At 43.3% G+C, this 112,361-nt stretch overlaps 3 protein-coding genes and 1 pseudogene across 7 annotated transcripts; 2 read left to right on the forward strand and 2 right to left on the reverse strand.

Moving 5' to 3' along the window:
- Nucleotides 1-7,542: 7,542 nt before the first annotated feature.
- On the forward strand, nt 7,543-11,073 carry LOC122707461 (annotated as a pseudogene).
- Nucleotides 11,074-28,706: 17,633 nt separating this feature from the next.
- LOC122707964 (PRAME family member 8-like) lies at nt 28,707-48,382 on the reverse strand. 3 transcript variants are annotated; one of them, XM_043923994.1, is made up of 5 exons: nt 48,318-48,382; nt 47,993-48,043; nt 31,592-31,902; nt 30,662-31,234; nt 28,707-29,632 (listed from the first exon to the last, which is right to left on the reverse strand). In XM_043923994.1, the coding sequence occupies exons 3-5, from the start codon at nt 31,876-31,878 to the stop codon at nt 29,080-29,082; spliced, it is 1,413 nt and encodes a 470-aa protein (XP_043779929.1). In that variant the 5' UTR covers nt 31,879-31,902; nt 47,993-48,043; nt 48,318-48,382; the 3' UTR covers nt 28,707-29,079. The 3 variants fall into 3 exon arrangements, with proteins under 3 accessions (XP_043779929.1, XP_043779931.1, XP_043779930.1); XM_043923996.1 differs by having other exon boundaries at nt 31,592-31,738; nt 48,318-48,333; XM_043923995.1 differs by lacking the exon at nt 48,318-48,382 and having other exon boundaries at nt 31,592-31,738; nt 47,993-48,238.
- A 21,972-nt stretch (nt 48,383-70,354) lies between these two features.
- On the reverse strand, nt 70,355-79,182 carry LOC122707888 (PRAME family member 12-like). 3 transcript variants are annotated; one of them, XR_006344950.1, is made up of 4 exons: nt 78,870-79,182; nt 78,419-78,583; nt 77,443-78,012; nt 72,076-76,441 (listed from the first exon to the last, which is right to left on the reverse strand). XR_006344950.1 is itself a non-coding variant. In XM_043923864.1 (3 exons), exons 2-3 carry the CDS (start codon nt 77,730-77,732, stop codon nt 70,421-70,423), a joined length of 417 nt encoding a protein of 138 aa, XP_043779799.1. In that variant the 5' UTR covers nt 77,733-78,012; nt 78,419-78,858; the 3' UTR covers nt 70,355-70,420. The 3 variants fall into 3 exon arrangements, 1 of the variants encoding a protein (XP_043779799.1); XR_006344949.1 differs by having other exon boundaries at nt 78,865-79,182; XM_043923864.1 differs by lacking the exons at nt 72,076-76,441; nt 78,870-79,182 and adding an exon at nt 70,355-70,547 and having other exon boundaries at nt 78,419-78,858.
- A 7,250-nt stretch (nt 79,183-86,432) lies between these two features.
- Nucleotides 86,433-87,360, forward strand: LOC122707463 (high mobility group protein B3-like). Its single transcript, XM_043922929.1, has 2 exons — nt 86,433-86,438; nt 86,659-87,360. The coding sequence occupies exons 1-2, from the start codon at nt 86,433-86,435 to the stop codon at nt 87,358-87,360; spliced, it is 708 nt and encodes a 235-aa protein (XP_043778864.1).
- The last annotated feature ends 25,001 nt before the right edge of the window (nt 87,361-112,361 follow it).

The following is a 112,361-nucleotide window of genomic DNA, read 5'->3' on the forward strand; positions in this document are numbered from 1 at the left end:
CACTAACATAAGAAGTAAAATACTCACTAAAGTCCAGGAATGACAGAGTCCCATACAGTAGGAAACCAAGGAAGAATATGTCAACATATATTAATCAAACTGAAAAAAAATTAAAGACAAAGAAAAGATATTAAAAACAACAAACAGCATACAAAGGAATCACTGTAATGTTATCAGCTGATTTTTCAGCAGAAACTCTGCAGGATAGAAGGGAGTGGCACATATTTCAAGTGATGAAAGGGAAAAACCTGCAACTAAGAATGCTCTAATCAAGACCTTCATACAAATTTTATGGAGAAACCAAAAGCGTTACACAGAAGCAAAAGCTGAAAGAATTCAGCACCACCAAACCAGCTGTTCAAAACAAATGCTAAAGGAACTCCTCTAGATGAGAAAGGGACCAGTAAATTACACTTGATCTTAGCCAAAAGGCTGAGAAGCAATGGACCAGTAACTTAAAACAAACTTGTGTATATAGACTGCTCAATCAGAATCTCATGAGAACTGCAAACTAAAAAACTACAAAAGATACACAAAAAAAGAAAAAGGAATCCCAACACAACACTAAAGATAGGCATCAAATCAAATCACAAGAGCAGAAAATAGAAGAGGACAAAACAAATTGATAACAATTAAACAAATTAAATTTGTTGTACAAAATTAGAATTGTTTTACAAATTGTAAAACAATTAAACAAAACAAACGAAACAAACAAACAACAACAAAAATTTGAAAACAATTAAAAAATTTTTAATAGGAACACACACCCAATAATTACTTTACATATAAATGGATTCAATTCTCCAATCAAAAGACATAGACTGGCTGAATGGATACAAAAACAGAGCCCATATATATGCTGTCTACAAGAGATCCACTTCAGACCTAGGGACAAATACAGACTAGAAAGTAAGGGGATAGAAATAGACAGACTATGCAACAGGCTTTTTTTTTAAGCCATAATAATGATACTCACATCAGAGAATAAAGACTGTTACAAGAACAAGGAAGGACAGTACATAATGATCAAGTGATCAACCTAAGAAGAAGATATAACAATTGCAAATATATATGCACCAAAAATAGAAGTACCTCAATATATAAGGCAAAGACTAAGAGCCATAAAAGAGGACACAAACAGCAATACAATAATAGTGGTGACTTTAACAACTGACAGATAACAATGGACAGATCATCCAGGGAGAAAATCAATAAGGAAACACATGCCTTAAATGGCACATTAGACAAGACGAACTTGAAATTTGTAGAACATTCCATCCAAAAGCAACAGAACTCAGTTTCTTCTCAAGTTCACATGGAACATTCTTCAGGATAGATAACATCTTGGGCCACAAATCAAGCCTTGGTTAACTAAAGAAAATTGAAATCATATTAAGCCTCTTTTAAGATCATGTTGCAATGATATTAGAAATAAAATACAGGGGGAAACTGTAAAAAAAAAAAGCACAAGCACATGGAGACTAAACAATACATTACTAAACAACCAATCAATCACCAAAAAAAAATCAGAGAGGAAATTAAAAAAAAAAAAAAAAACCTAGAGACAAATGACCATTAAATCACAGTGATCTAAAACAATGCAATGTAGCAAGAGCAGTTCTAAGAGACACATTTATAGCAACACAACCTAACCTGAGGAAACAAGACAAATCTCAAATGAACAACCTTACCTTAAACCTAAAGCAACTAGAGAGAGAAGAACAAGCAAACCCCAAAGTTAGTAAAAGTAAAAATCAGATAGAGAGCATATCAGATCACAAATAAATGAAATGGAGATGAAGAAAACAATAAAAGAGATCAATGAAACTAAAAGCTGATTTTTTGAAAAACTGATAAACCTTTATTTAGCCAGACTCATCAAGAAAAAAGCCAATAGGACTCAAATCTATGAAATTAGAAATGAAAAAGTAGAAGTTACAATGGACACCACAGAAACGCATAGAATTAAGAGACTCCTGAAAGCAACTGTATGCCAATAAAATGGACAACCTAGAAGAAATGGGCAAATTCTTAGAAAGGTACAACCATCCAAGACTACACAAAGAAAGAAATGGAAAATATAAACAGCTGAATCATAAGTACTATAATTGAAACTGTGGTTTTAAAACGTCCAAAAAACAGAAGTCCAGGACCAGATGGCTTTACAAGCAAAAGCTACCATGACTTAACTCTGCATATCACCACTTAACCAAGCACATCACCAGTTGCATTACTCTTGCTCCCTGAATAGGCTCATGAGCTGCTCTGTTTCTGATACCACACCTAAGTGACAACTTGATATAGATAAGTTTATGATGCTTCTTTTGGGAATGATTCAGTTCAGTTAAGTCACTCAGTCATGTCCAACTCTTTGCAGCCCCATGGACTGCAGCACGCCAGGCTTCCCTATCCATCATCAACTCCTGGAGCCTACTCAAACTCATGGCCATTGAGTCAGTGATGCCATCCAATCATCTCATCCTCTGTCGTCCCCTTCTCCTCCCACCTTCAATCTTTCCCAGCATCAGGGTCTTTTCCAATGAGTCATTTCTTTGAATCAGGTAGCTAAAGTTCTGGAGTTTCAGCTTCAGCATCAGTCCTTCCAATTAATATTCAGGACTGATTTCCTTTAAGATTGACTGATTGGATCTCCTTGCAGTACAAGAGACTCTCGAGAGTCTTCTCCATACCACAGTTCAAAAGCATCAATTCTTCCGGCACTCTACTTTCTTTGTAGTCCAATTCTCACATCCACACATGACTAGGAAAAACCATAGCTTCGACTAGACAGACCTTTGTTGGAAAGCAATGTCTCTGCTTTTTAATATGCTGTCTAGGCTGGTCGTGGCCTTTCTTCCAAAGAGCAAGCATCTTTTAATTTCATGGTGCAGTCACCATCTGCAGTGATTTTGAAGCCCCAAAAATAAAGTCTCTCAATGTTTCCATTATTTCCCCATCTATTTGCCATGAAGCGATGGGACTGGATGCCATGATCTTAGTTTTCTGAATGTTGAGTTTTAAGCTAGCTTTTTCACTCTCCTCTTTCACTTTCATCAAAGGCTTTTTATTTCTTTTTATTTTTTTTCCATTTATTTTTATTAGTTGGAGGTTAATTACTTTATAATATTATAGTGGTTTTTGCCATTCATTGACATGAATCAGCCATGGATTTACATGTATTCCCCACCTTGATCCCCCCTCCCACCTCCCTCTCTACCCGATTCCTCTGGGTCTTCCCAGTGCACCGGCCCCGAGCACTTGTCTCATGCATCCAACCTGGGCTGGTGATCTGTTTCACCCTTGATAATATACATGTTTTGATGTTTGTCTCTTGAAACATCCCACCCTTGCCTTCTCCCACAGAGTCCAAAGGTCTGTTCTGTACATCTGTGTCTCTTTTTCTGTTTTGCATATAGGGTTATCATTACCATCTTTCTAAATTCCATATATATGCGTTAGTATGCTGTATTGGTCTTTATCTTTCTGGCTTACTTCACTCTGTATAATGGACTCCAGTTTCATCCATCTCATTAGAACTGATTCAAATGAATTCTTTTTAATGGCTGAGTAATATTCCATGGTGTATATGTAACACAGTTTCCTTATCCATTCACCTGTTAATGGACATCTAGACACGTGCACCCTAATGTTCATCGCAGCACTGTTTATAATAGCCAGGACATGGAAGCATCAAAGGCTTTTTAGTGCTTCTTCGCTTTCTGCCATAGGAGTAGTGTCATCTGCATATCTGTAGTTATTGATATTGCTCCAGGAAATCTTGATTCCAGTGCTTCATCCAGCTCTACATTTCACATGATGTACTCTGCATGTGTTGGAAGAAGCACAAGCTAGAATCAAGATTGCTGGGAGAAATATCAATAACCTCAGATATGCAGATGACACCACCCTTATGGCAGAAAGTGAAGAGGAACTAAAAAGCCTCTTGATGAAAGTGAAAGAGGAGAGTGAAAAAGTTGGCTTAAAGCTCAACATTCAGAAAACTAAGATCATGGTATCTGGTCCTATCACCTCATGGGAAATAGATGGGGAGACAGTGGAAACAGTGTCAGACTTCATTTTGGGGGACTCCAAAATCACTGCAGATGGTGACTGCAGCCATGAAATTAAAAGACGCTTACTCCTTGGAAGGAAAGTTATGACCAACCTAGATAGCATATTAAAACGCAGAGACATTACTTTGCCAACAAAGGTCCGTCTGGTCAAGGCTATGGTTTTTCCAGTGATCATGTATGGATGTGAGAGTTGGACTGTGAAGAAAGCTGAGCACCAAAAAATTGATGCTTTTGAACTGTGGTGTTGGAGAAGACTCTTGAGAGTCCCTTGGACTGCAAGGAGATCCAACCAGTCCATCCTAAAGGAGATCAGTCCTGGGTGTTCATTGGAAGGACTGATGCTGAAGCTGAAACTCCAATACTTTTGCCACCTCATGCGAAGTGTTGACTCACTGGAAAAGACCCTGATGCTGGGAGGGATTGAGGGCAGTAGGAGAAGGGGACAACAGAGGATGAGATGGCTGGATGGTATCACCGACTCGATGGGCATGAGTTTGAGTAAACTCCAGGAGTTTGTGATGGACAGGGAGGCCTGGCATGCTATGAACTGATTAGATCTACAGATATGCAGATGACACTACTCCTATGGCAGAAAGCGAAGAAGCACTAAAAAGCCTTTGATGCTTCCATGTCCTGGCTATTATAAACAGTGCTGCGATGAACATTAGGGTGCACGTGTCTAGATGTCCATTAACAGGTGAATGGATAAGGAAACTGTGTTACATATACACCATGGAATATTACTCAGCCATTAAAAAGAATTCATTTGAATCAGTTCTAATTCATGAGGTCGCAAAGAGTCAGACACGACTGAGCGACTGAACTGAACTGAACTGAACTCTGCATGTAACTTAAATAAGCAGGGTGATAATATACAACCTTGACGTATTCCTTTCCCAATTTGGAACAAGTCTGTTGTTCCACGTCCAGTTCTAACTGTTGCTTCTTGACTGGAATGCAGATTTCTCAAGAGGCAGGACAGGTGGTCTGATACTCCCATCTCTTGAAGAATTTTCCACAGTTTGTTGTGATCCACACAGTCAAAGGCTTTGGCATAGTCAATAAAGCAAAAGTAGATGTATTTTGGAACTCTCTTGCTTTTTTGATAATCCAGTGGATGTTGGCAATTTGATCTCTGGTTCCTCTGCCTTTTCTAAATCCAGCTTGAACATCTGGAAGTTCACAGTTCACATACTGTTGAAGCCTGGCTTGGAGAATTTTGAGGATTACTTTGCTAGCGTGTGAGACAAGTGCAATTGTGCAGTAGTTTGAATATTCTTTGGCATTGCCTTTCTTAGGGATTGGAATGAAAACTGACCTTTTCCAGTCCTGTGGCCACTGCTGTGGTTTTCAAATTTGCTGACATATTGAATGCAGCACTTTCACAACATCATCTTTCAGGATTTGAAATAGTTCAACTGGAATTCCATCACCTCCTCTAGCTTTGTTCATAGTGATGCTTCCTAAGGCCCACTTGACTTCGCATTCCAGGATGTCTGGGTCTAGGTGAGTGATCACACCATCGTAGTTATCTGGGTCATGAAGATCCTTTTTGTATAGTTCTTCTCTGTATTCTTGCCACCTCTTCTTAATATCTATTTGAAGCTGTTTTAGTTCTGGGACATTTTTATTATTTTGACCAAAGATCCCCCCAAACTGATGCTTTCTAATTTCCCATCCAATATCTGGAAACAATAATTTCTTCCTTGTCTCACACCTTTGGCTATAACACACCTTAATATTAAAACTCAATCAATGTTCCTGGAGTGAATCAATGGTTGAGTCTGTGACTCTCCTGCCCCCATTTAAACCCTCCTGAATAATATTGGATTCAATCAATTCAACTGGTTAAGGCAAAAATCCAATCAGGATTAACTGATGGACAGTCTGGAATCTAATCAGGCACCACTTTCTGGTTGGCTGTTTGTAGTTGGGCAAGGGGGAAGATGTTATTAGAAAGGCCTATAAAAGTCTCAGACACCAAAGAGAAGATGCAGAAACTTTGCCTTCTGTAGTTACTATCTGGGATCTCATCCAGTCTTAGGGACTGAGCCCGCCCTGACAACCACATCAGAGTTGGTAAGTTACTGAGCTTAGTTAAGGACCCTCTTACATTATCTATGGCCAGCTGGTCTTGAGTTGTGTCATATAGCTCAGGATGGCAGGAAGAGGTATTTTTAGTTAATCTTTAACCATTTTTTGTGGTGGGGTGTGGGGGCGCTGTGCTATGTCTTCATTAGCTTCATTTGTGGATTTTCTCTAGTTGCACCTAGCAGGGGTTACTTTTGATTGCAGTGCACAAGATTTTCACTGCATTGGCTTCTCTTATTTCAGAGCATAGGCTGTAGATGCATGGGCTTCAGTAACTGCAGCACGTCAGCTCGGTAGTTACGGCACACTGACTCAGTTGCTCTGTAGCATGGATCGAACCCTTGTCCCCGGTATTGGCAGATGGATCCCCATCTTCTGCACCTTGTTAGTGGTAAAGAACCTGCCTGCCAATGCAGAAGACATATGAGATGAGGGTAGTCCCTGGGTTGGGAAGACTGTTCGGAGAAGGGAATGGCAACCCAGTCTAGTATTTTTGCCTGCAGAATCCCAAGAACAGAGGATCCTGGTGGGCTACTAACAGCCCATGGGGCTGCAAAGAGTCAGATATGACTGAAGCAACTTAACACACATGCATGGGCCACTTGGGAGGCCCCTGGTTAGTTCTTAGCCAATGAACAAATGTAACATTTTGGTTTTGCCTCTCAGTGTAGTTTTGCCTTTCTCAACATTTTGATTTGTCCTTCAGTTTATATCATTTCAATTACCTTAAATAAGCAGATTTTCCTATTTAATAAAAACAGCTGTTGGGAGTTTTATTTCTTGACATTTAAAATATGTAGTTTGTGCAAATGGCATTCATTTTAGGGGTCTGTCCTTCATCTTTTCCAGCTCAAGTAACTGTGGGAATTGAGGATAGAGGTTGAGTTGTGTCACATGATGCTCCTATTCAGTAGTTTTAGGGCCATAAGAAAGTGTCAAAGTTTTCACCAAAATAATTAGGGTCAGCCTTCAGGCGTGGGGTATCCACTTCCCAGTTCATCATAATAAAGCAAAGCAGTGAATGGAAATGGATGGGCAAGTAGTTGGGCTTCTTCCTCCTTAGTACTTATGAGATTCTTGCTCTGGTCCCTGTAGAGGCAGCATTACGGATTTGCACCCATGAAAACTAGAGTAAAATTCTGGTAAACTGGGAGTCTTCTGGGCTTCCTTGGTGGCTCAGATGGTAAAGAATCTGCTTGTAATGTTGGAGACCAGGGTTTGACCCCTGGGTTTTCCAGGCCCGTGGAATCAGTGGATATGGCTATGAGTTGGTTCCTCTGAAGAGTGGGGATACCAATGAAGGGGTGCTCATGCTTGCCTGAGAAATATTCCTTCTTCCCTGCAAGTTTCCACAGGATTCTTTTGGAGAAGAGTTAGAATGAGTACCTGGAATCCACCCAGACTCCTGGATCAAGCAGTGATGAGTCTGCTGATGAATGAGGCCTTGGCCATTTCTGCTCTGGAGTATCTGCCCATTGAGCTCTTCCCCCTGCTCTTCATGGAAGCCTTCTATGGGAGTTGCAGAGAGACACCGAAGGCCATGGTACAAGCCTGACCCTTTGTCCGCCTGCCTCTGGGGGAACTGATTGAGATGCCTCACCTGGGAACCTTACAAGCAGTGCTGGATGGACTTGATGTCCTCCTTTCTCAGAAGGATCAACCCAGGTGAGTCTGATTCAGACAGACTGGTAGAGTGAAGGGAGTCACTCTTCAAAGAGACAGCTGGGGTCAGAGTGTGAATGGCCAAGGGATAGACCAGAGGCTTCTGATGATGCCAATGAGGAAGTACAGAGACTTGGTCATTGCTGAACACACTATGGGAAATGTTTTCAGCCTAAGATGCAAGGGAACCTGAAAGTACACTCTCTGCCTCCTTCTAGTGATGCTTAATGAAAGTGTAGTAGTGGATAAAAGGAAAGATGGAAGGGGGAAAGGAGATGGAGGAAACTGAGTCAGAGAGGGAAGAAGAAGGAAATGTCAAGAATGTGAAGTAAAAGCTCAGGTGGGATGTCTGAGTATTTCCTAAATTCTGAGGCTGTGGTTTTATTTTAGTGGATCTTAAAATCATCTCTACCAATCTACTATTTCCCCCATAGGAGGTGCAAACTGCAGGTGCTGGATTTAAGAAATACTGGCCAGGACTTCTGGAGAATGTGGTCTGGATCCAGTGTCCAGGTGTCCTCAAGCTCATTAGAAAAACAAGTGGCTAAGAATAGGCCAAGAACACAGCGGACTTTGGCTCCCTTGGAGGTGTTCATAGAACTTCACACCAATGGAAGGACCATGGATGGATTCCTCGCTTACCTCATGAGATGGGTGGAGGAGAGGAAAGCTTCCATACACCTGTGCTGTAAGAAACTAAAGATAGAGTCAATGCCCAGAGACAGTATTATGAAGATCCTGAGTATGGTGCAGCTGGACTGTGTTGAGGAGGTGCAAGTAAATGGCACCTGGTGTCTGTCCAGCCTGGCTGTGTTTGCTCCTCTCCTGGGCCAGATGAGCAATGTGTAGACTCCTTCTCTCTCACATGGATGTGTCTGAACTTGAAGATCAGGAAGAACAGCATGTTGTCCAAATTACTTCTCAGTTCCTCAGGCTGCGCCACCTCCAGGATCTCTTTCTGGTATCTACCTCCTTCCTGGAAGGATGCCTGGACCAGATGCTCAAGTGAGTGTGCACCACTGGCCAGGTAACAGTGAACGCAACTCACCACCCTCCACCCCTCCAGGCACAGAACTCAATTTCACTGGTATCTGAGTTGGGGAAGCCTGCGCTCTTAGAGCCCAGGGGCCAGGGCAGAGAAAACAGAAGATAGGATATCAAAGGAGAATTCCTCTAGAATTTCCGTGCTGTTGTTCAGTCGTTCAGTCATGTACACCTCTTTGTGACCCCATGCAGCACACCACATTTCCCTGTCCTTTACTATCTCCTGGAGTTTGCTCAAACTCATGTCTGTTAGGTCGATGGTGCCATCCAACCATTTCATCCTTTGTCACCCCCTTCTCCTCAAAATTTTCATAGCCCTCCAGATTACAGGTGGACTAGAAGATATAGGCTTGCAGTATTTCTTTATCTACATCAGAAGAAAGGTCGGGGTGGGGGGACATGCAGAGGTTGAGGCACAGTAGCTGGCAAAGTTTAGAAGCAAGGAGCAAAAGCTCCTCCTACTTGATATTTTGTGCCTAGCCCCTAGGGAAAGAGTTCAGGCACCCAAGGAGAGGAATGACAAACCCCTGCCACAGAACCCACAGAAGCTGATTGGGAGAAGGTGCTAAAGGGTCAAGAATGCAGGCCATACACAGACTATTAAAAAACAAACGAAAAAAAAAAAAACTTTTTTTATTGGTCCAAAAAAAAAACCCCCTCTAGAATGTCAGGCATACTATCTCCTTTGCTGCTCTATTCTGAACTGCGGTATCATATAACAACCCAAATCAAGGTAGGGGTTCAAGCTGGATAGAGACTCTGGAAAGGGACACCTTCTAGGTAGCTATAGACTAAGGGTTAGGATCTAATGGTTGGGTACATGATTTCTTCCTTAAGAAGGGATATCTTAATTTAGATGACTTGAAAATAGGTAAGAGAAGAGGAAATTGAAGAGGGAAAACTCCATGTCTGAGCATTTCTAAACCAAAGCTCTATACTTAACACTTTTGTGACCACTATAAGCCTGTCTCAAATTCCCTGTCTGTTAAAAGGCTTTTTGCTCCAGATAAGATAATTGATATATGGGAAATGCATGATTCTGGAGGTGATAGTAGCATAGGAGCCAAAGGGATCATAAAAGTTGGTAGATGGTTTGCAGATAATGCAGGGATATAAGTGAGACCCTGCAAACTGCCATCTTCTGGGGATGTTGTGGGGCCTTGCCCAGACTGGTCTTCTATGCATGTCATTCAGAAGCCTCACCTGGCTTCTGGACATGAATGCCTGGGGCCCAAGCATGGGTGGAAGGAAGTCTGAGTGGGAAGCATTTTAAGTATGTCTCTTACTATTAACATTCAGTGATGCCCATTGTTGATTGAGACAAGATGTCAGGCTCTGCTGTGAGCTTATTCTAGTCCATTCTATGATCTTCATTCATACTCATAAGGAAGTGGAATGTGTTTTACTCTGCTACATAGATGAGGAAAGAGAGTTTTCCAGGGTCTGTGAACTTGATCCAGACTACTGTGAAGGTTAAATGACTCAGGCTTAAATGAGACTGGGAATTCTGGGTAATGATCATTATCAGATGGACAGACCAACCTTGGCCTTCAGCAAATCTCTTGTCTCTCACCTTGAAGTCACCTTCCACCCCCGTTTTTAAGACATTGTAATTCTGCTTCTCCCCAGGTGCCTGACAAACCCCTTGGAAACCCTTGGAATAACTCACTGCCTCCTTACGAATTCAGACTTGACCCATCTTTCCCAGTGTCCAAATACCAGTCAGCTAAAGGGCCTGAATCTGAGTGGTGTCACCCTGACCTACTCTAGTCCTGAGCTCCTTCCAGGTCTGCTGGAGAAAGTTGCAGCCACACTCCAGGAACTGTACTTAGATCGGTGTGGAATCATGGATTCACAACTCGAGGCCATCCTGCCTGCCCTGAGCCACTGCTTCCAGCTTAGTTTCTTCAGCGTATGCGGAAACTTCCTCTCCATGGCCATCATGGATAAGACACTTCGACACACCTCGGTGCTGCCCAATTTATGTCAAGAACTGTACCCTGTCCCTCGGGAGAGTTTCAGCTCTCTGGGAATCCTCCAACCGAGGAGATTTGTTCAGTGTCGAGCTGAACTGCTTGAGATTCTGAAGGACTTGGGATGTCCCAGGACCATCTGGATTAGTTCCAGCCCCTGTCCTCACTGTGGAAAAGACATATTCAATCACCCTGAGCCCATCACATATGGCAGCAACACCTCTGCCTAGGTGGGTGCATCAATCAAAAGCTTTCTTCTGAGCATTTAGAAACTGAAATCTATGATACTGGTACTTTGTGAAGGGAAAAGAGATCCATGGTTTCAGACATTTGCTCAGTGTGAATGTGAAAAGAAAAGGTGATCCTGTGGGGTGCAGGACTGCAGAGGGAATATCTGATGCTGAGCAGTAATGGAACTTTGTGTATATGTGTCCTACAGGGTAAGAATTATAAACATAAATTTCTGAAGGTGGATTCAAGCTTGTGACCCACATGTTGGAGCTATCCCCGGGTAGATGGTTGTAAAGAAATAATCAGAAATAAAGAGACGCTCAGTGTAAACCAACTGCTGCCCTCCATATATCATCTTTTTCCCCCGTCACTTTACATTGCAGGAATCTTCAGATGCAGATTTTAAAAAATTCAGTTTCTGAAACTACCATTTTCACCCATTCTTTATTCTGTCTGAGGCATATCTCCAGGGTTTGCTCAGATTCATGTCCATTGAGTCAGTGACGCTATCTAGCCATCTCATCCTCTTCCACCACCTTCTCCTTTTCCCTTCAGTCTTTCCCAGCATCAGAGTCTTTTTCCCAATAAGTCAGCTATTCACATCAGGTGGCCAAAGTATTGGAGCTTCAGCTTCAGCATCAGTCCTTCCAATGAATGTTCAGGGTTGATTTCCTTTACGATTGACTTGTTTGATCTTGAAATTCAAGGGACTCTCAAGAGTCTTCTTCAGCACCACAGTTTGAATGCATCAGTTCTTTGGTGCTCAACCTTCTTTATGGTCCAACTCTCACATCAATACATGACTACTGGAAAAACCATAGCTTTGACTATACAGACCCTTGTTGGCAAAGTGACATCTCCGCTTTATAATACACGGTCCTAGTTTGTCATAGCTTTCCTTCCAAGAAGCAAGTGTCTTTTAATTTCATGGCTGTAGTCACTGTCCACAGTGATTTTGGAGCCCAAGAAAATAAAATCTGTCAGTGCTTCCACTTTTTCCCCATCTATTTCCATGAAGTGATGGAACCTGATGCTATGATCTTAGTTTTTTTAATGTTGAGACTTAAGGGACATTTCTTACCTCCTTACATATTTCTATGTCTGTTCAATGGCTAATACATACAAGGGTGAACATACTCAGTGTCCAGTGAGCCATTAGAATGAAGATTTCTTTGCAGGGCCCTTATTGCTGACTCATACCATGACCTTAGACATGAGTAATCCCCATGTTTCTCCTCTTGGATCTATAAGTTTCACTTCTTGGCACTTCTGTGCGTTGGGAAATGGCATTTCCGCACAAGGCATTGCTCACAGTTCTGGAAGTGGCCATCTGCACTGCAGATAAGCTACCCAGTGGGTAATAGTCCTTGAATTATTCTAGTTGGACCTGTTAAGTTATACAAATTTCTCTGAACAAAAAACTAAAACTATATGGGCATGTAACATGATTTTTTGTTTCTCATTAAAAATTACATCCTTTGGGGGCTAGGCTATATTAATGAAAGAATGACTTTCATAACACCTTCTGTATCTCCCCATTAAGGAAGATGAGCATAGCATGTTTTGACACCAGATATCAGGATTTATACAAAACATCTTTCAGTTATGTGGCTTCCTTGCCTGTGGTAAGACACTCTAGTTGTTAGGGTTCTCCTGAGTAACCACTATGGTACAGCTGATTGTTGAACAATGTGTCAGTGAAGGGTGGTACTCCTACTCAGCTGAAAATCTCCATATAATCTATAGTCTGCCCTCCATATCCTCATTTCCACATCCTTATATTTCACCAACTAGATCCTGTAGAATGACATTTACTCTTGAAAAACGTTTGTGTGTAAGTCAACTAAGCATTTCAAACCAGTGTTTTCCAGGGTCACCTGTTATACAGAAACATATAGGAAGACTTCTATTATGGTAATGGGCTTTCCTGGTTACATAATCTGCTATCTGTAACCTAGAAAACCTGCAAAGCCAGTGCTATAACTCAGACTGAGAATTAAAGCTCAAAACTAGGTAAGCTGATGGTGTTAGTCCAAATCTGAGGCCAAAAACCTAAGAAGCAGGGAACTACCATTTAAATTTCATAGCATGGAGGCTTGAGAGCCAGAAGCTTCAATGTTTGTGGGTAAGAAGAGAGAGAGGAGAGAATTTGCCCTCCTTGCTTCATTTAGTACACAAGGACTACAAGATGCCCACTCACAATGGTGAAGGCAGATCTCTTCACTCAGTCCTTTCCAATACTTATTTCTTCCAGAAACACCTTCAAACATAACTCATGTTTTACCAGCATTTTTTTTTTACATAGGAACATTTACACAAGAAAATTAACCATCATAATGACCCTAAAGAGAAGGCATTCACAGAAAAACTGTCTGCTGTGGTTTTATGGACTGGCGTTGCTGATTAGAGGTGGGAGGGGATATAGGAATGGGGGACCTTAGGAAAGAGCTCAGTTTTTCTGGTGTGCGTGTGTGTGTGTGTGTGTGTGTGTGTGTGTGTGTGTAAAGGAAGACAATTATACAAACCTAGATTCTGGGATTTTCTAGGATTCAATGAGAAGAAGCACTTGGGAGCTTGGCACCCAACCTGGCATATAGTAAGACACTATTAGATGGGTCTTTTCCTACTTTTTCCCTCCTTCCCACATGTAAGTTACTTCCATGTATTTTTATGTTTCATGTTACATTGTCTGAATAAACCAGACATTATTTATTCATTCACCTACCAGTACTTTGGCCACCTCATGCGAAGAGTTGACCCACTGGAAAAGACCCTGATGCTGAGAGGGCTGGGGGCAGGAGGAGAAGGGGGTGACAGAGGATGAGATGGCTGGATGGCATCACCAACTCGATGGGCATGAGTTTGAGTAAACTCCGGGAGTTGGTGATGGACAGAGAGGCCTGGCATGCTGTGATACATGGGGTCGCAAAGAGTCGGATACGACTGAGCAACTGAACTGAACTGAACTGAAAGACATCTTAATTGCTTTTTTGGTTTGCCACTATAAGATTCTGTGTGCACGTTTGATGTGGGCATATTTTCAACTCATTAACTATCAAGGAGAAAAATAGCTGGATTATATGAAAAGGGTATATTTTACAATTATTTTTCTCCCTTGACAATCTTATCTGTTAGACATTATCCCATAAAGGGCAGGGACTGTGTCTCTATCACCCTGTGATCCCACAAATGAACAGCAAGCCTGAGGAGCAGTAAAAGCTTATAACTCCCTGAAAATCTTTAAAGTCAGTTTATAGTGAAATGTTATTTTGGACTGAAATGCAAATCTGGGAAATGTCAACTTTAGTTGGCTATCAATAACACAGATAAGTTTGATATGGAAGAAATAACACTTGTGGTCAATACATTGCACAACATAAACTGTATATGAAACTGTCACAAGACCGGACTTTATGGGGCATTCCCGGAGCTGACCCCCCACCAAGTTCTCCTCCTGCCTCTTGTTTGTAGAGAACCTTTAGGCTTCTAGGCCTTCCTCGAGTTCCAAAGAATAAATATAAACAGAAAATACGAGAAAATGGGGAAACAGGGGGAAACAATCAAGCAACAGACAATAATAATAGTTTAGCCATTAATCAAATTCAAGGACCTTGAAAACCTCTTCGAGGGCTACAGATAATATTCTGAGCCATATCCTTGAGCTGTTTGTAGACACTGAAACTCCCACCAGGTGGAAGAAGTGAACAGCATGCTGACCAGAAGCAAGTAGACCATAGACCAATTGGAAGAAGAAGGTTGATGAAGTCGGCTTCCAATTACATCATCACCAACTAATCAGAAGATTGCCCAGGAGCTGCTTCCCCACAGCACTCTCCCTCACTCTGTCTTCAAAAGTCTTTTCCTGAAAGTCATCTGGAAATTTTTCCCTTTTGAGTAACTGGTTGTCCCTGTTCTTTGTTTAATGACTGTAACAAATCCAGCACTCTTCTCTGCCATCTCCAGGTTAGTATATTAGTTTCACTGCATTGTGGTGAGCAAGCAGATTTGATTCAATAATTAAGGACAACTTTTTTTGTTTTCCATGCTTTTATTGGTTATGCCCAAGGAAGACAGGGCGATATTCACATTGTAAAAATCCCAATGATACAGACAGAACAACCATTTCCACTATACTTCCTCCTCATGCAAAGCCCTTCTCCAGTTTACACCTCCTGTGGGGAAACAGCATATAGGATGTAATGGTTTAAGATTCGCGTAGAATTAAATCACAGTCTCAGAATTTTAGCAACACTCAGACTTCCCATGTGTGCTTTTATTTCACATTCCTAACATCACCTGCTGCTTTGCCCTCTTCTTCTCTCTCTGCCTCACCTTCCTCCATCTCCTTTTCCCCTTCCATTTTCTCTGTCTTTCTACTTCTAGTGCCCTTAAGCATCCCTGGGAGGAGGCTGGGACATGTACTTTCAGGTTCCCTTGCATCTTAGGCACTCCTGCACTGCTGGAAAGCATTTCTCAAAGTGAACTGAGCAATAGCCAAGCCCTCTGAGCTTCTTCATTGGCATCTTCAGAAACCTCTGGTCCATCCCTTGGCCATCCACTCTTATGACACCAGCTGTCTCTTCAGGATGTCTAGGACCTTACCAGGATACTTGGATCAGACTCACCTGGGGTGATCCTTCTGAGCAAGCAGGAAGCCAAGCCCATCCAACACTGCTTGTAGGTTCCCTAGTGAAACATCTACATCACACCCCTCCTCCCCCAAAGGCAGGCAGACATAGGGCCAGGCTTGCACCATGGCCTTCAAGGTCTCACTGTGTCTCCCAAAGGAGGCTGAAATAAACAGTGGTGAAAAGAGCTCCGTGGGCAGATACTCCAAAGTGGAGATGGCTGAGGCCTCATCCCTCAGCAGGCTCATTGCTGCCAGGTCCAGGAGTCTGACAGCATTCCAGACACTCATGCTGACTCTGCTCTAAAAAGAATCCCATGAATATTTGCAGGAAATAAGTCATCCTTCTCAGGCTGAGTATGACCTTCATGTGTATGACTTTCTCCTCAACCTTTAGAGGAAGCAAATCAGGGCCATAGTTATTGCTCCGGCAGTGGTGGAAGAGCCTTCATTTATACAATTTACACTCTGGGCTCTGTTGGCACAATGACATAGGTCTACCCGTTCTGGCACCATAAGTAATGTCTCGCAAGTACCATGGAGATGGAAACATCAACCACTACCCTATTCATTTTTTTCCACATCTTTGTTTAATCATGCCTTACTTGGAAGTGGGTACTATGAGCCTAAAACAATCTCTTTTGGGGAAAAACTCTCAGACTATACTTAGACCCCTAATCTGTGGGAATAGGAGGGTCATGTGAACCAACAGGGCCTCCATCCTCAGTTTCCACAGTCAACCTGGCTGGGAAAGATTAAGGAGATACCACCAAAATGAATGCTATTTGTGCTCAAGCTAATTTTTTTTAATGTCAAGAGATAAAATTCCAAATAGATATTTTTCATTAAAAAGTAACTCTGGTAGGTTAAGGTCTTTAAAAATGATATACATCAAATTACAGATCAAGGTGTTTGCTGTTAAAAGCAAACCAAAACCTTAAATCTATTCACTGAAAAGGAAGAAAAAGGGAAATCTCCCTGCCATGCCTAACAGCATGCCATCATTCAAGACCAGGTTACCACAGGGGAAAGCTCGATGTCCTTAACTGCGACTGTTATCTTACCAGCTCTGCTGTAGCTGGCAGGGAATGCAGACCTCTGTTCTGTTGGAGAACCCAGGCAGTGACTACAGAGCAAAAAAAATTCTGCATCTCTTCCTTGGTAACTAAGACCTTTCTAGACCTTTCTAATCACATTTTCCATCTCTTCAACTACTACCTTCCAATCAGAAAGTCATACCTAATTGTATTCTAGACTGTCCATCAGGTTAATCGTGATTGTATCTTTGCCTTTACTCAGATGAATTGACAGAATCACATATTAATTCAAAAAAGAGAAAGAATGGGTGGAGGGCATGACAGTCAAGGACTCATTCCTGGATTTGCTCCACAAACACTGATTAATAGGAACACTGTTTCTAATAGGAACACTCCTTAGCCTTAGGTGTAAGACAGGAAGGGTTTAGTATCTTCCTTAAAGAAACTAATAGTAAAAATAAATAAATAAAACTAAAAGCATTATTATTGGGGATTTTTAACTGATCAAAATAATCAAAATGTCCCAGAATTAGAACAATTTCCTAGAGACAATGGTTTCTTTCTCCTTAAAATCAGAATATAAACAAGTCCTTGTATCAAGTTGCCACCTGTTATGTGAACCAATCATGATCATGAACCAATCAAGAAGCAAGAGAAAAGCAATTGGGGATATGGTTGGCTTAATGTCATGGCTTCTCTGAAGGAAGAAGATTATGGCTTCTCTCAGCTCATAATCACTATGACAAGTAAGGATGGCAGCTGAGGAGAATGCAGCTAAGTATATCTAAAAGTACCCAGTGAATGATCCAAACAGTGTGAAATGTTTTGTTGTGTTTTGTTTTGTTTTGTTTTTCTTATTAGGTAGGATCAAGATTAAAATTTTTTCTCTGAAGGGAGACTAGAAATTTAAAGTGAGTAGCTAAGAGGAGACAGTGTTAATCTTTAAGCTCTTTACTTCCCAGAAGGATGGGATCAGCTCAGCAAATTGGCTTAAAAACACTAAATCTGAGAGTGTGAGTGGAGAGTGAGGCACCCAGCCCTGGGAACTCAGACATTTCCAAGTCTGAGGGCCACTGAGGGTGGACACTGTGATCTCTTTGGAAACTTGGAGCCAGGGGAGAAGCTAACATGGGTCAGTTGCAAATAACCCTGTCCTCAACTTGGCAGCTGTTCAACTCATTCACAGATCACTTCTTGTCATGGCAAAGGAGCTTGCATAACTCATGAAGCTATGAGTCATGCCGTACAGGGCCACCCAAGATGGACAGGTCACAGTGAAGAGTTCTGACAAAATGTGACCCACTGGAGGAGGGAATGGCAAACCACCCCAGAATACTTGCCATGAGAACCTCATGAACTGTATAAAAAGACAAAAAGATATGACATCAAAAGATGAGTCCCCCAGGTCAGAAGGTGTCAAATTTGCTACTGGGGAAGAGGGGAGGACAACTACTAATACCCTAAGAAAGAATGAAGGGTCTGAGCCAAAGCAGAAATGACCTTCAATTGTGGATATGTCTGGTGATTAAAATAAAATCTTAATCTGCAAAGAACAGTATTGCATAGGAACCTGGAATGTTAGTTAGGTCCATGAATCAAGGTAAATTGGATATGGTCAAGCAGGAGATGATAAGAATAAATTAGACACCTTAGGACTCAGACAACTAAAATGGAAGGAATGAGTGAATTTAATACAGATGACCATTATATCTACTACTGTGGGCAAAAATCCCATAGAAGAAATGGAGTAGCCCTCATAACCAACAAAAGAGTCCAAAATGCAATATTTGGATAAACCTCAAAAATAACAGGATGATCTCAGTTCATTTCCAAGGCAAGCCATTCAATATCACAGTAATTCACGTCTATGCCTCTACCATTGATGCCAAAGAAGCTGAAGTTGATCAGTTCTATGGAGACCTAGAAAACCTAGAACTAACACCCAGAAAAAAAAAAAAAAAAGGATATTCTATTCTTCATTGGGGATTGGAATGCAAATGTAGGAAGTCAAGAAATACCTGTAGTAACAGGAAAGTTTGGCCATGGAGAACAAAATGAAGCAGGGCAAAGTTTAACTGAATTCTACCAAGAGAATGCACTAGTCATAGCAAACACCCTTTTTCAACAACACGAGATGACTTTACACATGGACATCACCAAATGGTCAATACCAAAATCAAATTGATTACATTCTATGTAGCCAAAGATAGAGAAGCTATACACAGTCAGCAAAGACAAAACCTGGAGCTGACTGCAGCTCAGATCTTCAACTTCTCGTAGCAAAATTCCAGCTTAAACTAAAGAGAGCAGGGAAAACCATTAGGTCAGCCAGGTATGAATTAAATCAAATCCCCTATGAATATGCAGTGGAGGTGATGAATAGATTCAAGGGATTATATCTAGTAAACAGTCTGCCTGAAGATCTATGGACGGAGGTCCATAATATTGTACAGGAGGCAGTGAACAAACCATCCCAAAGAAACAGAAAAGCAAGAAGGCAAAGTGGTTATCTGAGGGGGCTTTACAAATAGCTGAAGAAAGAAGAGAAGTGAAAGGCTAGGGAGAAAGGGAAAGATACATCCCACTGAATGCAGAATTCCAAAGAACAACAAAGAGAGACAAGAAGGCCTTCTTCAATGAACAGTGCATAAAAATAGAGGGAAACAACAGAAGGGGAAAGACTAGATATCTCTTTGGGAAAATTGGAAATATCAAGGGAACATTTCACCTAAAGATGGGCACAATAAAGGACAGAAGTGGTAAAGATCTAGTAGACGCTGAAGAGATCAAGGAGAGATGGAAAGAATACATGGAAGAACTGTACAAAAAAAACTTAATGACCTGCTCCCTTAAGGAAAGCTATAGAAAAACATAGTACATTAAAAAGCAGAGACACCACTTTTCTGACTAAGGTCCACATAATCAAAACTATGATTTTTCCAGTAGTCATGTACGGATGAGAGAGCTGGTCCATAAATAAAGCTGAGCTCCAAAGAACTGATGATTTCAGATTGTGGTGCTGGAGAAGACTCTTAAGAGTCTCTTGAGGGAATTCCCTGGTGGTCCAGTGGCTAAGACTCTGCGCTCCTGATACAGGGGGGCTGGGTTCGATCCCTGGTCAGGGAACTAGATCCCACATGCCACAACTAAGACTCTATGCAGCCAAATGAATAAAAATAAATGTTAAAAAAAAAAAAAAAAGAGTCTCTTGAACTGCAAGGAGATCAAACCAGTCATTCCAAAAGGAAATCAACCCTGAATATTCATTGGAACTATGTCGCTGAAGCTGAAGCTCCAAACTTTGGCCACCTGACGCAAAAGCCAACACACTGGAAAAGAGCATGATGCTGGGAAAGATTGAAAGTAAAAGGAGAAGGGGGTGGTAGAGGATGGGATGGGTGGATGGCATCATCATTGGCTCACATTCCAGGAGATAGTGGAGGAGAGAGGAGGTTCTCGTGCTGCAGTCCATGGGGGTCACAAAGAGTCAGACATGACTTAGTGACGGAACTACAACAACAAAAGGTATCCTGCCTCACCTTCAAGCTCCCTTTCATTGTTCAAGTAAATTGCCTACCCTGCAAGCATTCCCTAGCTTAGACAGTACATTACAAGACTTCTTCCTCCACCTCTCTAGATAACTCATCTGACATACAGGTCACTATAGCAATGATTCTTTAAGTTTTGTGTTTTTTTCAGATCATAGATTTAGGCTTCCCCAGTTCAAACCAGTCAAAACCATGGAACTTTCAAGTGTACAGTAGATGATTTTTTTTTTTTCAGAAGAAAGCCAAAAACTCCATCCACAGATCACACTAATGCTGCCATCTTCTGAACATGTATTCCATAAAAAAGCATGTAACTCAGATGAACCTGCACAAAGCAGTGATTTCCTCACCTTTTTTCCTGCCTTTAATCACCTTGCCCTGTCCCTTCCAGCTCCTTATACTCTGCACCCATAAATATCCCCACTCGCCTGCTTTGAAGTGATAGGGCTCAGACTTCTCATGTTTCCTCGTGATTGCCTTGTAAATAAACCCTCTCTCAGCTTCAAATTTCAGAATTTAGCATTTGTCTTTCTGGACTTCCCTGATAGCTCAGCTGGTAAAGAATCCACCTGCAATGCAGGAGACCCTGGTTTGATTCCTGTGTAATGAAAATCTGCTGGAGAAGGGATAGGCTACCCACTCCAGTATTCTTGGGCTTCCTTGGTGGCTCAGCTGGTAAAGAATCCACATACAATGCAGGAGACCTGGGTTCGATCGCTGGGTTGGGAAGATCCCCTGGAGAAGGGAAAGGCTACCCACTCCAGTATTCTGGCCTGGGGAATTCCATGGACTCTATAGTCCATGGGGTCGCAAAGAGTTAGACACAACTGAGTGACTATCACTTCACTTGCTGACCACCGTATTGAGTATGCTCCATTTTGTCTATTAACCTATGAACAGCAAAAGAAATAAGCAGAGAGGTAAGAGACCCTCCAGACAGAATAAAGAATGTGCAGGAATGGTAAGGTTTTGGATCATATACAACTCCATGCCTTTTTTAAAAGTCACTAACTGGAGATTGCGGAGGTATAAGCTGAAAAAGAGAGTAATAGATCATGGAAGGCAGCGGTCAGTTTTCAGTGAGGGTCTCTATTCCTGACAATTGCTTTACAAATATCTACCCAGGGAAAATTTTACCATATGGGTCTCAAACCCGTATCCTGCTCCAGAAATTGAGGTTCATATTTGATTGTATGAACACATTATTTCCAAAAGTTCCATCACATCCCAGAGCCTACATTTCCCCTTGCAATCCTGCACCTCCACTGTATCAGCTTTCCATTTCCCATTCACATTGAGCTGATGTCTGAAACCGTGGATTGGTTTTACTTTCATGATGCATCTGTTGTCTAGATTTTAGTTTCCAAGTGCCCAGAAGAAAGCTTTGACAGATGTATCCAACTAGGCAGATGTATAACAGAAAGTGCTCCTCAGGATAGAATGTTTTATTGCCCCAGTGAGGACATGGGCTGGAGCTAAGCCAGATGGCCCTTGGAAATCCTAAATCCCACATAATCTCAATGAGTTTATCCCAAAACTGGGCCAGTCAGCCCAGGTGGAGGGCTCCATGAGAGCTGTAACTCTCCTGAGAGGCAGGGTAAAACTCCTCACTTAAGTTGATCAGCCCAGTGGTGTGACTCAGCAGCTTCTCTGTGATGGCCATAGACAGGACATTACCTCATAGACTGAAGGTCCTGAGCTGGGAACAGCAGGTCAGAACAGGCAGGATGGACTCAAGTTGGGACTCTGTGATCCCACACTGCTCTAAGTTCAGTTCCTGGAGGGTGGCTGCAATTTGCTCTGGAAGAACGTGGAGGATCTCAGTACTAAAGTTGATCATGGTGACACTGCTCAGATCCAGGCCTTTGAGCTGAAGAATGTGTGGGCACTGGGACAGATGGGTCATGTCTGATTCTGTAAGCCAGCACTTAGTTATTGCCAGGTGGTCCAAGGGGTTCCTCAGGCATCTGGGGAGAAAACCAGCAATTAGATCTGAGAAACCAGGAAGGCACCTGAGCTAAAGTTGTCAGATAGGTGATTGGCCCAAAGTCAAGGTCGTACTAACAGCCTTCTGCAGGTCAGTACCCAGAATGACCAGTCTAATTTTAGCCTGGCATTCCATCTTCACATCACCTGCAAACCATCTGCAGTTCTGTATGATCTCTGGCTTCTGCTCTACTTCCATCCTCTTAGAATCATGCATTTCTTAAATATTAACTAACTTACCTGGAGCAAAAGACAACAGTTTAGGGACTAGTAATTTGAGACAAGTTCATTGTGTTCAGAAACCTTGTGAGCACAGAGCTCTTCTCTGTCTCTCTCCCTCACTTATTCTTTTTTCCTCTGGCTGCACCACATGTGAAGTTTAGGCAATCTTACTTCCCCCATCAGGGATTAAACCTGGACATTCAGCCTTGAAAGAACAGAGTCCTAACTGTGGACAACCAGGAAATTTCCAAGAAATTCTCTTAAAATTGCTCAGGTCTGAGGTGATTTCCCTTCTTTAATGCTCTCTTCACTTACCTGTTCTCCTAAGTCATCTGACATAGATTTCCCTTCTTAAGGAAGAACCTATGCCCACCCTCACTGGATCGAAGCCACCCCATCCTTAGCTTTCTAATATGGCAGTGGCTTAGTTGCTAAGTCGTATCCGACTCTTGCAACCCCATGGATTGTAGCCTGCCAGGTTCCTCTGTCCATGGGATTCTCCAGGCAAGAAAACTGGAGTGGGTTGCCATTTCCTTCTCCAGGGGATCTTCCAGACCCAGGGATTGAAGCTAGGTCTCCTGCAGACTCTTTACCTACTGGACTATGAGGGAAAACCTAGTATGGTGTCCCTGTTTGTTCTTCTACCTTAACTTCAGAGGTGAGGTGATACCATAGCTCGGGAGAAAGCAGCTAAGGACACTGTGTACCTGACATGCCGGTGTTGTGTTCACTGTTACCTAGCCAGCGGTCCACCCTCACCTGAGCATCTGGTCCAGGCAGCCTTCAAGGAAGGAGAGAGAGTCCAGATAGAGATACTGGAGATGCTGCAGCTTGAGAAACTGAGAGGTAAATTGGACAACTTGCTGCTGCTACTCCTGCACTGTGGGCTCTTTGGGAACTTGGAGCCAGAGAAAATATAAACCTGGCTCAGTCCCAAATAACCCTGTCATCCAAAGGCAAATGCTACCAGCAAAGGTTTTCTTTAAGTTTCTTTTTCTTTTCTCACTGAGGACACTTTCCAGATGGCAAATTTTCCCAGCCATTTTTGAGGTGTCTTAGAAATTAAATAAACCATAATTTCAAAGGACGCTTTTCAAGTATATTTAGATCACTACTGTTTCCTCAGACCTAGCTAAGTTCCACACAGATTCTGATCAAAGTGACACCTTAGGCACAGAAATAAAATTCTGTTTTTCTCTTCATAAATACCAACACCTTTTCTGCACTAAATACAGAAGCTCTTATTGGTGTTTAATGTTCTACCATATTCAGGGGTGACTTCCACTTTGGGATACATCATAGAGAGATTTCTTTGAAATTTAAAGTCATGCATAAAAGGAAACCATTTATTCTATAAGAATTTTCCATGCATCTCACCCACCCGTTATTTGATGCCTGAACAATTCTTATACACCTGTGGCCACCAAGGTGAAGACACTTTGAAGGGTGTTCTTTGTCTTGGTCAATTTGAGAAAGATCACTTTCACTGTATTTCTCTCATGTATATAAATGGCCTTTGCATAAAACAAGATTAAACTGGATTCTACTCAAGTGACATATTAAACATAAACATAATGAAAAAGAATATATATGTGTGTAACTGAGTCACCTTGCTCTACAGTAAAAATTAAACACAACAATCTGATTTAACTATACTTCAATAATTTTTTTTAAAAAACTTGGGATTTCTGTGATGGTCCAGTGGTTAAGAATCATCTTACAATGCAGGGGACACTGGTTCAATCCCTGGCCCAGGAAGATCTTGCCTGCCACAGGGCAACAGCTACTGAACCTGAACTCTGGAGCCTTTGAGTTCCAACTACTGAGCCCATGGGCAACAACTACTAGAGCCTGTGCTCCTGAACAAGAGAAGTCACCACAGTGAGAAGCCTGAGCACCACCACTAAGGGCAGCCCCTGTTCACCACGGCTAGGGAAGGCCCACGCAGCAATGAAGACCCAGCACCGCCAAAAATAGGAATCAATCAATCAACCCCCCAAAAAAAAATTATCTGAAGAAAACTCATGGGCTAGTATGAGAAACTCCAACAGTGGCCAGACTCCAAGTCGGTCATTCTCAGGTATGTGGGAATCTGAGGGATATTCAGAACCTTTCCTGCCTGAGTAGTCATCAGCTGTGGAAGTTGTGCCAAAGAAAATCATAGACAGACATAGCTTTAAGTCTGAAAGCAAATTTTATTCAGCCCCATGACAACAGTGGGCCAAATGGGGTTCTTTTGATGTTCCAGATTTGATAGTTTTGCACACACAGTTAGGAAAAGCCAAATTGATAAAATACTTTTTTCAGAATTCTAACCTTAAAGAAACAATTTAGGGGTAACTTGCATTTATCTCCCTATTTCTTTGAGATGTAATTGTTCTACCTGATCTTAGGTGGGGTTTTTTCCCCCTGACTATTAATATTTTGGTCACTGCCTTTAGGAAGGTATACATATGTTGCACATCTGACAATCAGTCAAATAGACTGGGATTCCGAGCAGCCTTTGGGCTGTGCCAACTTTCAAAGAACTTTGTCATCTTAATCTTTGTTTCACCAACTTGTATAAAAAAGACTTTTTACTTTCTTAGACCATTTTGGGGGAGGAAGCTTTCTAGAGCTTATGAAGGGTACATCATTTGCAGTCTTGTGGAATGCCTGTTGCATATTTAGTGATGTAAATTGTTATTAATACATGTAAATCCATGGCTAATTCAAGTCAATGTATGACAAAAACCACTACAATATTGTAAAGTAATTAGCCTCCAACTAATAAAAATAAATGAAAAATAAAAAATAATAAAATAAATTGTTATTAAAATACTACTCATCAATAAATCCTTAAATTGGAGAAAATTCTAAATTGGAAAATTTTAGAGAATTTTTTAAATTTTAATTTACTTTAGAAAATATGCATTTTACTTTTGTACAAATGATATTATGTTTCAAGATTCCATTAGTTGCAAAAATATGATCTTACTTTCTTTTAAAATTGTATTTTAGTTTGGAGAATAATTTCTTTACAATGTTGTGTTGGTTTCTGTACAGCAACATGAATCAGCCATAAACATACATATATTCCCTCCCTCTTGAACCTACCTCCCACCCCTAGAGAACTTTTATAAAAAGCCACTTTTTGGCATATATTAAAAAACAAAACTAGAAAGTGGAGAAAAATGCATCCATGTAATAACTAACCTTTGTACCTTATTTTAAAACAAATGAAACAAACAAATCAAAAACTGGTTTGGAAAGCATTATTTATGCTCCCAACTTCAGCTCAATGGTACTTACACATGCTAATAATAAGCTTTGCTTTCCACAAAACTTTTCTTTTTACCTGCAACAAATGCTAACCTATGCCTTTGTAAATGAAGACAAAGCATTTATCTTTTTCTTTCTACCTGATTCCTGCAGAATTTGGCTTCTCCAGCAGATCCTCTGTGGACTTGATGAATTACTCCCACCAGATGACAACTCATTTTACTAGTCATTGCTTAATTTGTCCTAACTTGTTTGCATATTATTTATGTCTTGTGTCTCTCCTCACTGTGTTACATCTCCTCATGTTACACTTATGAATTTATAAATGTAATGAGCTATATATCTTATAGCCCATCTACTGTATAAAATTAGTGTCTCCTGCACTACCCAATGGAAACCCAGGCTTCAGAAACATAGCTAAATATCTTAAGGCCATCAATCATATCTACAACTATATAGAAAATATTTATAATAGTGCAACTCTAGATATGAGAAGAGGGAACAAGAGGAAATATTTTCTGCATCATAATAGACTAGTAAAACAGGAGATCCAGAGAATTTTAATAAATGAGTTATAATGGATCTGCAGCTGATTGAAGCAGAGAGTGGGGAGTTGAGGAAACAGATGGACAAGTATAAGTTATACATTGTATATTACAGCTATTTTATTATACAACCTGATATGCTGATGTCAAAACATGCTATACTAATCTTCCTCAATAGGGAAGACCAATAAGTGTTACGGAAATAAAATGAAACTTTTATTGACATGAACTAACCTTCGTTTCTGTGAAACGAAGAGAAGCTAAAAGCAAAGGAGAAAAGGAAAGATATTCCCATTTGAATGCAGAGTTCCAAAGAATAGCAAGGAGAGATAAGAAAGGCTTCCTCAGCAATCAATGCAAAGAAATAGAGGAAAACAACAGAATGGGAAAGACTAGAGATCTCTTCAAGAAAATTAGAGATATCAAGGGAACATTTCATGCAAAAATGGGCTCAATAAAGGACAGAAATGGTATGGACCTAACAGAAGCAAAAGATATTAAGAAGAGGTGGCAAGTATACACAGAAGAACTGTACAAAAAAGATTTTCACGACCCAGATAATCACAATGGTGTGATCACTCACCTAGAGCCAGACATCCTGGAATAGGAAGTCAAGTGGGCCTTAGAAAGCATCACTATGAACAAAGCTAGTGGACGTGGTGGAATTCCAGTTGAGCTATTTCAAATCCTGAAAGATGATGCTGTGAAAGTGCTGCACTCAATATGCCAGCAAATTTGGAAAACTCATCAGTGGCCACAGGACTGGAAAAGGTCCGTTTTCATTCCAATCCCTAAGAAAGGCAATCCCAAAGAATGCTCAAACTACCACACAATTGCACTCATCTCACACGCTAGTAAAGTAATGCTCAAAATTCTCCAAGCCAAACTTCAGCAATACGTGAACTGCGAACTTCCAGATGTTCAAGCTGGTTTTAGAAAAGGCAGAGGAACCAGAGATCAAATTGCCAATATCCGCTGGATCACTGAAAAAGCAAGAGAGTTCCAGAAAAACATCTATTTCTGCTTTATTGACTACGTCAAAGCCTTCAACTGTGTGGATCACAATAAACGGTGGAAAATTCTGAAGGAGATGGGAATACCAGACCACCTGATCTGCCTCTTGAGAAACCTGTATGCAGGTCAGGAAGCAACAGTTAGCACTGGACATGGGACAACAGACTGGTTCCAAATAGGAAAAGGAGTATGTCAAGGCTGTATATTGTCACCCTGCTTATTTAACTTATATGCAGAGTACATCATGAGAAATGCTGGGCTGGAAGAAGCACAAGCTGGAATCAAGATTGCCAGGAGAAATATCAGTAACCTCAGATATGCAGATGACACCACCCTTATGGCAGAAAGTGAAGAGGAACTAAAAAGCCTCTTGATGAAAGTGAAAGAGGAGAGTGAAAAAGTTGGCTTAAAGCTAAACATTCAGAAAACTAAGATCATGGTATCTGGTCCTATCACCTCATGGGAAATAGATGGGGAGACAGTGGAAACAGTGTCAGACTTTATTTTGGGGGGCTCCAAAATCACTGCAGATGGTGACTGTAGCCATGAAATTAAGACGCTTACTCCTTGGAAGGAAAGTTATGACCAACCTAGATAGCATATTAAAAAGCAGAGACATTACTTTGCCAACAAAGGTCCGTCTGGTCAAGGCTATGGTTTTTCCAGTGGTCATGTATGGATGTGAGAGTTGGACTGTGAAGAAAGCTGAGCACCAAAAAATTGATGCTTTTGAACTGTGGTGTTGGAGAAGACTCTTGAGAGTCCCTTGGACTGCAAGGAGATCCAACCAGTCCATCCTAAAGGAGATCAGTCCTGGGTGTTCATTGGAAGGACTGATGCTGAAGCTGAAACTCCAATACTTTGGCCACCTCATGCGAAGTGTTGACTCATTGGAAAAGACCCTGATGCTGGGAGAGATTGGGGGCAGGAGGAGAAGGGGCCGACAGAGGATGAGATGGCTGGATGGTATCACCGACTCGATGGATATGAGTTTGAGTAAACTCCGGGAGTTGGTGATGGACAGGGAGGCCTGGCGTGCTGTGATTCATGGGGTCGCAAAGAGTCGGGTACGACTGAGTGACTGAACTGAACTGAGCCTTCAAAAGATATACTTTTGAAATGTAGTATAAACATAATAAAACCATGTTTCATGCCTGTATGATTTTAGAATTTTTCTCATAGGAACATGCATGTCAGTTCCCACCCATGACAGAGATGTATTGTTGAGGACCACTATGTTTCCTTTGTTGTTTGTATTAACCCACAGAACTAAGTAAAGAAAGCAAAAGGAAAAATATAACTAGGGAATAATGGAGTTTCAGATCATAGGCAACAGAGTGCTCCCCTCAGCACCATCAGTAACTAGAGACCCATGAGATGTAAACACAGAAATCAAAATAATATCATGGTCAGAATTTATTCATTTACACTGCAGGTCTCTTTATTTCTGATCGTTTCTACAATTGTGTATACAGAAATAACTCAAACATGTGTGTCTCAAACTGAATCCTCCAGAAATTTAGGTTCATATTTAACTCCGTAAACATGTCTCTAAGTAAGTTCCAAACTCCCCAAGTCAACATATCCCTCTAGAATCCTGCACCCCTCCTGGATCACATTTGCTTTTCTCAATGACACTGGGCTGATATCAGAAACCATGGGTGTATTTTCCCTTCATAATATACCTATGTCCTCGATTTCAGTTTCCAAGTGTCCCGAAGAAAGCTTCTGATAGAGACAACCCCCTTGGCAGGGTATTACAGCATCATGTGTTGGGATTCAGATGATCACACATGTCCTCACCACAGTGAGGACAGGGTCTGGGGCTAATCCAAATCTTCCTGGGACGTCCTAAGTCTGTAAGAATCTCCCAAAGCTCAGCTTTTAGCTGGGCAAGTCTCTCCTGGTGAAGAAAACCCAGAGAGCTGTAACTCTCCCGAGGGGCAGGATAAAACTCTAGACGTAAAGCAGACAACCCATGAGTATGACGCAGGAGACTCTCCAGAACGGCCATGGAGATGAGGTTTCCACACATGCTGAGGACCCTGAGCTGGGAGCAGCAGCTCAGGGCAGGCAGAAGGGCTGTGAGGAGGGAGTCCATGATCCCACACAGGTTTAAGTTCAGCTCTTCAACAGTGTCTGCAACTTTCTCCAGCAGACCTTGGATGAGCTTGGGACGAAAGTTGGTCAGGGTAACACCACTCAGATTCAGGCCCTTTAGCTGACAGATTTCTGGACACTGGGACAGATGGGTCAAGTCTGATTCTGTAAGTTGGCAGTTGGTTATTGAGATGTTATACAAGGGGATCTTCAGGCATCTGGAGGAAAAAGAAAAAAACAAGTAATTAGTTCTGGGAAAACAGAGTGATAAGTGACCTCCACTTGAGAGGTAAATGATTGGCATGAAACCAAGCTTGTTATTACCATCTGATAAAACTCAATACCCAGAATGCCCAGTCTCATTCCAGGCTGAGTCCTGCCATTTTTATGTGTGACTAGATCAAGCTAAAATAATCTTTTTTTTTTTCAAGCTAAAAGAATCTTGAAAGTTCTTTTTCCTCATCTATCAAGCAGAGTACAACATACTCCACTTCCTTAGGAATATAAATGAAGATAATGAAATGCACTAGAATATGCTCAGGACAGAGCCTGAGACAGAGTCTCCATCAAGTGTGGACACCACTTAATTGTAGTACTGGGAGATGAGATAAACATGCTTTTAATTCAGATCCCTTCAGTCGATGCTTGGGCTCCAGATGCCTGTATCTCTGGCCAGGTGAGGCACATGGAAGACGTATAGAAACAGTGAGACCCCACACCATGCCCAGGGGCTGCCAATCTTCAGCGACGCCCATCCGGATATCATCTACATATCTTCTATCACTGTTCACTCTCCTTTTGTCTCTGCTTCATTACCATCATCTCCAGAATCATGCATTTCCCATATATTATTTAGTTACATTATATGCAACCCAAGATCATCTTCATAGATTGGGACTTTAAGACAGGTTCATTGTGTTCACAGATTAGTGACCAGAGTTTCTTTTTAGAAATGCTCAGGTCTAATGTGGTTTTTCCTTGTCAATGCCATCTTCACTAACCTGTCATCGAACAGAGATATCTCTTCCCAAAGAAGAAATCACATACATGCCCACACTATACCTACGCCTCCCAATTTGTAGCTTCCTAACCTGATGTCCCTTTCCAGAACTTTTATACCAGTTTTCTCACACCTTGATTGCTCCGCTTATGTGTTACCACAGGTCACAGTAGAGCAGCAAATGAGACAGTGCATTTGATATTTCACTACTGTGTTCACTGTTACTCAACCAGCGCTGGTCTCCTACCTGAGCATCTGGTTCAGGTGGCCTTCGAGGAAAGACGGACCTTCCATACGGAGATAGCGGAGGTGCTGCAGCCTGAGGATCTGAGAGGTAAATCGCAGAAGAGCCTGCTGGTCCTGTTCCTCAACAGCAGACCCATGAATCGGGGATAGAAGGAGCCTCTGAACATTGCTCATCTTGCCCAGGAGAGAAGCAAACTTGGCCAAGGTGGACAGCTTCTGGGTGAAATTCAATTCCACCTCCTGGATACAATCCAGCTTCACTATTCGGAAAACTTTCTTAATAGTTTCCTTGGACCTTGAAATAATCTTCATCTTCTTACAGCACAAGTGTATGGACCCCTTCCGCTGCTCCACCCACCTGAAGAGGTAGGTGATAAATTTGCCCCAGGTCTTTTCCTTGAGACAAAGATCTACATACACCTCCAAGGGAGCCAAAGGGTGCTTTGTCCCTGACATGTCCTTAGCCATTGATGCCATCAGTGAACTTGAGGACACATGGTACTTGTCTCCAGACCACATGTTCCAGAAGTCCTGGCCAGTATTTCTCAAGTCCAGCACCCGCAATTTGCTCTTCCTGTGAGGAAACAGAAGATTTGGTAAGATTCTTTAAAATACACAGTGAATGAAACTACAGCCTCAGAATTTAGGCAACATTCTAACTTCACATCTTTGCTTTTACTTCACATTCCCGATATCACCTTCTGTCTTTCCTCTTTCCCGTCTTGCTCACTTTCCTCCAGCTCCTTTTTCTCTTCCATCCTTCCTAGTACACTTTTGCAAGGCATTTCCCAATGTGATCTCAGCAGCGCTCAAGGTTTCTGAGCTTTTTTCAGAAGTCTCTGGTCCACCCTTTGGTCATTCACTCTCCCTGACACCAGCAGTCCCTTCCAGGACACCCAAGACCCTGCCAGGCTACCTGGGTCAGACTCACCTGGAGTGAACCTCCTGGGCCAGCAGGACATCAAGTCCATCCAGCACTGCTTCTAAGGTTTCTTGGTGAGGCCTCTTCATCAGACCCCCTAGAGGCAGGCGGCCAAAGGGCCAGGCTTGTACCATGGCCATCAGGGTCTCACTGCGTCTGAGAGAGAAGGCGGCCACGAATAGTGGTGGATACAGCTCCATGGGCAGATACTCCAAAGAGTAGATGGCCAAGGCCTCATCTCTCAACAGGCTCATTGCTGCCAAGTTCACAAGTCTGGGTGGGTTGTGAGCACTCATCCTGACTCTTCTCTTAATGGAATCCTGTGAAAATGCAAGGGAACAAAGCCTCCTTCTCAGGTCAGTCATACCCATAAGGGTGGTCTCTCTCCCCATGCTTCAGGGAAATCAAATCAGAGCCAAAGTCATCACCTTGGAAATGATGAACCAGAAAGGAAGAAACCCAGTTTGTCAGGCTTCCAGGCTAGATTTGGTGGGCACTAAGCCATAGCTCTGCCCCTTCTGGCACTAGAGCAAGAATCTTACAAGTACCAAGAAGAAAGAAAGGCATCAAGTAGCTCCTCCATTTCCTTCCAGTGTTTGCTTAATGCATGTCCCTCTTGCACATTTGTATCAGGAGACTGAACAAGTTGACTCCCTTTCTCTTGGGTGAAAACCTTTAAAGTATCATGTTCAGTCCAAATTATGGGGCAAGAAGTTCATGTGCAACACAGCTTCAGTCCTCAGTTTCCAAAGTTAACTTTACTGGGAAGGATTAAGGAGATACCTTTTAAAAGCAATGCAATTTGTGCATAAAATAAAAACTTTAAATGCCTCGAAATAGCGTTTCCAATAGTTAGATGTCTTTTATTAACAAGATGAACTGTTTGATGAGACATTTAAATGATATAAGCCAAAGCCAAAATCAAAATGTTTAGGATGAAGGCAAAGCTACACTTTGAGGCAAAAGGAAAGCCTTTAATTTGTTTAACCAAAAGAAAAGGAAAACTCTTCCTGTCATGTCAGATCACATTCCACCTTTCAGTACACCCTGGCCATTGGCAGAATATCTTTCCTGAGGTTGATAATTTACCAGCTCAGATGTGGTTCTGGGGCTGCTCAGACCTCAGTCCTGGGGGAGAACAAAGGCAGTGATTTCAGAGTGAGAAGTTTCTGTGTCTCTTCTTTGGTGATTAAGGCTTTTATAGAACTTTCTAATCACATCTGCCCTCCTTTCAACTGCTAACTTCCAATCAGAAGTCATTACCTGATTAGATTCCACAAATTCTCTCAGGTTAATTCTGATTGGGTTACAGTATATCTCCAGATGATTTGATATCTACAGGAAAGAGAAAGAATGAGGGAGGGAGTGGGATCTAGAACTTTTTCATTGATTCACTCCACAAAATAGGATTGAGTTTTGCTAATATGGATAGCTGTATCCCTGGGTGGGAGTAAGGGAAGGGATTATGTGTCCCAAATACTATACAAAAAAACAAAACCCAAGACAATATCTGGAAAACCTCATCATTGCGTGATTTTTGTCCAAATTAAAATTATTAAATATCCTAGAATTAAAACAGCTTCATAAAAGTAGTGGTGTTATTTCCGAAGGAAACAAAATAAACTCTTATCTGTTTCACGTTCTCACTTAGGTCTTATATGGGAAATGACAGATTATGAGTTTATAAAACTGAAGAAAGTAGGGAAAACCACTAGACCATTCAGGTATGACCTAAATCAAATCCCTTATGACCATACAGTGGAAGTGAGAAGTAGATTTAAGGGACTAGATCTGATAGACAGAGAGCCTGATGAACTATGGACAGAGGTTCGTGACATTGTACAGGAGACAGGGGTCAAGACCATCCCCATGGAAAAGAAATGCAAAAAGGCAAAATGGTTGTCTGAGGAGGCCTTACAAATAGCTGTGAAATGAAGAGAAGCAAAAAGCAAAGGAGAAAAGGAAAGATATTCCCATTTGAATGCAGAGTTCCAAAGAATAGCCAGGAGAGATAAGAAAGCCTTCCTCAAGAATCAGTGCAAAGAAATAGAGGAAAACAACAGAATGGGAAAGACTAGAGATCTCTTCAAGAAAATTAGAGATATCAAGGGAAATTTTCAGGCAAAGATGGGTTCGATAAAGGACAGAAATGGTATGGACCTAACAGAAGCAGAAGATATTAAGAAGAGGTGGCAAGTATACACAGAAGAACTGTACAAAAAAGATTTTCACGACCCAGATAATCACAATGGTGTGATCACTCACCTAGAGCCAGACATCCTGGAATGGGAAGTCAAGTGGGCCTTAGAAAGCATCACTATGAACAAAGCTAGTGGACGTGATGGAATTCCAGTTGAGCTATTTCAAATCCTGAAAGATGATGCTGTGAAAGTGCTGCACTCAATATGCCAGCAAATTTGGAAAACTCATCAGTGGCCACAGGACTGGAAAAGGTCCGTTTTCATTCCAATCCCTAAGAAAGGCAATCCCAAAGAATGCTCAAACTACCACACAATTGCACTCATCTCACACGCTAGTAAAGTAATGCTCAAAATTCTCCAAGCCAGGCTTCAGCAATACGTGAACTGCGAACTTCCAGATGTTCAAGCTGGTTTTAGAAAAGGCAGAGGAACCAGAGATCAAATTGCCAATATCCGCTGGATCACTGAAAAAGCAAGAGAGTTCCAGAAAAACATCTATTTCTGCTTTATTGACTACACCAAAGCCTTCGACTGTGTGGATCACAACAAATTGTGGAAAATTCTGAAGGAGATGGGGATACCAGGCCACCTGATCTGCCTCTTGAGAAACCTGTATGCAGGTCAGGAAGCAACAGTTAGAACTGGACATGGAACAAGAGACTGGTTCCAAATAGGAAAAGGAGTATGTCAAGGCTGTATATTGTCACCCTGCTTATTTAACTTCTTTTTTTTGTTTGTTTTGGTTTGGTTTGCTTTGTTTTTCCTTTATTTTTATTAGTTGGAGGCTAATTACTTTAACTTCTATGCAGAGTATATCATGAGAAACGCTGGGCTGGAAGAAGCACAAGCTGGAATCAAGATTGCCAGGAGAAATATCAATAACTTCAGTTAAGCAGATGACACCACCCTTATGGCAGAAAGTGAAGAGGAACTAAAAAGCCTCTTGATGAAAGTGAAAGAGGAGAGTGAAAAGTTGGCTTAAAGCTAAACATTCAGAAAACTAAGATCATGGTATCTGGTCCTATCACCTCATGGGAAATAGATGGGGAAATAGTGGAAACAGTGTCAGACTTTATTTTGGGGGGGGGGCTCCAAAATCACTGCAGATGGTGACTGCAGCCATGAAATTAAAAGACTCTTACTCCTTGGAAGGAAAGTTATGACCAACCTAGATAGCATATTAAAAAGCAGAGACATTACTTTGCCAACAAAGGTCCGTCTGGTCAAGGCTATAGTTTTTCCAGTGGTCATGTATGGATGTGAGAGTTGGACTGTGAAGAAAGCTGAGCACCGAAAAATTGATGCTTTTGAACTGTGGTGTTGAAGAAGACTCTTGAGAGTCCCTTGGACTGCAAGGAGATTCAACCGGTCCATCCTAAAGGAGATCAGTCCTGGGTGTTCATTGGAAGGACTGATGCTGAAGCTGAAACTCCAATACTTTGGCCACCTCATGCGAAGTGTTGACTCCTTGGAAAAGACCCTTATGCTGGGAGGGATTGGGGGCGGGAGGGGAAGGGGATAACAGAGGATGAGATGGCTGGATGGCATCACCGACTCGATGGATATGAGTTTGAGTAAACTCCAGGAGCTGGTGATGGACAGGGAGGCCTGGCATGCTGCGATTCATGGGGTCGCAAAGAGTTGGACATGACTGACTGACTGAACTGAACTGAACTGAACTGAACAGCGGCTTGCAACTGGAGACGTGGATGGCCCTCCAGGCTTAATCGCTGACAGAGAACATCTGATCAATCCTGTGAGAACACAGGGTGGGTACTGGGCAGTGTGGTGATGGCCCTTCCTAAAGGGGCCCTGTGAATGACTCAAATAGCCTTATGCATGTGGTTTTGTTTGTTTGTTTTTCTCTTGGAAAGAAGGACACTAAAGGCTTTTCTTTGGGTGATATTTAGAAACTAAACAGGAGTGGCTAAGAGGAGACAGTCATCTTTGAGGGTGTTTCCTGCTAGAATGTTGAGTTCAGGACATCAAATTGACTTGAAAAGATTAAATCTGAGAATCTGAGTGGAGGGAGACACAACCAACTCTGTGAAGGACATTTTCACATCTGAGAATCAATGAGCATAATCACTGTGGGTTCTTTGGGAACTCAGAGACCAGGTGGGGGGAATGTGAATCAGTCTCAGCTAACCTTGTCTTCATTGTGCTCACTGCTACCAGTAAACATTGTCGTTTAGGTTCTTCACACAGAGGATGCAGCCAAGATGGCAATTAATCCCAGGCATATTCTTGGAATCCTGGGAGCTGAACCATAATCCCATTGGTCTCTTTCTACATATTTTTTGATATTACATTGATATTACTTGACTTACTCTGATACTTATTTTGTGAGTAGGGTAAAGACATGACTTGCTGTCTATTTCCCAGTTCCCCTGGTTGCTGCTGGACCATGTTGCAAGGATTAACAAGGGAGCAGGGCACCAGCAGGGGACACTTCACTGCTCCTGGCTGTGAGTTGGGGGTTGCACTTGAGTGGCCCAGGATTTTTCTTGGGGCTGAATCAGAAGAACTTTGCTCTTACAGGGAAGTTTAAATGGAAGGATAAAGGAGGCTTCAAGGAACCTCCAAGAATTTGGTTGCGACTTCCTAAGACTGGGAAGGATGGGAAAGGAGCAGGTATGGAGAAAGAAAGTAAGGAGTCTGTTAGGTCATATTAGACTTGAGATGGTCATAACATTAAGTAAAAAGAAGTACCGAGTACCAAATAGCACTTGCAACAAAATCCTACTCATATAAAATGATATACATACTCACTGAAGAGCTAATGGCAAATGCTGCTTGTGAAATTTAAATTTTATACCCGGAATGGCAGGATTGTGGGGGTGCAAAGGCAATTCCAGCCCCAACAACATCAAAATCAGGTGCACAAACCAACACTGGTCTCAGGTCTAGAACAACAAAGACATGCATTTTCCCTGATATTGTGAGGGTCATTGTAGGTCACCTTAGAGTTCCTTGCTGAACACTTTTCTCATACTAGAGGCTATAGGATGGCCAAATATATTCCACACACAGTGTTTTAACAAAGAAAATTTGTTGCTAGAGGCAAAGAATCCCATGCTCAGGGCATGAAATGAGCTACCAGAAAGTTAATGAGAACTCCCAGTAAGCTCCAAATGGTTTGTAGGTCAACAGAGTTTAAGCTTTCAATTCATGCAAAAATTCTCTAAACATCCTTATACATATGAGCATCAAAAGGCCCCAGAAGTTTTCCAAGAAAAAAATAGTAAATCATTGGATGGGGAAATCTGATTTGGATTTTCTTTCTCCTCTGCTCCCTGGAGTTAGTGCCAATCAGAGACCCCTGAGCCTGAAGCCATAGCCAAAGGAAAGAATAGTTAAATTGGTCACCATAGGACAGGCTTGACACAGCCAATAGGCTGAACTCCAGGCAGGTGGCCTTTAAAGTGTTGGCTACTGTAATCAAAGCATCACACCTTGGCAGAGGGAAAGACTGACCCGTGAGACTCTGCCTCAGGTTCTGGTTGTTGCTGTGGCCTTAGATATTGTCTTGATTATGCCTGCAGTCTTCATGTCAAACAACAGCCCTGCCATTTATGGAGATTTATTCTGCATCATGCTCTCGGCTCCATGCTTTACTTATTCAATAGAGCAAGAGACAAACTCAGTGAAGGTCAGTAACTTCTTCCAAGGCACACAGACTATTGGTGGTAGAACTTTAAGTTCTATTTGCCTGTGCTCTTGAGTATTAAATTGTGCTGTCCCAGTGCCAAGCAGTGTGCTGGCCATGTTGAGATTTGTAATAAAATACTGGAGTCATAGTTTCCTCTCTTATAAGAGGGAGAAGGAAAGAACACGAGGTTCAGGTATTTACCATGTTGCTTTCTCTTCAGAATCTGTTATCCCAAAAACTGGGCAGATAAAATAAAAGTGGAATAGCTCCACCTACTGTAGTGGTTCCCAATGACTGGTCCCCTAACCAGCAGCATCAGCATCACTTGAGAACTTTTTAAAAGTGATTCTTAGCTCCTCTTCATATCTACTCATCCAGAAACTCAGAAGCTGGGACCAATATCAGTGTTTAATAAGATCTCCCAACCCCCACCACATCTTCCAGGGTACAGACAGTCATAGGCTATAACATCCACTCAGTCCCACCTCCACCTCCAACCATTGTCCCTCCACCATCTCAACTGCCTTGAAAGGAATAGGTGGATTTAAAGCTAAGTGATAGAATGTGTACTGAGCCCAGAGAATCCCTTCATTCAGTGTTCATAATATTGTCCAGCAGGCAGTGACCAAAACCATGCTCAAGAAAAAGAAATGCAACAGGTTAAAATGGTTGTCTGAGAAGGTCTTACAAATAGCTGAGAAAAGATCAGAAACAAAAGGCAAAGAAGAAAAGGAAAGATATACCTGTCTGAATGCAGAGTTCCAAGGAATAGCAAGGAGAGATAAGAAAGTCTTCTTAAGTGAACAATGCAAAGAAATAGAGGAAAACAAGGAATGGGAAAGACTAGAAATTTCTGTATGAAAATTAGAGATATCAAGAAACATTTCTTGCAAAGATGGACACAATGGTATGGACCTAACAGAAGCAGAGGATATTAAGAAGAGGTGGCAAGAATACATACTTCTATGTGCTAGTCACTCAATTGTGTTAGTCACTCAATTGTGTCTGACTCTTTGCAACCCCATGGACTGTAGGTTGCCAGGCTCCTCTGCCCATGGGGTTTTCCCAGCAAGAATACTGGAGTTGGTTGCCATTCCCTTCTCCAGGGGATATTCCCAACCCAGGGATCAAACCTGGGTTTTCTGCATTGGAGGCAGATTCTTTACTGTCTGAGCTACCACAGAAGTCCTAGAATACACAGAAGAACTGTACAAAAAATATCTAATGACCCATATAACCATGATAGTGTAATCACTCCCCTAGAGCCAGACATCTTGGAGTGTAAAGTCAAGTGGACTTTAGGAAGCATTACTATGAACAAAGCTAGTGGAGGTGATGGAATTCCAGCTGAGCTATTTAAAATCCTAAAAGATGATGCTGTTAAAGTGCTGCACTCAATATGCCAGCACATTTGGAAAACCCAGCAGTGGCTGCAGGACAGGAAAAGGTCAGTTTTCATTCCAATCCCAAAGAAGGGAAATGCCAAAGGATGTTCAAACTATCCCACAATTGCATTTCACATGTTAGCAAGGTAATGCTCAAAATCCTCCAAGTCAGGCTTCAACAGTACATGCACTGAGAACTTCCACATGTTCAAGCTGGATTTAGAAAAAGCAGACAAACCAGAGATTGAATTGCCAACATACTCTGGATCATAGGAAAAAGCAAGGGAATTTTTTAAAATCTCCTTCTGCTTCATTGACTATCAAAAGTGTTTGTGTAGATCACCACAAACTATGGAAAATTCTTAAGAGATGGGAATACCAGACCTCCTTACCCGCCTCTGAGACACTTGCATGCCAGTCAAGAAGCAACAGTTAGAACTGGACAGGAACGATGGATTGGTTCCAAATTGGGAAAGGAGTACATCAAGGCAGTATGAAGTGTACTCTGCTCTTTTAAATTATATGCAGAGTACATCATGGGAAATCCAGGGCTGGATGAAGCTCAAGCTGGAATCAAGATTGCCGGGAGAAATATCAATAACTTCAAATATGCAGATGACACCACCCTAATGGCAGAAAGCAAAGAGGAATTAAAGAACCTCTTGATAAAGGTGAAAGAGCAGAGTGAAAAAGCTGGCTTAAAACTCAACATTCAAAAAATTAAGATCATGGCATCTAGTCCCATCACTTCATGTTAAATAGATGGGGTAAAAACGAAAATAGAGACAGACTTTACTTTCTTGGGCTCCAAAATCACTGTGGAAAGTGACTGCAGCCATAAAATTAAAAGATCTTTGCTCCTTGGAAGAAAAGCTATGAAGAAACCAGACAGCATATTACAAAGCAGAGAAGTCACTTTGCCGACAAAGTCCATATAGTCAAACTATGGTTTTTCCAGTAGTTATGTACAGATGTGAGAGTTAGACCATAAAGAAGGCTGAGTGCCGAAGAATTCATGCTTTCAAAAAGCGAGCCTGGAGAAGACTCGAGAGTCCCTTGGACAGCAAGGAGGTCAAACTAGTCAATCCAAAAGGAAATCAACCTTGAATGTTCATTCAAAGGACTGATGCTGAAGCTCAAGCTTCAGTAGTTTGGCAACCTGATGCGAAGAGCTGATTCACTGGAAAAGACCCTGATGCTGGGAAGGATTGAAAGCAGGAGGAGAAGCGGGCAACAGAGGATGAGATGGTTGGATGGCATCACCGACTCAGTGGACATGAGTGTGACAAACTCTGTGAGATGATGAAGGATAAGGAAGCCCAGTGTACTACATTCCATGGTGTTGCAAAGAGTTGGACATGATTGAGTGGCTGAAAAAGTCATTTCTATTTCCAGTCTTCTCTTAAGCTTTTCCTTAGGGACAAATATTTCACTTGCTATTTCAGTAAACAAAGGATGTTGAAGCCAAAAGGCCATCATTCACTGAAGCTGCCCCCAAAACAGTATGCCCTGAGGGTAATTCAAGCAAGAGAAAACAGGATGGTGTCCTGAGGTAGTTAAGATGCACATCATATGGATATGGACCATATGCATATCATATGGACTTCAATAAATCCAGACTTTTGCATATGCATATTGGTATGTATATTAAATGGACTTCTAAGTCCAGACTCTTGCCTCTTTCCATACATAAAAAGAGTATGAAAATGAACTTCCCTGGTGGTCCAGTGGTTAAGAATCCACCTGTCAATTAACAAAGACCTAGAAGAACTAAAGAATAAACATACAGAGACAAACAACACAATTACTGAAATTAAAAATACTCTAGAAGGAATAAATAGGAGAATATCTGAAGCAGAAGAATGGAACAGTGAGCTGGAAGATAAAATGGTGGAAATAACTGCTGAAGAGGAGGATAAAGTAAAAAGAATGAAAAGAACTGAGAATAGTCTCAGAGACCTCTGGGACAATATTAAATGTACCAACATTCGAATTATAGGGGTCCCAGAAGAAGAAGAGAAAAAGAAAGGGTATGAGAAAATGTTTGAAGAGATTATAGTTGAAAATATCCCCAACATGGAAAAGGAAATAGTCAATCAAGTCCAAGAGGTGCAAAGAGTCACATACAGGATAAACCCAAGGAGAAACATGCCAAGACACATACTAATCAAACTAACAGATAAAACACAAAGAAAGAATATTAAAAACAACAAGCAACATTCAGGGGAAACCACATACATTTACCAGCTGATCATTCAGCAGAAACTCTGCAGGCCAGAATGGAATGGTAGGACATTTTTAAAGTACTGAAAGGGAAAAATCTATAACCAAGATTACTCTACTGAAAGGATCTCATTCAAAATTGATAGAGAAAAAACCAGCTTTTCAGACAAGCAAAAGTTAACACAATTCAGGACCACCAAACCAGCTTTACAACAAATGTTAAAGGGACTTATAGTGTCAGGAAATACAAAAGAAGAAAAAGATCTACAAAAACAAAGCTCAAACAATTAAAAAAATGGCAATAGGAACATATATATATATATATATATATATATAAAATCACTTTAAATGTAAATGGAGACTGGTTGAATGGATACAAAAACAAGACCCACATATATGCTGTCTACAAGAAACCCACTTCAGACCTAAAGACACATATAGATGAAAGTGAGAGGATGGAAAAATATATTCCATGCAAATGAAAAGCAAAACAAAGCTGGAGTAGCAATCATCATATCAGAAAAAGTAGACCTTAAAATAAAGAAGATTACAAGAGATAAGTAAGGACACTACAGAATGATCAAGGGATAAATCCAAGAGGAAGACATAACAATTGTAAATATCTATTCTATGAACCTAGCAGAAGCAGAAGATATTAAGAAGAGGTGGCAAGAATACACAGAGGAACTGTACAAAAAAGATCTTCACGACCCAGATAATCACAATGGTGTGATCACTCACCTAGAGCCAGACATCCTGGAATGGGAAGTCAAGTGGGCCTTAGAAAGCATCACTACGAACAAAGCTAGTGCATGTGATGAAATTCCAGTTAAGCTATTTCAAATCCTAAAAGATGATGCAGTGAAAGTGCTGCACTCAATATGCCAGCAAATTTGGAAAAACTCAGCAGTGGCCACAAGACTGGAAAAGGTCCGTTTTCATTCCAATCCCTAAGAAAGGCAATGCCAGGAATGCTCAAACTACTGCACAATTGCACTCATCTCACACGCTAGTAAAGTAATGCTCAAAATTCTCCAAGCCAGGCTTCAGCAATACGTGAACTGCGAACTTCCAGATGTTCAAGCTGGTTTTAGAAAAGGCAGAGGAACCAGAGATCAAATTGCCAACATTCACTGGATCATCAAAAAAGCGAGAAAATTCCAGAAAAACATCTATTCCTGCTTTATTGACTATGCCAAAGCCTTTGACTCTGTGGATCACAATAAACTGTGAAAAATTCTTCAAGAAATAGGAATACCAGATCACTTGACCTGCCTCTTGAGAAACCTGTATGCAGGTCAGGAAGCAACAGTTAGAACTGGACATGGAACAACAGACTGGTTCCAAATAGGAAAAGGAGTATGTCAAGGATGTATATTGTCACCCTGCTTATTTAACTTATATGCAGAGTACATCATGAGAAACGCTGGGCTGGAAGAAGCACAAGCTGGGGTCAAGATTGCTGGGAGAAATATCAATGACCTCAGATATGCAGATGACACCATCCTTATAGCAGAAAGTGAAGAAGAACTAAAGAGCCTCTTGATGAAACTGAAAGAGAAGAGTGAAAAAGTTGACTTAAAGCTTAACATTCAGACAACTAAGATCATGACATCCAGTCCCATCACTTCATGGCAAATAGATGGGGAAACAGTGGCTGACTTTATTTTGGGGGCTCCAAAATCACTGTAGATGGTGATTGCAGCTATGAAATTAAAAGACACTTACTCCTTGGAAGGAAAGTTATGACCAACCTAGATAGCATATTAAAAAGCAGAGACATTACTTTGCCAACAAAGATCCATCTAGTCAAGGCTCTGGTTTTTCCAGTAGTCATGTATGGACGTGAGAGTTGGACTATAAAGAAATTTGAGCACCAAAGAATGGATGCTTTTGAACTGTGGTGTTGGAGAAGACTCTTGAGAGTCCCTTGGACTGCAAAGAAATCCACCAGTCCATCCTAAAGGAGATCAGCCCTAGGTGTTCATTGGAAGGACTGATGTTGAAGCTGAAACTCCAATACTTTGGCCACCTGATGTGAAGAGCTGACTCATTTGAAAAGACCCTGATGCTTGGAAAGATTGAGGGCAGGAGAAGAGCTGACTCATTTGAAAAGACCCTGATGCTTGGAAAGATTGAGGGCAGGAGGAGAAGGGGACGACAGAGGATGAGATGGTTGGATGGCATCACTGACTCAATGGACATGAGTTTGGGTAAACTCTGGGAGTTGGCGATGGACAGGGAGGCCTGGCGTGATGTGGTTCATGGGGTCACAAAGAGTCAGACACAACTGAGCAACTGAACTGAACTGATGCACCCAACATAGGAGCACCTCAATACATAAGACAAACACTAACAGACATAAAAGGAGAAATTGATAGTAATACAGTAATAGTAGGAGACTTTAACACCCAACTCACACCAATGGACAGATCATCAAGACAGAAAATTAATAAGGAGCCACAAGTCTTATATGATACATTAGATGAGATGGATCTCATTTAGATCTTCAGGACATTTCATCCAAATGTAGAATAATATACCTTCTGAAGTGTTCATGGAACATTGTCCAGGATAGAACACATCTTAGGTCACAAATCAAACCTCAGTAAAAATTGAAATTATATCAAGCATCTTTTCTGACCACAATGCTATGAAAATAGATATCAATTACAAGAAAAAAAACTGTAAAGATCACAAACACATGGAGATTAAACAATACATTTCTAAATAATGAACAGGTTACTGAAGAAATCAAAAGGGAAATCAAAAAATTCATAGAAAAATATGACAATGAAAACAAGACAACTCAAAACCTATGGGATGTAGCAAAAGCAGTTCTAAGAGGGAAGTTTATAGTAATATAATCCTACCTCAAGAAACAAGAAAAACACTGAATAGACAACCTAACTTTACACCTAAAAAAATGGAAAAAGAAGAAGGAAAAAAAGTCAAAATTAGTAGAAGAAAAGAAATCATAAAGATATGAGCAGAAATACATGAAAAAGAAATGAAAGAAACGACAGTAAAGATTAATAAAACTAAAAGCTGGTTCTTTGAGAAGATAAATTAAATTGACAAACTTTTAGCCAGACTCATCAAGCAAAAAAGAGAGAAGAATCAAATCAATAAAATTAGAAATTAAAAAGGAGAAGTTACAACAGACAGTGCAGATATACAAAGGATTATAAGAGACTGTTATGAACAACTATACAGCAATAAAATGGATAACCTGGAAGAAATGGACAGATTCTTAGAAAAGTTCATTCTTACCAGACTGAACCAGGAAGAAATAGAAATTAGGGACAACCCAATTACAAGCACTGAAATGGAAGCTGTGATTAAAAATCTCTCAAAAAACAAAAGCCCAGGACCAGATCGCTTCACAGGAGAATTCTATCAAGCATTTAGAGAAGAGATAATGTCTATCCTTCTAAAACTCTCAAAAAATTGCAGAGGGAGGAACACTTCCAAACTCATTCTAGGAGGCCACCATCACCCTGATACCAAAACCAGACAAAGATAACACACAAAAAAGAAAACTACAGGCCAATATCACTGATGAACATAGATGCAAAAATTCTCAACAAAATTTTAGCAAACAGAATTCAGCAACACATCAAAAAGCTCATACACCATGATCAAGTTGGCTTTATTCCAGGGATGCAAGGATTCTTCAACATACACAAATCAATCAATGTGATACACCATATAACAAATTGAAAGATAAAAACCATATGATAATCTCAATAATGCAGAAAAAGGCTTTGACAAAATTCAGCACCCATTTATGGTTAAAACTCTTCAAAAAATGGGCATAGAAGGAACCTACCTCAACATAGTAAAAGGCATACATGATAAGCCTACAGCAAACATTATTCTCAATGGTAAGAAACTGAAAGCATTCCCCCTAAGATCAGGAACAAGATAAGAATGTCCACTTTCACCACTATTATTCAACAGTGGTGAATTGAAGCTGAAACTCCAATACTTTGGCCACCTGATGTGAAGAGCTGACTCATTTGAAAAGACCCTGATGCTTGGAAAGACTGAGGGCAGGAGAAGAGCTGACTCATTTGAAAAGACCCTGATGCTTGGAAAGACTGAGGGCAGGAGGAGAAGGGGACGACAAGTCCTAGCTACAGTAATCTGAGAAGAAAAAGAAAAAAAAGGAATCCAGATCAGAAAAGAAGTAAAGCTCTCACTGTTTTCAGGTGACATGATACTGTACATAGAAAACCCTAAAGAAACTATCAGAAAATTACTAGAGCTAATGAGTGAATTTAGCAAAGTCACAGGATACAAAATCAATACACAGAAATCACTTGCATTCCTGTATTCTAACAATGAAAAATCAGAAAGAGAAATTAAGGAATCAATCCCATTCATCTTGCAACAAAAAGATTAAAATATCTAGGAATAAACCTACCTAAAGAGACAAAATAACTGTATGCAGAAAATTGTAAGACACTGATGAAAGAAATCAAAGATGACATAAAAGATAGAGAGATATTCCTGGGTAGGAAGAATCAATCTTGTGAAAACGCCAATCACAATCTATAAATTCAATGAGACCCTTATCAAATTACTAATGGCACTTTTAACAAAACCATAACAAAATAATTCATAATTTATATAGAAACACAGAAGACCTCAACTAGCCAAAGCATTCTTGAGAAAGAAGATTGGAGGTGGAGGAATCAACCTTTCTGATTTCAGATTATTCTACAAAGCTACAATCATCAAAACAGTATAGCACTGGCACAAAAACAGAAATATAGACCAATGGAACAAGATAGAAAGCCCAGAAATAAACCCATGCACCTGAGGGTACCTTATTTTTGACAAAGGAGGCAAGAAATTTTGACAAATGGGGCAAAGACAGCCTCTTCAATAAGTTGTACTGGGAACACTGTACAGTGACATGTAAAAGAATGAAATTAGAACACTTCCTAACACCATACACAAAGATAAACTCAAAACAGATTAAAGACCTAAAAGTAAGACCAGAAACTATAAAACTCTTAGAGGAAAACACAGGCAGAAGACTCAATGACATAAACCAAAGCAAGATCCTCTATGACCCACCTCCTAGAGTAATGGAAATAAAAACAAAAGTAAACAAGTGGCACCTGATTAAACTCAAAAGCTTATGCATAGCAAAGGAAATTATAAGCAAGGTGAAAAGACAACCACAGAATGGGAGAAAATAATAAAAAATGAAACAACTGACAAAGGATTAATTTCCAAAATACATAAGCAGCTCATACAACTCAATACCAGAAAAACAAACAATCCAATCAAAAAGTGGGGAAAAGACCTAAACAGACATTTCTCCAAAGAAAACATACAGATGGCTAATAAACACATGAAAAGGTGCTCAACATTGCTCATTATTAGAGAAATGCAAATCAAAACTACAATGAGAGATCACCTCACAACAGTCAGAATGGCCATCATTAAAAAGTCTACAAACAATAAATGCTGGAGAGGTTATAGAAAAAAGGGAACCCTCTTCCACTGCTGGTGGGAATGTAAATTGATACACCCACTATGGAAGACAGTATGGAGATTCCATAAAAAAGTAGGAATAAAACCACCATATGACCTAGCAATCCCACTCCTGGGCATATACCCTGAGGAAACCAAAACTGAAAAAGACATACATACTCCAATGTTCATTGACACCCTATTTACAATAGCTAGAGCATGGAAGCAACCTAGATGTCCATTAACAGACGAATGGATAAAGAAGTTGTGGTACATATACACAATGGAATATTACTCAGCCATAAAAAGGAACGCATTTGAATCAGTTCTAATGAGGTGGATGAAACTAGAGCCTATTATACTGAGTGAAGTAAGTCAGAAAGAGAAAGATAAATATTGTATACTAATGTATATATACAGAATCTAGAAAGATGGCACCAAAGAATTTATTTGCAGGGCAGCAAAAGAGAAACAGACATAGAGAACAGACTTAAGGACATGAGGAGAGGGGAAGAGAGGGTGAGACGAATGGAGAGAGTAACATGGAAACTTACATTACCATATGTAAAATAGATAGCCAATAGGAATTTGCTGTATGTTTCAGGGAACTCAAACAAGGCCTCTGCATCAACCTAGAAGGCTAGGATGGGGTGGGAAATGGGAGCGAAGTTCAAAAGGGAGGAGACATGCATATACCTATAGCTGATTCATGTTGAGGTTTGACAAAAAACAACAAAATTCTGTAAAGAAATTATGCTTCAATGAAAAAATAAGTAAATTTTTAAAAAAAATAAAAGAAACCAATACAATATTGTAAAGTAATTAGCCTCCAAAAAAAAAAAAAAAGAATCCACCTGCCAGTGCAAAGGATACAGCTTGGATCCCTGGTCTGGGAAGATTCCACATGCTGTGGAGGAACTAAACCCATGCCCCATAACTCCTGAGCATTCGATTATAGCCTGAGACCTGTGACTACTGAAGCCCACATGCCCTGGAGCCCATGCTCTGCAATGAAAGAAGCCAGCAAAATGAGAAAGCAATGCATTTCAACTAGAGAGTAGCCCCTGCTTGCCAGAACAAGAGAAAGGCTGCTCTCAGCAAGGAAGACCCAGCACAGCCTCCCCCTCCCAAAAAAGTATATAAATAAATAACAATTTTTAAAAAGCATGAAAATCATTATTTTGAAATGTATCATTTTTACCATATGCAGTAATCTTTTGATGTTTTCTGAATGTTTTTTCAGGAAATGACTATGTACTCTGGCTTTCCCATATAACTTTTCTCCCCCTTATAACTTTCAGTTCCTCAGAGCAATCTGAGAAGCCACCTTTCTGGCTATAATCTTCTGTAAAGTCACCAAATAAAACATATTTGTCACATTTTAGTTTGTGCATTTCTTGTCATTTTACATGCTCTTCCAAGACCTTTTCCCAAGCCACAGTGTCCTGTCCCCACTCACCTGAGTTCCAGGCGTTAGATGAAAACTGTCGACTAAAACACTAGACACCACCTGAAAGTAGAGAGTTATTTTACTTGGTGGGAATGTTTAGGACGCAAGCCCAGGAGACAGCATCTCAGAAGCTCTGAGAAAACTGCTCCGAGGAGGCAGGAGGGGGAGTCAGGCTATTTACAAGTTTGTAACAAAGGGAGCGGGCAGTCTGAACATCAAAGATTATTGTGAGGTTAAAAAAAGAACGTCAGATATCAAGTTAAGGAATTTAACATTGTATGTATGGCAAGATGCAAGCCTCTGGGCTCACTGAATCCATTCCTTTCATATGTACCTCAGCTCTCTGGGGTCAAATCCTGTTCCCTTGTTCTCATTAAGGGTGGCAAACATGGAAGATGGCTGCTTCTTGCATTCCCGCATCTCCTCAGCTATCACCCTGGGGAATGGCGACATCTGCTGGATTGGAGGTTTACATCACTGTGCAAATATTTGTACTCAAATGGCATTTACAGGACAGCCCAATTAAAATATATATATATTATTTTGATTATTTGGCTGTGCTGGGTCTTAATCATGCACGCAGGATCTTTGATCTCCCTTGTACCCCTGAGGGATCTTTTAGTTGTGGCAGGCGAATATTTAGTTTTGGGATATGGGATCTAGTTCCCTAAACAGCTATTGAACCCAGGGCCCCTGAATTGGGAGCATGGAGTCACACCCAGTGGACCACCAGGGAAGTTCCACAATATCAAGAAGTATTAAAAATTCTAAAGTATACCACCTTGAACAGAAAATTGATTCCTATCTTCTACCAGCAGGTGGTCATTTCTATGATCTACCAGGAGGTGGCCTAGGAGACCTAGAGCTCAGAATGTCTATCACTGAAGATGAATCCATCTTTCTTATTTCTCCCACTTGCATCCCCCCTGCACTAGCTGCTGGATCAGCTTAGGTGAACCCTCATGCATTGATGACCACATGTAATATGTGAGTCCAATTTCAGTCCCTGGGTTTTGCTTTCCTCTGCGTTGTGAGCAGTAGAAGGATAAAAATCTATGCTAGTCACTAGGAGGGAGAAGACTGGGAGGAAAAAAGCATTATGGAGTTCTTACCCAATAAGGAGCTCTTGCTCAACAACTCCAGAGCCAAGTCCTCAACAAGTAATATCTCACAGGATCCTACTAAAACTCCCATAAACAGTGTGTGCATCATTATATTCATTGTGGGGGAAACAAAGCTCTGCCTAAGAGCTATATCCCAGCCCTATATCCCCCTCCTCCTCAGAATAAGCAGTTGCAGCCTCTGAATCCTTAGCAGGGAAACTTCATTTGGTTGCATTTTGTTTAGACGTCCTGTGAGGATTAAAAGTATGTGTCCGCTTCACTGTGAGATGAGATTCCCAGATCTCAGATCAAACAACAATTCTGGGGGAATCTGCAAGGGAATTCCTAGAGGAGAATAGCATGGGATCAGTAGATGGAGTCAAGAGATCAGCCCTCACCTGGTGGGAGGGCATCGTCTTATCCTGTGCGGGCCTGAATGGAACAAGGGCTACTGCTCTCCCGCTCTCTCTCCTTGGCCATGAATACCGGAGCTTCTGGTTCCTGAACCTTGAAACTCTAGGACATACACAAGGGGTGCCTTTGTTCTCAGGCCTTTAGGCTAGACTTAGTGCTACACCATCACTTCCACTGCTTTTCAAACTTAAGATAAGGTCTGAATTAAACCACAGTTTGTTCTAGTTCTCTAGGCAACAGACAGCAGACAGTGGGACTGTTAAGCCTCTGTAACCATATAAGCCTCTTTTCACCTGTTTATATGACAGGTGAATCTTGAATAACATATGGTTGAACTGCTCAGACTAACTTCGATGAGGATTTCTTTTTAACAGTGAATTTGGCCTACATCATATGTAGTTGACTGAATTTGAGGGTGATGAACTGAGGTTAGGGAGTGCCGACTCTGAGTTATATGTAAAACATAACATATATTTGTTATATATTTGAAGATTCTGATAACCAGACAAGCTGTCCTTGACTTTTCTGATAGAGAAGGACTGGAATTGTAATGGGAATTATCAGCCAGTTCTGATGTGACCAACCACCCAAAATTATATAATACTGTAATGTGGTATGGAAATAACAAATCCGTGTTAAACGTTTTGTTATTTTAGCATTTTGTTAAAAGGAATTTGTATGTCTGGCCACAACTCAGTTATATCAGTGAGGACCCCTACTCACCCATGACAGGCATGAAACAGTGAGAACCAGTCTCAACCTTTTTGGATGTGTGGAAAACATCTTGCAGAAGTGGGGACCTTGCCTTTGGCACTGAAGCACACACAATGGCAAAAACTGTGATTTACACACTGACTGGTAGAAGCATGAAGAATACCCATGCCCAAGGTGAAGGCTCGAGTCAGCAATAAGAGCCCTGTTAAGAGCTCTTCATTCCAATAGTTCATTGCACACTAAGTATGTTCCCCTTTGTGTCTATTAAACCACTGAACAGCCAAATAAATAAGCCAGGAGGTAAGAGTTGCCGCAGGGGGCTTACACTGTGGCTCAGATGGTAAAGAATCTGCCCGCAATGTAGGAGACCTAGGTTCGATCCCTGGGTTGGGAAGATCGCCTGGAGAAGGGAATGCCAGCACACTCCAGTACTCTCTCCTGGTGAATCCCATGAACAGAAGAGCCCAGTGGGCTACAGTCCATGGGGTCCCAAAGAGTTAGGCACGACTGATCGACTAAGTACACACACACACACACACACACACATACACAAGCAATGCCCCAGGAAGAATTTCTTTATTCTGCCCTAGAGAGTGAAGAAATTATAGGATTGATAAGGTTTCGAATCATGGACAATGTGCCTTTTTTAATCAGTAACTGGAGATAGCTGAGGCATAAATTGAACACAGAATATATCATGGAGGATAGCAGTTGGTCTTCCATGAGTGTTTCTTTATTTATTTTATAATTAATTTTTACTGGAGATTAGCTTTACAATGTTACATTAGTTCCTTGCTTTACAAAAAAAAAAAATCAGTCATATCAATACATTTATCCACTCTCGTTTTAGATTTCCTTCCTGTTTAGGTCACCGGTAGGATCTCCTTATTCCTGACAATTTCTTCACAACAGTATCCCCAGGGATAACTGAACTACATTTGGGTTTCCAGTGTGTATCCACACAGGTTCATAACAGATTCTAGAAGAACATGTCCCTGAAAGTCCAATCCCCTCCCAGAGTCTACATTTCCCCTTGCAATCCTGCACCATCCCCCACCACTATCACCTTTCCTTCTCCCATTCATGTTGTGCATATGCCTGAAAACATTCTAGATTTCAGTTTCCAAGTGCACAGAAGAAAGCTTTTGATAGAGGCAAATCCCTAGGCAGTATAGCTGTATATAATGGGCTCCATGTGATGGCATACATCCTCACCACAGCGAGGACAGGGGCTGAGGCTAATCCAGATGATCCTGGGACATCCCAAGTCTCTCAGAATCTCCAACAGCTGAGCCCGAAGCTGGGCAAGTCTCGCTTCCAGGAGAACACCCCGAGGTCTGTAAGTCTCCTGAGGGGCAGGATAACGCTCTTGCCTTAAACAGGGCAGCACAGCGGTGTGTCGCAGCAGCTTCTCCATGGCGGCCGTGGACAGGAGGTTCCCACACAGGCTGAAGGACCTGAGCCGGGAGCAGCGGCTCAGGGCAGGCAGGAAGGCCTCCAGCTGGGAGTCCATGATCCCACACACATCGAAGTCCAGTTCCTGGATGGTGGCTGCGTTTTTCTCCAGCAGAACTTGGAGGAGCTCAGGCCTAAAGTCAGTCATGGTGACACCACTCAGATCCAGGCTCTTTAGCTGACTGATGTCTGGGCTCTGGGACAGGTGAGTCAAGTCTGATTCTGTAAACCAGCACTTGGTTCTTGACAGGCTGTCCAAGGGGGACTTCAGGCACCTAGGGAGAAACCAAATAATTAGTTCTTGGAAACTGGGTCCCAGATTGCATACTCAGTTCAGTCACTCAGTCATGTCTGACTCTTTGTAACCTCATGGACTGCAGCAAGCCAGCCTTTCCTGTCCATCACCAACTCCCAGAGCTTGCTCAAACTCATGTCCATCGAGTTGATGATGCTATCCAGACATCTCATCCTCTGTCGTCCCCTTCTACTCCTGCCCTCAATTTTTGCCAGCATCAGGGTCTTTTCCAATGAGTCAGTTCTTCGTATCAGGTGGCCACAGTATCGGAGTTTCAGCCTCAGAATTAGTCCTTCCAGTGAATATTCAGGACTAATTTCCTTTAGGATGGACTGGTTGGACTTCCTTGCAGTCCAAGGGACTCTCAAGAGTCTTCTCCAACACCACAGTTCAAAAGTATCAGTGCTTCAGCGCTCAGCTTTCCTTGTGGTCCACCTCTCACATCCATACATGACCACTGGAAGAACCATAGCTTTGACCAGACAGACCTTTGTCAGCAAAGTAATGTCTCTGCTTTTTAATATGCTGTCTATGTTAGTTATAGCTTTTCTTCCAAGGAGCAAGCATCTTTTAATTTCACGGCCGCAGTCTCCAACTGCAGTGATTTTGGCACCCCCAAAAAAATAAAGTCTGTTACTGTTTCCCTTGCTTCCTCCTTCTATTTGCCATGAAGTGATGGGATTGGATGCCATGATCTTCATTTTTTGAATGTTGAGTTTTAAGCCAGTTTTTTCACTCTCCTCTTTCACTTTCATCAGTAGGCTCTTTAGTTCCTCTTTGTTTTCTGCCATAAGGGTGGTGTCATCTGCATATCTGAGGTTATTGATATTTCTTCCTGCAATTTTATTCCAGTTTGTGCTTCATCCAGCCCAGCATTTCATATGATATACACTGCATATAAACTAAATAAGCAGGGTGACAATATACAGCCTAGCATACTCCTTTCCCAATTTGAAACAAGTCCTCATTCCATGTCTGGTTCTAACTATTGCTTCTTGACCTGCATACAGATTTCTCAGGAGGCAGGTCAGGTGGTCGGGTGTTTCCATCTCTTGAAGAATTTTCCACAGTCTGTTGTGATCCACACAGTCAAAGACTTTGGCATAGTCAATAAAGCAGAAGCAGATGTTTTTCTGGAACTCTCCTGCTTTTTCTATGATCCAGTAGATGTTGGCAATTTGATCTCTGGTTCCTCTGCCTTTTCTAAATCCAGCTTGAACATCTGGAAGTTCACGGGTCATGTACTGTTGAAGCCTGATTTGGAGAATCTTAAGCATTACTTTGCTAGCATGTGAGTACAATTGTATGGTAGTTTGAATATTCTTTGGCATTGCCTTTTTTGGGATTGGAATGAAAACTGACCTTTTCCAGTCTGTGGCCGCTGTGAGTTTTCCAAATTTGCTGGCATATTGACTGCAGCACTTTCACAGCATCATCTTTTAGAATTTGAAATAGCTCAGCTAGAATTCCATCACCTCCACTAGCTTTGTTCATAGTGATGTTTCCAAAGGCCCCTTTGACTTCTTACTCCAGGATGTCTGGCTCTAGGTGAGTGATCACACCATCATGGTTATCTGGGTCATTAAGATCTTTTTTGGTATAGTTCCTCTATGTATTCTTGACACATCTTCTTAATGTCTTCTGATTCTGTTAGGTTCATACCATTTCTGTCCTTTATTTCACCCATCTTTGAATGAAATTTCCCCTTGGTATCTCTAATTTTCTTGAAGAGATCTCTAGTCTTTCCCATTCTATTATTTTCCTCTATTTCTTTGCTTTGATCACCTAGGAAAGCTTTCTTATCTCTCCTTGCTATACTTTGGAACTCTGCATTCAAATGGGTATGTCTTTTCTTTTCTCCTTTATCTTTAGCCTCTCTTCTTTTCTCAGCTATTTGTAAGACCTCCTCAGACAACCATTTTTCCTTTTTGAATTTCTTTTTCTTGGGGATGGTCTTGATCACTACCTCCTATACAATGTCACAAACCTCTGTCCATAGTTCTTCAGGCACTCTGTCTATCAAATCTAATCCCTTGAATCTATTTGTCACTTCCACTGTAAAATTGTATGGGATTTGATTTAGGTCATATGTGGATGGTCTAGTGGTTTTCCCTACTTTCTTCAATTTAAGTCTTTTATTTGTCCATAAGGAGTTCATGATCTTGATAGCTTACAGTGAATGATGTTGGATTCATGATCTCCAAAGAAGAAAATTTAGCTTTGGAACCAGGGACCAGGCTTGATCACTCAAGAACTTTTGTGTAGCAGAGTTGTATTAAAGTAAGAAAAGGGACAGAGAAAGCTTCTGACACAGACATCAGAGGGGGGATGGAAAGTGCCCCCTAGCTAGTCTTATCAGGTCATATTTTTTTTCAGGCCCACTCCCACAACATACATCTTCAAGTAACAAGATTAGAATGAACAATAGAAAGATCTTACCAGACACACTCCCATAATACACATTTTAAGATGACAGGATTAGTCAGAAGGTTCTTATTAAGGAAAAACATGTCCTCAAGCAAGATACATTGTTACATTGACTAAGAAAAAGCAATGTAGAAAAGAACATTTGTCCTTTTCTCCTTGAGAGCCCCAGACCCCTTTCTCCTCCTCCTCCTCCTCCTCCACGGGAACCGGACTTCTTATTCAACCAACCTAAGAATTGACTCTCTCAATCTGAGCTACAGTCAGCTCCAGGTCTTGTTTTTGCTGACTGTATAGAGCTTCTCCTTCTTCGACTGCAAAGAATATAATCAATCTGATTTTGGTATTGACCATCTGGTGATGTCCATGTGTAGAATATTCTCTTGTGTTGTTGGAAGAGGGTGTTTGCTATGACCAGTGTGTTCTCTTGGCAAAACTCCGTTAGCCTTTGCCCTGCTTCATTTTGTACTCCAAGGCCAAAGTTGCCTGCTACTCCAAGTACTTCTTTACTTCCTCATACTTTTGCATTCCAGTCACCTATGATGAAACCGACTTTTTTTTTTTTTTTTTTTTTTGGTGTTAGTTTTATAATTCTTCATAGAACTGTTCAACTTCAGCTTCTTCAGCATTAGTGGTTGGGGCATAGACTTAGATTACTGTGATACTGAATGGTTTTCCTTGGAAACAAACAGAGATCATTGGGTAATTTTTGAGATTGCTCCCAAGTGTTGCCTTTCAGACTCTTGTTGACTATGAGGGCTATTCCATTTCCTCTAAGGGATTCTTACCCACAGTAGTAGATATAATGATCATCTGAATTAAATTCGCCCATTCCAGTCCATTTTAGTTCATTGATTCCTAAAATGTCAGTGCTCACTCTTATCATCTCCTGTTTGACCACTTCCAATTTACTTTGATTCATGAACCTAACATTCCAGGTTTCTATGCAATATTTTTTTTTTTTTTTTTTTTTAATTTTTTTATTAGTTGGAGGCTAATTACTTCACAACATTTCAGTGGGTTTTGTCATACATTGATATGAATCAGCCATAGATTTACACTTATTCCCCATCCCGATCCCCCCTCCCACCTCCCTCTTCACCCGACTCCTCTGGGTCTTCCCAGTGCACCAGGCCCGAGCACTTGTCTCATGCATCCCACCTGGGCTGGTGATCTGTTTCACCATAGATAGTATACATGCTGTTCTTTTGAAACATCCCACCCTCACATTCTCCCACAGAGTTCAAAAGTCTGTTCTGTATTTCTGTGTCTCTTTTTCTGTTTTGCATATAGGGTTATCATTACCATCTTTCTAAATTCCATATATATGTGTTAGTATGCTGTAATGTTCTTTATCTTTCTGGCTTACTTCACTCTGTATAATGGGCTCCAGTTTCATCCATCTCATTAGGACTGATTCAAATGAATTCTTTTTGACAGCTGAGTAATATTCCATGGTGTATATGTACCACAGCTTCCTTATCCATTCATCTGCTGATGGGCATCTAGGTTGCTTCCATGTCCTGGCTATTATAAACAGTGCTGCAATGAACATTGGGGTGCACGTGTCTCTTTCAGATCTGGTTTCCTCAGTGTGTATGCCCAAAAGTGGGATTGCTGGGTCATATGGCAGTTCTATTTCCAGTTTTTTAAGGAATCTCCACACTGTTTTCCATAGTGGCTGTACTAGTTTGCATTCCCTCTATGCAATATTGTTCTTTACAGCATCAGACTTTTACTTCCATCACCAGTCACATCCACAACCGGGTGTTGTTTTCACTTTGGTTTGTCTCTTCATTCTTTTTTGGAGTTACTTTTCCACTCTTCTCCAGTAGCATATTGGGCACCTACCCAGCTGGGGAGTCCATCCTTCAGTGTCATACCTTTTTACATTTCCATACTGTTCATGGGATTCTCAAGGCAAGAATACTTAAGTGGTTTGCCATTCCCTTTTCCAGTGGACCACATTTTGTCAGAACTCTCTACTATGACCCGTCCATCTTGGGTGGCCCTACACAGCAAGGCTCATAGTTTCATTGAGTTAGACAAGGTTGTGGTCCCTGTGATCAGTTTGGTTAGTTTTCTGTGATTGTGGTTTTCATTCTATCTGCCCTCTGAAGGATAAGGATAAGAGGCTTATGGAAGCTTCCTTATGGGAGAGACTGACTTGTTCTGATGGGTGGGGCCATGCTCTGTAAATGTTTAATCCAATTTTCGGTTGATGGGCAGGGCTGTGTTCCCTCCCTGTTATTTGGCCTAAGGAAGTAGGAGTAGGGGTAATAATGGTAATGGCAACCTCCTTCAAAAGGACTTGTGCACTGCACTGTTGAATTCAGTACCCCTAACCCTGAAGGAGGCCACTGTCGACACACACCTCCATCAGAGACTCCTGGACACTCACAGGCAAGCCTGGATCAGTCTCTTGTGGGGGCACTGTTCCTTTCTCCTGGCTCCTGGTGCACACAAGGTTTTGTTTGTGCTCTCCAAGGGTCTGTGGAAGTTCTGTAATCAAATCCCTCTGGCCTCCAAAGTCAAATTCCCTGGGGGTTCTCAGTCTTTTTGCAGGTTCCCCACACTGGGAAATCTGTGGCTCTATGGTGGGGCTAATGGCAACCTCCTCCAAGGGGGCTTATGCCACACACTGTGTGACCCAGGTCTGCTGCAGCCAGAGCCCCTGTCCCCATGGCAGGCCACTGCTGACCTGTGCCTCCACAGGAGACACTCAAACACTCAAAGGCAGGTCTGACTCAGCTTCTGTGGGGTCTCTGGGTCCTAGTGCACACAAGGTTTTGTTTGAGCCCTCCAAGCACCTCTGGCAGGTATAGGATTTGATTCTAAATGGGACTTCATCCCTCCTACAGTCTTGTTGGGACTTCTTGTTGGAGTTGCATACTGGCGGTAGACAAATGGTTTCTACAGGAATGATATTATTCTGACCATCTATTCAGGGTCAATACACTGATCTTCCAGTCTCATTCTAGGGCGAGTCCTGTCACTTTTGCTGTGGAACTGAATCACTTCACAGAATCTAGAAGGCACTCTCTCCTCATCTATCAAGCAGAGTACAACATACTCCACTTCACTGTGAGGATGAATGAAGATCAGGAATACACAAGAATATGTTATAAGGAGAGCCAGAGAGAGTCTCCATCAAGTGTGGACATCACCGAACATTAGTGTTTGGAGATGAGATTTAAAATGATATCATCTAAGACTTACTTCACTCCAAGTTTGGCTCCAGATGCCTGCGTCTTGGGCAGGTGAGGGTCTAGGGAGACATGCATAAGGAACCAGCTTATACAAGATCCCACAACATGATATGTGTTGCCATCTATAGGGGCTCTAGATGGAGGAGAGAGGGGATGACAGCAGATGAGATGGTTGGATGGCATCACTGACTCAATGGACATGAGCTTGAGCAAGCTCTGGGAAATGGTAAAGGATAGGGAAGCCTGTGTGGTGCAGTTCATGGGGTCCATAAGAGTCAGACCTGACTGAGCAACTGAACAACAATAACTAGAGGGGCTCACTTAGACCCCGCATCATCTACCAACTTTCTGTCACTTTCTATTATCCTTTTCTCTCAGCTGTGTGAACATCATTTCCAGAACCAGATTTCTCCCATATATTAATTAACTTATCTGGAGCACAAAACAAACTTTTACAAACAGGGAATTTAGAACAAGCTCACTGTGGGCACAAACCTTGGGAGCATAGAGCTTCCCTTCAGGAATGCTCTGATCTGATGTAGTTTCCCCACTTCAATGTCCTTCTTACTTACATATTTTTATCATTTCAACATCAGTCAGTTCAGTCACTCAGTCGTGTCCAACTCTCTGTGACCCCATGAATCGCAGCACACCAGGCCTCCCTGTCCATCACCAACTCCTGGAGTTCACTCAAACTCATGTCCATCGAGTCGGTGATGCCATCCAGCCATCTCATCCTCTGTCATCCCCTTCTCCTCCTGCCCCCAATCCCTCCCAGCATCAGGGTCTTTTCCAATGAGTCAACTCTTCGCATCAGGTGGCCAGAGTATTGGAGTTTCAGCTTCAGCATCAGTCCTTCCGATGAACACCCAGGACTAATCTCCTTCAGGATGGACCAGTTGGATCTCCTTGCAGTCCAAGGGACTCTCAAGAGTCTTCTCCAACACCACAGTTCAAAAGCATCAATTTTTCGGCACTCAGCTTTCTTCACAGTCCAACTCTCACATCCATACATGACCACTGGAAAAACCATAGCCTTGACCAGACAGACCTTTGTTGGCAAAGTAATGTCTCTGCTTTTTTTTTTTTTTTTTTATGTCTCTGCTTTTTAATATGCTATCTAGGTTGGTCATAACTTTCCTTCCAAGGAGTAAGCGTCTTTTAATTTCATGGCTGCAGTAACCATCTGCAGTGATTTGGAGCCCAAAAAAGTAAAGTCTGACACTGCTTCCACTGTTTCCCCATCTATTTGCCATGAAGGATGGGACCAGATGCCATGATCTTAATTTTCTGAATGTTGAGCTTTAAGCCAATTTTTTTACTTCCTCTTTCACTTTGATCAAGAGGCTTTTTATTTCCTCTTCACTTTCTGCCATAAGGGTCATCTGCATATCTGAGGTTATTGATTTTTCTCCTGGCAATCTTGATTCCAGCTTGTGCTTCTTCCAGCCCAGCGTTTCTCATGATGTAATCTGCATATAAGTTAAATAAGCAGGGTGACAATATAGACAACTCCAAAGAAGGAGGAAATAAATCCTGGGATCCAAACATCCCAGTCAATAATCTGTACCTCCCCAGCAGGGTGTCTCAGAAGAGCCACTAAACCAGTTTAACCCTTTACCTTGATTTCTGTGATTGTGGCACACCACATTTTAGGAGACAGCAATAAAGGAGACAGTGCTCTTGACATTCTAGCTTTGTGTTCAATGTAACCCAATCAGTGGTGCACACTCACCTGAGCATCTGGTCTAGGCAGCCTTCAGGGAAGGAGGGAGAGGCCAGATGGAGATCCTGGAAGTGGCTCAGCTTTAAGAACTGAGAGGTAATTTGCACAATGTGATGCTGCTCCTGCTTCTTGAAGGCAGACATGTGGATGTGAAAGAGATGGAGTCTCTGCAAGTTACTCATCTCACCCAGGAAAGGAGCAAATGTGGAAGGTGGACAGATTCCAGGTGCAACTCACTTGCACCTCCTGGATATAGTCCAGCTGCACCATGCTCAGGACTTTCATAATATTGTCCATTGGCATTGAAACAATCTTCAGCTTCTTACACCACAGGTGGATGGAAGATTTTCTCTGCTCCACCCACCTGAGGATGCAGGTGAGGAAGTTGTCCAGGGTCCTTCTCTTCAGGCAAAGTTCTATAAAAACATTCATTGGAGCCAAGTGCTGCTTTGTTGTTGACCTGGGCTCAGCCACTAGTGCCATTCATGAGCTTGAGCACCCGTAACTGCTGGCTCCAGACCACAGGCTCGTAAAGTTCTGGCCAGTATTACGTAAATCTACCACCCACATTTTGCACTTCCTAGAGGAAAAAGGAGATTGATGCAGATGCGTTAAAATCCACACAGAGTTAAAAAACAGCCTCACGGCTTGACAACACACTGCCCACCTGTGCTATAACCTAATATTCCTGACATCATCTGCTGCCTTGCCTTCTTCCCTCTCTGCCTCACTTTCCCTCATCTCCCTTTCCCCTCTTCTCCTTTCTGATTCTCTACTTCTAGTAACTCTAAGCATGACTAAGAGGAGATGGAGAATATTCTCTCAGGTTCCCTTTCACTAAAGGCACTCTTATGCTTCCAGAAGTTATTTTTCTTAGTGAGCCAAGACCTGTAAGCCTCTTCATTCACTTCATACTCCTTGGCATTCCTTTTACAAGTATCTCCTTAATCTTTCCCAGCAAAGTTAACTTAGGGAACTGAGAATGAAAGCTCTGTTACACATGAATTCCTGGCTCCAAAGTTTGGGCCCAAATGTTAGTTTAAATCTTCAGATCCCTCTGGCCCATCGTTTTCCATCCACATTCCCTCACCCCAGCTGCTTCCTCTGGGACACCCAAGATTTTACCAGGTTACCTGAGTCAGACTCACCTGGAGGGAACCTTCTGGGCAAGCAGGAAATCAAGTGCTTCCAGCACTGCTTGTAGGGGCCCCACATGAGGCAGGTCAATGAGACCCCACCAGAGGCAGGCGAACAAAGGGCCAGGCTTGCACCATAGCCTTCAGGGTCTCCCTGTTTCTGCCAGAAAAGGCAGCCATAAATAGTGGTGGATAGAGCTCCATGGACAGATACTCCAAAGAGGAAATGGCCAAGGCCTCATCTCTCCACAGGCTCACTGCTGCCAAGATCACATGTCTGGGTGGGTTGTGAACACTCATCCTGACTTTTCCTTTGAAAATGCAAGGGAACAAGGCATCCTTCTCAGGACAGTCATAATCATAAGAGTAGTCTCTTTCCCCACCCTTCAGAGAAATCAAATCAGGGCCAAAGTCATTGCTCTGGCAACGAACCAGAATGGAAGAAACTCTGTGTGTCTGCATTCCAGTCTGGGTTTGGTGGGCACAGAGGCACAGCTGTGCCCCTTCTGCCACTAGAGCAAGAATCTCACAAGTACCAAGAAGGAAGAAAGGCAAGCAGTGGCTCATCCCTTCCCATCCACTGCTTTGCTTAATGCATTTCCCTCTTGCACATTTGTACCAAAAGTCTGAACCAACTCCCTTTTTTTTAGGGTGAAAACATTTAAACTATCATTAGGGTCCAAACTATGGAGACAGGAATTCATATGTAACAGATCTTCCATCCTCAGTTCCCTAAGTTAACTTTGCTGGGAAGGATTAAGGAGACACTTGTAAAAGGAATGCCAGTGTGCATGGAGTGAAAGCTTTAAACTTCAAGAAATAGCATTCCAAACAGTTTGATGGCTTTTATTAATAAGAAAAACTGCTGCTTAAGACATGTAAATAATATAAACCAAAGCATGAATCAAAATGTTCAGGATGGAGGCAAAACTACACTTCGAGGCAAAAAGAAAGCCTTAAGCTCATTCAACAAAAAGAAAAGAGAAAAGAAAACTCTTCATGCCATGTCAGACTGCATTCCATCATTCAATTAATGCTGCCATTTGCAGAATATCTTTCACTGAGGTTGATAACTTACCAGGTCTGATGTGGCTGGGGGGCTTCTGAGACCTCAGACCTGGTGGAGAACACAGGCAGTGACTCCAGAGTGAGAAGCTTCTGCATGTCCTCTTTGGTGAAAGTGATTGTGTCCGACTTTTTGGGACCCTATGGACCACACAGTCCATGGAATTCTCCAGGCCAGAATCCTGGAGTGGGTAGCCTTTCCCTTCTCCAGGGGATCTTCCCAACCCAGGAATTGAACCCAGGTCTCCTGCATTGTTGGTGGATTCTTTACCAGCTGAGCCACAGGGGAATCCCATCCTCCTTGGTACTTGAGGCTATTGTAGAACTTTCTAACCACATCTGCCTTCCTTCCAACTGCTAACTTCCAATAAGAAGGCATCACCTGATTAGATTCCTGAGTGCATCTCAGGCTAATCCTGATTGGGTTACTGTCAGTCTCCAGATGAATTAACTGAGTCAGATCCCCATTCATGAAAGAGAAAGAATGGGGGATGGAGGGGAGTATATCAAGGACTTACTTATTGATTCACTCCACAGAATTGGATTGAGTTTTTCTAATACGGAGAGTTGTATCTCTAGGTGGGAGAAAGGGAAAAGACTATGGGTTCCTGACATAATACAAAAAACAAGACCAAAAGTGATGTCCTGAATACATCATTGTTGGGAGATGTTTGACCAAATGAAAATTATTAATTGTCTCAAAATTAAACAGCTTCATAAAGGCGGGGGTGTCACTTCCAAAAGAAACAAAATTAACTCCGATTTGTTTCAAGTTGTCTCTTAGATGTTGTATGGGAAACACAGCATATTATGAGTGTAATCAGAGAGCAAGGGATGTGCAATTAATTGTAGATGCAGTTGACCATCCAGTCTTAAGTCCACTTCTCTAAAGGACATCTGGTCAAATTTCCAGTGAGAACTAAAGGTGCTTGCTGGGTGTTGTAGGGGTGGCCATTCCTAAAGGAACCCTGTGAATGACTCAAACGGCTTCATGGATGTTTTTCTATTTTTTGTCTCAGGGAAGAGGAACATTAAAGGCTTTTCTTTGGTTGAAATTTAGAAAATAAACAGGTGTGGGTAAAAGGAGACAATCTTCTTTGAGGGTTTGCCTGCTACAATGTTAAGATCAGGACAGCAAACTGACTTGAAAAGACTAAATCTGAGAATGTGAGCAGGAGGAGACATGTCCAGCTCTGTAAAGTAGGGCATTTTCATGTCTGATAGCCATTGTGGATCGTCAGTGTGGTCTCTTTGTGAACTTGGAGTGGGGCGTGAAATAAACATGGATCAGTCCCATCCAACCTTGTCCTCATAGTAGCAGCTACTACCAGTAAACATTGTCTTTGCAGTTCTATCCCACAGAGGATACAGCAGAAAGGGCAATTAACCCCAGGCATATCCTCAGGACCCTGGAAGCTGAACCATCATCACATAGGCCCCTTTTCTATGTAATTTTTGATATTACATTGATATTACTTGACTCACTTTGATACTTATTTTGTTAGTAGGGTAAATACGTGATTGCTGACTATTTTCCAGTTCCCCTGGTTGCAACTGGACCATTTTGGGAGGGTTAACAAGGAAGCAGGACACCCACAGGACACCCTTTGCTGGTCGTGGCAGGCAGTGGGAACTGCACTTGAGTGGTCCTGGGTACAGCTCTGAGGATGTTCTGGAGGCAGAATCAGAAACACTTTGCTCTTACACCAAAGTTGAGATGGGAGGATAAAGGAGACTTAGGAATCTCTTAGAATTTGATTGTGACTTCCTAAAATTGGGAGGGACAGAAAAGGAGCAGGTATGGAAAAAGAAAGAGTCTGTCAAGTCACAATAGATTTGAGATGATTACAACATTAAGCAAAAAGAAATATCAAGTACCATACAGCACCTGCAACAAAACCCATTCATATAAAATCATTTACATACTTATTCAAGAGCTAATGATAAATGCCTCCCATGAAATTGAAATTTTATATCCTGTGTGTCAGGATTGTGGCGGTACAAGAGCAATTCCAGCATCAGCAGAACTGAATCAAAATCAGGCCCAAGTCCAAGTTGCTCTCAGGTCTAGAACAGCAAAGACATTTACTATCTCTTCTGATATTGTGAGGGTCATTGTGAGACAGGTTAGAGTTCCGTACTGAACAGTTTTCTCAAACCAGAGGCTATAGGGTAGCCAAATATATCCCACACATAATGTTTTGAATAAAATTTGTGACCAGAGGCAAAACACCACATTTTATATCACAGTTTCCTCTCCAATGTCCCTTGGGAGGAAAGTATCTAAAGAAAAATGTAGCAAAACTGAACCCACCTTCATGAAGAGCATCACTCAGCATTAATTCAAAACCATGCCCTCCAGGTTTCCTGACTCACCTGTCATCCTTCACTAACCTGCCACCTGGCCCTGAGGAATGTGGGGCTCCTGTCTCCTATGGGACGATACCAGACAATCTGATTTGAGGCTGGGGATTTGCATCAGGGAGAGACAAATTCTGTTCTCCCACAACTGCAGTGGGCAATGTGTGGAGTGGGGGGTACACTCCCAAGTAAGAGTTGGAGTCCTGGGTCTCAGGAACCACATACACCAAAGCTTCTTCTCCAGTGGCTGTGGGAGTCCAAATCAAGAAAAAACAAAACCCAGCATAAAAGCCAGATTCATGAGCAAACCAGGGCACCTACAGTGTCACAAGAACCTCAAAAACTATCTGTTTTTCAAAAGAGAACTCAAGGCCCAGGGCATGAAATGAACTGCCAGAAATTTAATGGGATCTGGCAGTAAGCCTCGAATAGTTTATAGGTCAACAGGACTTAGCCTTCCAATTCAGGTATGAATTCTCTGAGCATCCCTACACCTACAATCACCAACAGGCCCCAGAAGTTTTCCAAGAATAAAGAGAAAGTCATTGGATAGGGAAATCTGATTTAGATTTTGTTTCACCTGTGCTCCCTGGAGTTAGTGCCTATCAGAAAAACTGAGTCTGAAGCCAAAGCAATGTTACAGAATTGTCAAACTGGCCATCAGAGGGCAGACTTTTCCCAGCCAGTAGGCTGAACTCCAGGCAGAGACACCCAGACTCACTTTTTAAAGTGCTGGCTTCCACAAGCCAAGCATCACTTCTTGGCAGAGGGAATAGCTGGCACATGAGGCGCTCCCTGGTTGTCGCTGTGGGCTTCGATATTGCCTTGATTATGCCTACAGCCTTGATGTCAAGAAACAGCTCTGTAATTTATGGAGGATTTATTCTGCACCAAGCTCTGGGCTCAGTGTTTTTTTCTGAATTAGAGATTATATGGTAATCATTCAATAAAGTAAGAAGATAGCTGAAGCTCCAATATTTTGGCCACCTGATGTGAAGAATTGACACACTGGAAAAGAGCCTGTTGCTGGGAAAGATTGAGAGCAGGAGGGGAAGAGGACAACAGAGGATGAGATGGCTGGATGGCATCACCAAATCAATGGACATGAGTTTGAGCAAATTCTGGGAGATAGTAAAGGACAGGGGAGCCTGTTGTGCTGCAGTCCATTGGTTGCATTTTTAAGGTTGATTAATATACATCCTACAAACAGACTGTACATTCATTTTTATCCCCTTTTCTATACAGTAGGTTCTCATTAGTTATCTATTTTATACACAGTAGTGTGTCTATCTCAATCCCAGTCTCCCAATTTATCTCTTCCCTTTTCTTCCTTGTTGTTCATATGTTTGTTCTCTACATCTATGTCTCTATTTCTGCTTTGCAAGCAAGTCCATCTGTACTATCTTTTCTAGATTCCGCATATATTTTGATCCTGGACACATACCCAGAGAAAGCCATAATTCCAAATGATACATGCATCCCATTGTTTGTTGCATCATTATTTACAATAGCCAGGACATGGAAGTAAACTAAATGTCCATCAATGGAGGAGGGGTTAAAGAAGATGTGGTATATATATGCAATGGAATATTACTCAGCCTTAAAAAGGAGCAAAATTGTACCACTTGCATAGACACAGATGGAGCTAGAGCCTGTCATACAGAATGAAATAATTCAGAAAGAGAAAAATCAAGTTTTATATCACAATTTACTCCCTAATGTCCCTTGGGAAAAATAGTAAAAGAAACATGTAGCAGCACTGATTCACCTTCCTAAAGGGCATCACTCAGCATTAATGCAGACACAGCTTCTCTGATGTGGGGGTCCCCTGCCCTCAAGGTCTCCCTTGTCCCCACCTAAAGTCCTTCACTCACCCACCACCTGGCCCTGGGGGATGTGAAGTTCTTCTCTCTTGTGGGAAGATGACAGACAGTTTGACCTGAGACTGAGGATTTGTATCAGGGAGAGAAGAAAACTGTTGTCCTACAGCTGCAGTGGGTAGTGGGTAAGAAGACCCCCAGTTGTCAGTTGGGATCTTGAGTTTCAGAAACTACAAGAAGCTAAGCTTCTTCTCAAGTAACCATGGAAGTCCAAGTATGGGATAAACAAAACCCAGCAGGAATGTCAGACTCAGGAGTCACCCAGGGTACCTACCTACTGTATCACAGGAACCTCAGAAACAATTTCTTTCTCAAACAAAGATCCTGAGGTCCAGAACATGAAGTGAGCTTTGAGCAAGGTAATGTCTGGCCAGAACTGGACCTTGGAGTAAGCTCCTAATGGTTTGTAAGTCAACAAGTTTTAATTTGTCCATTAAGCATCACTTCTCCTAGCATCTGTACACCTACAATCACCAATAGGCCCCAGATGGTTTCCAAGAAAGAACAAAAAGTCTCTGGATGGAGAGATCTGATTTAGATTTTCTTTTACATCTGCTCCCCGGATTAGTGCCAATCAGAACCTAAGCCAAAATGTGCCTGTGTGCTCAGTCATGTCTGACTCTTTGCCACTCCAAGGACTATAGCCCAACAGGCTCCTCTGTCTATGGAATTTTCCAGGCAAGAATACTGGAGAAGATTGCCATTTCCTACTCCAGGGGTCTTCCCAACACAGCAATCAAAACTCTGCCTCTTGTGTCTCCTGCATTGCAGGTGGATTCTTTACCACTGGGCCACCTGGGATCCTGTGACACAGCCAACTATAAATCAATGCCAAATTGGCCACCAGCCTTGTCCCAGCCAATGGACTGAACTTGGCTGCCAAGGTTTTCTCTTAAGGTACTTGTTTCCAGAATCAAATCATCACAGTTTGGAAGAGGGAATGGCTGGCTTGTGAGACTCTGCCCCATCAGGCTCTGGTTGTTGCTCTGACCTTGGCTATTTCGAGGCTTGTCATCTTTGAACATCAAACAACAGCCCTGCCATTTATGGAAGATTTATTCTGCACCAAACTCTGGGCTTAGTGTTTTAATCTGAGTTAGAGATTATATGGTACCCATTCCATAGAGGAGAGATAGATTCAGAGAGGGACAATGACTTCCAGATTACACAGCCTGTAAATCGTGGAACTGGAAGTTCTTTTCATTGATGCTCTTAAATACTGCACTGTGCCAGCTATGTTCTGCCCATTTTGACCTTTGTAATAATATACTGGAGTCATAGGCTCTTCACTTCTAGGAGGAAGCATAAAACAACATGAGATTCAGGTGTTTTCTTCATTGTTTTCTCTGAGGAATCTGCTATTCCAAAAACGGCACAGTTAACTGCACAGTAGGAGTGGTTCTACCTACTACAGTGGTTCCCAATGTCTGGTCCCCTCACCAGCAGCATCAGCATCAATTGAGAAATTTTTAAAAGATTTTATTTATTTTGAGAAGACTCTTGAGAGTCCCTTGGACTGCAAGGAGATCAAACCAGTCAATCCTAAAGGAAATCAATCCTGAATATTCATTGGAAGGACCGATGATGAAGTTGAAGCTCCAATACTTTGGCCACCTTATGCAAAGAGCTGCCTCATTGGAAAAGATCCTGATGCTGGGAAAGATTGAAGGCAGGAGGAGAAGGGGATGACAGAGAACGAGATGGTTGGATGGCATCACTGACTCAATGTACATGAGTCTGAGCAAGCTCCGGGAGATGGTGAAGGACAGGGAAACCTGGTGTGCTGCAGTGCATGGGGTCGCAAATAGTTGGACATGACTGAGTAACTGAACAACAAAATTTATTTTATCTATTTATTTTATTTTTAGCTGTGGTCCGTCCTCACTGCCGCTCTCACGCTTTCTCTGGTTGCAGAAAGAGGGGCTACACTCTAGTTTTCTGTGTGCACTTCTCACGTGGTGGTTCCTTTTGTTGTGGAATGCAGGCTCTAAATGAGCTGGCTCCAATAACTGCGGCTCCCAGGCTCGAGAGCGCTGGCTCAGTAGTTGTGGTGCAGAGGCCCACGGCTCCATGGCTTACGGGACCCCCACAGACCAGAAGTCAGACCATGTCCCCTTCATCGCAAGGCATATTCTTAACCATCAGGGAAGCCCTGAGAACTTTTTAAAAAAGTGACTACTCAGCCCCACCCCAGACTTACTGCTCCAGAAACTCATAGTGTGAGATCAATATCAGTGTTTTAATAAACCCCTCCCCCAGTCCCCATCACATCTGCCAGAGATGTCGAGCCTCCTCATTTTTAGAGTCCTGGTGAAGAAGGAATAAAGGATAAAGGTCCTCTCTGGTTCAATTCCACCCTCATTTCCACTCTTCTAGAGAATAGGGAAATCCTCCACCAACCATGGCAGTGCTATTGCTCAGAGAGCCCAAATGTTAACCTGGTAGCAAAGTTTTAGTTTTACATTTGAACCCTTAACAATCTGACTCAAAGTACTTCTGGTCACCGCAGTGTTAACAGTCAATTTTAGACTCTGTGTGTGTGTGTGTGTGTGTGTGTGTGTGTGTGTGTGTGTGTAAGGTCATGGAGCACTAGGATTCATTCAGTCCCAACTTCATCTCCAACCATTGTCCTCCACCTTCTCAATGCCCAGAAGGGACTACATAGATTGAGGGATAAGTGACAGAACGTGTACTGGGCCAGAGGACTCCTGCCTCATTCCAGGATGCAGATGAATCATCCCCTGACCCCCATTAAAATATCCACATCCTCATCCCTGGAGTATGTGAATGTGTTACTGTGCTTAGTTGTTCAGTCATGTCAGACTCTTTGCAACCCAATGGACTGTAGCTCTCCAGGCTCCTCTGTCCATGGGATTCTCCAGGCAAGAATACTGGAAAGGGTTGCCATGCCCTCCTCCAGGGGATCTTCCCAACCCAGAGATCGAACCCAAATGTCCCACATTGCAGGTGGATTCATTACCATCTGAGCCGCCAGGAAAGCCCTGATTGTCCAGTAAGTCTGATGTAATTACAGGGTCCCTAGAGAGGGAGACAGAAAGGAAAGATGTTGGGAATTGAGGAAGAGGCCATGAGCCAAGGAATGCAGGTGACTGGAAGCTGGAAAAGGCAAGGAAATAACTCACCCTTAGGGCCTCCAGAGGGAGCACAGCCCCCAGAGCTGCCTGTGGACTCCGCCTCTCTCGAGCGGGAAGGGAATAATCTGTGTTGCTTTAGGACACTGAGGTTTTGGTTTTGGTTACAGCCTCAATTGGACTTATACTATCTTTCTGGTTCTTTTAACAAACCTGTCAAACTCCTTCCCTGGTCAGTGCCAACACATGCCATTTCTATAGTCTGAGCCACTCTGTCCTCCCTCCCAACCTGTCCCTGCACCTGGCTCATCCCTCTCAGCATGCTAGTCTCAGCCTAAATGTCTCCTCATCAAAGAAGTCCTCCCTGGCTAGATCATGTGCTCATGGCCCCATGACTGCTGTCATGCACCCCTTTACTGCCACACACCCCCAGGGAACTCTCTATGACCCACAGGCCACCAAGGCCCCCACTTTTGTAAGCCTGTCCCCCAACATCACACTCTCACATTAGTGCTTGTTTAATATCCCTTTCCTTCTGAATTGAAGACTCTGAGGTCAGAGGTTGGTTTGACCATGGTTCAGTGGATGTTTGTGGGATGAATGGATGGTGCAGGAATGTGAGGAGGCTAGCTGGCTCCAGCTAGCTGTCACTTCTGTGACACTTCTGAACACTTCTGTGTTCATCACAACCTTCCTCTCTTCCCTATTCTCCCATCAGTCATTCATTCAATAAAAATTATGCATTAAGAGTCTGTACCAAGGTTTCAGAACCTGGAATCATGTTATATTTCTGGGCCTAAGTTTTTTCTTGAGTGAAGTGGGGGTAATTGAAGATCCCTCCAGCATCTCCTGACATTCACTTCTATCTTCTGCAAATTAATGACATTCCATGTTTGATACTCATTTATTCGTGGACTGGTAAAGAAAAGAACCTGTGGGTTTGGAGGACGTGCCTGCAAACATGCATGCTCAGGGCTGTCCAATTCTTTGTGACCCCATGGGCTCCTCTGTCCATGAATTTTCCAGGTGAGAATCCTGGAGTGGGTTCCATTTCCTCCTCTAGGGGCTCTTCCCAATCAAGGGATTGAATCTGAGTATCTTACGTCACCTGCACTGGCAGCAAGCTCTTCACTACCACATCAGCTGGGAAGATTTGGAAGAGGGACAGGAGCTATACAACACAGACAGTGATTCCAAGACCTCAAATATGGGTCTTCTTTAAAACTAAGGGTGGCTCTGCAGCCACCTGCTCTCTGGCACATCCAACGGTATGGTGGACCTCCATGTGATTCACATGGTGTTGCGGTGGTGCGGCAGTTTTTAGACGTGTGCTGGGAGCAAGAACTGATATGGAAGCTCTAAATGTGGCCAGACTCCAAGTGGGCCATTTGAGGATGTGGGAACATGGAGGGTATTCAGGGGACCTTCCTTGCATGGGCAATAATCAGCTGTGAAGTTGTGACAGAGAAAACCAGACATACAAAGGTATCAGTGGTAAAGTCATATTTTATTCAAAACTATATAATACAGGAAAATATGCCCCATCATGAAAATGGACTTCATTCACAATTCAACAGGTACAAGTATGGAGTCACCACCACGAAGCACGGTTTTGCTGGGTGTGAAACTTCTAAGAGGAGACATCAGATCTGGGAGGGATTCTGGATGAACCAATCTAGAAGATTTCTTGCTGAAGGGAACACAACATTATCAGATAACAAGAGTGGACAGTGAAGAATTTTGATCACATTTTGGAGATGATTTGATATCAAGAGTGTGATTTCTACTACAAAGCCACAGTTATCAAGACAGTATGGTACTGGCACAAAGACAGAAATATAGATCAATGGAACAGAATAGAAAGCCCAGAGATAAATCCACGAACCTATGGACACCTTATCTTTGACAAAGGAGGCAAGGATATACAATGGAAAAAAGACAACCTCTTTAACAAGTGGTGCTGGGAAAACTGGTCAACCACTTGTAAAAGAATGAAACTAGAACACTTTCTAACACCATACACAAAAATAAACTCAAAATGGATTAAAGATCTAAATGTAAGACCAGAAACTATAAAACTCCTAGAGGAGAACATAGGCAAAACACTCTCCGACATACATCACAGCAAGATCCTCTATGACCCACCTCCCAGAATATTGGAAATAAAAGCAAAACTAAACAAATGGGACCTAATGAAACTTAAAAGCTTTTGCACTACAAAGGAAACTATAAGTAAGGTGAAAAGACAGCCCTCAGATTGGGAGAAAATAATAGCAAATGAAGAAACAGACAAAGGATTAATCTCAAAAATATACAAGCAGCTCCTGAAGCTCAATTCCGGAAAAATAAATGACCCAATCAAAAAATGGGCCAAAGAACTAAACAGACATTTCTCCAAAGAAGACATACAGATGGCTAACAAACACATGAAAAGATGCTCAACATCACTCATTATTAGAGAAATGCAAATCAAAACCACAATGAGGTACCATTACACACCAGTCAGGATGGCTGCTATCCAAAAGTCTACAAGCAATAAATGCTGAAGAGGGTGTGGAGAAAAGGGAACCCTCTTACACTGTTGGTGGGAATGCAAACTAGTACAGCCACTATGGAAAACAGTGTGGAGATTCCTTAAAAAACTGGAAATAGAACTGCCATATGACCCAGCAATCCCACTCCTGGGCATACACACTGAGGAAACCAGATCTGAAAGAGACACGTGCACCCCAATGTTCATCGCAGCACTGTTTATTATAGCCAGGACATGGAAGCAACCTAGATGCCCATCAGCAGATGAATGGATAAGGAAGCTGTGGTACATATACACTATGGAATATTACTCAGCCGTTAAAAAGAATTCATTTGAATCAGTTCTAATGAGATGGATGAAACTGGACCCCATTATACAGAGTGAAGTAAGCCAGAAAGATAAAGAACATTACAGCATACTAACACATATATATGGAATTTAGAAAGATGGTAACGATAACCCTATATGCAAAACAGAAAAAGAGACACAGAAGTACAGAACAGACTTTTGAACTCTGTGGGAGAAGGTGAGGGTGGGATGTTTCGAAAGAACAGCATGTATATTATCTATGGTGAAACAGATCACCATCCCAGGTGGGATGCATGAGACAAGTGCTCAGGCCTGGTGCACTGGGAAGACCCAGAGGAATCGGGTGGAGAGGGAGGTGGGAGGGGGGATCGGGATGGGGAATACGTGTAAATCTATGGCTGATTCATATCAATGTATGACAAAACCCACTGAAATGTTGTGAAGTAATTAGCCTCCAACTAATAAAAAAAAAAAAAAAGAGTGTGATTTCTTGCTGAACAATTCTTATTCAAAGTGGATTTTACACAAAAACCCTCAGACATTCCTGGGAGAAGGTCAGGAACTTGAATAAATATTGATTAAACAATGTTTTTAGTTGAGGGGATTTTGTTGGAGCACTGGGTGGACTGTGCAAATACGGATGTAATGAAGTGTGTGGCCAACTTGGGAACAGGTGAAGGTCACTGATGCTGGGCAGGGAGGCTCAGGCAGATCACATGGGACTTGGAACAAAGAGGAGATACTTGGTAAGATTTCCACGATTTGAGTCATAGCCTCTATATCTCTGCAATGGTTGCAGGGAGATGATTTTGTCAATGGACAAAGGAACAGGAATGGAGAGCAGGGAGAGAGCACAACCTGCATCCTGGCTTGGTTAGAGCATTTGTGTTGGACACACATAGGTGGACAGACACAGGGGCACCACAGCCTTGGCTGTTTGCAGGCAGCTTGGGTGTAGAGGTGGTGAAAACATAGAGTGGAGGATGACCACTGGAATGCTGATTTGTCCACTGGGGTCTTGTCCTCTCTTTATGGTGATGTGTTACTATGAATTGAATGTTTATTCCCCATCTCCTACTCCTTCTCTCATACACCCTCCCTCACACCCCAAAAAGTCATACCTTGAAGCCTCAAACCCCAGGGTGATGGGAATTGGAGTTTCCTTAGGAGATAACTAGGTTTGGATGAGGTCATGGAGCTGGCAATCCTTGAGCCATTTAGTGCCCATAGAGCCAAATGAAGAGACTTGAGCTCCCCTCCCCACACCAAGTGAGGAAACTAGGAAGCTTGTTCCCTCCACAACCCAACCTCACTGCCTCTCTGATCTCAGTCTTTCAACCTCCAGAATTGGAAGATGTAAATTTTGTTTGTTTAAGCCCCTCAGTCCACAGTATTGTTATAATGGCCTGAACTAACTCAGACACACATGAAAGGGATAGAAAGAATGTACAGGAAGGTGGAAGGTATTTATGGGCTCATGATTTTTTTTTCTTGAAAAATCACACAGCACACAGTAAGAAGTCGGTGCTGTATATACTAGGTTAAAGTAAAATACAGGTGATATGACTGACTTTATAAAGTAATCCACTCTTAACATAAAATTCCCTATGACTATAACATTCATTCATTATTTCAGGTCATAGGTAATTTACATGAAAATATATATTGACCACAAGTCAAGTGTTATTTCTTCTATATCCTGTATTTTTATATTATTATCAGCTGATAATATAGTGTTGATTTCCCCCACATTGACTTTATAATGAAAAATAATATTTGACTATAAACTAATGATAAATTTTTCCATGGACCATGCATTTATAATCACTTACTGCCTTGTCAGGATCTGTGGTCAGTTATGGGCCCACAGGGTGATAGAGACACTGTTCCTACCCTTTGTGGGACAATGTCTGCCTAACTGGGGAGATTGCTGAGAAAAAAATATTTTTAATACATACTGTTATCCTACAAGCCAGCAGTTTCACTCCTTGGTATCCTTCAAAGGACTTGAAACATTCTATTCACACAAACACATGCATGCTACCTGTAGCCCCCCAGGCTCCTCTGTCCATGGAATTCTCCAGGGAAGAATACTGCAGTGGGTTGCCATGCCCTCCTCCAGAGGATCTTCCTGACCGAGGGATCACACTTGTCTTAGGTCTCCTGCATTGGCAGGTAGGTTCTTTACCATTAGTGCCACTGGGAAGCCCATGATTTATTCATGGCCTCATATAAATTCTAAGTCCTTTTTCTTTCCTTTCTGTTGAAGGAATAAAGGGTAATCTTGAAGAATGAAGAATCCTAGGGGTGTCTGCTATCACGGGAAAAGAAGGAAACAACTCATTCATTGAACCTCCTCCTCTATGCCAAACCTGGTGCAAAGGCCTCAGTGTGCATCATCTCATTGATCCTACAGGATCCCCGTATGCCTGTGTGCATCATTACCTCCATTTTATAGAAGCTGTACCTGTTGCTTCCTCTCCATCCCCAGACCAACAATACCAGCCCTTGAATCCTCAGCAAGGAGCCTTTATTTGGGTGCCCTTGTTTACAGACACTGTGCTGGTTAATTTTATGAGATATTGATTCTGGGCATTTCTGAGATGGTGATTCTGGGAAAGATTATCATTTGAATCCATCAACTGTGTGAAGGGATCTGCCCTCACCAATGTGATGGGGCTTCATGCAATGCCTGGGGGTCTGAATGGAACAAGATACTATCTTTTCTCCCTCTTTCTTTTCTTCCACATGAACATAGCAGCTTCTGGCTCTTGAGACTTGAGACTCTGTGGCTTACATGAGTGGTCCCCTGGTCCACAAGAGTTTAGCCTCACACTTGGAGTTATATCACCAGCTTCCCCCATTTTCAGCCCTGAGTACTGATCTGAGTTATAAAACTGGATTTCCTGGTTCTCTCGCTTACAGAGAGCAGACCATGGGACTTCTCCATCTCTGTAGCCCCTTTGAACCCATTCCCACAATAATCCCTTCTGATACATATGTACATATACAGATCACTCTTGACCAACATGACATGGAACTGCTCAGATCCTCTTACTCGTGGACATTGTTTTATAGTAAATGTAGCACTACCCCACCTACAGGTGCTTAAATCTCAGGATGTGGAACTGAAGGTAGGGAGAGTTGACTATGAGTTATAAGGTGTAAATAGAGGGAGTTTTTTTTATATGGGCTAATATGTGGATGATAAAACAGTAGGTTTTATGTAGAGATAGTAGGTGTTATGGGAATAATGTACATCTCTCAATGACACAACCTAACATACAAAAGGATGCAATGTCTTAATGTGACTTAGAAATACTAAAACCAAGTGATGCACCTGTATGATTTCAGTATTAAGACAAAAGGAAATGGATGTCTTTACTGGTCACAACTGCACACTCATGACAGGCATGGGTTGTAAGGATAAGGGGTTCTGGCTAATCTGCATATGGATGATGCCTTCCAGAACTGAGAGTCTTGACTTGTGAAGTGAAGCCATGTCACAGCACAGAAGGAGAAACTGAGACCTATGTGGAATCACTGGGAGAACAATGAGAACTGCTCATGTCCAGGTTCACGGCCTGAATCAGCTGTGAGGACCCTGTCAAGAGTCTTCATGCCAATGGTTCATGGTGAAGGAGTATGTTTTCCTTGTTGTGTGCAGTTAACCCACTGAGCCATCACAGAAGTAAGTAAGGAGGCAAAAGATGTCTCAGACAGAATAGAGAACTGGTGGGAATAGTGGGGTTTGAAGAGCATAGACAATTCAGTGCACTTTCTTTCATCAGTAACTGAAGATTTCTGAGATGGAACAGAGAAAACAGGTCTATCAGGAAGGGCACCAGTCCATACATACCAAAGTTTTCTTTATTTCTGGCTATTTCTTTACAATCATCCACCCAGGGATGATGCCACATGAACATCCCAAGTTTACTCTAAAAAATTAGATTCATTTTTCTGATGCTGTAAATACATGCCCCAGAAAGTCCCATCGCCTCTCCGAGTCTATATTTCTCTCTGCAATCCTGAATCTCCCATCACCTTTCCTTTTCACATTACATTAAACTAATGTCTGAAGCCATAGGTGTGTTTTCAGGTTAAGAAATCCCCAGATCCTAGAAGCCAGTTTCCAAGTGCCCAGAGAAAGGTTTGGATAGAGGCAACCACCTAGGCAGGGTTAATAAAGCTGTATATAACGGGCTCCACATGATCGTATATGTCATCACTATGGTATGGACAGGGACTTAGGAAAATCCTGATGGTCTTGGGCTGGACTAAGTTCCTCATAATCTCCATCAGTGGAGTCCAAACCTGGGCAAGTCTGCCTTCCAGAGGAACACCCTCAGGGCTGTAACTCTCCTGAGGGGCAGGGGACCATTCTTGCCTTAAACAGGGCAGCACACTGGTGTGTTGCAGCAGCTTCTCCATGATGGCCGTGGACAGGAGGTCCTACTTAGGTTGAAGGACTTGAGATGTGAGCAGCGGCTCAGGGCAGGCAGGTTGGCCTCAAACTGAGAGTCCCTGTTCCCACATTCATCTAAGTACAGTTCCTGGAGGGTGGCTGCAACTTTCTCCAACAAAACTTGGAGGAGCTCTGGATTAAAGTTGACCAGCCAGACACCACCCAGATCCAGGTCTTTTAGCTGAGAGATGTTCGGGTGCTGGGACAGATGGGTCAAGTCTGATTCTGTTAGCTGGCAGTTAGTTATTGAGAGGTTTTTCCAAGGTCGTCTTAGGCACTTGGGGAGAAACCAAACAATTAGTTCTTGGAAACTGGGTGCCAGCTGGCTACAGGTGATTAGACAAATGGTTTGTTCAGGGCAAATGTTAAGTCTGACCAACTGATGAAGGTCAAAACAGATTGCCCAGTCTCATTCTAGGCTCAGTCCTGTCACCTTCACTATATAACTGAGTCAATTCACAGAACCTTGAAAGTTTTCTCCCTCATCTATCAAGCAGTGTACAACATGACTCCACTTCCTTAGGAGGATGAATGAATATAATGCATTGCACTAGAATGTGTTCAGAGGAGAGGCTGACACAGCTTCAATCAAGTGTGGACATCCCTAATTTTTACTGCTGTGTGATGGGAAGAAAAATCATTTTGGCTAAGGCTTCCTTCAGTCCACTGTTGGCTCTAGATGCCTACATCTCTGGACAGGTGAGGTTCTAGGGAGATGTGTATAAAGAAGCAACTTACATGATCCCACATCAAATGTGATGCCAGTCTCGAGGGTCTCACTTACATCCCTGCATCCTCTACAAATTTTCTATCACTTTCTATTACCCTTTTCTCTCAGCTCAATTAACATCATCTCCTGAATCATGGTTTTCCCTTATATTAATTACCTAGTCTATAGCACAAGTCAGTCTTTTACAGGGAGATCAATTAAGACATCCTCACTGTGGTGACAAACCTCGTGATCACAGGGTTTTCCTCAGAAATGCTCTGATCTGATGTGTTTCCCACACGTAAAAGTCCTTGTATTTTCTATGTTTTAAGTCATTTGACATAGACACCTCTACTGAAGGAAAAAGTTATCAACCTTCTAGTGCCAAATCCAAACATTTCAGTCAAATAATCTATACTTCTCTAGCAGGGTGTCCCTTTCAAGAGCTACTATACCAGGATAGCCCTCAACCTTGATTTGTGTGGTCACGGGGCACCACACTTCAGGAGACAGGGCCTTTGATACTCTAAGGTTATGTTAGTGCTACCCAGCCAGTGGTCCACTCTCACCTGAGCAACTGGTCCAGGCAGCCTTCAAGGAAGGAGGGAGACTCAAGATGGAGATCCTGGAGGTGGTCCAGCCTCAGGAACTGAGAGGTGATTTGGACAAAGTGATACTGCTCCTGCTTCTCACAGACAGACATGTGGATGGGGAAGAGATGGAACCTCTGTAAATGACTCACCTGGCCCAGGAAAGAAGCAAACATGGCCAGGGTGAGCAGATGCCAGCTGCAATTCACACTCACCTCCTGGATACAGTCCAGCTGCATCATATTCAGGACCTTAGTGATATTTTCCATGGCATTGCAAAGATCTTCAGCTTCTTACAGCACAGGTGTATGGAAGCTTTTCTCTGCTCCACCCACCTGAGAAGGTAGGTGAGGAAGTTGTCCAGAGTCCTTTTGTTCAGGGAAAGGTCTATGAAAATCCTCAGTGGAGCCACGTGCTGCTTTGCCATCGACTTGGACTCAGCCACTGGTGCTCTTCCTGACTTGCGCACCTGGAAGTGCTGGCTCCAGACCACATGCTCCAGAAGTTAGGGCAATGTCCCACAAATCTAGCACCCGTAGTTTGTACCTCCTATTAGGGAAAAAGAAGATTGGTGGGGATGCATTAAAATCCACCCAGAAAGAAGCTACAGCATAGAATCTGGCTACACGCTGCCCTCCTCTGCTGTAACTTCAGATTCCTGGCTTCACGGGCTGCCTTGTCCTCTTCCCTCTCTGACTCCCTTTCCTCCATCTCCCTTTCCCCTCTTCTCCTTTCTGATTCTCCACTTCTAGCAATTCTAAGCAGGACTAGGATAAGGTAGGGAATGTTCTTTTGGCTTCCAGAAGATATTTCTCTTAGTGATCCAAGGCCTCTAGGCTTCTTCACTGCCTTCCTCAGATCCCAGTGGTCCATCATTTCCCAACCACATTCCCTCACCCCAGCTGTCTCCTCCAGGACACCCAGGATTCTACCAGATTACTCACATAAGACTCACCTGGAGTGAACCTTCTGGGAAGGCAGGCCTTCAAGTGCTTCCAGTACAGCCTGTAGAGACCCCACATGTGGCATGTCCATCAGGTTCCCCAGAGGCAGGTGTACAAAGGGCCAGGCTTGCACCATGACTTTCAGGGTCTCAATGCATCTCCTATCGAAGGCTTTCCTAAAGAGGAGTGAGAAGAGCTCTGTGAGTAGAAACTCCAAAGCAGAAATGGCTTAGGCCTCACCCCTCAGCAGGCTTCTTCCCACCAGGTCCAGGAGTCTGGATGGGCTCTGTGTGTTGCCAAAATTTTCACTCTCGTCTCATGTTCAAAGAATTTGTTAACACAATAAACCACTCATTATATACAAATAAATAATACAAATATTTATTAGAGAGTTATCTAGCTTACTTTCAATATACTAACATTAAAAGAAAAGAGAAATAGAAACAGCAGAACATACATTACCAAATTGGGTTTTGACCAACATCCAGACTTAATCAGCGCTGGGAAGTCCCCTGTCACAGCACATCTGGAGTCCCAAAAGGGAAAAGGTCACAGGCAGAGTATTAACTCCGTAGGTGAGACATCAAAATTGCAGTTCAAGGTTTCTGTTTATAATCCCAGGATGGAATCATCATCAAGCTGTAAGTCTGGTTTCCTGTTGATGCTGTTTGTTTTGTCTTGTAAAACTTGGAATGTTGTTAAGCCTGGGGCTTGGTTGGCCAGGCCCCCTCCAGTTCAGTTCAGTCGCTCAGTCTGTCTGACTCTTTGTGACCGCATGGATTGCAGCATGCTTATCTCCTCTGTCCATCACCAACTCCCGAAGCTTGCTCAAACTCATGTCCATCAAGTCGGTGATGCCATCCAACCATCTCATTCTCTGTCATCGCCTTCTCTTCCTGCCTTCAATCTGGTTGAAACAGTGCTGCGATGAACATTGGGGTGCACGTGTCTCTTTCAGATGTGGCTTCCTCAGTGTGTATGCTCAGGAGTGGGATTGCAGGGTCATATAGCAGTTCTATTTCCAGTTTTTTAAGGAATCTCCAATAAGAGGAGACATCAGGTCTGCAAAGGATATTGGCTGAACCAACCTAATAGATGTTTTGCTGAGTGCAGCCCATCTGGACCAGATATTAATAGTGGGCAGCGAGGAATTCTGATCAGATTCCTGGAGTGATCAGATAACAAGAGTGGGATTTCTTGCTGAACTGACTTAGAATTCTTAGAAAACTGATTTTTACAAGGAAGCTCTCAGATAATTCTAGGAGAAGGTCCATGAGCCTACAAAAATTTTGGTCAAACAAAGAATGTTTTCCCTGCTTCACTTCTGTAACCCAGTGAACCGGTTCATCAAGAGGGGACTCAATAGACATTCTCTCTCAGTTTCACTTGTGGTCTTCTCCTAAGCTTTTCCTCGGGGACAAATATTTCAGTTGCCACTTCAGTAAACAAAGGTTCTTGCAGCCAAAAGGCCATTATCCACTGCTGCCTCCCTCCCCCCTAGACATTGTGCTCTGAGGGGAATTCAAGGAGGAGAAAAGTAGATGGTGTCCTGTGGAGGTTAAGATGCATATCATATGGATGACTTCAATAAGCCCAGACTCTTGCCTCTTTCCATACATAAAAAAGCATGAAAAGGAACTTCCCTGGTGGTCCAGTGGCTAAGAAACCACCTGCCAGTGCAGGGGACATAAGCTGGATCCTTGGTCTGGAAAGATCCCACATGCTGTGGAGGAACTAAACATACGTTCCACAACTACTAAGCACTCAGCCAGAGCTTGTGAGCCATGACTACCGAAGCCCACACGTCCTGGAGCCCATGTTTTGCAATGATAGAAGCGATCAAAATAAGCCAACACACTTCAACCAGAGAGAAGCACCTGCTTGCCAGACAAGAGAAAGGCTGTGCTCAGCAAGGAAGAATCAGTACAGACAAAATAAGTAAAAAAAAAAAAAAAGTAAAAAAATGAAAAAATAATTTTTTAAATGTGTGAAAATCATTAATTTGAAATGTATCATTTTAATCATAGGCAGTAATCTTTTGATGTTTTCTGAATGTTTTTTCAGCAAATGACCTTAGGTACTCTGGCTCCCCCTGAAACTTCTGAACAGTTCTAATCTTCTGTAAAGTAACCAAATAACACATATTTCTCATGCCTGAGGTTGTGCATTTTTTGTCATATGACATGCTCTTCCAAGACCTTTTCCCAACCCACAGCGTCCTGTCCCCACTCACCTGAGTTCCAGGAATTAGATGGAAACTGTCAACTAAAATATTAGTCACCACCTGAAAGTAGAGAATTATTTTATTTGGTGGGAATACTTATGACCCAACCCTGCACTTCCATGATGGCTCAGACAGTAAAGAATCCTCCTGCAATGTGGGAGAACTGGGTTTGATCCCTGGGTTAGGAAGATACCCCGGAGAAGGAAATGGCAACCCACTCCAGTATCCTCGCCTAGAGAATTCAAAGGACAGAGGAGCCTGGCGGGCTACAGTCCATGAGTAAAATAAGAAGCCTGGGATACATAGTTTCAGTAGCTCTGAGAAACCTGTTGGGGGAGGGTGGGGCGTGGGCACCGAGAGGTTATATACAAGTTTGTAACAGAGAGAGCAGGCAGTCTGAACATCTAAGATTATTGTGAGGTTAAAAAAACAAAAATCAGGTATCAAGTCGTTGCAGAAGTCGGACCTTCCAGTACCCAAGCACCACACCCAGGAGAACTCAGGTTTATTACGCTGGAGGGCCCAGAGGAGTTAACACTTCCAGCTCTGCACCTTGAACAAAGGGGTTACAAAATTTTTATAGGCAGTGCATGACATCAGACTTTAGTGAGCAGTGCTGACTGTTAATAGGCTAAACAAATGGTTTCCTACCAGCGGGAACAGCCGTTAGGACACAGAGTGGGGCGTCGGGTGGGTGGTGGGTGCATGACCTTTACACAAACAAGGGTTAGGCAGGATTACAGGGGCTGGGTAATTGCAAAAGTAGGACAAGGGGCGGTGAGGTAAATTTCAGCTCCTAGCATTGTTGTAAATTTCTATTCCCCCGCGGGGGGGCGGGGGGGTTGCGGGGCGGGGAAGCGGGTGGGTGTCGACCAGAAACTATGTAAGTTAGTGACTGCAAGGAGCAAGCTGAATTACAGAAGCAGAATAGGCATGAAGTTATTTCTAGCTGGATGTTAAGTTTTAAATTTTCTTCTTCAAAGTTAAGGAATTTAGCATTGTATGTATGGGAAAGGGAAGCCTCTGGGCTCACCATAAGCACCTCAGCTCTCTGGGGTCAAATCCTGTTTCCTCCTTCACCTTAAGGGGTGGCAGATATGGCAGATGGCTGCTTCTTGCATTCCTCCAGCTCCTCAGCAATCTCCCTGGGGAGTGGTGACATCTGCTGGATTGGAGGTTTGGGAGCCCTCATTCACATTTGGAGGCCAGAAATCATTGGTGGCTGCAACATTTCTTCTTTATTGAAATGGCAGATCTTTTCATTTCACAAAACTTTCTGTACATTCTATGAAATATTATTGTAAACCTAAAACTGCTCTGAAGTATAATGTCTACTTTCAAAAATATACTTGGAAGACTTCTGGCTCAAAATTTTATTGGCGTACATATTTTTTAAAGGAGCAAATCTTGTTCATTTATGGTTAAAATCAGTTTTAAAGTCTCATTTGTCTTTTTGTGGCTTCAAAGCAGTAAAACGTTTTTAAATTACCCACATGAATTCTTAAAAATACCACATTACCTCAATAACCTTTAGAGAAATTGTGTATATAAATCTCTATGCAAGTATTTATACACAAGTGGCATTTACAAGACAGTACATGTAAGAACGCTGCGACAAGACAAAGAGAGCGCCAGAGTATCAAAAAGCTTTTATTGGGCAATTGCTCCCGGGCTGAGCTCCCAGGCGCCAGCAAGGGAAAAGCGGGAGTCTGCAATCTGCGGGGAGGGTGGGGCGACACCTATATACCCCGGCGGATACAGAAGTGGCGAGACCAGGGTGCTGATTGGACTTCTAGGTCCCGTGTCGGTTTTTTGATTGGCCGGAGTCTTGGCGCCTTCGCATCCATCAGTCTGCCTGGCAACAGGCTGTTGATTGGTGGATGTCTGTCCCTGTCAGTCTGCCTGGCAACAGGCTGTTGATTGGTGGATGTCTGTCCCTGGGACTTTTCGGCGGGGGCTTTTCTGTCAGTCCGGCTGGCGCTTTCCCGCCTGCGGTCAGCGTGACCTTTCATCCTGGCCTTTTTGGTATAGGACAAGGGGCGACATTCGTCTTCTGGCTACTTCCTGCTGAACGGGGGGCGACGTGGGGGTCAGGGCCGGTCGGGACGAAAGGTCAGCTTATGTAGGATTGTGAGGTGGGTCTATGTCTTCTTGATTGAGTTGAGTGTAAGCTGTTAGTATCATGGCCCATCCGGTCGCGGCCTGCGCTATTTCTTGGACCCTGCGAGAAATAAATTGGAGGAGCAGGGGCCTATGGTGAGGCTCATAACCAGCAGGAGTATAGGGCCTAGAAAGGGCAAGAGGTATGGGAGTAAACCATTGAGTCCGGTCCAGAAGGGGTTTTCCTGGAGCTGTCTGCGCCTTTGTTCCAGGTCATCCTGTAGTTCTTTAATTTTTGTCTGGACTATTCCGGAGCGGTTGGCATAGAAACAGCATCTTTCCTGTAAGAAAAGGCATATGCCGCCCTCTCGGGCGGTGAGGAGGTCTAGCCCACGTCTATTTTTGCTGACCTGGGGGCAGGGGTTCTGGGGTCTGGATGGCGTTAATGTGTTGCCATGAATTGGCTTTTCCAATGTGTGAGTATCCATTTGAGGAAGACTCGTATCCCAACCCTATAAAGTTGTAAGCCATTTTGTCCCTGCAGTTGACTGATTGGACGTGTCTGACCCTTCCCTCGGGATATTGTGAGAGAGTCCCCCCGGCGCAGTCGCAAGGCTTTCCCATTTGCCTGGCCAGGATTTGCCTCGCCTTAGCCGGGTCATCAAATACCCCGTTGGTTTGACCGAGGAGAACAAGCAATAGGAGGGTACCTGTCATTCCTTGGCTGCTGGTGGGAAGGGGGTCTGGGAGATTTTTAGTTTTGTGGGCCCCGTTAGAGAGGACTGGTATGTGTGTCCTGGCGAAGCCTTTAGACCCGAGTCTAAGCCTGGATCTCATTCTGGAAGGCCGAGGGGGCTCTTTTGAACCTGGTCACGTGGTACCAGGGTTCGAGGCCTGAGAGCTTGGCTGCGGTGGGGGTGGTCAGGACTACTGTGTAAGGACCCGTCCAACGAGGTTGGAGGGGCCCAGGAGACAGGGTCCTGAGTAGCACCTGGTCCCAGGGCGACAGCGGTCTGATGGAGCCGTCACCGTCTCCAGGTTGTGGCAGGACCTGATCTGCGTGTTCCCTGAGTAAGGCACGCAGGCGGGTGAAGAGGGGCAGATAATTGGCCAGGGGAGGTGGTTTTTTGGGGGCAGATGGGTCAGCAGGTAGGGCCTGCCGTACAGCAGTTTGAAGGGGGTCAAACCTGTCTTTGAGTGCGGTGTTGTGTGGATGCGGGTGAGAGCCAAGGGGAGGAGGTCGACCCAGGAGAGCCGCACTTCTGAGGCGAGCTTGGCGAGGTGGGCCTTGAGGACCCCGCTGGCCCGTTCTACCTTACCCAATGACTGGGGTCGGTACGGGATGTGAAGATGCCAGGTGATGTTGAGGGCTGCAGCTACCTGCTGGGTTATCTGCGAAACAAAAGCAGGTCCATTATCGGATTGGAGGGAGCTAGGGAGTCCGAACCGGGGGTTGATGTGTTTGACCAGCGTTTTGGATACTACTGCGGCTGTTTCGCAGGAGGTGGGGAAGGCCTCGACCCATCCTGAGAATGTGTCCATGAGTACCAACAGATAACGATCCTGGGGGAGCCGGAGCCCTCCTTGGGGAGAGATTGTTGCGCAGGTCAGACAGGAGCGATGTATGGTCTGGAGTCACTGAGCTCAGAGAGGAATCTGGAAGCCAAGAGGTCACTGAGGCGGTGAGGGGAGAAAATGGTTAGAGGTTGATTCTGAAGTAACTTTTTTGCGTCCATGTAAACCGCTGCTGCCGCTGCCAGTGCTCGTAGGCAGGGGAACCATCCCCTGGCGGTGGGGTCTAGTTGTTTGGAGATGAAGGTGACAGGCAGCAACTCAGAGCCCACCGGCTGTACCAGGGCCCCAAATGCTATTCCCCCCTTTTCATCAGTATAGAGATGATAAGGGTAGTTTGGATTAAGCAGGGAAAGGGGAGCGGCAGATGTCAGAGCAGACTGTAACATGAGAAAGGCTCGGGTGACCTCATTTTGTGAGGAGAGTGGCCCCTTTGGGGTTTCTTTTGCTGCTGTACAGAGGGGTCTTGCCAGTGAGGCATAGTAGGGAACCCAATGGCGGAAGAATCCCGCCAGGCCCAGGAAAGACAGGATTTGGTCTCCGTTAGTTGGAGGCTGGATAGACCGGAGAAGTTGGCAACGGTCGGTTGTGAGGGCCTTGGTGGTGGGGGTAATTTGTAATCCCAGGTAAGTAACTGAGGACTGGGTGAGTTGGGCCTTTGCCTGTGAGGCCCGGTATCCTTTGGAGGCCAGGAAGTTAAGGAGAGCTGTGGTGTGTTGTTTTGAGAGATCTTCGGAAGGGCTACATAGTAAGAGGTCATCTACATATTGGAGCAGGGTACTAGGGCTAAGAGGGCAGAGGGCCAGGTCCTGGGCCACGGCCTGGCCGAAGTAATGAGGGCTATCTCGAAACCCCTGAGGCAGGACCGTCCACGTGAGTTGAGTGGCCTGTCTGGTGTCAGGATCAGTCCAGGTGAAGGCGAACAGAAATTGACAGTCAGGGTGGATTGGGATGGAAAAGAATGCATCTTTGAGATCGATTACCGTGAAGTGGGTGGTGCCCGTGGGTATTTGGGACAATAAAGTATAGGGGTTGAGGACCAGTGGGTGTGTAGGGACAATGGCCTCATTGATAAGCCAGAGGTCTTGGACTAGCCGGTAGGCTCCTGAGGCCTTACGGACCAGAAGGATGGGGGTATTACATGGGGACGAGGTGGGGACCAGTAGGCCCTGTCCCAGGAGGCGGTCAATGATTGGCTTAAGCCCTCGAAGGTTTGGCTGGGACAGGGGAAACTGGGCCCGAGCCGGAAAACAGGTGGGGTTTTTTAGGTGGATGAGGACTGGGGGTTGGTGTTGGGCAATTGTTGGGATCTCGGTGTCCCAAACCTGGGGATCTATTTGGGAGCTAGAGGACCTGGTGAGTAGCAGTAGGAATCTGCCTGCGGAAGGGAAAGGCCCTGGGGCTAGGTGAAGTGTGGCCTTGAGTTTTGTTAGAGTATCTCTCCCTAGCAGAGGGGTCGGACAGGAGGGAATAACTAGAAAGGAGTGGGTGAATAGGCAATTGTCTAATTGACAGTTTAAGGGCTTGGTCTCTAAAGGCTGTGACACTGGTCGTCAATTCCCATTACCGAGACCCGGGAAGGACGCAAGGTGCCTCCCAAAGAGGGAAGGACCGAATAGGTAGCCCCCGTGTCAACCAAGAAGTCGATCGATTTACCCGCTACCTGGAGCATTACCCTGGGCTCGGCTTGGGTTATCGGGGTTCCCGAGTCTGGGCGGCTTCAGTCTTCATCGAAGGTCAGCAGTTGTAGGGCGGGGTCTGGGCTCGGAGTCATTCTGGGTCGCTCTGCTCCCTTACCCCCTGGGGTCAGGGCCCGAGAGGCCGAGGGACAGTCACTTGCCCAGTGTCCGTGTTGCCTGCACTTTGGGCAGGGCCTTGTGGGCGGTCTTGGGTTAGGACACATTTTGGCCCAGTGTCTTTCTTTGCCGCATTTGAAGCAGGCCCCTGGTGGGGGTTTTTGTGGGCCCAAGCCCGTTGCCAGCCGCAGGGCTGCTACCAGAACCTGGGTTTGTTGGTTGAGGAGGCTGGCCTGGAGTTCGGCCTTTTGTCTCAGTCTGGCTTTATGACTAGCCTCTGCAGTTTCTTCCCAGGCATTGTAAACTTTAAAGGCCATTTTTACCAGGTCTCGTATGGGAGTCTGAGGGCCGCCCTCAGCCTTGGCCAGTTTTTTTTGGATGTCGGGGGCGGATTGAGAGATAAAACAATTGGCCAGAGTGACTGCTCCAGCTGGGGAGTCTGGAGCCAGTCGGGTATATTGGATAAGGGCCTCTGTCAGCCTATTTAAGAACATAGCAGGGTTTTCGTCAGGGCCCTGGGTGATCTCATCTAGCTTGAGGAAGTTGACCACTTTATTAGAAGTGGCTTCCGAGGTGGCTCTCGTGGAGGCAGCTAGCGCGAGGCTGTGGAGCGCTGAGCCACGCGTCGTGCCCTGCGCTGCCCAGACTAGCGAACAATACAGTCAAGAAGGCTAAAGGTGATCCCAAAAAACCAAAGGGCAAGATATCTGCTTATGCCTTCTTTGTGCAGATGTGCAGAGAGGAACATAAGAAGAAAAACCCAGAGGTCCCTCTCAATTTTGCTGAATTTTCCAAGAAATGCTCTGAGAGGTGGAAGACCATGTCCGGGAAAGAGAAGTCGAAATTCGATGAGATGGCAAAGGCGAATAAAGTGCGCTATGATCGGGAAATGAAGGATTATGGACCAGCTAAGGGAGGCAAGAAGAAGAAGGACCCTAATTCCCCCAAGAGACCACCGTCTGGATTTTTCCTATTTTGCTCTGAATTCCGTCCCAAGATCAAGTCTACAAACCCTGGCATCTCTATTGGAGATGTGGCAAAGAAACTGGGCGAGATGTGGAATAACTTAAGTGACAGTGAGAAGCAGCCATACATCAACAAGGCAGCAAAGCTGAAGGAGAAGTATGAGAAGGATGTCGCAGACTATAAGTCTAAAGGGAAGTTTGATGGCGCCAAGGGTCCTGCTAAAGTTGCCCGGAAAAAGGTGGAAGAGGAAGATGAAGAGGAGGAGGAGGAGGAGGAGGAGGAAGAGGATGAATAAAAAAAAAAAAACTGTTGATCTGTCTCCTTGTGAATACCTTAGAGTAGGCAGCGCCTTGATTGACACACCTCTCACCCAAGACGTGTCTGTTGCCCTCATTAGGTTTAATTACCCGATTGGCTCATGATCATATCTTAGTCTCTCAAAGTGCTCTAGCAGTTGTAAGTGGTTTACATTAAGTGGCCATGGGTGTCCAGAGCACCTGGAAACTGTATCAAAGTTGTACATATTTCCAAACATTTTTAAAATGAAAAGACTCTCGTGTTCTCCTCACTCTGTGCACTTTGCTGTTGGTGTGACAAGGCATTTAAAGATGTTTCTGGCATTTTTTTTTTTTTAATTTGTAAGGTGGTGTGTTAATTCTATGGTCATTGGCTAGAAATCCCGAGTTCTCAACTGTACATATCTATAGTTTGTAAAAAGAACAAAGCAACCGAGACACACTCTTGATGCTCCTTGCTTGGTGTGGAGGCTGTGGGAGCAATGCCTTCCGGAGGGGCCGTAGCTCAGGGTGTGCACTGCGGGGCTGGACCTGCGGACACTGCAGTGGGCATCCATTTAGCTTCAGGTTGTCTTGTTTTTGTATATAGCGACATAGCATCCCGCTGCCATTCTTAGCTGTGGAAAGGGGAGGGGGGTCAGCAGGCATGAGAAGTGTTTTGGATCCTTTTCAGTTGAAGTGCGGTAGTTTTAAACTGTTGTGTTTTTTTTTTAAAACAAACTGTAGAACTGTGGCCAAGAGCCACTGCACCAGTGAAAGTTCAAGAACCTTCTGTACGAAACACGATCTGCAATGTTGTTATTTTTTTCTATGTTTAGAATGTTGAAATGTTTTTGAAGTTAAATAAACAGTATTACATTTAAAAAAAAAAAAAAAGAAGTGGCTTCCATGCCATCCAGGAGGCACTCTACCATATATCTGACCCTGAGTTCGCCTCCCCCAGTCTCTTGATAGTCCCAGTTAGGGTCTGTGTCAGGGACTGCCTGCTGCCTGGGCCCCTGGGGGGCACTTGGGAGAGGGGTTAGCGCAGTGTCTCTGGTCGGCCTGGGTCCTAGCGGCCGTCCAAGATGGCTTGTCGCTCTTCCGGGGTGGTGGTGGAACCTAAGACCACATAGATATCTTTTCAGGTTAAGGCATATGAGCAGGTCAGTTGGGTGAACCGCTTGATGTAATGGGTAGGGTTGGATGAGAATGACCCAAGCTTGGCCTCAATTTGAGACAGGTCTTAGAGGGAGAGGGGGATGTGGACCTGTGCCAAGCCCTCGGCTCTGGCTACTTGTCTCAGAGGGAGTAGGGGGGCCGGGGCTCGGGGGAAAGAATCTCGGGACGGCTGTCCGTGGGACCGTGTGTGTGAGCTGACCGGTGATGGGGAGGGTGTTAGGGGAGGTAGTGGAGGATAGAGAATGGGAGTAGGAGGGGGTGTGTGTAGTTTCAGTCGGTTGTGTATCAATTGAGGTGTGGGGAGGTGTTGTTGGGGCAGCTAGGGGAGTGGGAGTTCGGGAGGGAGCCGCTGGAGTCAGAGAAGTGGGAGTGGGGGAGGGAGCCGCTGGAGTCAGAGGAGCGGGAGTGGGGGAGGGAGCCGCTGGAGTCAGAGGAGCGGGAGTGGGGGAGGGAGCTGCTGGAGTCAGAGGAGCATGGGGGGGGGGGGGGCGCGACCAGGTCTTCTGGGGGAATACAGAAGGCAGAGGACTCAGGACCTGCCGATTCTTTGGGAGGGCGGTCTGGATTTGGGCAGGCGGGCCGTTTAGGAGCCATGGTGAGCATAATTTGGGTCGGGGAGCAGGTTGTGCAAAGAGTAGGGCGGGAGCGCAGTGCCCAGAAAGCCTGTACGTAGGGGACCTCAGACCATTTTCCCGTTCTCCGACAGTAATTATCTAGATCACGGGGGACATCAAAGTCTAGCGTACCTGTGGGGGGCCAATGGGAATCATTTAGGGGGCATTGAGGCCAAGCCTCTGAGCACAAAAAAGTGAGCTGTTTTGGCCAGACGTAGCCCGCTAACCTCAGATTTTTTAGGTTGGCTAGCAGGCATTCTAGCGGAGTAGACCAATTGGACTCAGGTTTGGAGGCCGTCGACCCCATGGCGACCACGTGGGGCTAGCCTCTATTGTCCGGGGGTCCCCAGGCAAACAGAGGCAGCCGGAGGTCTCAAGATAGAGACCGGGGGTTACTCAGCCGATTAGGACGTCTCCAGCACGAGCTGAGAACCAGGAGGAGGCACAGCTGCCAGATGAGGGCCCGATTAAGTGCGCACCAGTTATCTGGCCCTAGGAAGTGGTCATCCAGGGTGGCGGGATCCAAAGCCGGAGGGACTTACCCCATCATCTGCCCTCCGGGAGGTTGGTCCATGGCTGGGGCACGTATGGCCGTGGCGGCGGAGGTCGAGGGGGCCCACACGGCGTGAGCCGGGGCCCTCACCTCGAGCCCCACGTTGGGCGCCAGATGTAAGAACGCCGCGACAAGACAAAGAGAGCGCCAGAGTATCAAAAAGCTTTTATTGGGCAATCGCTCCCAGGCAGAGCTCCCAGGCGCGAGCAGCGGCAAAGCGGGAGTCTGCAATCTGCGGGGAGGGTGGGGCGACACCTATATACCCCGGCGGATACGGAAGTGGCGGGACCAGGGTGCTGATTGGACTTCTAGGTCCCGTGTCGGTTTTTTGATTGGCCGGAGTCTTGGCGCCTTCGCATCCATCAGTCTGCCTGGCAACAGGCTGTTGATTGGTGGATGTCTGTCCCTGCCAGTCTGCCTGGCAACGGGCTGTTGATTGGTGGATGTCTGTCCCTGTCAGTCCGCCTGGCAACAAGCTGTTGATTGGTGGATGTCTGTCCCTGGGAGTTTTCGGCGGGGGCTTTTCTGTCAGTCCGGCTGGCGCTTTCCCGCCTGTGGTCAGCGTGACCTTTCAGTACAGTTTTTTTTAATATTTATTTATTTGATTATTTGGCGGTGCCTGGTCTCAGTTGCCCTCTCGGGATCTTGTGACCATGTGTATGTGTGAGTGTGTGCTCAGTCACGTCCGACTCTGCACCCCAGGCTCCTCTGTCCATGGAATTTTCCAGGAAAGAATACTGGAATGGGTTGCCATTTCCTTCTCCAAGGGTTCTTACCAACCCAGGAATCAAACCCACATCTCCTGGGTCTCCTGCATTGGCAGGGGGATTCTTGGCCACTGCACCACCTGAGAAGTGTGAGGATCTTTTAATTGTGGCATACAAACACTTAGTTGCAGGACTTGGGATCTAGTTCCCTGACCAGAGATTGAACCTGGGCCCCCTGCTTTGGCAGCATGGAGTCATACCCCCTGGACCACAAGAAAAGTTATAGGATAGCAAGACTTACTGAAAGTTCTAAAGTATACTGTCCTGATTACAAAGTTGATTTCTATCCTCTGGGTCTGATCTACCAGCAGGAGGCCTTGGAGATCTGAGGCTCAGAATGTCTATCACTGAAGATGAATCCAGTCTCTCCTATGCCCTCCCGCCCCCAGCCCCCCTGCACTGGCTATTGGAACAGCTTGGGTGAATCCTGATTCACTGGTGATGGCATGAAATATGTGAGGCCAGTTTCAGTCCCTGGGCTTTGGTTTCCTCACTGTTGTCAGCAATAGAGGGTAAGTTCAAGGGATGAAGAGTAATGCTGTTCACTATAGGGAAGAAGATTGTAAACAAAACAAAACAACACCTTATGATGTTCTTACATAATAAGGGACTGTTGCTCAACAACTTCAGGGTAAAGCCCTCAACAAGCAATATATCACTGGATCTTACTAAAAATCCCATAAACAATGTGTGCATCATTATATTCATTGTAGGGGGAAATCAATTATAGCCTAAGGCTATAATTCCAGCCCTGTATCCCCTTCCTCCCCAGAATAAGCAATTGTAGCCTCTGAATCCCTAGCAGGGAAACTTTATTTGGTTGCATTTTGTTTAAACATGCTGTGAGGATTAAATTTGTATGTCAACTTCACTGTAAGATGAGATGCCCAGTTCTCAGGTTAATCATTCATTCTGGGGGAATCTGCAAGGGAATTCCTGGAGGAGATTAGCATTGGAATTAGTAGACTGAGTCAAGAGATCAGCCCTCACCAGTGTGGGAGGGCATCGTCTTATCCTGTGGGGCCCTGATGGAACAAGGGCTACTGCTCTCCCTCTCTCCTTGGCCATGAATATGGAGTTTCTGGCTCCTGAACCTTGAAACTCTAGGATATACACAAGTGGTGCCTTTGTTCTCAGGCCTTTAGCCTTGACCATCATCACATCCACTGCTTTTCAAACTTAAGATAAGGTCTGAATTAAACCACAGTTTTTTTCTAGTTCTCTAGGCAACAGACAGCAGACAGTGGGACTGTTAAGCCTCTATAATCATATCAGCCTCTCTGTACCTGTCTATATAACAGGTGTATCTTGAACAACATGTGGTTGAACTGGTCAGACTCACTTCAATCAAGATTTTTTTTTTTAAGTGAGTGAATTTGGTTTACATCATATGTAGTTGGTTGAATCTGAGGATGATGAACTGAGGATAGGGAGAGCCGACTCTGAGTTACATGTAATATGTAACATATATTTGTTATACATTTGAACATTCTGATAACCAGAAAAGCTGTCCTTGACTTTTTCTGATAGGGAGGGACTGGAATTGTAATGGGAATTATCAGCCAATTCTGATGTGACCAACCACCCAAAATGATATAATTCTGGAATGCAATATGGAAATAATAAATCCATGTTAACTGTTTTTGCTTTTCTAGCATTTTACTAAAAGAAATTTTGAAGTCTGCCCACCACTCGATTATATCTATAAGGAATACTATCCGCCCATGGCAGGCATGAAATGGTAAAACCAGTTTCAACCTTTTTGACAGTGGGGAAAACATCTTGCAGAAATGAGGACCTTGCCTTTGAAGTGAGGCACACACAAAGGCAAGAAACTGTGACTTATGCTGTGACTGGTAGAAGCATAAAGGATACCCACACCCAAGGTCATGGCCTGTGTCAGCAGTGAGAGCCCTCCAAAAGCTCGTCACTCCAATAGTTCACTGGATACTGAGTTTGTTCCCCTATGTGTGTATTGACCCCACTGAACAGTCACAGAAGTAATAAAGGAGGTAAGAGCTGCCCCGGGGGGGCTTACGTGGTGCTTCAGACAGTGAAGAATCAGCCTGCAATGCAGGAGACCAAGGTTCGATCCTCAGATCAGGAAGATCCCCTGGAGAAGGAAATGGCAACCCACTCCAGTGTTCTTGCCTGGAGAATTCCATGGACAGAGGAGCTTGGCTGTCTACAGTCCATGGTGTTGCATACAGTCAGACATGACTGACTGACCAAGCAAACACACACACACACACACACACAGAGAAGATGCCCCAGAAAGAATAAAGAAATTATAAGAATGGTAAGGTTTTGAATCATGGACAACATTGTGCCTTTTTTTTTAATCAGTAATTGGAGAAAGCTGAGGCAATAACTGAACACAGAATAATATATCATGGAGGATAGCAGTTGGTTTTCTATGAGTGTCTATTTATATCTTTTAATTAGTTTTTTTTTTAATTAGTTTTTATTGGAGTAGATTTGCTTTATAATGTCCTATTGTTTTCTTGCTATACAACAAAATAAATAAGTCATATCTATACACTTATCCATTCTCATTTTAGATTTCCTTCCTATTTATGTCAGCTGGAAGATCTCTTTATTCCTGATAATTTCTCATTTTTAAAATTTTTTTAATTTAATTTTTATTTTTTTAACACCAAAAACATTTTTATTGGAGTACAGCCAATTAACAGTGTTGTGATAGTTTAGGTGAACAGCAAAGGGACTCAGTCATACATTTACATGTATCACTTCTCCCCTGGTAGCTCAGACAGTAAAGAGTCTGCCTGCAGTGTAGGAGACCCAAGTTTGATCCCTGGGTTGGAAAGATCCCCTGGAGAAGGAAATGGCAACCCACTCCAGTATTCTTGCCTGGAAAATCCCATGAATGGAGGAACCTGGGAGCTACAGTCCATGGGGTTTCAGAATCGGACTTGACTGAGCAACTTCACTCACTCATTCTCCCCTAAATCCCCCTCCCATCCAGTCTGGCACATAACATTGAGCAGCGTTCCATGTGCTATACAATAGTTTCCCGTTGGTTATCCACTCTAAATATAGCTCTGTGTACATGACCTTCCTAGAGTCCCCAACCACCCTGTACCCCCAGCAACCATGAGTTTGCTTTCTAAGTCTATGAGTCTCTTTCTGTTTTGCCAGTAAATTCATTTGTATCATTTCTTTTTAGATTCCACATATAAGGGATGTCATATGATATTTCCTGACAATTTCTTCACAACTATCTTCCCAAGGATAACTCTAACACGTGGGTCTCCAACGTGTATCCACTCAGGTTCATATCAGATTCTAGAAGCACATGTCCATGAAAGTCCCATCCCCTCCCAGATTCTACAAATCCCTCTCCAATCCTGCACCACCCCCACTATCACCTTTCTTTTTCCCATTCGCATTGAGCAGATATCTGAACCCATAGATATTTATTCCCTTCATGATATCTCCAAGTTCTAGATATCCGTTTCAAGGTGCACAGAAGAAAGCTTCTGATAGAGGCAACCCCTTAGGCAGGGGCAGGACAGCTGTATATAATGGGTTCCATGTGATGGCATACAGCCTCCCCACAGCGAGGACAGGGGCTGAGGCTAATCCAGATAATCCTGGGATGTCCCAAGTCTCTCAGAATCTCCAACAGCTGAGCCCGAAGCTGGGCAAGTCTCGCTTCCAGGAGAACACCCCGAGGTCTGTAAGTCTCCTGAGGGGCAGGATAACACTCTTGCCTTAAACAGGGCAGCACAGCGGTGTGTCACAGCAGCTTCTCCATGGCGGCCGTGGACAGGAGGTTCCCGCACAGGCTGAAGGACCTGAGCTGGGAGCAGCGGCTCAGGGCAGGTAGGAAGGCCTCCAGCTGGGAGTCAATGATCCGACACACATCAAAGTCCAGTTCCTGGATGGTGGCTGCGTTTTTCTCCAGCAGAACTTGGAGGAGCTCAGGCCGAAAGTCAGTCATGGTGACACCGCTCAGATCCAGGCTCTTTAGCTGACTAATGTCTGGGCTCTGGGACAGGTGGGTCATTCTGTATGCCAGCACTTGGTTATTGACAGGCTGTCCAAGGGGGACTTCAGGCACATGGGGAGAAACCAAACAATTACTTCTTGGGAACCGGGTGCCAGGTTGTGTACAGGTGATAGACAAATGGTTTCTACAGGGCTAAGTTTCATCTGACTGTCTATTGAGGGTCAATATGCTGATTTGCCCAGTCTCATTCTGGTCTGAGGGCTGTCAACCTCACTGAGGTACTGAGTCACTTCACAGTATCTGAAGCACACTCTCCCCTCACCTATCAAGCAGAGTACAACATACTCCACTTCCTTCTGAGGATGAATGAAGATCATGGAATCACAAGAACATGCTATGAGGCGATCCAGAGAGAGTCTCCACCAAGTGTGGACATCTCTGAATATTAGTGTTGGGAGACGAGATTTAAAAATTTTTTCAGGTATGGCTTCATTAAGTCCAACGTTGAGCTACAGATCCTGTATCTCTGGCCAGATGAGGCTCTAGGGAAGCATGCAGAAGGAACAACTTACACAAGATCCCACAACATGAAATGTGATGCCAGTCTAAAAGGGCTCACATTTCTGCATCATCTGCAATCTTTCTATCACTTTTTATAATCCTTTTCTCTCAGTTTGATTAACATCATCTGCAGAACCATGCTTCTCCCATATATCAATTAACTTACCTAGAGCACAAAACACCCTTTTACAGACAGGGAATTTAGAACAGGTTCATTGTGGGCACCAATTTTGGGAGCACAGAGTTTCTTTTCAGGAATCCTCTGATCTGATCTGATGTAGTTTCCCCACTTCAATGTCCTTTTTACTTACCTATTTTTATCGTTTCAATATAGACACCTCCAAAGAAGGAGGAAATCACCAACTCGGGGGTGCAAACATCCCAGTCACTAATCTGTATCTTTCTAGCAGTGTGTCTCACAAGAGCCACCAGACCAGTGTAACCCCCTACCTTGGTTTCTGTGGTTGTGGAACACAACATTCTAGGAGAGAGCAACAAAGGAGACAATGCTTTTTACATTCTAATGCTCAATGTTACCCAGTCAAAAGTCCACACTCACCTGAGCATCTGGTCCAGGCAGCCTCCAAGGAAGAAGGGAGACTCTAGATGGAGATCCTGAAGGTGGCCCACCCTCAGGAACTGGGAGGTAATTTGTACTGGGAGGTAATCCTTTTCCTGCTTCTTAAAGGCAGACATATGGATGGGGAAAAACTGAATTCTCTGCAAATTACTCGTCTCACCCAGGAAAGGAGCAAACAAATGTGGCCAGGGTGGGCAGATTCCAGGTGCAATTCACTTGCACCTCCTGGATACACTCCAGCTGCACCATGCTCAGGACCTTCATGATATTTTCCATTGGCGTTGAAACAATCATCAGTTTCTTAACAACACAGGTGGATGGAAGACTTTCTCTGCTCCACCCACCAAAGGAAGTAGGTGAGGAAGTTGTCCAGGGTCTTTTTCTTCAGGCACAGGTCCATAAAATCTTCAGTGGAGCCAAGTGCTGCTTTGTCGTTGACCTGGGCTCAGTCACTGGTGCCATTCCTGAGCTTGAGCACCCATAACTGCTGGCTCCAGACCACATGCTCCCGAAGTTCTGGCCAGTATATTTCGTAAATCTAGCACCCGCAGTTTGCACCTCCTACCAAGGGGAGAAGCAGATCGATTAGGATGTATTAAAAGGTACACAGAGTAAAAAAAAAAAAGCCTCATAATGCGACAACAGACTGCCCACCTGTGCTGTAACTTAACATTCCTGAAGTCACCAGCTGCCTTACCTTCTTCCCTCTCTGCCTCCCTTTCCTCTTTGCCCTCTTATCCTTTCTGATTCTCTACTTCTAATAACTCTAAGCATGACTGAGAGGGGTTGGGGAATATTCTTTCAGGCTACCCTTCATTAAAGGCACTATTATGCTTCCAAAAGGTAGTTCCCACAGCAAGCCAAGGCTTTGTCATTGCCATCTTGGAACTCTCTGATCCATCCCTTTTCATCCACATTCCCTCAACCCAACTGTCTCCCCTGGGACTCCCAGGAGTTTACCAGGTTACCCGAGTCAGACTCACCTGGATCAGACCTTCTGGGCAAGCAGGACTTCGAGTGTTTTCAGCTTGTAGGGGCCCCACATGAGGCAGGTCAATCAGGGCCCCCACAGGCAGGCAGTCAAAGGGCCAGGTTTGCACCGTTGCTTTCAGGGTCTCAACACATCTTCCATGGAAGGCTTCCAGGAAAAGGGTAGGAAGAGCTCCATGGGCAGACTCTCCAGAGTAGAAAAGGCCAAGTCATCATCCCTCAGCAGGTGCATTCCCACCAGGTCAAGGAGTCTGGGTGGGGTCTGGATACTCATCCTGACTCTGCTCCAAAATAACTCCTGTTGAAACTGCCAGGGAACAAGGGGTCCATTTAAGGCAATTCAGGAGCATACCTTAGGCAGTCTCCCTACCTTTCCAAGGAATCCACTCAGGGCCAAGGTCACTGCTCTAGATGGGATGCAGGTGAGTCCCTTAGCCATATTACACTAGGCAGGGGTCAGAGGGGGACAAGGTGTTAACTCTTTCTTTATTCTGAATATGAACTAGCGAGATCGCTAGTACTGAGGAGGCAGAAGGCAACCACTGGCCAGTTCAGGTCCATCTACCACTTTGCTTAATTCATGTCCCACCTAGAAATGCATACTGAAGTGCATGAAAGCTGCTGACTCCATCTTTATTTGGGGAAAATATTCCGACCATCACTTAGAGCTCTAACTCTATGGGAAGAGGAGAGTCATGTGGATTCACACAGCCTCCACTGTTAGTTATTCCTAAGATGAATGCCATTTGTGAACTAAATATGTGTCTTAAATTTCAAGAAATAAAATTCCAAACAGATGTGTTTCATTAAAAATATCTGCTTGGTAAAGACATTTAAAATGATACCAGTTAAGTTACAAATCAAAATGTTTGCGTTTCAGACAAAACTACACTGAAAGGAAAAATAAAAACCTGAAATGTGTTCTTGGGAGAGAACTGATTTTTTCTGAAAACTCTGCTTGCCATCCACAGATACACACTACACTTCAACATTAGCTAACCATAAGTAAGAAAAGGACATCCTTTCTGAGGGTGGTAACTTACTGTTCTACTATGACTGGCAGGGCGCTCAGACCTCAGACTCTATAAAGAACCCAGATGGTTGGTGTTTGCAGAACCAAAAAACTCTGCACCTCTTCTCCAGTGTTTGAGGCTTTTATAGTCCTTTCTATTCCCATCATCCCTCTGTCCCACTACTAATCCAATCAAAAAGGGATACCTGATTAGATTATAGAGTGCCCATTGGATAAATCCTGATTGGATCTTCATTTTTCACTAGGTTAGTTCATTGAATCTTATATACATTCAGGAAGGAGAGAATGGTCTGGTAGCTGAGTAATCAAGGACCTATTCCCTGATTCACTCCCAAAACATTGACTGAATTCAACCGATATGGACAGTTATACTGTTGAGGGTCAGACAGGAAAGGATTATTGGTTCGTAACATTGAATTAAAAAAAAAAAAGTTGAAACTATCATTATTGGGGGAATTTTGATGAAGTTAAAATTAGCAAAATGACCCTGAATTAAAATAGCTTCATGAAAGCAGCGATGTTGTTCCCAAAGAAAACAAAATACACTCATCCCTGTATCAGCTTGTCACCCAGGTGTTATGTAAGAAACACAGGAGGTTGTGAGCCTATTCAGGCAGCAAGGGAAGAGCTGTCCAAGATGTGGTCACGTCTTAAGCCACGTCTTCTCTGAAGGTGGACAGATCAGGACACTTCTCAGTGAGAAGTAAGAATAGGTCTGGACAGGTTGAAGCTGGGCATTCCTAAAGGGACAATGGGAATGACACCAACAATGTAAAATAAAGGTTTCTTTTCATTTTTATATTTTTGGAAACAGGGAAATTTAAAGACGTTATTCAAGGTGATATTGAGGTAGTAAAGAAGGCTTCCTTAGTGACTCAGAGGTAAAGAATCCCCCTGCAGATGCAGGAGACACCGGCTTGATCTTTGATCCAGGAGGATGCCACATGCTCCAGGGCAACTAAGCCCAGGAGTCACAACTACTGAACCTGTACTCTACAACAAGAGAAGCTGCCATGAGAAGCCTGGGCACCACAAGGAAGAGTAGCTCCCTCTCACCACAACTAGAGAAAGGCCTGCACAGCAATGAAGAGCCAGGCAAACAAAAATCAGGAAAACAAAGTTTTATAAAAACATAGCAAAGGAAGAGTGGCTCAGAGGAGTCACTCTCAACTTAGATGGCTTTTTTCCTCCAGAAAGTTGTGATCAAGATAACAAATGGCATGAAAAGACTAAATCTAAGAATGTGAGAAGAGGAGAGGTCTGACATTTCCTTGGATCAGACATTTTCAAGACTAAGAGGCAATGAGGGTGGGCACTGCAGGCTCCTTGGGACTTGGAGCCAGGGAAGAAAAAAACCTGGTTAAGTCCCAAATAACCCTGCCATCCAGAGGCAGTTGCTACCAGAAGAGGTTTCCTGTAAGTTTTGTTTTTCTTGTCTCACCGAGGACACTTTCCAGATGGCAAATTTCCCCAGTCATTTTTCAGGAGTCAAATCAGTGTGTGACTGCATGCTCAGCCATGTGCAGCTGTTTATGACCCCATGGACTGTAGTCCACCAGGATCCTCTGTCCATGGAATTTTCTAGGCAAGAATGCTGGAATGGGTGGTCATTTCCTTCTTCAGAGGATCATCCCCACCCAGTGGTCAAAACCAAGTCTCCTGTGTTTCTTATTTGGAGGTGGATTCCTTACTAGTGTGCCACCTAGGAAGCCCTCAGGCATCTTAGAAGCCAAATCAAAATTTCATTGAAATTCCAAGTGTATTTAGATCATTACTGTTTCCTCAAACTTAGCTTCCTTCAACAGATTCTGACCAAGGTGGTGCCATTAGGCACAGAAATAAAATTCTTTATTTCTCTTCATAAATACTGACAAGTTTCCTCCACTAAATACAGAAGTTCTTATTTGTGTTTAATGTTTTACTGTATTCAAGGATTACTCCCACATTGGGCTACATCACACAACAAATCATTTGAAGTTTAAGGTCACAAATAAAGGGAGAATCTTTCTCCACCTTCAAGAGTTATCCATGCCGCTAAACAACAATAATAATATCCACTGAATCAGTGATGCTGCCTAACCATCACATCCTCTGCTATCACCTTCCCCTTTTCCCTTCAATCTTTACCAATGTCAGAGTCTTTTCCAATGAGTTGGCTCTTTGCATCAGGTGGCAATTCAGCTTCAGCAGCCATCCTTCCAGTTAATATTCAGAGTTGATTTCTTTTAGGGTTGATGGTGTGACAATATACATCAGTAAATTTGGAAAACTCAGCAGTGCCAACAGGACTGGAAATGGTCAGTTTTCATTCCAATCCCAAAGAAGGGTAATGCCAAAGAATGTTCACTACTGCACAATTGCACTCACTCATTTCACATGCTAGCAAAGTAATGCTCAAAATCCTTCAAGATAGGTTTCAACAGTATGTGTACTAGAACTTCCAGATGTACAAGCTGGATTTTTAAAAGACAGAGGAAACAGAGATCAAATTGCCAACATCCATTGGATCATCGAAAAAGCAAGAGAATTCCAGAAATCATCTACTGCTGCATCATTGACAATGCTAAAGCCTTAGACTGTGTGGATCACAACAAACTGGGAAATTCTTAAAAAGATGGGATACCAGACCACCATACCTGCCTCCTGCAAAATCTGTATGTAGATCAAGAAGCAACAGTTAGAACCAAATGTGGAAAACAGACTGGTTCAAAACTGGGAAAGGAGTACATCAAGACTGTATATTGTCACCCTGCTTATATAACTTCTATGCAGAGTACCTCATGTAAAATACCAGGCTGGATGAAGCACAAGCCGGAATCAAGATTGCCAGGAGAAATATCAATAATCTCAGATATGCAAATGACACTACCCTTATGGCAGAAAACAAAGAGGTACTAAAGGGCTTCTTGATGAAAGTGAAAGAGGAGAGTTAAAAAAGCTAGCTTAAAACTCAACATTCAAAAAACTAAAATCATGGCATCCGGTCCCATCACTTCATGGCAAATAGATGGGGAAACAATGGAAACAGTGGAAGACTTTATCTTCTTGGGCTCCAAAATCACTGTGGACAGTAACTTCAATTGTGAAATTAAAAGACGCTTGCTTCTTGAAAGAAAAGCAATGACAAACCTAGGCAGCTTATTAAAAAACAGAGACATTACTTTGCCGACAAAGGTCCATATAATCAAAGCTATGGTTTTTCCAGTAGTCATGTATGGATGTGAGAACTGGACAATAAAAAAGACTGAGCACTGAAGAATTGATGCCTTCAAACTGCGTTGCTGGAGAAGACTCTTGAGAGTCCCTTGGACTGCAAGAAGATCAAACCAGTCAATCCTAAAGGAAATCAACCCTGAATATTCATTGGAAGGACTGATGCTGAAGCTGAAGCTCCAGTACTTTGGCCACCTGAGGACCGGAAGAAAAGACCCTGATGCTGGGAAAGACTGAAGGCAGGAGAAGGGGAATAACAGAGGATGAGATGTTGGATGGCATCACCAAATCAATGGACATGAGTTTGAGCAAACTCCGGGAGATGGTGAAGGACAGGGAAGCCTGGCGTGCTGCAGTCCATGGACTCTCAAAGAGTGAGACATGACTTGAGGGACTCAACAACAACTCTGCACAGAAGGTAAATAAACAGGGTGAAAATATACAGTCTTGTTTTAATTCTTCCCCAATGAGGAACCAGTCGATTTTCCATTTCTGGTACTAACAGTGCTTCTTGACCCCTATACAGGTTTCTCAGCAGACAGATAAGGTGTCTGGTACTTCCATCCCTTTAAGATTTTTCCACAGTTTGTTGTGATCCACACAAAGGCTTTAGTGTAGTCAAAAAGCAGAAGTAGATGTTTTTCAGGAACTCCCTTGATTTTGCCATGATCCAAGGAATGCTGGCAATTTGATTTCTGGTTCCTCTGCCTCTTTGAAACGCAGTTTCTACATCTGGAAGTTCTCAGTTCATGTACTGCTGAAGGCTGGATTGAAAGGTTTTGAGAATAATGGTGTTAACCTCTGAAATGAGTGCAGTTGTGTGGTAGTTTGAACATTTTTTGGCTTTGCTCTTCTTTAGGATAGGAATGAAAACTGACCTTTTCTAGCCCTATGGTCACTGCTGAGTTTTTCAAATTTGCTGACATATGAGTGAAGCACTATAGCAGCATCATATTTTAGGACTCTAAATAGCTCAGTTGGAGCTATTTAAAATCTACTCACCACACCCCCACTAGCTTTTCCATACAAATGCTTTCTAAGGCCCACTTGACTTCATACTCCAGGATGTCTGACTCTAGGTGAGTCACATACCATTGTCATTATCCAGGTTATCAAGACCTTTTTTGTATACTTCTTCCATGTAGTCTCACCTTCTCTTTTTAATCTCTTCTGCTTCTGTTAAGTCCTTACCATTTCTGTTGTTTATTGTGACCATCTTTGAATGAAATGTTTTCTTTATATCTCCAATTTTCTTGAAAAGATATCTATTCTCTCCCATTCTATTGTTTTCCTCTATTTCTTTGCATTTCCCTTTAAGAAAGTCTTATCTCTCCTTGCTCTTCTCTGTAACTCTGCATTCAGTTGAGTGTATTTTTCTCTTTCCCCCTTGCGTTTCACTTCTTGTCTTTCCTCAGTTATTTGTAAAGCCTCCGCAGACAATCACTTTGCCTTGCATTTCTTTTTCTTGAGGATGGTTTTAGTCGCTGGCTCCTGTACATTGTTATGAAACCATGTCCATAGTTCTTCAAGCACTCTGTCTATCAGATCTAATCCCTTGAATCTATTTGTCACCTCCACTGTGGTGACTTGATTTAGGTCATACCTGAATGGTCTAGTGGCTTTTCCTACTTTCTTCAATTTAAGCCTGAATTTTGCAATAGGGAGCTCATGATCTGAGCCACAGTCAGCTCCAGGTCTCGTTTTTACTGTCTGTGTATAGTTACTCCATCTTTGACTGCAAATAACATAATCAATCTGATTTTGGTATTGATCATCTGGTGATGTCCATGTGTGGAGTCCTCTCTTGGGATGCTGGAGAAGAATGTTTGCTATGACCAGCTTTTTCTCTTAAGAAAGCTTTGTTAGCCTTTGTCTTGTTTCATTTTGTACTCCAAGGTCAAACTTGCCTATTGTTCCAGGTATCTCTTGACTTCCTACTTTTGCACTCCAATTCCCTATGATGAAAAGGACAATTTTCTTGGTGTTAGTACTAGAAGGTGTTGTATATCTTCATAGAACTGATCAACATCAGCTTCTTCAGCATCCATGGTTAGGGCACAGACTTGGATTACTGTGTTACTGAATGGTTTGCTTTGGAATCAAACCAAAGATTATTCTGTTGTTTTTGAGATTATATCCAAGTACTGCATTTCAGACTTTTTTTATTGACTATGATGCATCACCAACTCAATGCACATGAGTTTGAGGAAGCTCCGGGAGTTGGTGATGGACAGGGAAGCCTGGCATGCTGCAGTCCATGGGGTAGCAAAGAGTTGGACACGACTGAGCAACTGAACTGGATGAAAGCTACTCCATTTCTTTTAAACAGTTCTCGCCCACAGTAGTAGATACAATGCTCATCTGAATTAAATTCACCCATTCCCATCCATTTCAGTTCACTGATTCCTAAAATGTCTATGTTCATTCTTGCCATCTCCTGCTTGACCACACCCAATTTACCTTGATTCATGGACCTAACATTCAAGGATCCTATGCAATATTGGGTTTTTTTAGCATCAGACTTTACTTTCACACCCAAATTTATCTACAGCTGAGCATCATTTCCACTTTGGCCCTGCCACTTCATTCTTTCTGGATATATAAGTAATGGTTGCCCATTCTTAACCAGCAGCATATTGGACACCTTCTGACCTGGGGAGGCTCATCTTACAGTGTCATATCTTTTTTCATACTTGGCAACAATCCTGGAGTGGTTCATTATTTCCTTCTCCAGGGGACCATATTTTGTCAGAACTCTTCATTATGACCCATTTGTCTTAGGTGGTCCTGCAGGGAATGGTTCCTATCTTCACTGAGTTACCCAAGCCCCTTTGCCATGACAGGGCTATGACTATAAAGGATCAGGGAAGTAAGATCCCACAGACCCCGCAGCATGGCCAAAAAAAAAAAAAGACTTTTATTATTTATAGCACAGTAAACAGAATGAATCTCATTTTAGCAATGATTCTCTCAAGGAAACTACAGAGACACCCCCCACCCAGGTAATGGTGTGCTTGTGCCAGGTTTGTATCATAGTTTAGGAACCCCTGACCTTAGGCAACTCAAATCTTTTATAAGGAAGCACACTTGCCTGGCCTTTTCTCATTATTTTTTTATTAGTAAGCTTTATTTTCTAGACTTTAAAATGTTATCAACTAAGAAACAAATCAAAACGTTTCAGATTCAGGCAAAACTACACTGAGAGGCAAAACCAAAACCTGAAATATATTCATTGGAAAGAAACAATCTTTTGAAAACCCTCCCTACCATCCAGAGATACATGACTCCCTTCAAGATTAACTAACCATAAGTAAGAAAAGGGGTGTCCTTATCTGAGGGTGGTCACTTACTGCTCTGATGTAGCTGGCAGGATGCTCAGACCTCAGACTCTGTGGAGACTCCATCTGGTGTCTCCAGAGACTTGAGACTATTATAGGCTTTTCTATTCCCCTCATCAGAGAAGGCAATGGCACCCCACTCCAGTACTCTCGCCTGAAAAATCCCATGGATGGAGGAGCCTGGTAGGCTGCAGACCATGGGGTTGCACAGAGTCAGACACTACTGAATCGACTTAGCATCAGCAGCAGCATTCCCCTCATCCCTCTGTCCTACTGCCAAGCCAGTCAGAAACAGGCACCTGATTAGATTATAGAGCTCACACTGGATTGATTTTGATTGGACCTCCATTTTCTCTAGGTTAGTTGATTGGATCAGATATACACTCAGGCAGCAGAGAACGATGGGGTGGCCAGGTAATCAAGGATCAATAGATTCACTTCACAAATACTGACTGAATTCTACCAATATAGACAGTTATTTTTTCTTTTAAGGCACTGGGTTGTCTATAATCCAGACCCTTACCATTCCCACCAGTTCTTTGTTCTCTCTGGAGCATCTCTGACCTCCTTGCTTACTTCTGGGGCTGTTCAGTGGGTTAATACACACAGAGAGGAACATACTTAGTGTGCATACTTAGAAACATACTTAGTCACCCGAGCGAAAGCCTGTCAGGACTCTTACTGCTGAGTCAGGCCATGACCCTGGACATGAGCATTCCTTGTGGTTCTCCTGGTTCCTCCATAACTTGCAGTTCTTGACCTTTCTTTGTGGGAGGATAAGGTTTAACTTCAAAAGGCATGGCTCCCAATTCTAGAAGGGGTCATCCATGCTGCAGATAAACTGAACTTCTGGGTCTTGCCAACTCATTGCCCAGGTGGATAACGGTCCTTCTTAATTAACCTACTGGGCTAGGGACGTTATATAAATATCTTTTAGCAAAATACTAAAATCATAGAGGCATATAACATGATTTTAAATCAAGTTACCTAATTAAAATTATATTCTACCAAGGGCTACATTATATTAATGAGAAATTGTCTTTATTCCCTTAAAATCTCCTGTCTCTCTCCATTACAGAAGGCTAAAATGGCATGTTTTGACATCAGATGTCAGGTTGTATAACTAAACACCTGTGGGTGTATGTGACCTCCTTGCCTGTGGTAAGATACTGCATTTGTCAGCGTTCTCCTGAGTAACCACTAGGGTATGGCTGATTGTTGAACAATGTGTCAGTTAGAGGTGCTACCCTTTGTTCAGTTGAAAATCCCCATAACACTTATAGTCTACCCTCCTTTTCTCCTTTTTCACATCCTTGGATTCCACCAACTAGATCCCGGAGAGCTATGTTTGCTCTTGAAAATCATCTGTAAGTGAATCTGGGCATTTCAAACCAGTATTTTCCAGGGTCATCTATATATATATAAAATATATATTATTATTATTATTAATTATATAATATATATAATTATATATATATATAATATATTATATATATGTATATATATATTAGAGGAGATTTGCTATGGGAAAGGGCTTGCCTGCTCATAGAGGCTGAGAACCAGGTAAACTGATGGAGTTACTCTAAGTCTGGGGCCAACAATCTGAGAGCCAAGGGTCCACTGGTTTAAATTTCATAGTATGAAGGCTTGAGAGCCAGAAACTTTGATGTTCCTGGGTAAGAAGTTACTGTTGTTCAGTTGCTCAGTTGTGTCCAAATCTTTGCAACCCCATGGACTGCTGTATGCCAGACTTCCCTGTCCCTCACCATATCCCGGTGCTTGCCTTAAAAGAAAAAAAAAAATTAATGTCTGGAGATTCCTGTGGTATGAACTGAAAAGTTAGGAAAAATACATCATGGACAGCAGCAGTATGTTTATGATTAAGGTCTCTATTTCTGACCATTTCTTTACAACCCAGGGATAGAAAGCTGAGCACTGAAGAATTGATGCTGTTGAACTGTGGTGTTGGAGAAGACTCTTGAGAGTCACTTGGACTGCAAGGAGACCCACCAGTCAATCCTAGAGGAAATCAATCCTGAATATTCATTGGAAGGACTGATGCTGAAGCTGAAACTCCATTACTTTGGCCACCTGATGTGAAGAACTGACTCATTGGAAAAGACCCTGATGCTGGGGAAGATTGAAGGCGGTAGGAGAAGGAGACAACAGAGGATGAGATGGTTGGATGGTATCACCGACTCAATGGACTTGAGTTTGAGGAAGCTCTAGGAGTTGGTGATGGACAGGGAAGCCTGGCATGCTGCAGTTCACAGGGTCGCACAGAGTCAGACATGACTGAGCGACTGAACTGAACTGAACCCTAGGATGACTCCAACCTGTGAGTCTCAAGCTCCAGTTCACCTAGAGAAATTTAGGTTCCTAGTTCTGACTCAACAGGACACGTGTCCACAAGCACTCTGTTACCATGGAGACTATATTTCCCCCTGCAGTCCTGGCTCCCCTGCAGGATCACCTCTCCTTTTCACATTCACATTGAGCAGATGTCCGAAACCATGTGTCTGTTTTCACTTCATGATGTATCTTGTCCTAGATTTCAGTTTCCAAGTGTTCAGAAGAAAGCTTTTCACTGATGCACCCAACTAGGCAGTGGTGTTACCACCATGTATGATGGGCTCAGGATGATAGAATGTGTTAGTCAGCTAAAGGCCCTGGATCTGAGTGAGGTCACCATGACCTACTCCAGTCCCGAGCTCCTCCCAGCTCTGCTGGAGAAAGTGCAGCCACCCTCCAGGGGTTGTACTTAGAGCAATGTGGAATCAGGGACTCCCACCTCAAAGCCATTCTGCCTGCCCTGAGCCGCTGCTTCCAGTTCATGTCCTTCAGTCTGTGTGTGAACCGTCTCTCCACGTCCAGCATGGAGAAGCTGCTGAGACACACCTTCAGGTTGCCCAGTCTAAGTGAGAGTTTCAGCTCTCAGGGAATCCTCCACCTGGGGAGACTTGCCCAGTGTCAGGCTGAACTACTTGAGATTCTGAAGGACTTGGGACATCCCAGGATCTTCTGGAATAGCTTCAACCCCTGTCCACACTGTGGAGATAATTAACCATGGGTAAGAAAAGGGTGTCCTTACATGAGGGTGGTAACTTATGACTCTTACGTGTCTGGTGGGGTGCTCAGACCCCAGACGCTGTGGCGAACCCAACTGGTGTCTCCAGAGCAGGAAGATCCTGCATCTCTTCTCCGGTGCTCCAGACTGCTATAAGCCTTTCTATTCCCATCCTCCTTCTGTCCCACTACTAACCCAATCAGAAAGGGACACCTAAAAAAAAAAAGGGGGGGGGGACACCTGATTAAAGAACCCATTGGATTGATCCTGACTGGATCTTCATTTTTCTCTAGATTAATTGTTTGAATCAGATATACATTCAGGAAGCAGAGAATGATGGGGTGACTTGGTAATCAAGGATCCATTCATTGATTCACAAAGATGCTATTCTGAGTGATATTAAGGTAGTAAAAGAGTGCTTCCCTGTGGCTCAGTGGTACAGAATCTGCCTGTCAGTGCAGGGACACGGGTTTGATCCCTGCTCAGCAAAGATGCCCTCTAGAGCCCATGCTCAACAGGCAAAAGCTCTGCAATGAGAAGCCTGTGTACCGTCGGTAGAGAGGCGCCCCCCAGTGGCCTCAACTAGAGAAAAGCTTGCTCCACAGCAAAGACCCAGCTCAACCAAAAATAAAATAATTTCTTAAAAAAAAAAAAAAGTAAAAGAGAGTGGCTCAGAGGAGACAGTGTCACCTTAGTATTTTTCTCAGAAAGCTGGGATCAGCACAGCAAACTTCATGAAAAGATGAAAACTAAGATGTGAGAAGAGGAAAAACTGAAACCTGTGGTCAAGACTTTTTCCCCAAGACTGTGAGTCACTGAAGGTGGGCACTGTGGGCTCTTTGGGAGCTTGGAGTCAGAGAAGAAATAAACCTGGGCCTTTCCCAAGTAATCCTGCCATCCAGAGACAGCTGCTACCAAGAGAGGTTTTTTTTTCATTTATTTATGTATTATTCTCACTGAGGATATTTTCCAGATGGAAAATGTCCCCAGTCATTTTTTCAGGGGTCTTATAAGACAAACCATAATTTTATTGTCCCCTTCCCAATTATAATCAGCTCATTACTGTTTCCTCAGACTTATCTAAGTTCAACACAGATTCTGATCATGGTGAAGCCATTAGGTACAGAAATAAATAATATTCTGTTTTTATCTTCTTAAATAACAACACCTTTTCTGCACTAAATACAGAAGCTCTTATTGGTGTTTAACATTCTACCACACTCAGGGATGACTCTCACTTTGGGATGCATCACACAAAGATTCTTTTATGTATTGCCGTACGTAAAGGGAGATCCGTCCTCCATCTTCAAGAATAGTCCATGCCTCTCTTCCATCCCATTTATTTGATGATTATACTATTCTTGTATACCTCTGACCACCAAGATGAAGACCCTCTGAAGGGCGTTCCCTCTCTTTGTAACTTTGGGGAATATTCCTTTCACCATATTCTCCCATGGATATAAATAAGCTTTGCATGCATGCGTGCTCAGTCATGTCTGACTCTTTGCAACCCCATGTACTGCAGCCCACCAGGCTTTTCTATTCATGGGATTGGAATGGGTTGCCATTTTCTCTTGCAGGGGATCTTCCCAACACAGGGATTGAACCCTTGTCTCTTTAGTCTCTGGCATTGGCAGGCGGATGCTTTACCACTGTGCCACCTGGAAGCAATGTTTTTGTGTAAAGAGGGTTAAACTGGATTCTACTCAAAAGACACTTTAAACTCCATATCATCAACCCTTTTATAATTTCCTGTAGTATGTTCATACATTTGGAAACCTCAACAGTGGCCACTGGAAAATATCAGCTTTCATTCCAATCCCAAAGAAGGGCAATGCCAAAGAATGTTCAAACTACTATATAATTGTACTCATTTCACATGCTTTTGAACTGTGATGTTGGAGAAGACTCTTGAGAGTCCCTTGGACAGCAAGGAGATCCAACCAGTCAATCCTAAAGAAAATCAGACCTGAATATTCATTGGAGGGACTGATGCTGAAGCTGAAGCTTCAATACTTTGGCCCCCTGAAAGGAAGAACCGATTCACTGGAAAAGACCCTGGCGCTGGGAAAGATTGAAGGTAGGAGGAGAAGGGGACAACAGAGGATGAGATGGTTGGATGGCATCACCAACTCAATGGACATGAGTCTGAACAAGCTCCAGGAGATGGTGAAGGACAGGGAAGCCTGGCGTGCTGCAGTCCTTGGGGTTGCAGAGAGTCTGACTTGTCAGAGTGACTGAACAACAGCAACAATACATGCTAGTCCACAGAGGTGGACTGACACAGGAGGCACCACATTCTTAGCTATTTGCAAGAGGCTTGGGTGTGGGTGGGGAGGAAACAAAGAGGAGGGTGGCCATTAGAAAGTTGGTTGGTCCACCAGGGTCTTGTCTTCTCTTTATGGTGATGGATTGTTATGAACTGAATGCTTGTTCCTGATCCATTACTTCACCAGCCATACACACACCCCAACACACACCCCACAAATATATATATGGAAGCTTTAATCTGTAGTAGGATGAGATTTGGAGTTACCATAGGAGGTAACTAGATTTGGATGAGGTCATGGAAGTAGAGTCCCATTTTAGCTTTAGTGCCCTTAGAAGGGAATGAAGAGTCCTGCATTCCCCCACCCCCCAAAATGTGAAGAAAGTAGGAAACTGGCTCCCTCCACAACCAGATCTCAGTGCCTCCCTGATCTCGGGCTTCCAGCCTTCAGAATTGTAATATATAATCTTTTCTGTTTAAGTCATTCAGTCCTTGGTATTCTGTTATAATAGCCTGATTCGACTAAAACATGTGTGAATGGGATTGAAGGAACGTATGGGAAGATATAAGGTCTTTGTGGCCACATGATTTTCTCCTTTGGCCAAATCACCCAAAGCACAGTAAGTAGGTGGTGCTGTCCAGAGTAGGCTAAAGAAAAATTCAGTTCAAGTGATTGTCTTTATAATGTAATCTATTCTTATATAACATTCTCTGTGAATATAACAATCATTCATTCATTATTTTGGGTCATTTCTTACAAAGATTTATTATATTCCTGGGATTCCACTAGGCTTAAATGAGTTTTGGAAGTGAAAGTTACATGGATCCAATCTTTATTGAAATGAAACCCACCACATAGGTTTAACAGAAGATTATAAGTAACAGAAATTCTCAAGTTTGTGTTGCAGAACAGCAGATAAAGGAACAACTTGTTTAAAACCATCCTCTTGTAAGCTGTCTTCACCTGTTCAGCCGGCTTTCACTGTTCTGAAAAATTGCATACCCTAAAAACCTCCCATAGCTTCAGTTCATTTCAGTTCCGTTGCTCATTTTGGACTTGTTGCAACCCCATGGACTGCAACATGCCAGGCTTCCCTGTCCATCACCATCTCCCAGAGCTTACTCAAACTCATGTCCATTGAGTCGGTGATGCCATCCAACCATCTCATCCTCTGTCGTCCCCTGCCCTTCCCACCTTCAATCTTTCCCATCATCAGGGTCTTTCCCAGTGAGTCAGTTCTTCACATCAGGTGGCCAAAGTAATGGAGTTTTAGCTTCAGCATTAGTCCTTCCAATGAATATTCAGGACTGATTTCCTTCAGGATGGACTGGTTGGATCTCCTCACTGTCCAAGTGACTCTCAAGAGTCTTCTCCAACACCACAGTTCAAAAGCATCAATTCTTCAGTGCTCAGCTTTCTTTATAGTCCAACTCTCACATCCATACATGACCACTGGAAAAACCATAGCTTTGACTAGACGGACCTTTGTTGGCAAAGTAATGTCTCTAGTTTTTAATATGCTGTCTAGGTTGGTCATAACTTTTCTTCCAAGAAGCAAGTGTCTTTTAATTTCATGGCTGCAATCACCATCTGCAGTGATTTTGGAGCCCCAAAAAATTAAGTCTCTTACTGTTTCCATTGTTTCCCCATCTTTTTGCCATGAAGTGATGGGACCTGATGCCATGATCTTAGTTTTCTGAATATTGAGTTTTAAGCCAACTTTTTCACTAAAAAAAAATCTTGCCTGCCAATACAGAACACATAAGAAACAAGGGTTCGATTCCTGGGTCGGGAAGATCTCTTGGAGGAGGGCATGGCAACCTACTCCAGGATCCTTGACTGGAGAACCCCAAGGACAGAGGAGCCTGGTGGGCTACATCCTATGGTCGAAAAGAGTCAGACATGACTGAAGTGACCTAGCACAGCACAGAGAAACCCTGACCCTGAAGCCATGCTGCTGCTGCTGCTGCTAAGTCACTTCAGTCGTGTCCGACTCTGTGCGACCCCATAGACGGCAGCCCATCAGGCTCCCCTGTCCCTGGGATTCTCCAGGCAAGAACACTGGAGTGGGTTACCATTTCCTTCTCCACTGCATGAAAGTGAAAGTGAAGTCTCTCAGTCGTGTCCGACTCTTAGCGACCCCATGGACTGCAGCCTATCAGGCTGCTCCGTCCATGGGATTTTCCAGGCAAGAGTACTGGAGTGGGTTGCCATTGCCGTCTCCAGACCCTGAAGCCATAGCCAACTGTAAATAATTGTCAAATTCACCACCAGAGGACAGGCTTGTCCCAGCCAGTAGGCTGAACTCTAGAAAGTGGGTCGGGGGGTGCACCCAGGGTTTTCTTTCAAGATGTTGGCTTCCACAGTCAAAGCATCACATCTTGACAGAGGAGATGGCTAGCACGTGGGACTCTGCCTCAGATTCTGGTTGTCGCTGTGGCCTTGGTTGTTGCAAAGGCCTGTGGTCTTCCAATGTCAAATAATAACCCTGACATTTATGGAGGGTTTGTTCTGCACCAAGCGCTGGGCTCAGTGGTTTTATCTGAGTTAGAGATCATATGGTACCCATGCAGTACAGGAGAGATAGATGCAGAGAAGGGAAGTGACTTCCTCCAAGGCACACAGCCTGCAAGTGGTGGAGACGGCAGTCCTGTTTGTCAGTGCTCTTGAATACTGTACTGTGCTGTCCCAGTGCCCAACAGTGTGGTGCCCACTTTGAGCTTTCTAATAAAATATTGGAGTCATAGGCTCCTGTCTTATAGGAGGAAGTATGAAAGAGCATGAGGCTCAGATGTTTTCCTTGTTGTTTTCTCTGAAGAGTCTGTTATTTCAGAAACTGCCCAGATTAAATAAAAATGGAGTAGTTCCACCTTCTACAGT

This window comes from Cervus elaphus, chromosome 14 (assembly GCF_910594005.1).
Source record: "Cervus elaphus chromosome 14, mCerEla1.1, whole genome shotgun sequence".
NCBI lineage: Eukaryota > Metazoa > Chordata > Mammalia > Artiodactyla > Cervidae > Cervus > Cervus elaphus.

Coding starts and splice junctions, on each gene's coding strand:
- LOC122707888 (XM_043923864.1), bottom strand. CDS start 77,732: ATGGAAAATATCACTAAGGTCCTGAATATGATGCAGCTGGACTGTATC. Junction 70,548..77,442: donor TGCCTGGACCAGTTGCTCAG/GTGAGAGTGGAC, acceptor TGTTCCCTTCAG/CAAGAAATCTTCTAGATTGG.
- LOC122707964 (XM_043923994.1), bottom strand. CDS start 31,878: ATGAGTGCTCACAACCCACCCAGACTTGTGAACTTGGCAGCAATGAGC. Junction 31,235..31,591: donor GCCCAGGAGGTTCACTCCAG/GTGAGTCTGACC, acceptor GTTTCCTCACAG/GAAGAGCAAATTGCGGGTGC. Junction 29,633..30,661: donor CACCTGAACCAGATGCTCAG/GTAGGAGACCAG, acceptor TTTTTCCTCCAG/ATGCCTGAAGATCCCCTTGT.